The sequence below is a fragment of the Sarcophilus harrisii genome, chromosome 6 (genome assembly GCF_902635505.1).
Source record: "Sarcophilus harrisii chromosome 6, mSarHar1.11, whole genome shotgun sequence".
NCBI classification, from domain to species: Eukaryota; Metazoa; Chordata; class Mammalia; order Dasyuromorphia; family Dasyuridae; genus Sarcophilus; species Sarcophilus harrisii.
The window spans coordinates 206220619-206364797 of NC_045431.1; the positions used below are offsets into that span (position 1 = coordinate 206220619).

Genomic DNA, 144179 nt, shown 5'->3' on the forward strand with positions numbered 1-144179 from the left:
TGAGGGAATGAATGCACCTCAGAGTTGAGTCATACCTCCAGTGTGCTAGTGATCTGAGATTGGCCACTGGAATTCTAGTGGCAGAAGATGAATTGCATCATTTTGTTGCTGCTGAGAAATGAATCGAAAACTTGATCCTAGGACTCAGTTTGCAAGTTCTGAATGGTGGTGTTCATTTGTGTAGCATAAGGAAACTGAGTCTTATATTTGCCTCTTCAAGATAAGACTAGTTCCTATGCCTATCCCCAAACATACAGTATTTGAACTAAATTGAGGCATTTTATGCCCTTCCCTATCATCTTTCATGGTCTGAACCCTTAACTCCCTCCATATAGGGAATTCCCTATCTGTATACAAGTTTTCCTAGCTTCTCATCTTGGAGAACTGAGAGTCTAGATCATTCACTTAAGACTTGCTCAAGTTTATATGTCTTGGGGGCAAAGATTGACCAACATCTTCCTGACTATCCATTATATGACACTATTCTATTCTCATAGTTTCTTTTCTTTCCCTGCCCTCATATAGCTTGCCCTTCCCACTTACAATAGCAAGGGTGAAAAAATTAGGGAGCTAGCGCTAACACCTTAGTTTGTCTTCAAAGAGTTTATGGGACTTAGCACTTTATTCAAACTCGAGATTGAGGAACTTCCTTCCTGACTCCCCCTCCCTTATTTTGATCCCAGAAATCAGTCACATAGCCAGTCATGTTTCTTTGCTTTTACTCTGTTCTTTACCGGATGCCCTCCCCACACACACTCTGCCCATCTGGGGAGACTGAAGTTTTCTCTCAGTCATCCTTCTCATGAGAGAGGAACATCTTCCCCCTTCCTTCCCACCTTTTCTTCCATATCAGACTCTCCAACCTCTCCATTCAAAGCACACAAACTCTGACCAGAGTTAAATGAATTTGACTCTAGCCAATGTGTAGCACTATTGAGAAGAGCTGGAGAGAAAGAATGATCATAGGAGGGTCAGAAGGGGGAAATGACCAGGATGGGGATGATGGACCTGAGCCAAATGTACAATTTCTTCATCTGTTCCCAATGATTGTGAATTCAGAAGACGGGTTCTCTCTATAGCTTTCTTTGTAGTAATAGCTTATGATGAAAAAAGCAGTGATGATACTCAATAGGATGCAAGAGATTAAAAAGTACTCAATCCACTGTAGAAAGAAACAGACACAGAATCAGGATGGATTGTTTTCCCCTAGAACTCTACAAAAGATTTATGGAACTATAGAATCACAGAATGGTCCCACATACAGCATTTCATCTCTTCTCTGCCTTTGTATGATATCTTCCATGTCAGGAAGGTGTATCCCTCACTGTTGCCTCTTAGAATCCCTGGCTTCTGTCAAAACTCAGCTCACGTGAGACTTTTCTTGCTATCCCTAGATATCTCTCCCAGATTTACTTCATAGTTGATTTTTCACCCCTACTATTTTGCAAATGTATAAATTTTGCTTCCCCCAAAAGAATGTAAACTACTTGGAAGTAGAGATGGCTGTGTTTTTATCACACACCACAGTGTCTGATAACCTAGTACATGATGTTTGTTTCATGAATAGAACAGCCATTAAGTTACTTGGTTCAAATCCAATTTACAGATGAGGAAAAGGACTTGATGAAAGGGAACTTCCTCAGTTCAGTCTTTCTTCCTCTTCCCTAGTTTCTTCCTCAGCTTCTCCTGTGCCATTATCACTGCTGACTGTAATGCCTCATGTTGATGATCCTGTAATACTCGTATCCCTTTGTGTTCAGGGACTTACATCTAAATCACATACCAGTCACCCCATCACTATAAATAATTACATTCTGGCCCTTATTAACATGTGGTACCATCCTTCCTCTTCTACCATAAACGTTTCTTGCCATCTCTCCTTGTCCATGTCATGCCTACTAACCATGTTGGGCCCCCTTTCTTTTTACTTTCTGTACTCCTTAATTTGGTGATTTTACCGGCTTTAAGCAATTATCAATTATCAAGTTTGTATGGGTGATTCTGAGCTCTATATATCCCCCAGCCCTAGTTTCTTTCCTGTGCCTTTTGCCTTGAACTGTAGTACCCCACAAACACCTAAACTAATATGATGTGAAACAAGTATTTTCTCCCAAACCCACCCCATTTTCTGAACTTTCCTGTATTGTCGAGGGCTGTGCCATCCAGTCAATTATCCAGGTCCACAGCCTCAGTGTTATTCTTTCCTCACATCCCATTAATCCAATCCAATGCCAAATCATATTGTTTCTACCTTGATAATATAATCTCTTTTTGTATTAAAAAATTCTTACCAACTTGGCTCCTCCCTCCATTTTAATCTTATACTTTTAATTTCTCTGCACAGATTTAATGATCCAGTTAGCTACAAAAGAGCCTATTTGTAGCTACACACACACACACACACACACACACACACAACTCATTGCCTTTGTACCAGGTGTCCCTCATACCTGAAATTCCATCCTTTCTCACTTCTATCTCTTAAGTATCCTTTGCTTCCCTGAAGACTCAGCTCAATTCCCACTTCCAAAGAAGGCTTGTCCCAATACCCCAATTATTAATATCTTCCTGAGATTCCTTTTCAACTATGATGTTGGGGGGGGGGAGGGGATACCAGTGCAGGTATCTGATCATTTCCACACTTTTTTCTAACAGAATGTTTGTCAACTCTTATGTCCCTCCTGGGATTAGCACTTCCACCGCTGTCGGTTCAACCATCGTAAATGCTCTGACTAGCTGAACTTCCCGAGAAATCCACCGTCTAAACTCTTGACTGTAGGTCTTTCTCCACTCCCTCTCCTTGTCCTTGTCCCTTGGATTGATTCCCTAAATAATCCTCTTTCATCTGCTATTCTACTCTCTGTCTGCATCGGAGGGCCCCAACAATCACAGAACCGTCACCCTCACACTTGTTGCTCTTCAGCTGTGTCCTTGGTATTGTTTGGACCTGGAGCTGGAATGTAATGCCAAAGGGAAAGAAGAGAACTTCCTCAGAGAAGAACTGAAAGGCTGGCTTCGTCTAGGGTCAGGAAGAGAGCCACGGTGTCGTAGCTCTGGGGTTACTTTGACTTGAATTCAAAGAAATGGAGCTTGAAAGGAAAAAGACCTTTCTCTTCCAGACTGAGCAACAAGGGATGGAACGGATCCCCCATGGATAAGGAGGGATAAGGACAGGAGGGTCTGCCTGCTTTCTTTGCCGGCCTTTCTCCAAGTACCGGCACTCAGTTTCGCACGGGGTCCTTCCTTAGTCAGAACCCACCTCTTCTTTAGAAGTGATTTCTAGGGGGGCAGCTGGGTGGTGCAGTGGATAGAGCACCGGCCCTGAAGTCAGGAGGACCTGAGTCCAAATCTATTCTCAGACACTTAACTCTTCCTGGCTGTGTGACCCTGGGCAAGTCACTGAACCCCAGCTGCTTCAGGGGGTGGCAGAGAAGCACCTCCCAGATCTAGGACTACCCAAGTTTGGGTACTTGGACGGGCTCTGCTCTCCCTGCTGCTTTGGGGGCACGGCAAGAAAACAGCTTGCTTTTCATCTTAGGCTCTCCCATGTCTCAGAGGCCAAAGCAAAAGGTCTTAAGTGATTGTGCCATGGCTGCCCCACGGCTCCTCCGGGCTCAGCACTTTCCTGGGAATGGGCTCTGCTTGGCCTTAGCTGGGCCAGCCTAGGACCGCCGTCCTCGAGGGCAGAAATAACCCGGGCTATAGTTACCGTGCTAACGAATGGTGACGGAGATGCCTTACAATCTCTGGATCTCTCCTATGTGAAGGGTCTAGTGTGGGGGCCAAGGGCTGGGGCTGTGGGCAGCAGGGACCAGGGGAGGGACAAGGCCCTGGAGAAGCTAGAAACAAATTGTGTCTGAGGTGGGTGCATTTAGTCTCGTAAAGGGCAATATAAAAAGGAGGAGGGGTCTATACCTCAGGCAGGAGGGAGATGTAGGACACAAAATTCATGATTATGTAACTGCTGTAAAGGGTGCTGGTCCACAAAGCCGTCATGGTAACTTTCAAGCCTTTTGGGGCCTAGGGCACAAAAGGCAGCTTAGTCACCTCCACCAAGATCCAGGTCCTGGCACATTTCCCATAGACTTCCCACTCCTTCCCACCCATTACCCTAATCTCTAACATGCCTCCTTCCCCCGCCTGAGTCCCCTTCCATTGTCTGTGTCTTCTCTCTGACCCCGAGTAATCTCTAACCTCATAGTAGAAAAACTCCATGCAGGAAATGGTGAGAAAGTATCTTCCCAAGTCCTTTATAAATAATTGTGGGAATTGCCACGCAACGGAAAAAGACTTGACTTGCACCAGCTTTACTTTGTGGATCTTCACTACAGGAACGTGCTGAGGAAGCAAGTGAAAGCCAGGGTCTGTAGGGTGGGAAGGAGCCTCCTAGGAAGGGTTGGGGATAGGAGGCTGGGCTCCTTTTGCCTGGCCTTGCTTTGGTAACCCACCTGAATAATGAAGAGCAGATACGAGCTTCCAAATTTCAGCAGTCCCGCTTTTAACTGTAATACCTCCTTCTTCTCCTCGATCATATAAAACAGATTTACCTTTCTGGTGAGAGTCAGTCAGTCAGTTAAATGCCCACTTTTGTCAGACACTATATGCTAAGTGCTGGGGACACAAAGAAAGGTAAAACACAGTCCCTGCTCTCAAGGAGTTCAGCGTGTCATGGGCAAAACAACATGCAAACAACTATGTAAAAAGCAAGGTACAGACAAGGTAAATAGGAGATATTCAAAAGACGGAAGGCATAAACATGAAGGGAAATTTTACTGCTCCTACCACGTGGTGGTGGGACCCGGGTTACCCATTCCCCCCAAATTGGTCATAGGGCTCTTCACCTGCTTATCCTAATGCTTAGCTGTGGAGAGTATCCATTGTGTTTCTGGAGCCTGAAGGTGTCTACAAGCAACATGATATAAATATCTTTGTCCAGAGTATTAAAAATCCTGTGGATAAGAACCGAGTCGGAGTCAGAGATACGCACTGCGACCACCCCCACACCATACTCTAGCTTCTGTTCTGGGTCTGCTCCCGTCTGCCCCATGCTTCCACCAGGCCTTTTGGGTGCCAACATTTGCCCTCCGTCACCCAGTGCACTTCCCTGATTTCTGGCATCAAGAGGCATTGAATTGTCCCACTCCCCTGGCCAGGAATGACACTGCCCCCCCGCCCCAGGCACCTTGATGCCTCAATTTATGGCACTGGATCCTCGGGTAAATGGACAGAACATCACAGCCCACTGGCAAGTCAGGACTAACAATTCTGTCAGTCTTAGAACATGCAACCAAAAAACTGTTGGAACCGTAATTCTTTGCTGGACTTATGTGGTGACAAAGAGAAGACATGTTCCAGTTATTCAGCAGGGCTCTTTATCAAACCAAGTGTGATTTAAATCAGTCTTTTGTTCGCAAATCCAGTGATTTTTACACGAGCCAAAGACAAAAAAGGAACTTGGTTATAAAAATCAGCTACAGTGGAAATGAAGAACAAGCCACAAACCCAGAAAACAACAGTGTGAAAATAGTTACAGTTAAAGCCTCAAAGAAAAATGTTAATTGGACCCAAACCCAACAAGAATTCCTGGAAGCGTTAAAGCAAAAAAAAAAAAAAAAAAAAAAAAGATAGAGGAAAAATTAAGAAAGAAATAAGAGTGTTGCAAGAAATGTATGAAAAGAGAATGAACAGTTTGGTAAAGATACTGAAAAAAATGTTTGTTTGTTTGTTTGTTTTTCCCTCGTGGTTTTTCTCTTTTGTTCTGATTTTTTTCTCTTCCAACTTGACTCATACAGAAATATGTGAAAAATGAATGTAAACATAAAACCTAAAAATAAAAAAGGCTGACCAAAAAATATACTGAAAAAATGCCATCTTAAAAAACAGAATTGGCTTAATAGTAAAAAGAGATAAAGAAATTTACTAAAACTGTTGGAATTTTTTTTTTTTTTTTGGAGTGTGACCAAAATTAATTTTGTGATTTCAGAACTCATAGCTAGACATTCAGTGTTTTAGTGAAGGTGAATTTGTGAGGTATATAGTGAAAACCACTGAAATTCTTTGTGTTTAAAAAAGTTAATACTTTTCAGAATATTTCGTTATTAGGAAATACTGTTGTGAAATGAATTAAGAAAACTGCCATTGATGCAGTGGAAATCTTAAATCAAAAACAACAAATTTTCTGACTTTTTCTTTAATTGCAGGTGATGAAAGTATGGATATTAGTAAACCAGTTCAAATAACTTTATTTGCTTATATGATGAAAGTCTTAACTGTGAATGAAGATTTGTTTAATGTTATTCTTCTTAATGACCTACAACAGGTGAAGATATTTTTAAGGAAGTATATAGACTTTTAGAAAAGTATAAATTTCCATTAGTAGAACTAGTATGTGATTGCAAACACAACAACAATGAAAGGGAAGACAATTGAATATGGAGGCAGAATGAAGTTGCTCCTGATGGTAAGTTTCATTATGTTCATGCCATTATATAATAGGAAGTTTATGCTCAAAAATAAAAATAGAACACGTGCTGACTTTTGCTAAAAAAAAAAAAAAAAAACCAATGATTTTACATGTTTTTTTAACAGATTTATTGGGGAAACTAAAAGTGAATAAAAATATTTACTTGATTATACAGAAATTGGCTGGCTTCCCTGGGGTTTTGAAGAGATTTTGGCAACTTTTGCCATAAAATCAAAATGTTTAAGAAATGAGAGATGTCACCTGAGCAACTTAATCTTAAGAATGAATTTCAGAATTTGGCTTTCATTGTAAATGTAATGGGGCATTTAAATGAGCTGAACATAAAACATCAAGGTTTAAATTGAGTTTTAACATTTATATACAACTGTACTAAAGCATTTAAAAGAAAACTTGTTCTCTGGGAATTAAAAATTGTAATTTGACTCTTTCCTACATGTAAAAATGATCAAGAATCATTTGGGTTTTGTAATTTTAGCAAGTATGCCTCAAAGATCCAGGAATTTATATTTGAATTTGAAAGATGGTTTGAATTCAAATGTGTAAAAACATTTTTAAAATTTTCTTTTGATTTTGAGAGATCAAAAAATAACTTTCAAATGGAATTTGTTGTTCAATGTAACATAGTGCTAAAATAAAAATATACTGTAGTGAGGGCTCCAGATGTTTTGTACTTGGCAAGAATTTTTGTTCAAAAGTGCATGTTACAAGAATATTAATAATGTTTGGTGATGCACATCTATGTAAGCTTTTGTTTTTATTCCTGAAGACTATTAAAACTTCACATAAGATGAGATTAACAAATAAGTATTTATCATACATACTGAAGATGGCATTATTATTACAAAACATACCCATTATTGATTTAAAAAAATAGTTTCCGGCAAAAGATGCCAAGTTTCCAGCAAAAACAATATTAATTTTGAATCTTCTTGGACTGAAATATTTTATAATGATTTTGAATATATTTGATATTAAGATGTAAATTTTTATGTATCTTTTTAAGCTAATGATAATTCCTATTTAATTTATATGCATGCATATAATTCACACATAAATATAAAAAAATTGTAAAATTTATGAAAATATACTTATTTTTAATAGATTAGTTATATCTAGTTCTTATCTGATTTTCATGTATTGATAAACAAATATGTAGTTTTCTGGCTCAGTATGTGGCCCACAGGGTTCCTTAGGTACAGTTTAGTGGTCCTCATTATTATTTGATTTTGACTCCAGTACTATTGAGGAACGTGAGCACCTAGTACAAATCTAACCTAATCAAACATTTAGGAAGCACTTACAAATATAATGTGTATATATAACAAAGAACATTAAGAAGGAAAGAAAGCTAACTTGTGATATTGCACCATGGATGCTATGGAGGTTTGAATTGGACCAAATCACCGCCATTTTCTTAGTCCACGGACACAATTTTATATCTAAGGAAAGGTATTGAAGGTGAGAGGTTAAGGCACTGGCCCCAGGTCATATAGCAAATAAAAACAACTTGAATCCAGGTCTCTTGTCTCAAACTCCATCACTCTTTCCATCACACCATAATGCTTCCCTTAACCAACAACTTTTATTAAATATTTACTGTGAGCAGAGTACTGTGCTGGGCACCGTAGCTGATACAGATTTTAGAAAACAAAACCTCCCTCATAGAGCTTATAATCATGCATGGGAGTTCCCAAGGGGGCAAGACTATATAATTGCTATACAGTACTTAGAATGCAAACTAGAATGAAATTTGTGCATAAAACAAAGATAAATTATTCTATGAGGTCGGGGAAAATTGTTTCTGTTTGCATTAGGGTTTTAGCTGGAATCTGCTAAGTATTAATCAAAGGTAACTGGGCCTGCTTTAATCAGGGCTTTCTAGCCACTAAAACCCAAGTGACTGAAGCAAATTTGGTTAGCAAAAGGCCTGAAGACCTAAGAGCCCTGAAGCTGGCTGGCATTTGCCCAGCCACTGCCATGGGACCAGCTGACTCTTCCAGCAGAGCAGTGGGGCTTGAAGAAAAGAGAGAGTACATCTAGCTGCATCGTGTTTATCAGGGAATGGGGAGAGCCCAGGGAATTCACAATCTCTGTTTTGATTTTCTGTTGGCCCACATTGCATGTCCTCATGTTCACTCCAAGTCAGGAGGCAGAGGAAGTGACAGTTTGGGAAGTGCATTTTCTGCTGATTTTTTTGTTCCTTATTATTTACATACCAGTCGGTTTAATGAAATTTTCTTTTGTATTACTTTGATGTCATGAATTCCCATCTGGCTGGAAGAAGGTAGTGTCAGAAAGAAAAGCAGGGACTTAAGAAACCCCAAATAGGGACAAAAACAAGAATAAAAATGATGTACTAGAAATGGATTGGTTCTGTTTTGAGAGGTAATAAAAGGGAGGTTAAGGGGAGGTGGAGTCCAGTGTAGTTTAGTATGCTGGTTCTCGTAATTTTACACAAGAAGAATATAAAAGCATGATGTGCTAGGGAGTGTGGGCACAAGATGAACCTTACTCTTATCTGAGACAGACAAAGGAAGATTGAAAACATACACACAGCTTAGTGTAGAAATACATCAAGTTCAACAGGGAAACAAATGAGGATTTAGTGAAGGATCTTTCATAGCCCCTGGGTTTAACATGATATATCTCAGTGAGCAGAGATGGAGACTTATGACCTGCTGGAAACTGCCAGCATCCTTCACACATAACTAGGTTAATTGTACAGGTTTTGCAAAGAAATAAGTTGTTAAGTAATACTATTTTGATGGAAAAGGTTAAAAATTGAATTATTAGTAACTATGGTTAAAGGGCTAGAAAACCGCATTCCCTTTGATCCCAAAGAGATCAAAAAAGGGAACTGGATCTAACATGCACAAAAATATTTATAGCAGCTCTTTTTTGTGATGGCTAAGAACTGGAAGTTGTGTAGATGCCCATCAATTGGGGAATGGCTGAACAAGCTGTGGCATATGATGGCTATAGAATAATGTAGCTATAAGAAAAGATGAGCAGGATGAGTTCATGAAAACCTGGAATGACTTACGTGAACTGAAACAAAGTGAAGTGAATATTGTGGATGGTAACAGCAATATTGTATGTTGAACATCTATGAATGACTCAGTTATTCTCAGTAATACAATCCCAAAGGACTCATAATGAAAAATGCTATTCACTTCCAGAGAAAGAACTGATACTGTCTGAATAGACTGGAGCATATTATTTTTCATTTTCTTTTTATTAGCTTGAGTTTTCTTTCATAAAATGTTTACAAGGTTGCACATGTATAATCTATATAAGATTGTTTAATAATGGGGTGGAGGAAGAAGGGAGGAGAAAGGATAGACTCTTAGAACTCAAAATTTTAATAAAAGGATGTCAAAAATTGTTTTCACATGTAAATGGAGGAAATGTAAATATTTTTAATGGGTTAATGGTGGTTAAAAGAGAAAACTCCCAGCCAACCACCAGATTCTGTCTCTATTTTCTTTCTTAGAAAAATTAAATTGCAGTTAGCAGCTCTTGGTCCTAATTTTGAGCATTTCGGTCCCTTATGGGTAACATTGAAGTCACTTATTTAGTTACATCTCTGAGAATATAGGATTCTGCTTTATTCATTGTTTGAGAATTAAAATTTGATTCATAAGGGTCAAAACACCAGCTTAGGCTAAGTTTTAACAATTCTTTTGTTCCTGCTACTACTACTGACTACTACTAGTAATATTGCTACTGCTACTGCTATTACTATTACTACCCCCTACTACTAACTACTGCTACTACTATCGCTACTGCCACTGCTACTATTACTATCACTACTCTTACTATTTTTGCTACTGCTACTACTAGTTAGTTACTACTACCCTTAATTCTTAATGTATTGATCAAAATCATCCCAGATTTGTGGAATATGTAACAACAGAAATAAATTCATTTGATTACCTTATGATTATTAATGTTAAATTAGGTATAAATATAGAGAGGTATTATTGCCAATGTTATTTACCACTGTAATAATAGATGACATCCTATGTACAATCCAAACCAAAGAGAGATTCTCTATGGATGGGGGGGGGGAGTCCTCTAGATGCTTTTATTTGTAGATGACATTATCCAAATTGCAATATATCTCAGAAGATTATAGAACCTCCTAAATGAGATTCATACCACCTTAAAATTGTTTGGTCTAATCCCACAGTAAAAGTTAACTATATAAATTATGATTGTTGACCAGACTATAATATGAGGTTGGGATGGACATCCATTGAACTGGTCCCTGAGTATAGTGAGTATACTGGAATATATTGACAACATAGTTAGCATATCTTGAAAAGACAGATGTAAAATAAACTGTTAAAATTTAACTCATTTAAAAAATAATGATTTTATTTTACTCCCAATTACATGCGAAAATAATTTGTCATGTTCTTTTATTAAATGGTAGACAGTGCAGTGCTCCTTTGTGGCTTTTATAGTACTTTGAAAAAACTAGATGAAGAACTTCAGAAGGTTGTGTGGAATCCCTGTGGAGAAGGATTTATAGGAGAGCATGAAGAATTGCTGAATGAGAAAATATGGATATATCTCTCTCTGCACAAGTGAAGAGACAACCCATATTGACAAGTTAAGAGACCCACAGAAATACTGATGTGTGAAAAAATGATTAGAGGAGGAGGGCACAGTGAAAATAGGAAGACCTTTTAGTAGGTGATTATAATATTCCAAGTGACTGCTTCATCTTCTAATGAAACAAAAAAAGATGAAGTTTCTTAAGGAATGCTTCTCTACTCCAGGTTATTAGGCAGAAGAAAGTGTCTTTCTTTAAAAGACATGGAAAAAAGGTTTTAAAAATAAAATGAAGGACTGGAAGAGGCAGCGAGGAATCCTAACTTGTGTTATTAGGAGGATGTAGGGAGACACAGAAGGGAAAAAGAAGAAGGGCTAAGGTAAATAATACAGGTCAGGCTTTTATCAAAGAAGGTGATTTTGGATACTCTGAGGAAGAAGCTTCCCTTCTAATGCTCCTTCATTCAACAAACAGTAGTTATTCATTACGTTTTTCAGCAGTGGCAATAATGGTAGTAGTAGTTAGTAGCAGGGGAGTAATAATAGTAGTTAGTATAAGAGGGTAGTAGTAGTAGTAGTAGCAGCAGCAGCAGTAGCACTAATAATAGTGGCAGTAGCAGCAGAAGTAGTAGTAGTTAGTAGGGAAGTAGTAGAAATAGTATAGAGAGTAGTGGTAACTAGTAGTAGTAGTAGTAGTAGTAGTAGTAGTAGCAGCAGCAGCAGCAACAACAACAACAGCAGTAGCACTAATAATAGTAGTAATAATAGTAGCAGTGGCAATAGTAGTAGTTAGTAGGGGAGTAGTAGAAGTAGTATAGAGAGTAGTAGTAGTAAGTAGTAGCAGCAGCAACAACAATAGCAGTAATAGTAATAGTAATAGTAATAACAGTAGCAGTGGCAGTAGCAATAGTAGTTGTTAGTTAAGGGTAGTAGTAACTAACTAGTAGTAGCAGTAGCAAAAATAGTAAGAGTAGTGATAGTAATAGTAGCAGTGGCAGTAGCGATAGTAGTAGCAGTAGTTAGTAGTAGGGGGTAGTAATAGTAATAGCAGTAGCAGTAGTAATATTACTAGTAGTAGTCAGTAGTAGTAGCAGGAACAATAGTAATAGTAGCAGCAGCAGTAACAATAGCAACAATAGTAGTAGTACTAGTACTACTATTACTAGTAGTTAGTGGTAGTAGCAGCAGCAGCAGCAGCAGTAGTTAGTAGTAGGGGGTAGTAATAGTAATAGCAGTAGCAGTAGTAGTACTACTAGTAGTAGTTAGTAGTAGTAGCAGGAACAATAGTAATAGTAGCAGCAGCAGTAACAATAGCAACAATAGTAGTAGTACTAGTACTACTATTACTAGTAATTAGTGGTAGTAGCAGCAGCAGCAGCAGTAGTAGGGGGTAGTAATAGCAGTAGCAGTAGTAGTACTAGTAGTAGTAGTCAGTAGTAGTAGCAGGAACAATAGTAATAGTAGCAGCAGCAGTAACAGTAGCAACAATAGTAGTAGTACTAGTAGTACTACTAGTAGTAATTAGTGGTAGTAGCAGCAGCAGCAGCAGTAGTTAGTAGAAGGGGGTAGTAATAGTAATAGCAGTAGCAGTAATACTAGTACTAGTACTAGTAGAAGCAGCAGAAGTAATAAATACAGAGAATGAGCCATGAAAGTTTGAGAAGCACTAGGACAGTGGTGCTTGAGTTATTCCTTTAGAAAGCTAAGGATTCTACAAGACAGAGATGAACATAAGTGGGCATTCTTGGCAGGGACAAGAGATGTAATGGTGGGCAGAGGGAAGCACAAGGAGGCTGATTTGGCTAAAATGTAAGTAGAGTGCTTAAGGGAGATAAATATCTAATTGGCCCAAAAAGTATTCAAGAGGCAAATTGTAAAAGGTTTTCTGTATGACATGGAATTGATTGTATTTTACCCTACAGACAGGTCCTCGGGATATGCTTCCATTGCCCTCCAAAAGATGCATTTATTTATTTGCTGAGGCAGTTGGGGGTAAAGTGACTTGCCCAGGGTCACACAGCCAGGAAGTGTTAAGTCTCTGAGACCAGATTTGGACTCAGGTCCTCCTGACTTCAAGGCTGGTGCTCTGCCCACTGAGCCATCTAGCTGCCCTGAGATACCTTTTGTAGTTGAGAACTGAATCACATATACCTCACATGTGAAAGTCAGTGTCCTCCTTCCTCTAAAGCAAAGAGGGAGAGCAATCATCATGGGCAGCCCTAAAGATGACTAGAAAAGTCAGAGCTCACTGCAGTTTTTTAAGCAGGAGAGTGACATGGTCAGACTGATGATGCTTTAGAAATATCAGTTCAGTAAGTCTGTGGGAAGAGATGAGGGGGGGGCAATTGGGGGCCTTCAGCAACAGCTGGAGACTAAAGAGAGGCGGTGGCGGAGGGGAGGGAAGGGGATGGATACAAGGATTGACCCCCAGACCTCATCATGTCCAATAAGGATCAGGGGAAGAGGAGAGGAGCAAGTTGTGAAAGCTGGTGAGTCCCTGATGAGGAATGGAAACAGACCCTAGCCAATGGAGGCCTGCTGTCTCTCCAGAGCAGGTAGCCAGGACTTGTCGAAGCAGGTGAATACCAACTGCTCACACTCATCCCGATTCAGGTGGACACAAGTGATCTTGCCACAACTCTGGAAGCGTTCATTGCTCATGATGATGATGTGTTGGGTGGGCAACTGAAGACCATTAGGATATAGATGGCGTTCTCCACCATGGCTTAAAATATGGAAATAGCCAGCTCAAGATTATGTCACAGGAAGACCACAGGAAGATGCTCAGCCTGGAGAAAAGGTGACTTGACTCAAGAGTGGGTCATAGTTGTCTTCAGGCTATTTGGAAAGCTATCTAAACTCGGTCTGCCTTGCCCCAGGGGGAAGAACTAGAAGAAATCTGGCTTATTACTTCTCTCCCTCCATATATAACGACTCTGCGATCTACCCTGTTCTCTCACATAACCCTTACAGACTTCTATATCGGCTGGAATTCTCCTCACTTTGGCTTTACAGCTTCTCGGGTTTCCTTCAAGACGCTGCTCAAATCCCCTTTTTGCAGAAAGACTTTTCTAGGTTTCCCTCAATAGGTGATGCTTTTTTTCCTGAAATTATCTCATTTACTTTGTCAATATTTTGTATACATACAATTGTTTGCAAGTTGTCTCACCCATTAAAATGGGAGCTCCTTGAGGGCAGAGATGACACTTTTTTTTTTCTTTGCACTCCCAGAATTTAACACGGAGCCTCACACATAGTAAATATTTCATAAATGCCTTCTGACTGACCAAAGTTGTAGAGAGACAAAGTTCATTTTCGATATAAGGAAAAGCTTACTAACAACTAATGAACTGCTTGAGCAGGAGGTACTGAATTCTCCCTCACTAGAAGCCTGGATAACCAATACTATTTTGTGGTATCTTATTGTAGGGGATTGTATTGAGTATTTTGTAGTAGAGAATTCTTTTTCAGCCAGGTCTAGAGACTCTGCACTCTTTTTCACTTCTGAGATTCTAAGAATGAAGGTATATACTTGAATTGTGCTATTAAGAATAGGCAGAAACAAGAAAACTGTTTGGTTCTGCACACATATATTGTATCTAGGATATACTACGACATATTTAACATATATAGGACTGCTTGCCATCTAGGGGAGGGGGTGGAGGGAGAGAGGAGAAAAATCGGAACAGAAGTGAGTGCAACATTATCATTGTTGTAAAAAAAATTACCCTGGCATGGGTTCTGTCAATAAAAAGTTATTATAATTAAAAAAAAAGAATAGGCAGAAAACAAGAGATGAATGTAATGGCGGTTAGATTAAATAGTTATCAATAACAGTTATTATTCTAATGGGAAGTTATTATAATGATTATACTATTATTGATAATGTGATTATATTTTTATACTTTTTCTATTTCTACCTACCTAAAATGTGATTTTTAAAAAATTATGATTATCATGTTATAGATTAGTAACGTCATTTTTTGTTAATTTAGCAAATTTTTTTTTCTTTATGGAAATAGTACAATTGAAGAACCACATAAGGACAGCTCTTGTCTAAGATATGTACTTGAGTAATGGTGCTGCCCACAGTGTTTTCCAATATGACACAGAAAGGCAGATAAAAAGATATTGATAAATACACTAGGCCTACTGATGGAAAAACATAAATATTTGCTTTAAGCCCATTGGATGTGGACAGGGTCCACTGCTCCCCAAAAGATACCTTTCTTTAGTCGAGAACTGAATCAAATATACCTCACATGTGCAAGTCCATTCTCTGGTTTTTCATAGTCTTCTTTCATCTGAAGCAAAGAGGGAAAGAAATCATCATCATGGACAGTTCTAAAATCTTCCCACTTCTCTCTCCCTCCTCCCCCCAGAAATGTCCTATTTCTTCCCATCTGGCCCCCCCTCCAAACTCTCACCAGGGTGATTGAGTATAATGTCTCCTTTCCACTCAGAATTAGTAAATATATTGTCTTCTCCTCCAGGAGAATCTCTTCTTTTTTGAACCATGTAGAGGAAGATACACGCAGCTGAAAAACGTCTTGATCTGAGTCCAAATCTATAGCGTCATAATTTGGATACTAGAAAAAAGCATGGGTCAATTTATGTGCTTCAGATGACTTAGAAAATTTCCAACAGGATTATTGCTACTGTCCAGATGCTAATGACAGATCTCTCCTTTTTTAATCTGTAATTTTGGGGAATATGACTTTACTCTCAAGCTTTTATCAGTACGTTATTTCTGGAGATAGTGCATTGCCCCTCCTTAGAGAATGAGGTGGGGGGCATCTAGTTGGTACAGTAGATAGAGTACCAGCCATAAAGTCAGGAGGACCCCAGTTCAAATCTGGCCTCAAACACTTAATACGGCCTTGCTGTGTGACCCTGGGCAAGTCACTTAAGTCTAATTGCCTCAGAGAAAAAAAAGAATGAGATGGATTTTTATTATAATCTGAAGAAATCTCAGAATAGAAATTAGGTTCCCATAGAAAAATAATAGTTATTCAATTGAAATCAGAAGGCACCAGCTCTGTCTTGGCTCAAAGAATGGGATTGACTTCTGAGCTTATCTTTGTGCCCAGACCAATCCAGTCTAGCATAGTTCACCTAGTATTTCAGTCTCAAGGCTTGAAAATGATTTCCCTCCTTTCTCTCTAGTTTTGTAAGAACGGCTCTGCCACCCTGAAACTTGAGCTCATCAAGCCCCTCTGATCACCATACCCTAAATTTACTGAATTCTCATCTTGTTCTAGATTTTATGATTAATCAGTCTTGTAAATGCTCACTTTTCCCTGTTTTGCCATCATCTTTCTAGGTCTAAGAGAACCTCTCTTTTCCTTAATCATTCAAGGACATTCAAGCTAAACTTCTCTGGCTCAGATCTGGTACCATTCCCATTATACTCTGCTCCTTCTTATGAATGCTCTTCCTGCAGAGGATAACTCTGTGCCATCAGATAAAAGTTCCAGATAAGAGACAGTTCCTGTCCTCATAGAACTTACAACATAGTAGCTGGCACAGATAGGGGAAGGGGAAGTAGTAGTAAGTCAAGATGTATTATTGTCTTCCATATTATATGGTAAGAAAATTGAAGAATATCAGTGTATGATAGACCTGGAGTGAGGAGAACAAATTCAAATAGAACCTTAGTACATTAATTGTACCCACATGTACATGTGGAGCCATCTCAACAAAAGATGGGACTTAAGGCAATTGAGGGGTCGATATTGTTTTTAGGTTTTGCAGTTGAGAAGTATAGAAGACTCCTAATATTAGGTGCAGATCCAGAGAGTAAGAATATTTTAAGGAGCAAGTGAAAGGATTAGAAGAGAATACAATTGAGATCACTGAGCTTAAGGCAGGTAAGATGAGTCACAAGGATTTTGTTTTTTGTTTTTTTGCTAATCGTATCTGGAGATTTTCAAGTAAGAAGATATATACCTGAGGAACTGATGGGAATAAGTAATTCCTGGGAATTTCAGTTTTGTCCACCCTCTGAGGCTGGATCATTCCTTTAGTTTAATTGCTGAGGTATAGAAGCCCTTCTAATCAAAAGCAGCATTCTGATCAATTGACTGTCACAATTAAATCTTAAATGAGCATTTTCTCTGGACATGAACCATGTTCTCAGAGAGAAAAGTCCTGGGGTCTTGTCAGTCTCATCACTTTGTTTGGGTCAGGTGCCTTCCACTGTCCCAGATACATTCTCATCTGTCCAATCCACGTCTCCCACTTTCTACCAGAAACTGCTCCTGGTCCCTCTCGAGGGAACCCAAATGATCTTGTATTTACTCAGCTGTATAGATTTTGCAATTAAGTGGATGACACGTAACTACAGCTGGGACAGATGGGCAGGTGGACTAATCCAACCAGGACAGACACACAGATATACAAAGACATGCACAGAAATACACAAAGAATAAAGGTATGCTCTCAGACAAACAGACACACGTTGAAAAAACACAGATACTCACCATATCATCCATGATTATTTTAGTAGTCTTGTGGCTGTTGTTTTTATACAAGATTACATCAAATGTACTATCAGCTACATTAAGGACTTTCAAGAAGCTCTGCCTGGAGTTAGGTTTCATGCCGGCAGAATTCTGAAGGAACCACATTCAACCAGAGAGAACTTCACTATAGTTCCACTTTGTTCCCACTGATCATTCCCCCAGGAATCCAATGTAAGCATCTCTGGACCCTTCATGTTCCCCCATGTCCCTTCCATCTATCTTTAATCTCTTCCTATCTCCACCTTTATATGCATGGATGGAATGTCCAGGATGAATATGGCCATGGAAGATGGCTTCTCCTTCCCTTTCCAAGTAGCAGAATCCCAATTTAAACCCAAGTCCTAGAAATGACAAATCCAGTGTTCTATCAGATCAGGAAGGGCCCATCATCCCACTTCCTTCCATGCATCCTTCCTTCTTCATGTCCCACATATTCACATTCACCTCCCTGTGTCCCCTTTGTGCTTCTCTTATTACTTCCTATCAAAGTGGAGGTGATAAGAGGATATGGCCCTGCCACTGAATTCCTCTCTCCAACTTAATAATTAATGGTGAGGCAGTCATCTGACCAATTCTGAATCCATCTAATGGTACTATTTTGTGCTTCACTTTGTCCATAAGTATAGCATTTAAGAGATGTGCTTTAATTCAAGCACTCCCCTAATCTATCAAAAAAAAAAATCCTCACCTTCCCATATCCCCTCTCATCCCCTTCTTGTGGATTGCCTCCCTCCATTCCTTCTTCCAGTCACCTTCTTTCTGACCCTTCTTGTAATTAGGCACCAGAGGGAGAGGGAAGGTCCCTTTCTAAACTTGTTATTAGTCTCCAACTTCCATAATGGGAAGTCCATGCTATGGAAATCTCTATGAGGTCTTCCATGATCTGCATATTTGAGTCTACTTTCCCTAGGGAGAAGGATGAACTCTTCATGTCTGTCATCACTGGGCCACCTCCCTGATTCCACTCAGAAAATTCCTTATAGACCCATCCCCACCCTCGCCACCCCCTTTCACCTGAATTTTTAATTCTAGTATTAATGCTCCTAAGCTGGAGAAGAAAATTAAGAGCATCCCTATCACCATTTTCTTTATTAATCTAGAAGGAGAGAGAGGAGAAACAAAGTGAATTAACCAGAGGAAAGTAAAACTAGTAGATGCCATGATAGAAAGGGTTAAGATTATGAAAAACATAATAGTTTCTCACATTTAGGATATTCAGGAACAAAGGCCCCCAGCTCCCTCCCACCATCCCCCAGGGAAGTCCAATCCAAGAGAAAAAACACATACGAGAAGCTTATTCCAAGCTGCTCCATGAAGGGGAAGAGGATCAATTCCATTAAAAAGAGTAAGAACAGGATGACAGCAGAAAACATGTTCTGGATCAACAAAGAAAGAAGGTCAGTGCATCCTTTGGTGCTCCTCCCTCCTCACACCTTCCCCAATCCTTTTTGTCCCTGTGATTGTGACTCCCCCCCACCACCACCATCAGTCTAGAGATTTCTCATTCAGAATCTATTCTTCAGGAAGGGAGATAACTAGTAAAAAGATGAAAGGGGGAAGAGAAAAGAGACCAAGGAGAAGGAAGAAGCAGAAAGGATACTAAGAGACAGTGGGAGGAGGAAGGAGGATGATCAGAAAAGATGGGGAAGTAAATATAAGGCAGCCTGCAGCAGAGAGGGAGCCTTATGCCTGAAGTCAAGAAGAGCTGGATTGAAATCCTCCCCCGACTTCAAGAAGCTGTGTGGGCCCCTCTCTTAATTACTCTCGAGGTGCCTGCGGTCGCTCATCTGTAAAATCAGAGGGTTGGACTCAGCATCCTTGTAGGTCCCTTTCAGTTCTAACTGAGGATCTTCTAAATGAGGGTGAAGGATGATGGTTTTAAGAAGGGGAGAAAGGTTGGGTGATAAAGGAAGGGCAGAGGTAAGATGAGAAAGAGGAAGGAGATGGGGCAACATCTTTCGTACCTCTACGGTTTCATCCGTTACTTGATGCCGACGCTGAAACACAGGAAGAACATGTTATGGATTGAAGGACAGTCTTTAACATGGACTTTAACATGAAGAGATTCCAAGAATCGCAGGACAAGGAACAAAAGAATTACTGGTGGGCAGGCTGTGGGGAAAAGCCTGGGAGCCATTCTCCGGACCCCAGAAGCAATAAACACTGATCTGAGCCCAAGAGCTCTCTTAGCAGCTAGTCTTCAGAAGCAGTCCTAGGGATTGGAGTGACTTGGGAGTCATTTGAGAAAATCTGGGTTCACAGGAGATCATTATATACCTCAACAACGATACTGTATGAGGATGTATTCTGATAGAAGTGGATTTCTTCAACAAAGACAAGATCTAACTCAGTTTCAATTGATCAAGGATGGACAGAAGCAGCTACACCCAGAGAAGGAACACTGGGAAATGAATGTAAACTGCTTGCATTTTTGTTCTTCTTCCCGGGTTATTTATACCTTCTAAATCCTATTCTCCCTGAGCAACAAGAGAACTGTTCGGTTCTGCACACATATATTGTATCCAAGATCTACTGTAACCTATTTAACATGTATAGGACTGCTTGCCATCTGGGGGAGGGGGTGGAGGGAGGGAGGGGAAAAATTGGAACAGAAGTGAGTGCAAGGGATAATATTGTAAAAAAAAAAAAAAAAACTACCCTGGCATGGGTTCTGTCAATAAAAAGTTATTTTAAAAAATAAAATAATAATAATTTAAAAAATGAAAATCTGGGTTCACCATCAATGAGACCATAGGCAAACCACATAACTTTTTGAGGCTAAAAGCTTCTTCATCTATAAAAGGAGTTGAGCTCAATAGCCTTCAGTGTCCCTTCCATCTTTAAACCTATTTTCCGGGGGCTTTTATTTGAGTGAGGGAAGTGGAATATAGGAAGAGTACTTTCTGGATCTGTTCTTTTTCATCTGGGTCCCAGGCCTTTAACCATCTCTTTAATTGTCATCCCTCTTCCACTCAACCTTATCCATCCACTGACTTACTCTAATCTCTATCCACTCATCTATTAGCTTTTTTCTTTGCTTCCTCCCAAAAGCCTGTTAGCTCTGGGAGCAATCTCTCCCAGCCTTCCCTGTTTCCCTCTGTGTCATCTCTACTTCATCAGGATTGCCAGTCTCTTGATGACATCTTCCAGCAGAAGCTTTCTCTACCTTACAGCGAGCTGAAGACGACTTTGTCTGTTCTTCGTTGCCAATTCCATACCAGGGTTCCATGACCATCACTCAACAGCTTCGTTTCTTTAGTAAGACAATATACCATGCTCTTCTACATCCTCATTGTTCAATTCCAGAAAACTTGCATATTTACTCACGTCTTCCTTGGACTTAGCTCCCAGTTCTACTTTTTATCTCATCCCTTGCTATCACTAATACTGATTTCAGCAATCAAACTAAAGATAGGAATGGTCTGGAAAGATCAAGAGAGGAATTTCTAGGTTCTCTAGATTTCCTCCACAAACAGTAAAAAGAAGACCTTTCTCTCTTGACCATCAATATCCTCAGTTCCTTTAGCTGTCATCCTAACTTCTCCCCTACTATCCTTGTGACTCTAGACAAGTAATTTTGACTCTGTGCCTCAGTTTCTCCATTTATAAAGTGGGTTTGGAGGGGGAAGGGGTAGGTGATATCTTCTCCATTTTGTCTTTTCACCAGCAAGGCAAACCTTGGCTTTCTATTATCTCCTATGGTTATTCTAGCTGATAGATAGGTAGATGATAACAGTCCCTGTCTGAACAAGGTTTTAGACTAATGAAGGAAGGCAACATAAAAAGAGGATGTGGAAAGGTGGAGGGAGAAGTGGGCACAAGCAGAGGAAGGTGTGGAAATGCCATGATTCCCAGCACAGTTTCACTGTCTTGTGGAGGTTGGGGATGGGGGGAGATAGGGAAAGATAGCTGGAGTGCAAAAGCTATCATATGGAGATGACTTGGAAGTGGATCTACCTATCAGTGAGGACTGAGGGCTGGAGCTTATAATGAAGTCAAGGAATATATTAAATAAAACAAACATCCTCCTAATAAAATTAGAAGTTTGTTGGAAGATGGGCACTACCAGTTCAAGGTATTGGTTGAAATGACAGAGGGAAATATTAGTTTGGAGAAAAAAAAATGAAGATGCTCATGGCATTGGCTTTATCATGCATTCCAGAGGCAACAGAATATCTCATGTTAAGGGTCATTTAGTCACCTTGTACTGGAGTACTAATGATAAATATTTGTAATCAGACTGCCATGATAATTATTGCAGTTTATGTACTTCTATTGGTTGCAAAAATAAAAGAAGTCCATGAGGAATTTTCTAAGACTCTCCCCAAGTTAAATTAAAACATATTTTAATACTTATTGACTTCAATACAAAAGTGGTCCTGAACAAGGATAGTAAAAAAGATGCTGAAAATTAGGGTTCAGAAGTAAGGAAGGAGAGGCCAAAGTCTTAACAGACTTAAAGGAAGCTTTCACCTGTGCATCACTAATACTTTATTTAAGAAAAAAATTAAGACATACTAGATAAAGTCAGTATCAAATAAAATCATTAAAACTAAAATTGATTACATTTTAATGGACAGGAAATTTATGTGGGAGTCATTTTTGAATCAGTCTGCACAGTAATAATAGCAATGATATAGCTAATATTGATTTGGTGTTTTAAGGTCTACAAAATGCTTCATGCATAAACTATCTGATCACTACAACAATTCCATGAGGTAGGGACTATTATTTATTCCCATTTTACAGGTAAAGAAACAGGCTGAGAGAATCACATCGGTAGTAAGTATCTGAGGTGGGATATGAATGCTATTCTTCCTGATTGCAAGTTCAATTCACTGTACTAAATTGTGCAGTCTGACTATTGAACTATTAAGAGATCAAAGTTAATACAGAACTAGAAGAAATAATAAAATGAAAAAAAATGTGTTTTTGCAATTAAAACAACTCCAAACTGGTCTATTTACGTAGTCATTGATGGTCCCAAATGGAAAATGGAAAAAAGAATACCAACACTGATTATAACAATTTTGTACAGAACTTTAACCAATGTAAATCAATTGCCATAATGAGATTTTAAGCCTAAAAATTGCTTTAGTCAGAAAATATTAATCTTTGTAAACAAGAGTGCTCTTCCTTTGAATCATGAAAGATTACAACCTCTAAAGAATCAAGTCTTGCTTCCTGCCCCCATCAAAAAACTGGAGAGATGCATGATGGCTATTAAAAGGGCTGCAACATATTATGAATGATGAATTGCAAACAGAAAATTAAATTGTTTGGTATCATTTTTTATTGATTCTATTTATTGATTCTCATTTTGTCCTATAACTGCCAAGGATTATTTGTCTCTAAACAGTTCCGAAATTCAGCTGACAAGTAATGGCTCAATTTTAGAAATCTAGTTCTTCTACTAACCACTGGGAAATCTGCTATCCTGGAATAATTGTGATCAGGATCACTAGGACAAAGGCTTACACAAATCTGGACACAAACATACACATAAAATACAACAATCTGAGGACCCCATGGAATACATTCTATTTATGAGATCCCTTCAAGGAGTGGTCGAGAATTCTTACCTATTGGGAGTGATCCTCTTATGTTAGTATTGAAGGGGGAATCAATGGAGACAAGAGTGTGATGGTGGCAGTGACAGGGTAAAAAATGAAAACACACAACAAAGAAAGGGGGGAAAAGAGAAGTACTAACCAAAATATGGCTCATCTGAATTGCTTGGTAATCCCATTTTCTTTCCTGAGGGATAAAAAGAGGTATAATTATCATGTGCCCTTTAAGAACCATCAGATCCCCCTATTTTCCATGCTGGAGATCTCAAATTCATCACTGACTTTTGCCTCTCCTTGCCTTCTCATATACAATTCCACAATTCCAGAATCTCAGAGTCAGAAGGGATTTTGGAGCCCACACACAAGAATCCCTTTGAAGTAGGAGCTCTGGTGGGCTTGTGGAACTTGTGACCACTTTGTCTGACCATAGTTGTAGCCCTTAGCTCAGAACTGGCTGGTACTTTCCGCTCTTGATGACTTTCATTATAAAAGAATTAACCCGGAGACCAAGAAACCAACTCTTTTCCTGAGTTCCAACCACTTACTACTTTTGTTTGTTTGCTTAATATTTATTGAATTATTGAACTGAATTGTCCACTTCTGAGATTATCTCTGTTATATATTTTAATCTGATTTCATCTTGATATGAAAGGAGATGGGCAATATACAAAGGGTATAAAAGAACAGGCCTGATTTACTCTTGGTTCCACTCTATCTCATGAAGCTGTGAATGGTGAATTTGTGAATGGTGGTCTTTTTTTTTTTTTTTTTTTACTTGAAACTCTCCAGTGAAGAAGAATCTACAATCTCCAATTTCACTTTTTTGTTATAAACTTTTTCCTTATTTCAAATCCAAATTTGTTTCTCCCTTTAATTTCCACCCAATGCTCTCAATTCTACCCATTATGCCCAAGCAGAACAAGTCTAATAATCCCTCTTCCATATGTTAGACCTTCAAATATAGGGTGTCCCAAAGTCTTACCACTGTACTAGCATATTTTGTATGTATCTTGTACCTGGTGACAGCTGTTGTGTCTCCCTCAAGTCTTCTCTTACCCAGGCTCAATGTCCGCCCTCATAAACTTCAACTTATTCAGATATGGTATGATCTTAACCTTCACCATTCTAATTATTTTCCAACCTATTATGAAATTATTTTCCATTTTACCTTCCAATTTATTAAGACCCTCTATAAAATATGAGCCACATAACTGAATACAATCCTTCAAATGAAATCTGATGAGGGTAAAGTAAAGTAGAACTCTGACTTCCCTAATGAAACTGGAATCTGATGGGTATCGTTGGTTTATCATTGTAGTCTCCTAAAAACTATAGCCTTTCCTTCTCCATCTTGTATTTGTGAAAATGCTTTTGGTCCCTTGCTAATTCAATTAAACTGAGCTCAGTGAGCTAACAGGATTGATTTACTCTCCTCCCCACGTCATGCCATTTGCAGATTTGATAAATAAGTCATCTATGACTGTATCCGTGTCACTATTAAAGTGTACTGAGATGATCTACTTCTAAACAAATGGAACCATTAATGTTTATCTCTTGAGTCCAGTTAATCAGCCTTGAAACCAACCTTCTAGTCATACTTATTATCTGGCTCAAGGAGTCAACACTTGCTGGGTGCTGATTTTTTTTTTTTTTGTTGTAAAACTCACAAGCTAAGAATGCTTTTTGGTCTGATCAGCCAGATAGTTGGACACACTGTAACTTGACTCTGACATAGTATTGTCGTTTTGGTCCTCTTCCAGATCAAAGGACAACCATCAATCAACCAACATTGAAAAAAAACAATAAAACTTTATTTAATCATGTAAAAACTATTCTTAGCTCACAGGTTATACAAAAACAGGCAGCTAAAATTGGGCCACCTATAACTTTTCTGCCTTCTGGTCTAATCTACAACTCTCCATCCTGTTCCCAAGAAAAGCAGGAAAAACTGAATGATTTTCCAAAATTGAGAGAAACTGCATCAAAAGCGTTCCTTGAGTTGAGTCTAGTAGTTATCCTCTGTCAAGAGAAGAAATAAGGCTTCTCTCATATGGCTAATTCTGGGAGTCTAATTGGTATAGCGCTAAATAAATAGATTAGTTTAGATAGTATTGTCATCTTTATTAAATTTGCTCGCCCAATCCAAGAGCATTTAATATTTTTCCAGTTGGTTAGATCAGACTTAATTTGTGTGGAAAGTGTTTTGTAGTTTTGCTCATAAAGTTTCTGATTTTCCCTTGGCCAATAGATTCCTAAATATTCTATATAATCAGTAGTTACTTTAAATGGAATTTCTCTTTGTAACTCAAACTGTTGGATTTTGTTAGTGATATATAAGAATGCTGATGACTTTTGTGGGTTTATTTTGTATCCTGCAACTTTAAAGTTGCTAAAGTTGTGGATTGTTTCTAATAACTTTTTAGAAGAATCTCTGGGATTCTCTAAGTATACCATCATATTGTCAGCAAAGAGTGATAATTTGGTTTCCTAATTACCTATTCTTATTCCTTTAATCTCTTTCTCAGCTCTTATTGCCAAAGCTAGCATTTCTAATACAATATTGAATAGTAATGGTGATAGTGGGCAACCTTGTTTCATTCCTGATCTTATTGGGAATGGTTGCAGTTTGTCCCCATTACATATGATGCTTACTGATGGTTTTAAATAGATGCTACTGATTATTTTAAGGAAAAGTCCATTTATTCCTATACTCTCAAATGTTTTTAATAGGAATGGATGTTGGATTTTATCACATGCTTTTTCTGCATCTGTTGGAGATGATCATATGGTTTTTGTTAATTTGGTTATTAATATGGCCAATTATAATGATAGTTTTCCTAATATTGAACCAGCATATGGCTAATTCTGAATGAAATTTTCCATGCCATCTCTTTATGATCTGTTGATCATGTGATACTGTCTCTTTCAAAATACGTTATAGAGTGCCAGGGTTCTTAGTCAAGCTTCAGTCTCCCATGAAATGTCTTTGATGGAAAGCAAGCTCTCTGAAGGCAGGGCTTGTTTCATTTCTCTCTTTGTATCCCCTGTGCCTCCTAAGTGCTTGGCACTTAGATACTTCTTAAAGACTTGTTGAATAATCCTTTGAAAACCTCTGTCTCTTTCCTTCTGTCTTCTCAACTTTTCCCTTCTCCAATCCTGTGGGACTTTTTCCTTTCAGTAATTCATTTGTTCCTCACATTTGCCAATTTTTTCAGAACCCTAGGATTTCAATCTTCTGGGAAGATGACTTAAATTTATCAAAGGCAGCTACATATTCTCTTATTGTCATTTTACTTACATTGGATATCCTTTATCAAGTACCCTTTAGCCATTTATTGGCTGTTCATTTCAGTCCAAAAGTTGTTCCAGCCTTTCTTGCTTTGTAATATTTCTTAAATCCATTCCCTCCTTCCATATTTCCATTTCTACCATGTTGGTTCAGGGCCTTGACTGTCACTGAGGCTATTAAAAAAATTCTCAACTACTTTCCCCACTTTTCAGTTTCTCTGCACTCTTAATGCATTCTTTCTTTCTTTCTTTCTTTCTTTCTTTCTTTTTTTTTTTTGCCAGATATATTTTGTAAAGCATAGCTCTGGTCTTGCCATAGCATCTCCTCCCCCCTTGCTCAAAAAGTTTTGAAGGCTGCCTATTACTTAATACAGGGGTCCTCAAACTTTTTAAATAGGGGGCCAGTTCACTGTCCCTCAGACTGTTGGAGGGCCTGACTATAGTAAAAACAAAAACTTTGTTTTATGGGCCTTTAAATAAAGAAACTTCATAGCCCTGGGTGAGGGGGATAAACGACCTCAGCTGCTGCATCTGGCCCGTGGGTCGTAGTTTGAGGACCCCTGAATAAATCAAATCTCAACTAATTGATGTTCACCAAGCTTCTCTGCTTTTGTTCATGCTGTTCCCTTCCTTTAGTGCAACCTCTGCAGTCTCCATATCTGCTTGTCAAATTCCTAACCATACTTTTAAGTCCTAGTTTTGATGTCAGCATTATGAGTTCTTCCCTGATACCCCACATGTAAGTTAATCTCTTTCAACTCTAAATTAATGGAACTAGATGCTTCTTTTAAATGTATTTTTACTTTCTACTTTAGGGTCCATGAGGGCAGGGTTGTAGCTTATGTTCCAACAAGAACATGAGCTTGATGAAGAAAATAATATGTATTATCTTTGGACCAAGCTACATGCTCCCTGAGGTCAAAGACTTTTTGTCTCTTTCACCACTGTGCTGCACACATGTTAGGGGCTCCATAAATACATAAAACTCACCCCACTTCCTCTCCCAACCCTTACCACTGGTTTCCTCCCTTCCCCTTCTGCCCTTATGGGTCCCTACACTGACATCTATCTATTTTTCAACCTCATTCCCATCAACCCCTCAAGAACGGCTTCACTTGTAGAGTCTCCTACCTGTTTATTAACCAAGGCCCAGAAAATCGGAAAGGGTAAGATGAAGAGCAACAGCCGAAAGAAAAGCTTCACTGCCTTAATATTATTCTCCTGGAGGGAACAGAGGACAGGTGAATAGGGATTCAGACATTGAGGGAGGAAGGGCAAACATTAATAGAGGGATGGATAAATAAATGAAAGGGAAAGACCATTGGCTTGGGGGACTTAGGCAGAAATTATCATCAACATTATTATTATTATGGAAGGAAAGATGAATGGAATAAGATATAAGGGATGAGGATGGATGGGGATAGGAAGATGGATAGATTGATCAGGAGAGAACTGTAGGATGCAACAACGGGCAGGTAAGTGAGAAATAAATTCATGAGGGAATTGTAGGGTGGGCCTGGAAAGGGAGATAGAAATAAATAAGGGGATGGGTTTATTGAAGGAGACTGGGAATAGGTAGAGATTTAGAGAAATTGATAGGCTTAGAGTTGGAAAGAAAGTAGAAAGGTAAGTAAAAGAGGAAAAGGACAAAATTTAGAGAATGGACAGAATGGAATGAACAACGAGTAAAAAGGTAGGCAAATGGAAGGATAGATAAGTTTCCCCCAAAGTGGAATATTCTTATCCAGAGCCCATAAATGTACAATGGGGTAGTAATTTCTATCCCTGTCTCCATGTTTTTTCTCTTACTGGGTCAGTTTGAGGTAAACTTCCACTTACCGAGTACTTTTCTGATGCCCAATCTAGCCAATGATCTCTCTTAGGCGTCTTCCAAGAACAGTGAATTAGCTTATTTTTCATTGCAAACTATAGGAGTACATTGGAAAATGTCAAGACAGTGAACTCAAGAAAACCCACTTTATACACACCCAAACCCATCTCCTTTCTTCACACAAACTAGACTATGTCCTGAGCTCTTCCAGATTTTTTGTTATATTTTTCCTGCCACAATACATGCTCAGTATTTATCATTGTTTTTTTTACTCCATTTCATCATACTCCAGAAAGAGAGAGATAGAAACACAGACAGAAGGAGAGAAGAGAGAGGAAAGAGCTGGGATGATGAAAGGGACTGGAAAAGAAAAGAATCTTCAACTATCTTTTGGACAGAGAAAGTCCAGTTCCCAGGGCTTGAAGAATCTAACTCTTTATCCCAGATTCAGATCCTGACTAAGAATGGCAGACTTTGGGAAGCCAGAGGCTCGTGTCTATTCACATGGTTAGATGTAGACATAAATAAATGACACTCACCAGGATACACTTGAAAATTTCCAATAGGGCACTCCCTTTGGGATGTTCTATGAAGAAAAATTTCTTACACCATAAGATCGTCACTGGAAATAACACAGAGCATTCCAAGATTTTAGCTCCACATGCCTACACAGATATATTGTGATCACATCACTTAACAAGCTTTAAGTCTCTACATAAAAACAAAACAAAAAACAAACCCCAAACAACAGAACAAAACACTTTTCCTGAAGAAACCCTGCTCTAATATAATCTTGGATTTCTATCAGAGGTAGTTTGTAAAGGATGTGTAGACTCCAATCACTTATAGTATTGCCATATTGGTTATTCGTTTGGTCCTTCAGTATAAACTGCCTCCTTGTTCTTCCATATATCTTGTTTAATGAGTTTTCTTTGCCTTTTCTATGAGATTGGAAACTGTTCTAAGAGAGAAACCATGTCTTTCCATTTTCTTTTGCTGCCTTCACTGAGTGCAGAGTGTTTAACAATGCTGAATTGAACAATAAATCCTCAGAATGTTGAGAGGAAAATAATTTTAAATTTAGATTTCTAGAAACACTTAACCATTTTCTCTAAGTACAGTAACAAAAGGCTGTTAGGAGAAACTTATCTCCTTCCAAATGGGAAAAATCAGTCACAAATTGGCAAACACTCTGTAGTGATAAGCAAGGATAAACAAAAATAGATCCATTTTCATGATCTTTAACCAGATAAAAAACGAATGCATACAGAACAAAACACATTAAAAGTTTCTTCGTCTTCCTGTCTCAGAAAATTAGACATAGTTCACCAAATATTAGATAATAAATTCCTCAACCAAATCTTTAGTCTATGATTAACAGATCCCAATGGTTTGATTAATTAACAGATGAGACCAATAAGAATTGGTATACAAACATACAAAATCATGAATCAGTCAAGATGTGATGAGTTCATTACGATTCTAAGCTTTTTTTTTTTTTTTTTCCCTTAACTTGGATTGCCTTCTAAAAAAAAAAAATCTATATCTGACCACTGGACCCACATGGGTCTGGAGGAGAGAATGAGGCTGGTGACTTTGCAGAGCCCTCCTGTACTTAAATACAACTCATTTGCAAGTTATGGCATCCCTTTTCTGATGTTGTGGTGCTCTTTGAGAACAAACAACTTGGGAGTAAGAGCTGCCCTACTGGGAACCCTATTGGACAGTTCCAATTGAGCTATGCGGTCCTTTCATTTTTCCTTTCCTTTTTCCTTTCCTTTTCCTTTCCTTTTTCCTTTCCTTTCCTTTTCCTTTCCTTTTCTCCTTTCCCTTCTTTTCCTTCCTCCCTTCCTTCCTTTCCCTCCCTCCCTCCCTCCCTTCCTTCCTTCACCTTCCTTCCTTCACCTTCCTTCTTTCCCTTTCCCTTTCCCTTTTCCTTTCCCTTTCCCTTTCCCTTCCCCTTTCCCTTCCCTCACCTTCCTTCTTTCCCTTTCCCTTTCTCTTTCCCTTTCCCTTCCCCTTTCCCTTCCCTTCCCTTTCCTTCCCTTCCCTTCCCTTCCTCTGCCTCTCTTTTTTTCTCTCCCCCCTTTTCTCCCTCTGTCCACATAAAGAATCATATCCTTACCTATGGGTCTCTATCCAAAGGAATATAAATTTTGATCACTGAAACCCTGCCTGATATCTTGAAGTTTACAGGCTAGATTTCTCAAGGACTATACTTTAAACCCAAATCACTCTGGCTCTCCTGGATTGGCCAACCACGGGCCCCAGCCCAAGCCTCACTTGGTCAGTGCTCGTGCCCTGATGGCTCAGAGTGCGTATATATGGCAGTTGTTTCTGTTTTGGCCAGAAACCTTGAGGGTTTTTCCTTCCCAGATTAATTTTTTTTTGACTAGATAAAAGCGGCCATTCTGTACCTCATTTCTTTTGTAGTTTTAATTACTGAATGGATGTTGCCTCAGTAAACTGAGACCTGGAAAAGAACTTAGCTTAAAAAAAAAAGGCCAAGGTATCCCATTATGTCTGGGGCCACCGGCAATCATCCTGGTCTATGTCTTGCCACTGGATCTAGATGGCTCCAGAGGAGAGATTAAGGCTGGTGACTTTGCACCGTCCTCTCTCACTCAACTCCAATCCATTTGTAAGTCACAGGGTATCTTCCTGATGCCATATCCTCATCTAAGAAGGACGACAACTAATAAATAACGCTCTATTTCACTTGATCTCATCAGTTCTGAAGGATTCAATGATCATTTTATGTTATTTTGTTTGCACATAGTTCTTTGTCTGTTTTCTCCATCACTGGACCACATGCTTCTTGGCAGCAGGGACTATTTTGTGTGTGTGTGCCATTTGTTGTAATCCTAGCATTTGTCACAGTGCCTGGTATATCATAATAAGAAGCACTTAACAAATGCTTGTTGAATTGACTAGACTCAACAGATACATTACAATTCTGAAACAATTTAAACTTACAGCTCATTCCAGGTCCCCTTAAATTTGTTGGTAATGATTTCTCATATTCATTCTCTGTCAATATTAAAACTTAATAATATTCCCATTGTACTCACAAGTCCCAGTTTTAAAAGTTCCCTTTTAAGTGATTGGTCATCAGTAAGTTCAATACTGGATAAAATGAAATTGTTCCTTTTTACTTTCATTTCTATCAGAATTTGTGCTGGGACACATATATCATTAGTATGAATGGACATTTTCTATTTTCATCCAGGGAAATTAATATAGTATTCTCTATTCATGTTTTTCACATTGTTATAAAATAGTCTGCTGGAATTGGGATGAACCAAGATGATAGTTTAGGAGCAGCAAGAACAACTGAGTTCTCACTAATACCTCCTCCACCAAAATCTAAAACAATGCACCAAACCAAATCCTGATGGAGAAATCCAAGAAAAAAATCAGAGTGGATCATTTTTTACAGCCCAGGTCAGCATCAGGAGATAGATGGAGAAATCTGGGGATACTGGGAACAGGGTCTTGCCAAGAGCATTTTTATAGCACAGGGAGAGGGAGGAGAGGGAGGAGTTCCACAGCCATACCAGAGGATCCAGGCTTATTGCTCAGGGGTCATAGATTCTGGGCAGACTGAGGAGAGGAACTGAGCTTGGGAGTGATGTTTTAGTGGTTTCAAGGATTTAAGAGTCCTAAGCTCTCTACTGAGCTACATGCAAGTCCAAGACAAAACAGTAGGTTTTCTTGGGAGAGGAGTGTCCTTGAAGGAGCAGAGAAGATGATTACTGGAGGAGAGAATGAAGACATTTTGAGGAGCTTTCCTGGATAATCAAATGCCTCCAGATGACCAGGTTTGATGGCTTTAAGGAGTCCTTCAAGGCAGCTATGTGGTACAATGGATAGAAAGCTCCAAAGCAATCCCAATAGACTTTGGACAGAAAATGCCATCTGCACCCAGAAAAAGAACTAAGACGACTGAATGTCAATCAACACATGCTATATATTCACTTCTTTTTTCTGTTTTTCTAATCTCCCCCATGGTTCTCCTCCTTTGCTCTGATTTTTCTCTCCCAACATGATTCGTAAAACAATGTGTATTAAAAAATAAATAAATTTACTAGGAAAAACATGGATAGAATGCTCTTCTTGGAGTTAGCAAGACCCAAGTTCAAATCTAGCCTCAGAAACTTATTAGCTGAGTGATTCTGGGCAACTTCATCTCTGTCTGCCTCAGTTTCCTCCTCCATAAACAGTTTTAAGTGTCACAATAGTAGCACCTACATCTCAGGGTTTTTATGAGGGTAAAATGAGATCATGATATTTGTAAAGTACATAACAAGTGCGGTATAAATACTAGCCATCGTTATTAGTAGTATTAATATTCTTACCTGGTACGAGGTTATCTGACTGTGGCCAAATGCAGAGAGAACCTTAACTACCCAGAGGCAGATGTCAGATAGATGTGGACTGCACTGGGAGTTTGGTCCCCTCCTGGCCCCGGCTGCTACCGGAGCAGTTTCTCCTCTCCATTCTCCACCCTCCCCCTGACGCCGGGGCAGCTTACCTAAGATAAGACTCATAGTGCCCATTAGGATGCCACTGAGTAACAGGGAGTAGCTTTTGGAGAACCACTTGCTTACTGTGGAACAGAAGAGATGGCAGATTACCCAGAGCTCACCCTCCCCTTTGTTACCCCATTACTCACAGGGCTGGGGGGCTTGTCCCCCCTTTTCTGGAAGGACTACTTCACTCCCAAAACACCACCCGAGTGCTCAAGAAACAAGCCTTTTAAGAGAAGCTCCTGGCAGGAGGGGATAGATAAGGGAGGCATTCGTTCCCCACTGTCCTGTCCTGTCCACATCATCAGTGTCCGGAGTTAAGGACAAAGGAGTGCGGGAGGGGAGAGACTGCCTATCCTTTGTGGAGTAGGACCAAGCCAAGCACTTCTGAAAGGCACATGACTCGACTTTCATCCTTGCTGGGTCCAAAGATTCGCCACTGGCACTTTGAACCGCCTCTCTCTTTCCTCTGCATCCTTAGAGGCAAAAGAGGAGGAGGAAGACCGAGCAGTCGGGATGCTTATGGTCTTTACCTCCCAGAACTACAACAAGCACAAAAGAATGGGTCCTGGATCACCAGTATAAATGAAGCCACAGCTACAAAGCGAAGTGGAGCTAAGAAAGATCAGGTTTTTAACCACCTCCCAACATCCCACAGAATACCAAGAAAAACACATTTTGTGAGAACTTGAAGATTTCTTGAAATTCTATATTGTGGTACACTGTGACCTCTGCCCAACTTCTACAATCCCCAGAATAATCACTAACCCCAAATCAAGTGGGCGAAGATGTCAGCAAAGAGGATCCCAAAGGTTGTAGACAGGTACAAGGAGGAGAATATCTTCTTCCTTTCCTTTACCTGAAATTGATAAAATAAATCATGTTCCATGACACTAGAGAGCACTAAATTTTTAGTCATTTTTATCTGTTTTCAGAATGTTAAGACAAATTCACAGCCCAACCAGGGTATTCATGTGTCTCACAAACCTGCCAACCTTTTTCTGCCTTCATATTTGAGGCAGAGATCCTGGCTCCCTGCTCACTCTCTTTTCCTGGCTGCTGAAGAGCAAAAGCTAGAATTTGCCCTTCTACCTCCCACATCTTTGCTAATTTGGAGGACATGTGAAGAAATCTCCAAATTATGAGTATGAGTGATTTGGAGTATTTGGTCCTCTTTTGTAAAGTGCTTATTTCCTTTGACCCTTATCTACTAGGGAATGAATCCATGGCCTTTTCCTTGGCTGCATTGCCTATAGTATCTTTAAATTTCAGAAATCTTTAATTTAAATTTCAGAATTTAATCTGATGCAAATATTGTTTTTCCTCCCACCAATGTGGTATTCCGTAGAGGCAAGAAGCCATTACATCTTTTCTAAGTCTATGAATATTACTGGCATAGTGATGCTCATACTCAGTACTTGAACCTAGGGCAGAAAATCGCTTATTTCTACATCGATTTTCTAAATAAATAGATTTCTAAATCTAAATTTCTAAAGCGATCTAAATAAATGATCAGGAAATATAGATGGGAGGGATTATTAATTCCCTCTCCCATCATTACTATGGATTCCCCCCACAACTCTAATTCAACGATCAGTAATTGCAGAATGAGTTACTCTTTACTTTTGGCTCGACTCCATGACTTTTAAGCTCTACTCTAACTCAAAAGATTCTGGGATTCTGAATTGTCCTAAGCTAACTTTTCCAAGTTTTTTTTTGTTCTATTGGCTAAAATTTGTTTATCTCACATCTCCACAGGGAAGTCTTCTCTGACCCCACTCTTGAACATCTGATAGAAAGTCATAAAATGGTAAGAGTTGAAGAAACTTTGTGGAAGAGGAAGGAGGGTAATGCATGAGTCTTTGTATGGTCAAAGTCAGTAAATTCTATGCTGATTATGTCTTTGAAAAAAATGAGAATTCTAGGTCCATCCATGGACGTTGTCCTAATCTTTTCCTCCTCCCATCCCATCCTGCATCTTTGCTTATTTATTGGTACCCTTAGTTCCATAGCATGTTCTTTGCTTCTCATTGTCTTTTATTTGCTTTGCTGCCAATCATCATTCAGTCACTTTCCCTTCTTTGAAACTCCTTTATACGGGTTGAAAGTGTATGATGTATGTGTGTATTTTTCAACTGAATTCCCTCTATCGTTCTGTTTGACTCAAACTAATTTAACTCGGTTTGGGTCATTTGCCCAAATGCATTTACAGATCACCTATCTTGTGCAGAGTTCTGTGCTGGGTGGTGATGGGAGATAAAAAATTTAAATAAGATGTAGATCTTGCCCTAAACAAGTTCAAAGTAAGAAGGGACATATGACCTAAGTGGACAAGGGAAAATTATAAATATTATAAATTATAGTTAGATTATTTACAAAGTTGGCATTTTCTGAGCATATTCATCCTATTGGGGGAGACTATCTAGATGTGGACTGGGGGCCAGAGGAATACTAGTCAAAGGGAAAACATTTTCTATTCAGAATTGACAACGGGTTTCTAATTATTAAAAGAGCAAATTCAAAACAACATAATAAATATAGACCCCACATCAAGCCCAGATGACAAAATTTTTTTTTAAATACTTGAAAAAACCTCTCAGATTAGAAGCAGGTAGGGGGTATAGAGGATAGAATACTGGTCCTGAAGTCAAGTAGAACAGAGTTCAAATATGACTTCAGACTAGTTGTGTGACCCCGAGTAATTCATTTAGCCCTAATTGCTTAAAAAAAAGCCTTGAGACTGAATGTTATTTGTATTTCCTGGAAGTAAATGGTAGCCTGTTACAGAGTTAAAGAATAAACAGTGAATGTGGAGTCAGAGGACCTGTGTTCGAATCTTAATTCTGTCATTTACTGGCTGTCTGACTTTGGGCAAATAACTTAAGCATCATGGCTTCAGTTCCCTTATATGTAAGGTAGGTCCCTTCCATGTGGAGTTCTCTGATTCTGTGGTCCCTGGAGGAGGACAGGGGGGAGGAATAAGTGGGAAACAACCAGCTACTCTGCACACGTACCTGGTACAATGGAAACTGGTCCCCAGCTAAACAATACTCACAGGACATCTGGATACAAAAGGCCAAAGACAGAAAGAATAAACCAAAAATGTCAAAGATCCTAGAGAGAAAAAGGGGACAAAGGAACTTATTGATGAGCACATCTATAAGCATCTTTGCTGTGGACAAACATCTTTCCCCATAGACTTAACAGACATGGAGATCCTAGCACTGAAGAATTCCCCACTTTCGCAGATGGAGAGAGAAGGGGGGGGGGGGAAGACAGAAACAGAGAAAGACATACAGAGAGAGAGAGAGAGACAGACAGACAGAGAGAGACAGAGAGAGAGAGAGAGAGAGAGAGAGAGAGAGACAGAGAGACAGAGAGAGAGAGAGACAGGCTGAGGTTCTGCTCCCTGCTCTCTCTCTCTTTTCCCAGCTACTGAAGAGCAAAGCCTAGAATTTGCCCTTCAACTTCCCACAGACCTGTGTGTGGCCATAAGGCATGTGTTTTTGGGATAACAGGTGAAGGAGGATGACTCACCAAGAAATGTAAAAGTCTTTTATCAGGCTTTCTTTCACAATGATTGTGATCTGGGTAAATATTAGGAATATGATGCTTCCGATGAGGGCACTGGAAGGAAAGAGACTCATTAAGACCCCAAGGGAATCCAGAAGAGTGACTCCTGAGCATTATAGATTAAGAGGGATGACAAAAGAAAGAAAAAGACAAAGGGAGAAAGAGCCAAACAAAACAAGCCCAACCCTCTTCTGCTAAAAGTGAAAGTTGGCAGTGTTATCACTTTTATCTCAGAGGTGTCATTTTAAAAATAGAATTGATAAACATAGCCCGAGGACGAGAACTACTCTGCTCTCATTCTTTTATATTTAATCTCATACACCTAATATGTGATTCTGACTGCTTTTCCCAACTGAACAAGAATTTTGGCATGTGTAAGTTCATCTTCTTCAGGATCACCGAGAGAATCCTTAGACCTTCTCCAGTAGCAGATAGGGCAATGGGGGTAATGTGTGTGCCTTGTGATATTCCCACGTGCTTTATTGTTATCATTATTCAATATTATTATTCAAGAATATTAATATTCTATATTGTATGAATTCAATATTCAAGAATTATATTCAATGTTATTATTCGAGAATATGCAATGTTATCAAAGTATTATTCAATTCTCATAACTAATGAGATTAGTATTCAACTCTCATTATTTGATAAAATATTTTGCCAACAAGCTCTGATTTCTGCTACTCCTGTTTAAGTGTTTTCACGACAAAGGAGCTGGATCCAGTTCTCTTATGGTTAGTCTTTTCTTTTGGACAGCAACAAAGTAGTGAATTCCAGAATTAATGGAATCTCTAAATGGAAGCCCTCTAATTCAACACAGACCTCATCAAGAATTCTTTCTAACAAGGGGTGATACATTTTTCTGTATTGGGCATTCACTAATAAGGGTTTATCCCTGGGCATAGCCCTGGGACTGAGTCTGGAAGCTCAGCTCCTCTCTTCCTCAGAAAGAAAGGAAAAGCAGGAGACATCTAGCCTGAAGAGGGAGAGAGGAAAGCAGAGGGGATACAGAGAAAGGCAAATGAGAATGGATCACAAAATATGTGGAAAGAGGAGTAAAGTGTAAAAAGACTGCAAAGGGAGGAAAGGGCTTTTTTATTTATTTATTTATTTTTATTTTTAAAGAGGGCTTTATATTTGATCCTCGAGGTAAAGGGGAGCCACCGCTATTTATTGAGGAAGGGGATCACTTTAGAACGACCACTTTGGCAGTTGAATGGAGGATGGATTGGAGAGGGGAGAAAGTTTATTAAGGCAGGGAGACAATAGATTATTACAATGGCCCAAGTGGGAGAGCCTGCATACTAGGAGGGAGGCTGAGTGAGTAGAGTTAAGGAGACATAGACTGTTGTGAAGGTAAAATCAGACTTGGTGACAGTGGATATGTGGGGTCAATGAGAATAAGGGTCAGGGTCGACACCAAGGGGCTGGGTGATTGGGAAGATGGTGTGCAGCAGGAGGAAAATTTGGAAGTAGAGAGAATAATAATGAGTTGAATTAGCAATGCTTAATGGCAGCCAGTTTGAGATGGTGATTCCAAAGTAGAAGTCAGGAGAGGTGTTGGCAAAAGTTGGGACGGACAGCTCAGCCTGGTGAAGGGGATTAGTAAAAAAATGAGATTATAGGCTGAGGGTGACAGGGGTGGGGAGATCGGCGTGATGGGATTCCAAACCTTGCTCTGGAAGGTTGACATCCACCTTGCCTCCCATCTGGACCACTGCAATATCCTCCTGCTTGCTCTCCCTTCTTTAATGACTTCTAAAGTGACCACATCACCTCCTTGCTCAGTGGCTGTTCCCTCACAACCACAGAGCCAGCACTGGATTGTGACTGTTTACCAAGGGTATGTCGGCGGCTTTGGTCATCTCCTGCTCTGGGTCTCCTTCCCCTCATCTATGAAATGATGCCTACGAGGGACCTGCCCAATCCATAATTTTATTATCTTGGTCGTGGCTCCCCTGGGTCCAACAGAAGCCCCGTATTTTGCCAACTCGCCATCTTTCTATATGGTTCTTCGCCCACTCCTAGTTTTTGTCCTTTTAAACATCCTCGCCTCGGAAGGAATCCTGATTCGACTGGAAGATCAAGGCTTTCTCGTTAGTGTTCTTGGTTTACACACACACAGAGGCTTATAGATATACATCCAGACAAGTACCTGGAAAAGTTCCCAGACATCCATAGAATCCCTTACAACAATCTAAAAACATGAGAGAAAGATAAACTCACACAGCACCAACATGCATATAGTTCTCAGACGTAGAGGCTCACATACTCGCACCAAAAATTAAAGAGGTGCATAACAAACCAATGGAGTCTCTTATTCACATACACCAAGGCTCACAGATACAGAGATGGAAAGAACAGCTTCATCTGTTACTGATTCCTTAGTTCCTTCATAGTAGCTGTTTCAATAAAAATCTTCCCATCGTCTCAGTTTTATCACCCCGAGAATCATGCAACCATAGGCTTAAGCATAAGAAACTTGCAAAAAACAAGCAAACAGAAGAAATGTGAAAGCATGGACATACATACGAGGTTCACAGACAAACATGCGCAGAATGCATTATAAAAACGTACCCCCCCCACACACACACACACATAGCCACACACAGAGGATTTCACCTGGGCATCAATCAGATTCATAAACACAGGAAGATGGGCAATGGCAGCTTCAGATATGGATCTAAGAGTGATAGTCACAATAAATCTTAAATTTGTACAATTCTTTAGGCTAAAATTCTAACACACACACAAATATGCACAAATACAGACACACACACGAGCTACTGTTTGATCCTTACAGCAATGGGAGATGGGGAACACAGAGGCTGAATGCTAAAATACACAAGGATAGTACGCCAAAAATCCTAAGCAAAGTCTTCCTCAAGAGACTAGTTCTAGATCCCTTCCCCTCACCTATGCTGGGAAAAGAAGAAAATGTGTTTCTTACTTGTATTTTCCAAGCCAGGAGTCTGTGAAGGTAGCGCCAGTGAAAGCCAGGACGATCATAGCACCTTCGAAAATTTGTTGCAGGTAATTTTCATTGACGAGGCGGTCTAAGTGGAAAGCAGTAAGATAGGGAACCAGCTACTCTTAGAAGAAAGACAGGGAGAGAAGGCTGAGGTACTGAATGCTGCTGAGAGACAGCCTAAAGCAGGGCTTCTTAACATTTTTTCCCAGGTAGAAATTTTTCTCCCTAGTTACATGCCCCTGGGTATAAAGGACTATAGAACAGGTACAAATCCACCATTTACTGATAATAAACCCTAATTTTGTAATACCACCCCATATGGAATTGAGAACCACAGTGTAAGAAGCTTTGACCTAAAGGAGCAATGCAAAGAGGGTAGAAAGGTTTTGGATTCTATTGTGTGGGGTTTTGTCCATGGAGTCGATATGTGTTTAACATCAAGGGAGCCACAGTCACTGTCTGTGGGGGAAAAGAGTGTGTGGAAGTCTACAAAAGACTTTTTAAAAATCCCTTTTAAATATCTATTAAATTTAGAATAGATTCTAACATTAGATAACATTATTTCACTGTCTTGGTCCAAGATCCTTCATGTCACTTGAATGAATGAACTAATCAATGTTCCACTTAAAAACTCAATTCAGTTAAGGGAGATACAGGGATTTTCTGAAACTAAAATTAGGGAAACATCCCTTTGATAATTAAAGTACTTCCCAGTTTTGTTAAACCTGGATCCCATCCTTGGCTTTTCAGGAAAGCTTGCTTTCCAAGGACATGCCTTGTAATATTAACATTCCTATTTAGCCGTTGGATGAAAACCCTAAACCTCAATTTTATAGTTCTTATTTTTATCTCACTTTGTCATTGTCTCATGACTACTATAAATTTTTAAGCAAGAATGATCCTGGAAAGGAAGCAGGATGCTTCTCTGTCCCTTGAAATTTCTCTCGAAGCAGAGATGCTTGGATTTTAGGTAATAAAGACGTCTCAGGATCCCTCTTCTACCAATCTCCATGCTTCCCCATCAGGAATACAAGCCAACTCTCAGACTTCTTTCTGGGACCCCCTGAGGGAACCCTCTCCCCTGCTGTGGAGATGCTGCTGAAGCTCTCTGTCCTCTGTCCACATATGTGAGGTAGAAAGTGCATTTGTGTTTGTGATGGGGTGGAGTGGGACTGAAAGTATGCTTCCTTCTGGCTGGGACACGGCTTTGGGTTAAGAACCCTCCAGGAATATTATTGTTCTGTAAGAAATGACCAGCAGGATGAATACAGAGAGGCTTGGAGAGACTTACACGAACTGATGCTGAGTTAAATGAGCAGAACCAGGAGATCATTATATATGTCAACAACGATATTGTATGAGGATGTATTCTGATGGAAGTGGATTTCTTTGACAAAGAGACCTAACTCAGTTTCAATTGATCAATGATGGACAGAAGCAGCTACACCCAAAGAAAGAACACTAGGAAATGAATGTAAACTGCTTGCATTTTTGTTTTTCTTCCTGGGTTATTTCTACCTTCTGAATCCAATTCTCCCTGTGCAACAAGAAAACTGTTTGGATCTGCACACATACATTGTATCTAGGATATACTAGACATATTCAACATATATAGGACTGCTTGCCATCTAGGGGAGGGGGTGGAGGGAGGGAGGGCAAAAATCGGAACAGAAGTGAGTGCAAGGGATAATGTTGTAAAAAATTACCCTGGCATGGGTTCTGTCAATAAAATGTTATTTAAATAAATAAAATTTTAAAAAAGAGAAAAAAATTAAATTAAATTATCAATTAAAAAAAAAAAAAAAAAGAACCCTCCAGGATTCAGAAGCTCTGCCCAAAACACCTTCCTTACCTTTCCTCAGCCGTAGAAGGAAAAAGGACTGAGGGGAACCAGCTTGGGAGAACAAAGCTGAATCAGGAAAAGGTCGAGTCAAATCATCAAGCATTTATAAAGGGCTTCTATGTGCCCAGTGCTATACTAGGAAGGAACTAAGGAAGTGCTAGGCTATACTAGCACTTTGAATTTATACTAGGATATAAAGAAAGGCAAAACACAATCTCTGTTCTTGGGAGAAACATGTGAATAACTAGGAAATACATACTATATGGAATAGATGAAAGGCAAACTATAAAAAAATTAGATAAGGTAGTTGGTAAGTCAAGTTAATTAAGAAAAGGTAAATAGAGTAATTGAAGGGTTAATCAAATGATAAATAATATGGATAAAATAAGTAAATAAAATAATAGTTGGGTCAAATTACTGAAACAGACAAAAGTCAGCGTAAGCTTGAAGGAGAGATAAGTATGATTTTTCTGGCATTGTTGACCAAAAGGAAAAAAAAATAAGCAAGGTTCTTAATTCATGAAGAAAAAGTAATTGGCTATAAAAGTGCTTAAGGTTGAGACATGTTGTTGTTGTTTCAGCTGACTCATTGTGACCCAATTTGGGGTTTTCTTGGCAAAGATATTGGAGTGATTTGGCATTTTCTTTTCTAGCTCATTTGACAGATGAAGAAACTGAGGCACACAGGGTGAAGTGACTTGCCAATTAGTATCTAAGGTTGAATTTGAATTCATGTCTTTTTGACTTCAGGCTCAGTGTTTTATAACAGAACTACCTAAATGCCTAAGATTAAAGCATAAATACCAACAATTAGTTCAAAGAAACAAGGCTGAAAAGCTCAACTTTTGCAGAAGAGGGGGAATGTAGGTATTTGAATAGAGGGCATAATGTTTGCATTTCTGCTACGGTTGAGTGATTGTTGTCTGGATTTCAACTGTAAGCTGATCTTTTTCCTAGAGGAAAAAGGGGCTCAAGAGAACGCCTCTTCACACTCCAAGTCATAAGGGAAAATATCTTCCTAAAGGAAAGAGAATAGAGTTATCATTGGGGGGAAGGGGATCCAAGAGGGGAAATATCAAGATGATGGAGAATGTAAATGTATAATGCTGAGGAGAAAGGGATATTATAATGGTGATGGGGGACTTCAATTATCTAGACAGTTACTGGATTTTTCTGTCAAAAGCAGAGCATCTAATCACCTCTTGATTTGCATAGTGATAATTCTATCCAATATGGAGAAGCCAACAAGGGGAAATTCTATTCTGGAATTCATTATCACAAAAAAGAGAAGGCCTGGTTACTAGGTGGGGCTGTGATTGAAATCAAGATAAAATAAGACACAAAGATCTGAACACATTTATTGATAAAATACAAAATTTTGAATAAGCAGGTTCTTAGCTTCCCGAGCAAATAAAGGCCTTGCTAGGGAGATAAGAAGGCTTTTTAGTTTTTAAAAACAAAGAATAAAGAATAGAGTTGGGTAGGGAGGAAGAAAATGAGACTGGTTACAGCACAGACAGCATCATGGGGATGGGGACATTATGGGTTACATCAAGTCAAGTGGGCTAATACCCACATGGGACTACTAATCATTCCCCTTTATCATTAAGGAATGCTGATTGATTTATGGGATCCATCTGAATATTGAAGATCTTGTTCAATGATGTAAGTTAGCAGACTCCCTAATACCTAGAAAGGATAGTTAAGGAGATTGCAAGAACAATTAAGGAACAAACTATCTCTTTAAAGCTAGCTTCTGGACAATGATAATACCAGATTGTCTTGATATTTTCCCAAGAGCTGAAGGAATGGTAGAGAACAGTTAACCCCCTCACCCCATAATTAGAACTTAAAACATAAATTCCTGAGCTCATTTCATAAAGACATAAAGAGGTGGCGTTGAGCATGGGGACTCAAATGTAAAAATCAATACAGCATAAAATCCATTAAATTGTAGAAGCAATAACAGTAGAAAATGGAAGTAATGTTAATTTTGATCTTTCAGTAAGAATTATGAAAACCCTAGAGGGCAGGAACCATTCTATCTTAAGAGTCGATAATGGGAGGAGAGTCTCACATGCCCTACTTAAGATTTTGGAAAAGTAGATTTCAAAAGATTCATAAGAAATGTAGCTGAGATGCTAAAAAGTAAAAATTTAAGAAAAGTCAGCCAAATAGGGATGAGAGATGCTTGAGTGTAATTTTGAAGACACAAAAGAACTGTTTCAATGAGAAATAATAATGGAATTTGTGGGGGGAAAAAAGCTTGTGAATGTACAAGGGACTCAACAATCAGATAAGATTTTTTTTTTTTTAATAAATCTACAGATATAACAAGGATAACAAAAAGAACACAAGAGCATGGCATAGTCCTTATGAAAATATTAGGATGATTTTTTTCAGAATAAGTTGTTTGGCACGGAGAACTAAGGACAACATAGAAGGGTTTTTTTATTTTGTTTTGTTTTTGTGATTTGGCTGTTTTTAGAGACAAAAGAAAGGATAAGGATACAATTTTTTCAAAGGGTGGATGGGCCAACGGTTGGATGGCTTTATTTCTCAAAGAAAACCAAAATGGCATCTCTAATTGGAGAAAAGGTATGTATTCACCTGTGGCTAATCAGATCAATATGACTTCAGAAGGTTTTATCCCTACAAATAGGGCACAAATAGTCCATATGGACATTTGGAGTGATGTGTTGCCTCTAACTTTTTGCCTCTAAATGTTTCTTTGGAGCTATTTCAATTCTCTTTCACTCACAGAGCACAGCCCCTTCTTCGATGCTGGGTGGTCCTTTGCCAGTACCTCCTGTGTCACACAATTGATTCCAAAGTTCTTCAGAGACACCTTAAGAGCATCCTTGTTAATTGCTGCTTCTGACCTCCAGGTGAGCACTTGCGTTCTCCATAAGACACTTTTTGGCAAGCTTGTTTGGCATTTGAACAACTTGGCTAATCCACTGGAGTTGCACTCTGCAGTAGAGTTAGAATGGTTAGCTTGAGAGAGAGCCTTAGTGTCTGGTGCCTCCTGCCAGGTGATCATCAGAATCTTCCTAAGGCAATTCAGATGGATGTGATTCTGTTTCCTCATATGGTAACCGTCCAGGTTTCACAAGCATACAACAATAAAATCAGCACAACAGCTCTGCAGACTTGAGTTTGGTACACTTCTCTTACATACTTAAACACTGAGCTAACTTTAATCATTCAGGCACCCACCTCACCATGTATGTATATATCCCTGAAAAATATATTGCCAATGTGAATTTATCCACAATATTCACTATTTTTCCACTTGCTGTAACTGACAGTTCCACGTATGAATGATGTGGTGCTGAATGGCGGGAATCTCTGTTTTCTTGGTGATGTTAGCCAAAATGAGCACAGAACTGATCCATATTTTGTTGCAACTCAACTTCAGAGGCTGCATCGAGTTCATAATCCTGTGGCCAAAAAAAAAATTCATGCAGCACACCTCCCTCCAGTTTGCTAAGACACATGTGCTGGAATAAAATCAGCACCAGCAGCTTTGCCACACCAGAGGAACCAAATGGCATTCCAAAGTGGAAGTTAGGCTAGAGAGAGATTGAAAACCCATATCTCAATCTGTCCTTATCATTAATCAATGGGGTTGAGAGGCACCATAGGTCTTTGGCCCATAATAGCCTTCAAGGCATCATAAAAGCATTTTGGATTTTTATTATTAGCATAAAACTGAATTTCATCTGTTTTCTTACTGAGCCAAGAATTCTGAGTTTCTCTAAGCTTTGCTTAAAAAACTGCCTTCTTAGAGACAGATGAAACTATCCTTTTGGTAAGCCCTGTGAAGTCGTTTTTCATTCAACAAATTCTGAATTTCCCTGTAATTTTTGTCCAATTAATATTGATGTTCACCAGTGTTCTGGTCCAGATGAGTAAATGTGATATTGCACAGTAAACCTCTGAAAGCTACCCATGTCTTTTCTGTTCCACTGTTGCTAACTTCAGTTTTCCCTCCAAGTTAGCAATAAACTGTTCACCGTGAAGAGGCACTCTGTCTGTTGACATTAAGTCTTTTGGTAGTCTTCTTGCATTGAGGCTGTTGTTTCTGTTGAATGCAGATATTTAACTTAGAGAAAATGTCTATATCAGTCTAGCAACACTCTCACATCCTGTCTCTCCTTACAATGACATAGTTTATTAAATGCCAGTATTGGCTGTGAGGATGTACCCATGAGGTTTATTTTGTTTAGATGAATGGAAGATAGTACTGGTGATGAGGTGATAGGACTCACAAGTCATCCATAGCAAGTGACCATTACTATTTTGGACTCCATTCCACCCATGGATTCCCTGCCATGTCTGACAGCCAGAATTATCACCTTTTCCTCTTTTGACACACTGATGATGAGTTTCCAGGTTTTCATAAAATTGTTCTTTGACTTCAGCAGGGTTTGTCATGGTGGTAGCATGGTACTTTCCTGCAAGTGGCAATCGCATTGTTCTGAGTCTGCCAGCCACTCCTTTTGGTAGGTGTAAAAAGCTTGTTGACTTAAGATTACAAAACCTACACAAACTTCATGGTACTTCCCTTTACTCCCCCCAAAAAATCCTACTTGTGTATCCAGCTTTGGATGTGATAACCTGCTGAGTTCTCTATCTTGGATTTTGTGTTGCTTAGGACTGTGCACACTCTCCATGTACCAATAACGAGTGGGATCACCTTTGCAAAATTTGTGTGTTTTGCCTGCAGACCAGCATCTCTGCCTACCATGGTAAGCAGGCCAGCATTGCGGGAAGCAGACAATTTTTAGGGTAGCATTTTATTTTAGCTCTTTCCTCAAGCCAGGAGGGGAGCAGTATGGTTCTTTTATAAATATATTTATATTTTATAGATACAGAAAAGTTCTTAAAATACAGTAACCCATTTTGTTAAAAAAAATTAAAGCATAAGAATAAATGAGCTGTTCTTTATCTATATCAATATATCAACTAAGAAATACTATTATTATCCATAATGGGAAAATTCGAGATTAAGGATGTGCATGATTACCACTACATGATTATAGAAATACTAGGTATAGCAGTAAGTTAAGGAAAAAAAAAACTAAGGGAATAAACAAAGACAAAGAGGATCTAAAAATGATTTTTTTTTTTTTTTGAGGAGGGATGGGGTTTGCAGATAATATGATGATTTACTTAGAAAACTTTAACCTAAAAAATTAACTTTAAAAAGTTAATTGAAACTGCTAACAACTTTGATAAATTATTAGCATATAAAACAAGCCCACAAAAATTATCACACTTTCTGTATATTCCCAACAAATCTTAGAAGGAAGAGAGAGAAAAAAGAAATTCCATTTAAAATGACTAAAGAATGTTATTAAAATCTGGTAGTTTATCAGAGAAGACATACACAGGAATTATAAGAATATAACTTCAAGATCTTCACTTTTTTGCAGAAATAACATCAGATCTAAAGAAGAGAGAAATTAGCATAATAAAAATAAAAATTAGCATAAAAAAATAAAAATGATAACATTCGATAATTAATTTACAGATTTGAGCCATATCATCAAATTACCAAAGGGTTCTATTATAGAATTAACTGGTGGAGAGGGGGAAGCCTATGGAAGAATAAAAAAATTGAGAATCTCAAGGGAAATAATGAATTAAAGTGGCAAGAACAGGAGCCTAACAGTACCCTCTCCAAATCTATACTACAAAGGAGTAATCACCAAAATTATTTGGTACTGGTTTAAAAAATCCAAAAGTTGATTAGTGGAACAGATCAGACAATACCCAGAAGCAAGTGAATATAGTAGCACAGAACTTAATAAATTCATGGCTTCCAATTATTGGGTTAGGGACTCACTATCCAATCCAACAAAAACTTCTAGTAAAGTTAGAAAACAATGTGACTGAAATTAGACTTAATGATTTTAAACTCATTATGATACAATTTTTTTATATAATTTCTTTCTGTTCATCATGTAGGGAAATGTTTATTATCTGGTGTTTGTCCAGTTCATAATATTAAAGCTTGGTCCTGGGATGTATTTATGATAAAAACTTATCAGAGAATTCATGATCTTGCTATCTGTAGGCTAGTAAACCCACTAGAGTTGCCAGGCAGTTAGAGAGCTGTTGTTGTCACTAGGAAAACATGAGTCTGATCCATACTGGTTAGAGGTTCCCACAAGGCAGTAGCCATTTCACTTTTATTTTTTATCACTGAGCAGTATTTGGCACATTATGGGTTCTTGATGACTGCATGATTGACTGAGGGAGGCTGAATGTCAACAGATACACGGGACCTGAAATTTATAGGGTATATTTTGTGTGTGTACATGTGTCAATGACCACTTTGGCAGTCTGGCGAAGCCACAGGATGTCTTCTTAAAAAAATATTTTTAAATCCTAAAATTCAGTCAGAAGTTAGTGAAAATAATGATTTTTTCCCCCATCCTAGTTCATAGACCCACTTAGGAGACTGTGAATCCCAGGTTAAGCCCTGTGTTAGTGCCCATTGGTCTTGGGAATTCATGGGGTGTAAGTATAAAAGGGCAATTGTGTAGGGGATATTGGTTATAGGAGAGCTGGGGTTGGGAGTAGTGTGCAGGTACATACCCTTTACTTCATTGCAGCACATAGTATGTAACCATATAACGACCACCAAGATTATCACAGATACTGGATACTTATTTCCAATCTTCTGTGGGGACAAAGGGTTCAGTGAGAGATGGAAAACATCAAGTCAGACCAGGGAAAGTGACTTGGGGCATAATTTAGAAGAATCGGCCAGGAGAATGATTTGGGGAGCTGGTAAGATTTGAGGGGGAGCTGGAAAGTTGGTTTAAGCATTGGGTTTGGAGTAAAGACTTGGGAGGGTAAATCAAGGGATGGTCAAGGGATTGGGAACATTATTTCAAGGTTGGTTAGTCCTTCATACCTTGAACTTTAATAAATGATCATCTTTAAAATCGGAAGCTTCCATCTTAGTTGTAACTCCCAACGACCTTCAACGGATCTCCAGCTCTCAGAGGTCATGGAATCCTGGGGATCTCTAGTTCATCTTCCAGTTCAGGGTTAGGTAATATGTTGTTCTCTAGTTCGGACACCTTAATCTTACATTTTATTCTCTGAATAATGATGATTAGGGTTGACTTCAAAGAAACAATCCTAATAGCAGTCAACCATGCTACCTCTAGTTTCTCTCCCAAATGACTGTGAACACTATTGTTATGAATCTTCTCATATCACTCTTTTCAAAAACAACAGTTTTTGAATCAACAATTCACAATCCCACCTCCAGTTGAAATCCTTTAGCCTTCAAAGCCTTACATAACTTACTCTGGCTACTGAACTGTAACTTCCAGGGCTTCTGGACATACAACTTTCAGCAGCTTAGAATCTTTAGCTGCTCCCAGTAACAGGCACATCCCCACTTCCACACTTCTCGTGCTGTTTCCGCCTTCTCCCAATGTTTCCAAATCTTGTCCCTCCTTTAAGGTCCAGATAAAGGCCCCAAACACTTCTATGTAATCTTTCCCAACTACTTCAGTCTAATCTCTGTTCCTTAACCTGCCACATAGTCAGAATTAGCCAATTGACTTTATTGTCTTAAGCCCTTCTCAAATGGTGCAAAGTAGATTTTCTCTTGAAAATTGGAAATTTAACATATAAGCAGCAAATGGCAATAAGAGATGTGACAAATGGTAGAGAAACATCACTTTCCAAGTCTCAGAGTAGCTCAAGATTTTTGGGGGGATGAGGGGTGGGGAAGGGAGAATTTATACTGTTTTTCCTAGATTATGCTCATACCTGTTTTTAGAAAACTTAATTAGAATGGTGAATCTATAGCGCTGACCTCCCATTTCTTCCTCTTCCATTTCACAACTACCATTTATACCATCCACTTTAAAATCCCTCATTCTTTTGCTGGTTAGGGAGTTTAGAAATGTAAAAAAAAGAGGACTTTGCCTTTAAACCGTCTATTAAAGAATCCCTAATATGACACATTCACTAAGTGGCCATTCATTTGCTTGAAAGTTCCTAGTAAGAGGAAGCTCACTGCTTCTCAAGGCAGCCAACTCCCCTTTTGGACAGCTTCAATACAAAATTCTCTTGGGAAGAATGAGGGGAATTGTGCTAGCTGTGACACTTTGGCCCCATTTCTGGCCATCTCCCAGACTGGGATCCAGAGTTTTTGTCTTCTCAGGAGTCATAGCCACTCTTGAGATACTTGTAGCCCGGATGACTACTGTTCCTTCCAAGGGTTAAGTACCAGGGAGCCTGGCCCATTTCCATGACAGCTGTTGCTACTGCTAGTCAAAAGGACAAGCCAAGTAGGCTCTTAGAATGACATCATTTGGCCTCTGGGCAGTTTGGAACTGACCCCTCTCATGCCTCTGCCCGTGGCCACTCCAGCCGGCCCGGAAACTCTCCTAGGGACGACATTCAGGTTTCCTACCTGGCACAAGGTGCCACACAGTGCAAGAGGGCGAGGATGTGGCTGGTGCCGATGTCCACAAGAACACCTTGGAGGTGGGCGAGTCTGGCTGAGGATATCCGGAAAATAGCAGCCTAAGGCTAGATCCTGGTTCACTACCACTACCCCCTTCCCGGACCAGAATTTACAAGGGCTTCCTGACAACAACCTCCTGGACAAAGCTAGCCCATCACACAGGCTTTGGACAACCAACATCCTTTCTGCTTTTACTCCCCAGCTAAAGCAGCATGGGTGGGGTGGAGAGCTGAGCTTATTGCCAAGACTCGGGCTCAATCTTGCATCTTATGCTTAGGCTGTGCCACTTACCTTTTTGGGGTTTGTTTCTTTGAGGGTAATGGGGGAAGTGCCCACTCAAGGGAGTTCCAAGGCTGAATTGATGCAATACTAAGTACCACTTTTGTAAGAGAGACATTGATGACCTTGAGGGCTACAAGGATAGGACACAGACATTATGTGAATATGGCATCTCACCTACAAAACAGCTTGTCCAGAGAAGGGAGGGACAACCTAAAGGAATTTTTATTTGCATTCATTTACATATGGGGCAGGTAACAAAGAAAAGCAGAATGACATCCTGATGGCTCAAGCCCCAGTCACAATTTGAGAGCTGTTTTCTTATCCCTAAAATGCAGATAGCAGCACTTCCCTCAGAGGGTCATAAGGCTTAAACGAGGCAAGTGTAGGGGACTTTTCATACTTACAAGTTCTTTATGTGAGACGACTCCTTTCTCCCACATTCCCTTTCTCTCTTGGGTCCCTCTTTCGATTGTCTAGCCATATGCTCATCAAAGGTGTTCCCCACGGATAGGACAATCGAGCAAAATGCAAGTTCAGGAGGGATTCCCAATGCATGGTGAAGTCCTCCAGATATTTGTTTGTTTAGGACATTATGTTCATTGCACTAAGTCTTGAATGGGTGCTTAGCTCCCTAGAAGAGATTTGTCACAACTCAAAGAGTTTCACTTGATTATCTACACAGGATGAAGTAGATGAAGAATGTCTACTGCCTCAACCAGACTAACAACTGACTGGACTAACGTGCAGGTGGCTAACCAACACCAGTCTGTCTACTGGCATATGGAATAAAAAGAAAGTTCAGTGACCTTCATGAAAACGCAAACCTTCTTTAGGGACCCCAATCTTCTTCCAGATACAAAGTTCTGTGTTTTTAATCCCAATATTCTACTTGTAGAATTGTATGATTATACAATAGTCATTAAAGAACTCAAAATGAATCAGAGGAATTCATAGTCAATGAAGAGGATGAAACATAAAGGGTTCCATCAGGGAAACGTATGACAGAAAGGTGGATTGGTCACAGAGCCAGTAAAGACAGAAGGCAATGCTCCTCACAACATAAAGGCGCTCCAGCACATCAGGGGGATGCTCTGGATAGAACAGGAGCAAGTCTCAGCTTGGGCAGGTAGGGAAGATTGAGCCAAGAATAAAGATTAAGTACCAGCATTATGACATCTACTTAACTCTGAGATTTTAGAGAAATTCCCGAGTTTCATAAAGAATGACCCATTTGTTTCAAAACCTCAGGAATAGGCACCAATTCCATTTGAGTAGATTAGACATTTGCTTAGGACAATTGCACAGGTACTATATGGAAGGAAGCACATTGTTAATGTGCTTTAAGTGCAGCTTGATATCATGCTTTATATTTCCAATTTGGTGACACGCCTCTCAAACTGGTCCTCAAGGTTCAGATAGCCCCCCCTGCACTGGGCTGTTATAGGCATTGAGAACTAAGGGATTTCCTAGACCACAAGGGCTTTCAAGTAAGAGTTTTAATGAAGTAAACAACTTATCTGTACAAGGAACTAGATTCCATTATTCTGAAGGTCCCAATCCTACAGAGTTCATACCTTATATCCTGATCCTGCCAAACATCTTGTTGAAATACAGCTATGTTATGTTTAAGCCATCCCTCATGCTGTCAGCTGCACGTGATGGGTCTTATTTTTGATGAACTCATTTTCACTTTCACATACTCGGCATCAGAGGTTTAGAACTGGAAAAGCCCTTAGAAGTAATTCATTTAGTCCCACCTCATTTTATTTTTGATGAAACTGAGGCCCAAAGAGAAGAAATAACATGCCCCGAGTTACAAATGGAGTAAATGGCAGAGCTACGATTGAAATTCAATCGCTTCAATTAAATAAAAATAAAATATATTAAAAATATTTCCATTGAGCCATGCTGCCATTACTTAATTAAAATGTCAGAACAAATGGGATTTTCATGATTGACCGAATTCCTTGTCCTAAGTTAAATGCAAGAAACAAGAAATCTATTTCTCCCAATTCTAATTCTCTTTTTCTTCCTACCAGCAGCTCAACATTCCTTTATGATTGCCCACTTCTACCCATCCTTTAAAGCTTCACTCTCTGTACCTGTTACATTAAATCTTGGCTTTTTGTCCTCTGGACATCAACAAGCTCCACCAACGACTTTTTTTTTTTTTTTTTGGGGGGGGGGGGGGGGGTTCACACACATGCTCAACCTTGACAGAGGACAACTTCCTTGAAGGCAAGGAGTATTTCTCAGTATCCCCCTTCTCTCCCAGCACACCAAAGGCAGACATGAAACACGTGCACAAGGAATACAAGAACAAAACACACAATCGCTTGAACTTTCCTACTTTCTCACTATTTCAAAAAGCAAGCATTTAACATCTGTTGCAGGTTCCAAACTCATACTTAAGTATACGAAACACTTCATCTATTATGAAATGCTGGCCTAGATCTCAGACCCTGAAAACATTCGCATCCAGAGCTGTGCTTGGTAAGAGAGAATAGCAGGGCAATGGTCACAAACGTGATTTTGACATAATAATGTTCTTTTAAAATGGCTGTTTATGGGGAGTCACTGTTTTTTGTTTTGTATCCTTAACACCCAGGACCTAGTACTTTCGTAAACACTGGGAACTTAATGAAGGGGATTTCATACAATTCACTCGACATTTGTCACTGTGCACCACATAAAATAGCTAGTATATGCTTGTTATAGGTGAATAGGATTTGTTTGTTAAGAACCCGTTTTATAAAAATACCTTCTCTGAAAAATATTGTGTAAAATAAGAAATACCATTATGAAGGGTGGCTAAGGGACAAAAAGAAAAAAATATTTTCTAGTCTGTAAGAAAAATCTCTTAAGGGGCAAATGGGGACAAATCTTCAGCAGCAAATACAATGAGGGACACTATCCACTTGGGTAACTCAAATTCCCTGGACCAGTTTCCTTCTCTGTAAAGTAACATTGGGGAAAGGACTTCTGAGGTACCCTCCACCTCTAGACTCTTAGCCCAGTGTTTAGGACAGCCCTAAAGGATGGGTACAATGTGGTTAGAAGGCAAGGGCACAGCAAAAAAGGGGCAGGGAATTCTACCAGTGGCAGAAGAATTACACATGGAACAAGACTGCTATGTTCTCTGGCTCAATCTCTAATTTTACATGTCTTCTCGATGATATAAAGTAGGCAATGTTATAACAGGATAAGGAATAGAAGCAGTTAACCTGGCATGTCACCTTAGTCCATCAACTAAACTTGGCTGGCTGAACATAAAGACTCTGGGGGCTAGGGTGAAGGGCTGGGAGGAAGAGAAATGCTTCCCCTGCTGGTGGAGATCAGGATTTTGAAGAGCTTTCCAGTGTCCAAGATATCCTTCCTTGACCCAGCACCTCCAAAAGTACTCACTTCTTGATTTCAAGACAGTCTCCAAGTTAGTATCTCCCTCCCCCAAGGGAAAGGTCACAATCAGTCCCTTACCCAGGGGGAAAAGGGATGTCTGTGGTTTATTTGGAGTTATAAACAGCTCATCTACAGAAACAGGCAACTTAAAGATGATGGTTAAAGAAGAATCCACTTTTCTTCTATTCTATCCTGTGTTAGACCAAAGGAGGACTCATATCAGGTAGAGTTGCTGGCTGTAGTTGCTGCTCACTGGGCTTCCTCACAGGCTCACAAGTTTCTCATTGAGAGCAATCTGTGACTGCGTTAAGTTGGCAAGGTAGGTCACCATCAGCAGGTCCTGTTGAGGAAAGACAATGTATTTAGAAGGCAGGAAAAGAGTAAACAAGGAACAAAAGTATTCTTCCCTAAGCTGTTGTACCTGCCAAGTTAGGAAGGATACCTGTGGGGAAAGGGAGCCAACAAGACTGATTAAACAGGAATGTGGACAAAGAACAGTTTTCTGGTTCAGTTTGTGGGGTTAGCAATGACATGGACATTAAGGTTCATAATGACCTTGTTAGGCCCTATAATGTCCTGCCCTCTCTCTTGAGAGGCACATTTCTGAAACTACAGATCCCAGAGCAATCTTAAGGCCTCAGGAAGCCATGCAGAATTTAAATTATATTCCATTCAAGTATCAGCTTTGTCTGGTGAATCAATATTAAAAAAGGCTAAAAGATCTTTCTGGAAATCTGTTCAAGAAGTTTGCCTTGATATCAAGCCCAGTTCTATTCAATCTCTTGCTTAGACCCTGAAGTCACAAAGCCAAGGGGAGACAAGAAGGGAAGGTAGCCTGTTATACTGTAATGATCCCATAAACTCCTGAGAAGCCTATATAAATATATGTACGTGTATGTGTATGTCTATACCTATATAGGTGTCTTAAATATCAATACTGTAACACAGTGTATCACAATGTAGTTCACAGGGATTGAAAGGTTTTAAATGAATTATTTCCGGGCATATGGGACACTTTACTGGACTCCCAAAGGGAGCAGAAGCTATTCTCATTGGCCTTTTTAAGCAGCCACCTCTCTGTCTCACCAAAAAAACAAAACAAAACAAAAAAAACAACACGACTAAGGATGGGTAGGCTACAAGACTTGAGAACGGAGCTCACATTGATGTTGCTGTTCAGCATGGTCTCGAAATCCTCAGGAGCAATTTTGGGAACTTGGTTAACCAGGCCCATCAGGAAGCGGCCCACGGTATTGTCAGCTGACACCTTTCCAGACTGAATACAGAAGGAGATTTCATTACAACAGAAAACAGGCATTCTCTAGTCTGTGGAAAGCCCGAGTAACTCAGATGGCCTGGCCCCCCACTGGGATGCCTCTCACTCCCTTCCCTCCCACGTTACTCTCCTCTGACATCCTGATCCCTAGTCTTCCCATTTTCTCCCCCCCTCACCAGCACATCTTCGGCATACTGCAACACTGTGCTGAGGGCATCTTGTATCCGGGCAGATGCCCCACCAACTTGCTGTAGATCACTTGAAAGGCCAATCACACGGTTGGGGCTGAAACATGTCTTCATGATCAGGTCAACTGTGAGTTGGGAGGAAGGAAATGTTGATCTAGATTGGTTACTTCTGGCACTAATAAAAGGCTTGTCTCCTTCCAGCTAGGCCCCCCACAATGTCCTACAGGAAAAGAGGAGTACAGAATTCCAGCCTCCATGAAAAATACATTTAATGCAGATCTCAATGACTGCTACTAGCAAAGGAGGGTATAGGGAATTAACAAAGCACACAAGAAAAGGGGCCATTAATTTCTACCTCCCTCTGTAGAGCCAACTACCACAAACTAGCCAGGAAACCCACTAGACAGACAAACAAACCCATACATGCTCAGAGCACTTTTTCTGACTGCTTTGTATTTTTGTTCTTTTGGTTAAGGGATTAAAAGGGGAAATATGTATTAAAGAATAAGGAGGAAAACAAAGGCTTTCTGGTAGAGGTTGGGACCAGAAAGACAGTTTCTCTTTAGCATAGCCACATGAACTGAAAACACTGTTAATTGTTAGATGCTTCACTCGGGGGCTGCCCATTTAGGAATGGTTCAGATGGAGCTGCTGTGGTAGGAACAGCTACCTATGTCATCTCTAGCACCCCAGACCATATCCCATCTCAAGCACATGCCAGATTAAATGCCTGTGTCTGTGACAATTCCTCTGCCCTCCCACCTAAGGGCTCCACAGAGACTATAGGAGAAAAGCTACTCACTTCCGATCCGCTCAGTGTCATAGTAGACATATTTCACTGTCAGTGGAGTGAACATCACTCCCATCGTTTTTCCAGGAACACCCATGGAAGCACTAGGAAATGACAATATCAATATTATAAATATCTGTTGGATTTATTTGAATCAAGCAGACTCTGGATAGGGGTTCTTATAGCTATGATACAATTTTGGAGACAACTAGCAGCACCAAAGTAATTAAGAAATTGAGATAAAGAAAGCCCTCAAGGTGTAAGCAAGTCTGCGGAAACATTCAAGATTTCCCCTGCTAAGGCTTAAAGAAAAGTTTTTGGACACATTTCAACACACTGGACCTATTATAACAGTTTGTTTTTTTTGCTGCATCTTCCCTTTGAGACTATGTTGATTCTCATCCCTTCCCTTTTAGTCTCCACCAACCTCCAGGATGCCCAAATGTAATGTGCCTGCTCACATCTGGATGAGTTGGGACTCATCCTCACTACAAGGCCTTATTTTCTGTCCTTTCCCCAAGCCCTCTACAATTGAGAACATTGTCAGAAGACTGTCCCTTCCATGCATCCCAGGATGGGAGCTCCTTGATCAAAGGCTACCTGGCCTGGCCTACTAGTATGCTTTGCACTTAGCATAGTGCTTGGTACAAAGTAAATACTTTTAAATTCACTCATTCAAGGAGTTGTTTAGTAGGTCCAATGGAGTAGACACAAGACCTCAAGGTGTTTAAAGAAACCATGTGGCTATGCAGACAACTGTTTGTATAGTCCAGTTGGGGTTTCAAAAGCCCAGATGACAAACCAGGCAGATAGTTCAAGAGTAGGTGTATAAATAAAGTTAACTACTGTACAAAGTTCACACTGCTTATAACTAGGGTCTCATTTAACCGTACACTATCCGGACTGTTTTTCCAAGCCGTCTCCTGGATCCTCCGAGCATCATACCTGACATAGGCCTTGATGCTCATTCGTCCATTCTGGAGGCTGGTGTCCACAGTGAGATGGATGGGGCTGTGGGCCTCTCGGCTGTAGTACTCATGAATCAGCACTGAGTGTTCTGTGATGTCATGGCCTGTGGCATACCTGGAGAAACAGGAGAGGACTGATAATTCAACAAGCACATATTAGGTACTTATTATGCATCAGACACTAGTGTGTGAAAGTAATTAAAAACAAACATTATGAGTGTTGGAAGGAGCTTCAAATGTCATTTAGTCCAACCCCCCCATTCTATGGATGAGCAACCTGTGGCCTGTAGAAATCAAGTGACTTGCCTAAGTCCACAAAGATAAGGATCAAGGCCATGGGAAACCTGCATCAGATGGACTCTTAAATCCAATGAATTGATATTGAACATATATGTATTTTACTTTTTTTTGGCTAATCCTCCCTATGAAATTAAATAGCTCTTTCCCCGTCTTGGATATCACAAGATTCTCCTGACCTGTTGATATTCCCAAGACAAGTACTAAAATTCATTTTGTGTTTAAACACTTTTCATCTTCAATCCAATTTTTCATAGCCACTCTTAGCATTAGTGAGTTACACTCATGCCCTGAACAATTATACACATAACAAGGTCATTGGTTGTCTCAGCCTAATCATCATATGATTAGCATCAGCTTAAACAAAAACCCAGCAGCAGAACTATGTTAAATAGAGGTGGTTCCTATCTCATCATTTTTTGAAGAAAGAGTACAGAATACTTATTAGGAGAGCAATTCTCAAAATGCAATCCAAGGAACTTTGGGAGGTCTTTGAAACTTCAGGAGGTCTGAGAAGTCAAAAATATTTTCATGATATTACTAAAATTTTACTTGCCTATTAAAATACTCTTCTCTTTTCCAAAAAAAAATCTCTGTGCAGCTGTACTTTTTTCATATCCAAATCAATATATCGTAACTGACAGATTGTAAAAACAGATATTAAAAACAATACCAGTTCTATTCTTCTTTTAGTAAAGTTACCTTAAATTAAAAATTTAATGTGTAACGAGTTTTTTATTTTTAGATGAATAAATGAATATAATAAGAGTTTATGTTTTAATTTCTAATAGATATAAACCACCAAACCAGCTGTCCTCTCCCCTCCAGAAAAAGTTTAGGAATGACTGGTATAGGAAGCTCCTGACGAAGACTCCTTCTAACAATGTACACAAGCAACTGCCTTGCAATCAAGAAATTAAATGACTTGCAGAAACAGAAAAAGTCTACACAAATTCAGAACTTGAACCTAGGATTTCCTGATTCCAGTAATAAGAAAAATCCTAAAAGATCAGGATTAGAAAATGGGGAATGATAATACACTAGGAAATGACCTCATTTTAAACATAACTATCAAATACAGAATCCTAAAGTGTGCTGAAACTTTGGCCAATAGTCCCAGACAAGCTGGTCTAATCCCACAGACAGGTCTAAAAAAATGGGTTTCTGTCCTTAGCCCTATCTTTACTCTTTCTTTTGGGATTCAATAGCTCCTACAATTCTCATTTCCACTCTACCTCCCTGAGATCTAGTCTTGCATCAATAATTGTTTAATGGACACTTCCTACTTAATGAATGAAAAAAGCATTTAAGTGCTTAGTTTATACTTATTTTATGTATATTTCTCAAGTACTTACTAGATCCCACATTAGAATGTAAAGTTCAAGTTAAGTTTACTCATTCTTTCTATATCCTGAATACTTGGCACAGTGACAGGCATATATAGCAGATGCTTAATAAATGTTCCTTGGTTAATCGATCCTCTAAGCAAATTGTATCAGTTTTAACTTTACTCCATAGAGGAATACAGAGCTGGGCCTAGGATATCCCAAAGGCAGCATGTTCATTACCAATATTTCCAACTAGTACTGAAAAACTTTCAGTCTTGTTCTGCCCTGTCCCAATTTACCCAAGTCAGGTAAGCCTGACTTACCATCCAAGAATAAGCTCACTTGGAGAGACTTTCTTGTGTAATTCATACATATTCTTAGCAAATTCCATGTCCACAGCAACCTGTAGAGGACAAGATGAATTTCATGGTTAAAACCCAAGCAACCCATCCCTAGGTGATAAAACTTGGGAGACAGAAGAATGACAAAAAGGACACCTAAAGAAGCAGTCTCTATTCTGTAAGTGAAAATATCAGACTCAACACAAAAGCAATAAATCTGTAAGACTATAGTTTTAGAAGGTTTAGCCTTATGTTCTACTGCAGGGAAGGTAAGAGTAGTTCCTATGGGCACCCTGATCAGAGACTAGCTAAAGTGAAGGAGGAGAGCTCCCAATTATGATCCTTGTCCAAATTTCTACTCACCTCATCTTCAGACTCATTATGTGGCACAGAAAAACAGTTGGTTACTTCTACTGAGTGTTTGTCAATTGTTCCTACAAGAGAAAGAAAACTAGTAAGCTGTCAATCCAAGTGTTTGACAAACTTATGATGCTAATCCCACAACCTTCATCACCCTTATAATTGAGGAAAAATTGAGCATTGCCAGTCCTATATTAAGTATTGAGGTCAAAAAATTATAAGTCAAGATCCTGGCCCCAAGGACCTTATGGTCTTAACTTTGAGAAGTTAAGAGAAAGCCTTAAGAATACTTAGCATTTACCTGGCACTTAAAGATCTGCTAAGTGCTTTACACATACTATCTCATTTTATTTTTCAAAACCTTCAGTCTATTATCCCAATTTATAGATGGGAAACAAGCTGAGGAACTGCCCAAGTCACAGAACAAATAAAAATCCAAGGCAGTAGACCAGCCATCATGTAAAAAGAATCAGCAGCTATACAAGTATTTTAATTTTAGCAGAACTATGCTCTACTGGTAGAAGCAGCATATTGAATAAATGAAGTGAAAATTCCTATTCAGATCTTTTTGGATCTTGATTCTACAGCCGAATGGAGCATCTTCAAAATATTTTTTGATTGTGAATTCCTATCAATAACAAATTTTAAGAGGACATCCCTCCAATATGTGCATATTTACTACCATGTAATTTACATAAGATGTTGTACTAGTAATTGTGTATATTATACAAGTGAAAAACATTTTAACAGGAGTGACACAGCCAGAATTATGCTATAAGAAAATCACTTTGGCAGCCACATGTAAGGTGGATCAGAGAGCGGAAAGACAAAGGTGGCTAATTAGGAAGCTGCTGCAGAGAGCATAAGGGTGGTGGCTTTGAGGGATATGGAAATAAAAATGTCAAAATATAGTAACTAACTGCATATGGGAATGAGCTGAAGAGGACACTGAGACACTGATCTATGTGATTGAAAGACAGGAACAGGGAAGTCAACATGAGGGAAGGGTTTGGGGGTAAAGGCAAACCGTGGGATGTATGAGGTCACAACTCGTCTCCCTGCTCATGCTATATAGCTCAATCTGTGCCCCCTAAGTGAAAACAGAGGAACTCTAAATGCAGGGTCTGGCCCTTGTGTAGGACTTGCTCACTGTCATGAGATGATATGGGTGGCTCAGGGAGGGATGTGTGGAGGGTTCTAATTGGTGCCTGCCCAGCTGTCCTGAAAGGAGAAATTAGTGGTCTACACAGAGGAGGAGCATAACATATGCTATACAGGTCACCCTTGAACTGAATAAATGATTAGATTATAAATTCCTTGGAATCAGATTCTATTTTGGAAACCATGATTTGAACTTTAGATGCCATGAAGTGATGCTGTCTTTCCCAGATTCCTGAAACATGAAAATTGTGTAAATGTCCCATCTTTGCCTTTATTAAATCACTTGGAGGAAAGAAGGGAAAAAATTAAACACAGGACCGGGGGCAAGATCCTATCTTCCAACTTTACACTGAGCCACTCATTAATTTTTTTTTTAATTTAAAGCTATTTTTTAATCAGTCACTCAAAAACCTTCCAATTCAGCTAACCCGTACTATTCTCCTACCTTCCAATTCCGTCCACAAGAATTTTTGTCAAAACCCAAGGAATGGCAATCTAATCTAGTTAAGGATCATATAGCTTGATTAGACCATAGGCATCAAGACAAAAATGCAGTCTTTCCGCGCATTCTACTGAAAGCAACGTAAACTCTAGCTAAGCTGTATGCAGACTTCCCCCTTCACTTAATAAACACGTCTAAGAGAAAGGAACGCCGATTCGATCGAGCTAATGTTAATGTTACAAAGTTACAAAGTTTTAAAGCTAATGTTATGAGAAGCCCGGTGGCTTCGGGCCCCCCCTACGCCGTCCTTTTAAAAGTTAACTTTGAGCCAAGCGTCGCTCGCCCAGGTGGCCGGGTTCCGACCTCCGCCCTCGGGCACCCACGCTAAGAAGGGCGGGCTTGGCAGGGCCCCTGCCCTTTGGGAGGGGGAGGGGGTCGCGGGAGAGTCGGTCGCTAATTGGGCACGAACCAGACGCGGAGAAGGCAGGGGCTGCGAGGGCCGGCGCGCGGTTGGGGAAGGCACCAGGACGCGGGAGCCGGGAGCGGAGGCAGAAGGGCGGTGGGCAGGGTGAGGAAGGCGGCGTCAGGAAGGGCTCCGGAGGCCGCACAGACCGGCCCATCCCTCGCGCCGCGCCGGCGGCCCCAGCGGAGACCTGGAGCAGGGGCCGAGGGAGCCGGGTCCGGGCGCCGCTTACCCAGCAAGGTGCCGATGACGCGGCCCGCGCCCTCGTTGCGGCGCTCGTAGCTGTCCACGATGGAAGCGAGGATGACCGGGTGCAGTCGGACCACGCGGCCGCCGGGGAACGGCCCAGGGAGTCCGGGCCCGAGCGGCGCCGGCGCCGGCGCCGGGGTCGGGGCTGCCGGCGGAGGCGCGGACGCCGGGGCCTGTCCCTGGGGCGGGGCCGGGGCGGGAGCTGGCGCGGAGGCTGGCGCGGGATCCGGGTTAGACACCGGAGCTGGGGTCGGGGCCGGAGTCGAAGTTGGAGAGGAACCCGAGGCGGCTGTCGTGGCCGCCATGTTGTCGAACCGCGAAAGGAAGGAAGGAGAGGCGGAAGTCAAGAGGGGAGGCAGGCCCAAGGAAGGGCAGCCCGGCCATAGGTGCAGCCGTGGGTACGACACTTCCTTCTCGGCGGTTATTGGCCAAGAATCGGCCTCGGGAAACGAGAAGACCTCGCTAGTTCCCAGAACTTCCGGTTCTCGCCTTCGTTCCGTCCAGAATTTGCCCGCCCGGGCTTTTGTCTCAGCCGGGAGAGTTCCGAGGCGCACAGTTCCGGGAGCAGCCAAATTGTAATCAGACAAACATAGATTTGATAAAGCTCAGCAATGAAGATTCGAAGCCCCATAGCTAACCCTTACGTGGTTGTATTTCCTTGGAAAGTCGCTTTTGCTTACATTCACAAAACACAGTTATTAATTGCTTACTGTATACAAATCATTGTTAGTATGAAATAATACAGAATATTAAAAAATGGAGTCAAAGTCACTTGCATCTCCCGGAGACTCTCTCCTTTCCCCCTTTGTCTCTTTTTAGATGGCTAAGTTGAAAAGCTGTGCACGCTTGACCCTCTTAAGAACGAATTACTATCGCAGCCAACTCCTTGATGAGCATCTGCAAGGAGTTAAAGTCTAAATAAGCAGTATTTTCCCTGCCTACAATTTATCCCAGTCTATTGCTCAAAAGTAATCAATTGATTGGTCAATGCTTTTGTTTATTTGTTTCTTTATTTGGCGGGGGACATCCATAACTCAGAAGTAATCAGTTGGCCAGTGCTTTTGTGTTTGTTTGTTTGTTTATATGGCGGGGAACTTCCATAGCGAAGGCTTGAATCCATTCTCTTAAATTAATTTCATTTAGGAATCTTACCCTGGTTTCCTAACCCCTAAGGCTAATTTCTATCTCTTCCTTCTCAAAAAAGAACCCATACTTCAAGGAGGTGATTCCATGACTTGCAAGAGAGTTGGATTTAAGTGAGGGAGGGTTGCCTCACTTTCCCCTCCAATGTCGTTTGAGTCTAGTGACCAAATATAGCTCAGGATGACTGGAGATAGCCCCTGGATGCAGTGAGAGACCTTGTTTTTTTTTTTTGTTTTTTTTTTTAAGCTAAGGTTTTTAATGACCAAAGCAATGCTCAACCAGTGATCAAGGCTAAGTAAGAAATGAGGTGAAGAATGACCCTTTTGCCTATTCAAAACAAACAAACAATCTGGGAGTTTCTGACCCAAACAGAAACAACTCTAAAATAATGGACTTCAAAATTCTTCAGAGAGATCTTAAGATGTCCTTGTATTACTTCTTCTGACCACCATGTTTGTCCATAAAACAATCTTTCAGGAAAGTACATATTGGACATTTGAACAATGTGGGGGAGCTCTTTCACTCGGAGCACAGTCCTTTCTTTGATGAAAACACATCATCCTGGGTGGTCCTTTGTCAGTATCTCCCGTGTGATGAAAACACACCATCCTGGGTGGTCCTTTGTCAGTATCTCCCGTGTGATGAAAACACACCATGCTGGGTGGTCCTTTGTCAGTATCTCCTGTGTGATGAAAACACACCATGCTGGGTGGTCCTTTGTCAGTACCATACTTCCCATGTCACACAATTGATTCCAAAGTTCTTCAGAGACACCTTAAAAGCATCCTTGTTAATTGCTGCTTCTGACCTCCAGGTGAGCACTTAACTCATGTGAGTTCTCCATAAAACAGATTTATTGGCAACCATTTTTGCCATTTGAACAATTTGGCTAATCCATTGGAGTTGCACTCCTTCATAGTTGAACTACTGAATTCAATTCAGCTCTAGAAAATGCCTCAGTGTCTGATACCTTATTGTACTAAGTGATCTTCAGCATCTTCCTGAGACAATTCAAATGGAAGTGATTCAGTTTTCTGCCATGGTGCTGCTATTCTCATCCAAGTTTCAGAGGTGTACAACAGTGAGATCAATGCAATGGTTCTATAGGCTTTCAGTTGGCTGGTCAGGCTAATGTTCTCCTCTCCCAACCTTTCCTTTGGAGCCTCCCAAACACCAAGCTCGCTCTAGTAATGCTTGTTTCTTAACTCATCACCTCTAAATACATCACTGGAAACTATTTTTGTTGTTTGGTCATTTTTTCAGTTGTATCTGACTCTTCATGTCCTCAGACATCTGAGGTGGTTTGGTATTTTTATTTTACAGATGAGAAAAATGAGGCAAATAGGATTAAGCGACTTTAAGTAGTGAAAGTCTGAGACTGGATTCCAGCTTATGATGATGAGTCTTCCTAACTCCAAGCTTGGTGGTTTATGCCCTAAGGTACCATCTAGCTGCCTTCTCCCACCTAAAAAAAAAACATAATCCAAAGGTAAGTGAACTTATCTGCAGTATTCAGAATTTTTCCATTTACTGTTAACTGATGGTTCCATATATAAATGGTGTGGTGTTAGCTGTTTTCTTAATGTTCATTGTTAGATCAAATTTAACATGGGAAACAGTACCACTCCATTGAAGCCCAGTTTCAAGGGCACTGAATGCACAATTATTTGTGAACAAAAATGTCACTCACCAACTCTTCCTTCACTTTATACTTGACTTGGAGACTTTTGAAGTGAAACAATTTACTGTCAGTAGCTGACCTTGATGCTGCCTTCATCCTCCATGAAGGTGTCTGACAATATCATTTTAAGTATCATGCTAAAAAGCATGGGGGCTATGAGACATGTGAAAGCACGACCTGTTCAAATATTTCATAGTGAAAGTGGTGATCTGATGAACTTCTCTGGACTGCCAAATTTTCCAAGTGTTTCCCACAAGCCTTCATGACCAATAGTATCAAATATCAACACATTTTATATCCAGATCTCTGTTCTGCTCCTGGCATTGATCCTGTAGTGGTTGGGCAGCAAACATTATATCAGCTATTCCTGAAGCCACACTGGACATCTTCCAGGTGAAAAATCAACCTATTAAGGACTCTGACAAGAATCTTGTCAGCAAAGATTAAGAGACCCACTATCCCCTATGATTGTCACAGGGCAATTTATTTCCTTTTCTTTTATAGGGATGGATAATGGAGGCATGCTTGAACTTCTTAGGAGATAACCTGTTCTTGCCATGTAACCTAGAAGATTTCAATCAGTTTTCTGCCTTGTAAATCTCTGCTGGAATAGAATTAGCACCAAGAGCTTTGCCACATGAGAGGAGTCAAATAGCATTCAAAACCTCTTCAGTTGGAAGTTAAGCATTTTATTTTTGCAATTACATGTAAAGATAGTTTTCAACATTTAAAAATTTTTTAAAATTTATTTTATTAAAGCTTTTTATTTTTCAAAACATATGCATGAATAATTCTTTGACATTAACCCTTGCAAAATCTTGTATTCCAATTTTTCCCCTTTCTCCCACCTCTTCCCCTAGATGGCAAATAGTCCAATATATATTAAACATGGTAGAAATATATATATTAAATCCAATATATGCATGCATACTTACACAATTATCTTGCTGCACAAGAAAAATCAAATCACACTGGAAAAAAATAAGAAAATAAAATGCAAGCAAACAATAAAAAAAGTGAAAATATTATGTTGTGAACTGTACTTAGTTCTCACACTCCTCTCTCTAGATGTAGATGGCTCTCTTCATCACAAGATTTTTGGCACTTGTCTGAATATCTCATTCAACATTCATTTTTGTAAGATTTTGAGTTCCAAATTTTTTCCTTCCCTCCCTAATCTCCCTTCTGCTTAGGACAGCAAATGATCTGATATAGGTTATACATTGTACTTTTTTTTTTTTTTTTTTTTTTTTAAGAATTAAATGCTGCCTTCTTAGAGACAGATGAACTATCCTGCTGGTATTCTCCATGGAGTTCTCATTTTTTTACTTAGCAGCTTCTGCATTTCCCCATCATTTTCATCAAACTAATCTTGATATTTGTGAGTGTTCTGGCCCAGATGACTAAATGTCGTGTTGAATACCAAATCTCTGAAAGCTGCCCATTCTTTTTCTGCTTCACTATTTCCAACTATCTGCTGCCTCAGCTTTTTCTCCAAGTTAGCATCAAACTGTTCACCAGGTGATGCTTTTGTCTCTTGACTTCAAGTGTTCAGATACTCATCTTGCTTTGGGGCTATTGCTTTTGTTGAACATGAATGTTTAGCGTGGAAATAAATGATCAGTCCAGCAATCTGTGCCATATCTTGCCTTTGTCATTTTCACATCTTCTTACAATGTCATAGTTAATTTTAAGTGCCAATATATTAAATATCATGTGATGGTGTATCCATGAAGTTTTATTGTGTTTAGGTAGATGGAAGACAGTATTGGTGATGAGGTGTTGGGATGCATAAGTCATCAGTGGTGAGGGAATGTTGTCTCTCTCTTCCACCTAAGAACTCCCATGGTGAGCACCGTCATCTTTGCAAGATCTTTGCACATTTTTTATACTTTGACTGCGAGGTAGAATTCCCATCTGCCATAGTAAAAATGCCTGAGCTAGATTAGGTAAAGCAGAGAATTTTAGACACCTTTTCTGTCTTCTTCATCGTGCCAGGAGGCAAGCAGTGCTGCTGCTTCAGGCCAGTGAGATGACCGTATGGTTTGGGCTGCCTGTGTGCAGGATTGTGACTGCCGCTCACAGTGTATCTGTTCCTGCTGTTTTGTCATTTGTTCTTTCACCTCAGGACTTGAAGGGTAGGTATCAATGATATGGGTGATGTCCACATAAATTGGATTTAAGTGAGGTGAATTGTGAAGTCTTTGGCTTCACTCCCCCTTCCAGAGCCATCAGAATTAAGTGGCAAGACAAAAGACAAAACGACTAGTGATGGCTGAGGACATAGTGGGTGACCTTGGCATCTTTGGGGTTCTGAGCAAGTCCTGAGAGCTTTACAGCTTCTGTTTTGAATACAGTTTCTGCTATCCTTTCAGCCTATTGGAAGAAATTATTCTCATCCACCTATTCCTCCAAGGAGATTTTACATGTGTGGGATAGACACCCTCTTAAATTACTGACAGATTTGAGTCCTCTCCGTTACCTCGAGTCTGATTTAGTCGGTCTGTTGAAATGATTTACCAGGTGGTCACTGTGCATGCTACAGCTTCTTAGAGTCATAGGTGAGAATTGAGTGTCAGTTGAACACTAAAGGTAAATTTGTAACCTTGAAAAGGGCTCAGAAAGCCCTCACACCAGAGGCATTAATTTTTCCTGATCAGCCAGATACCCCTGTGGCTTGGTAGTTTACTGATGACAGTGTAAAGATGATTGTTAAATAATATAAAAGAAGTAATGTCAGAGATTCTGGAAGAGAATGAGGGAAACCATTGTTCCTTTGCTCTGTGATCAGGGCCTGTGAAAGGAAGGACTCTGGTGCTTCAGATTCAGGTGCTCTAATCTGAGAGAGAGATATCTGATAGTCACAGAACCCTGAGTTGCAGAGGTCTAAGAAGGGGCATGGCCTTAGACACAAGGAGAAAAGTACAAGTGATCCGGATACTGTCCTCAGGAATGAGTAGGAGAGGCACCCCCAGTGAAGAAGGGAAAGAGACTCATATCCCTCCCGTCCTATCCTGGGCCATCTCATCTGGAACACATTCTTAATAACTCTGGCTAAATCTTAACTCTTAATTAAAAAGGTCACCCAGAGCTTTTTACTGGTGAGAAGCAGGACAAATTCCTGTGAAAAATTTCAGACTTAGAATTGAGGGTGTCTTTCACTGGAAAGCTCTATTTCACTCTGAGGTGGTGGAGAAGATAGATCAGAATTATGGAGAAATTCTGAACAGCTAGGCTCTGGTCACTTTTTGCCTTCAGAAGCATCTCCCATAAACCTTTCTCTCCTTTAACCTCACCTCAATAAAGAGATGATTCAGAAACTTAGATGGGTCTGAGAGCTCAAATCTGAAGGATAAACTTTTCAGTCTCACTGACATTTAACACTTGACAAATAATTCTGAGTGTAAAATATCTTTTCCCTAATTACCTATAACCAAATGGCATTTCTTTAAGATACTGATCTCATATTGAGTAGAATTGAATGTGCTTAAAAATTCAACCCAGCTACACTGAAATTGTGGGAAATTGGGAGAGAAAAATAGACATTTAAAGGTTGATAGAAGTTGTTAGCGGGAGCATTAACATTCATTTCTGTTGGATTTGATTGAGAAGGACCCAAGGATGAAGATCTAGAACAAGCTTGGGAACTTCAGTCTCTTGGATGAAGATTTTTTTTTTCTCCTAAGACAATCTGCTTGAAAAAGAGAGAGAAAAAAGAATTATTATCAGATAAGCACACCTTTATAATCTGAATTTCTGAGGCCTTCAACAATGGAGGGTATCTGAGAGCTTATGTATATATTTTAGCTAAGAATCAAGCAAAGAAAGTTAGGCCTAGCTAATGGGAGAAGGGAAGAAATGAGAGGGCAAAAAATCCTCAAGAGTCTCCTGTTCTTCATTCCAAAGAAAGTGATGTCATGAAAAACAAACAGAATCCTTTAAATTTCCAAAAGAAATGACTGGATAAACAGACTCTCCAAATCATGGCAAAAGAAATTGCAGATATGTTGAGTTTCTCCAACCTTTACTTCTTTTCTGGAACTTAGCACCTCTATTTCTAGATTAAGATTTCCATAGTGGAAAAAGGGGGCTAGTTCAAGTTAGTAGCACCTGGTTTTTTTCCAGTCACCATCTACCCTGAATGAGGCTCACGTAAATTTTGGGCTCCCCTAATTTTCTTACTCCATAATCCAACCTGAGCATTCCATTTATTTTCCATTATTGTGACTCAGTCGTCTTTCTTTTTTCCCTTATGCTATGGCCCTGTAACATTGCACACTATCACCTAGTATATGCTGTACTAGTAGAGGCTTATTAAAAAGCAAGAAAGGACTCTAGAAAGATGGCCACCAAATATAAATCATCAGTATTTCTAAGATTAGTGTTTAAGGATTTAATAAATTTCTCTAGTACAATTCATGATTTCATACGGTTTGAGGACCAAGTTTGCTTACTTGGGCATTTCTTCTTTTTTGCTTTTTGATTACTAAACCAGGACTTAGCCTGTCAAAAATGAATGTTAAAGACAAATCATTCAACAAATGCTCTACTAATTTGTCATGCCCAAAGGAGTCAGCCTAATGATTATCTGAATGTGCCGGCCATTGGCTAGGTGGAGAATGAGAATGGAGGGAAAGTAAAGAATCATATTTTTTTAAAAAGATAGACTATTGGGGCAGCTAGGAGGCATGGTGCAGCTCTGAGCTGAGTCAAGAAGACTAATTTTCATGAATTCAGATCTGGCCTCAGACAGATAAATTAATAAATTGTTGTGTGATCTTGAGTGTGTCATTTAACTGTTTGCCTCGGTTTCTTTATACGTAAAATGAGCCAGAGAAGGAAATGTTAACCACTCTAGTATCTTTGCCAAGAAAAATCCCAAATGGAGTCATGTAGAGTCAGACATGTCTCAAAAACAAAAGACTGAATATTGCAGGTTTCAATGACATCTAAATCTTCCCATCCAGTCCTTTAACTTAAAGGACTGGATGGGAAGATTTAGATGTAAATAAAGACATTCTGCTAAACGTAAATCAATTACTTTGTCAACCACACCAGAATTACAAGGCATAAAGAGATAGAAATAAACATATAATCCTGAGCATATCTACAATCCTGAGCAGAAAAATCATACCTGCATTGGAGTCAAGTCTACTTCATCACACAAGACATTGACTTGGTCATAGTGGTTTGTATTAAAATGCTCTTTAAGGATTTTCAGTTGGTATCCTTGAGAATTGATTTTTTCTTTTTTTCTTATTTTGTATCTAAATGCCACTCTTATTGTCTTGCTTTCTCTTTTCTTCCTAATTTGGTGGTTTCTTCAAAGCAGTAGGTTGGAAAGGAGGATTAGGTCAAAACAAATGAAACTCACATGAAGTTCCCACTATCCTAGATTGTGCTGAGACATATAGGTCCCATTTTAAATGAGGAAACATGTATTTTAGAGTATATGAACATTAGCAACTTCCAGATACTTAATTCCTCCTCTCAATGAACTCACCATATTCTTAAATCCCACATATCTACCCCATACAGTCTTCTTGATTACTAGCAATCTGGAATCGTGTAATTCCATATTCCAAAAACATATACAGGACTTAAATATCAAGGGAAAAAAAAATCAAGTTTTTTACTCAGCTCAGATTGCACCATATTCCTTGCTGATTGAGCCACACTCCTCTCAGATTCTATTATATTCATTATCTTTTTGTTAGGCTGAGGAGATTGTATTTATTATCTTGGATTACCTGGAATGGAGAAGAGATACTTGCTAGGATATTCACTCTTTTCCCTTCCTTAATTTTCGAAATGCACATTCTATGAATGGACCCAAATGAACGATGAGGAAAAAGAGAAACTTAAGTATTTGGAAATTTTTGAAAATTTTCAAGATTTTGATGAAGAGACAATCCAAAGAGAAGAGTACTGAAAAAAAGTTAAGTTAATGTTATTATCATAGGACAGCTTTAGTAATTTAATAATTTAAGGCCAGAACCTTAGTAGCAACTCTATTCGCTGATAGAGACTGGTATAGAGATTCACTGATTGAGACAGAGAGTCTGAAACCTCAGTGTCACTCAAACAATTCTCTAAAATATTCAAGACTAGAGGTTATAAATTAGACTAAATTAATAAATTAAATAACTTTTAGTTATCAATAAATAAGACCAGAAATTACAGAGAAGATGCTTATTGGCATTAGTACAGGAAGATCCCCTTGGACTAAAAAAATCACAGATCAAATTTAAAAAAAAAAAAAAGAAAAATTTAAATCATAGCAACATTTCTGAATTAATTGTCTCAAACCCACATCTAGGACTTGACAATTACTGAGATATGAGATATGAATGTCTAGAGAAATTTAGATAAGAACACTGATGTCTACGCTCTGTATCAAAGGTGATTATGTCTTATATTCTTTTCTTTTTTGAATGGTCACTATTACTACCTAACTGATTTGCCTTGCTGTTATTTTCTCTCCTTTTAAACAAATAAGTATGACCACTATCTCTCTGATAAGAGAAGGTAGATGGCAATACTTCATCATCAGTCTTTTGAAATTATGCTCTATCACTATCTATATCAGAATTCTGAAAGTCTATGTTTGCCTTTTTAATGATTATATTCATCTTCTAAATTTCTCCTGATTTCACTCTTTTCTATCTGTATCCATTCATATAAGGTTTTCCATACCAAATGTTTTTTTTAATTTCTTGTAGTGCAATAGTATTCCATTACATTTAAATATGAAAAATTCATTTTGATCATTACCAAATAAAAGGTCACTCACAAAAAGTGCTGCAAGAAATATAACCAAATAAAAGGTCACTCACAGAAAGTGCTGCTAGAAATAGTATCTATAGATTCATTCTCTCTTCTTTGATTGCTTTGAGATATATGCATATAGTGATATTGCTGAGTCAAAATGGTATAAATAGTTCAGTGACTGTTGGGATTTAGTTCCACGTTGCTTTCTAGAATATTGGGAACAATTAATATCACAATCAACATTGCATGAATGTAACTATACTTCCATATTCCCTCCTACAATTGCTGTTCCCTTCCCCTGCCTTTTTTTGGTCATAGTTTCCAATGTGGTGAGTGTGATCAAGAATTTCAGAGTTATTTTTATTTGTATTTCTTCTAATTACAAACTATAAGTAGTTTGTAATTCTTTACCTGGAAACAATCAATTAATATAGTTTTTACTATTTGTCTTTTGGGGAATAGGTTTTGTTCTTAGGTATTTGTATCTGGTTTATCTCTTATTTTGTGAAAACTGTGTTTTTGCTTAGTTAGATAGCATGATTGATATTTTGTTTTTCCTAATCACTCAGTTTTATTGTGTATGTCCTTGTTTTTTGACTGTCTTGTGAGGGCCAGATTATGGAAGTTTTGTTTTCTTATTCAATCAGTCACCTTTTATTTTAATTGTTTAATACATTCAAATTTAAAGTTATAAGAGTTCATATTTTCCTCCATTTTAATCTAATTAAATCCAATTTTAAATTGTGATTTCTCTCTTCTCCTATAAATATACTAGATCTCTTCAGTTATGTTAATTTAATTTTTTCTTTAAGGTAGCCTTATTCCCACTGTCTTTCTTTTTCTAATCCCTGATTCTCTTTATTTTGTAACCCCTTCCCAGTTTTATTAGTTTCATTTTCTTTTGTTTTATCTAGTTATTTAATTCCTCCCATCTTTTTTCTCCTCTTAGTCAAGTAGATTTTTCTTTCTTCCTCCTCCAATTGATCCTATTTATTAGTTTTGAAAATTTTTTGCATCCCATTTCAAGAAATATTTATTTTCCCTATCTATCCTTTACTTTTGTCTGCTTGAGACCCTCATTTTCTGGCTCATGGCTCTCTTATTTTCTTCTAACTTGTTTCTGTACCTATCTACTTTCCTATAGGTTTTTCTCTTCCTGAGAGACCATAGGAATCACTTTCCCTTCATTGTTAGTCCTCAGTTTGATTTGGGCACATCACATACTCCCTAATTTTCTTCTCTCTGTCTTCTATGTACTTCCTATTTTGTAATTTAGTCTCATAAAAAAAGGCAATTAATCTGTAAGTACAGTACTGAAAAGTTATGGCAATAATTCCTCAGGCTGGCCTCTCCCCAATCAGCAACAACTGCCTTGAACAATTTGACAGAAGTTTCTTACTGGTTTCTTTACTGTCATTCTGTTGCCATTGCTGTACTTGGTGGTTGTTTTAGTTCACTCCTCCTATATTTCTGTTGTCTGAGATATTTAAGAGGCAAATAATCTTTTCAGGTCTGGTTTTCTTTATAAGATTTTGAACACTTTATTTTTAAACACCCATCTTTTTTTATCATTCATATTTTCAGGATAGGTTATCTTGGGCTGTATCTTGAGCTTTGTTGCTCTTTGGAACATATTATCCCACTTTTTCCTACATTTCCTGGTGGGTGCAGTATAATCTTGTATTATTCTAATTTCTTTTCCTTTATATTTTGAATTTTTTCTCAGTCTTTTGAAGGATTTCTTTTAGTCTAATAGGTTTGTGATAATAGCCCAAGAATTATTTTAATTTGCATTTCTCTGATAGTAATTTAGAGCTTTTGTTCATATGACTTTAATTACTTTGTCTAGAAACTGCATGTCCATATCCTTAGATCATTTATCAACTGAGGAATGACTCTTATTTCTATAAATTTAACTCAGTTTTCTATATAATTTGAGAAATGAGGTCTTTATCAAGGAAACTTGCTATAATTTTTTTTCCATAATAATTTAAAAATATTTTTCCTGGATCTATTTTCCAGGATAGTTAATTTTTCCAATGAAATAGTTCACGTTTTCTTTATTTTTTCATTTTTAAAATTTTGTTTGTTTCTTTATGTCTCATAAAGTCATTGGTTTCCATTTGCTCAATTCTATTTTTTTTTTTTTTTACTTTTTATAATGGAAGCATTATTATTCACTTTAAAGTTTCCTTTAACCCATTTCCAAAACACAACCAACTTTGGAAAAGGAAAAAAATATATATTTTCAGATATCCCTTAACAATGAAATTTTTAAAAGAATAAAACTTAAAAAGACCAAAATACCCCACACCCATTCATTTTCATTCTCAAACTCACTCCCTCTCTCATCTCTCTCTCTCCCTCTCCCATGACTCTCTCATTCCCTCTCCCATGTCTCTTTCTTTCTCTCTCTCTCTCTCTCTCTCTCGCATAAAGTCTCTCTTACTCACCAATGAAGCTCTATCATAAAAGCCTACATTAACAGAAAAATGCAAGAATCACATTCTAAAAGGTTCAGTGCATTTAGCAGCAGAGCTGCCAATTCATCGTTTAAGTTGACTTTCAAAAATAACATCCTAGTGCTCATCAAAATATACATTTTCCATTTGCTTTTAAAATTAAAATAATAATAAAAAGCTTTTTAAGGAATTCATAATCAATAGAATGACTAATTTCAGGAGCATCTAAAGCATATAATTTAAAAGGTTCAAGATGGTAATATGCAGGCAAGAATAATCTTCAAAATTCAGTTTTCCTCCAAACAGTGTAAAATACCCACAATTCCACATATGAAGGAAGATATACATTTTCTTTTGAGAATTCCACAGGACAATAAAGCCAGCTAAGTTGTTCTTCACAGAGATTCAAGGCTTCAGTCAAATTGATACAATTCCCCTGTGTAAAATATTTTCCATCATGTTTCAAAACTTTCATCAAAAGATCAAGAATCATCCTGAGAAATTCCCACATATAATCTTCTTCTGGAGATGTGGAGATTGGAACAGCTGCCAAATCATTAATCACATAATCAAACATGGTTCCTTCTTTAGCATACCTCTTCAATACTGGAATATAGTCTTCTATAAGAACCTGATAGCATTATCCTTTAAGATTGTCTAAGACATCTCCACATGTATTTCTTACATCCGTCAATCACCATTTGGTCAATCTCTACCATAATGACCATATTTGGTTTCAAGTTGACTTATTTCATATAATATACCCCCATCTCCACTGCCTACAATTAGCATTTCTTTGTCAGTATAATCTTCTTTCCCACTGCCCATTATGGCCTGTGTATACTCCAAATTACTCTCTGCCAGATTGACATCTGAGGATAAGGATATTACCAAATTTCTTCCAATACTGCCCTCACACTTTCTTCCAATTTGTTTAACTGTCAATTCCTTCTCTTCCTTTCAAATCATTATTGTAACTTTGTATGTCCATCAACACTAACCCATGTGGGTAAATTCTCAGACTGGCAAAACTGCCATTTTTGTTAACATAGGTTGCTAAATATCCATGTTCTTCCCGAGAATGAATTGTTTCTGTCATTGCTTGCTCTTCAAAAACAGACTGGAGACCTGTAAGAATGGCATCTCCATCAGCTTTTGCACTGAGCTGGAAGTTGAGGGTGTCGTGTCACCCGGCTGCATATTGAGTTAGAACCCAGTGCCATGCCTGATGGAGGCAGCCACTGCTGTTTGCTGCTCCTGCTGCTGTGTGTGCAACCTTGTGTGTGTGTGTGTGTGTTGTGTGTGTGTGTGTGTGTGTGTGTGTGGTGTGTGTGTGTGTGTGTCACTCAATTCTAATTTTTAAAAAATTATTTTTTCAGTGAGTTTTTGTGTCTACTTTTCCATTTAGCTAATTCTGATTTTTAAGAAGTTTTTCTCTTCAAAGAAATTATGTATATCTTTTTCCATATGACCAATTCTGCTTTTCAAGGCATTTTTCTCTTTATTTGACTTTTAATTTATTCTGTTTTTTAATGTGTTACTTTTTTTCCAGCATTTTTTGTGCCTCCTTTACTAAGCTATTACACTGATTTTTTTCAGGATTTTCTTGCATCACTTTTATTTCTCTTCCCATTTTTTTCCCTGTGCTGTTCTTACTTGATTTTAAAATCTTATTTGGGTTCTTCTATGACCTGAGACCAATTAATCTCTTTCTTTGAGGCTTTAGATTTAGAAGTTGTGACTCTGTCTTCTACATTTGTTTTGATCTTCCCTGTTACCATAATAATGTTTTATAGTCAGGATCTTTTCCTGATATTTGCTTATTTTCCAGTTTATATCTTGACTTTTAACTTTAGCTCCCTTATTATCCAGGAGAGGCCAAAATAACCTGGGAAGCAAAATCAGCCAATCAGGATGTTGGAGAATGCCAAAGATGTTGGAGTATCTATGGTGCTGTCTTTGAAAGAATTCAGTCTTCAGCTCAAGCAAGGGTATTTATTTGGGGTTTAGAGTGACAGGGATGATGTACCCTGCTGGTTGTTCTCCTTAATGGAAGGAATAGTGATTCAAGGAGGGTTTTGTCATCATTTTCCATTCACTGAGATCCTGATGAATTTCAGAATATAGCAATTTTGGGTCCTCAGTGTATTTTGGGGACTCTAGAGAGGGAATGGAAGAGGATGTAGGTTGTATTCTAGAAAAATTAGTCCAACTGGAGAGGCCTTCAAGCTTGATTAAAGTTAGGGATGACCTGGTATGGTCCTTTTCACTTTGTGCCCAATGGATTGGTCCTTCGGGCCTTCAATGATTTCACGTATACCCTGCCCCCCAGATTTACTAGAGTGCAGTCTGGGGATGATTACCTGTCAGTCCTGGGAAATGTTTATTTGTACATTCATAAAGGACCTTCCAAATTGTGCCAATCTATGTGGCAAATTGAATGACTAGATTTGTTCCAGGTCTATAAGTAAAGACTGGTTACCCACAAAGGAACTTGAAGGGGCTGTGTTTAATGTTTTCCCAAGGTGTGATGTGGATTTTAAGCAGTCCAATTGGGAGATTTTTTACCCAGTCCTTAAAAGTCTCTAATGGAGTGAATGGACCCTAGAAAAAGGCCATATCCCTGGTAGCAATCCATGGGTACCAGGGAGAGATACTGACAGGATTGGCCTTTGAGGAACTTCTTGCATTGACGAGATTATCTGGTACAAATGGAGTTGTCTTGAGCTGCTGGCCACAGTTACTGTATACAATTGAGAGGTCAAGTTATAGATGTTAACTTAAAGGGTTAATTTGGAAGAATTCCTTAGTGACCAGTTCACTTTCTGAGGCAAGTAACTAGCATAGTTAGCATACACTTTGCTTTGAGGTTTTTTTTTCTTCTATAAAAGGTCCTGTACTTTCCCCATGTAAACTGAGAATTCCGCTAGAGAATTTAGCCTGCCTTATGAAGTTATAATAAAGTATTTATTTGGGGATGGTCTAAGCCTAAAATTCTTTTGAAATACTCCATGACACAGGTCTGGAACCCCAATAATTTTTGGATTCCCAACCTCAGCATTTGGTGTCCCATACTGGGGAAATCTAGCTTTTCCTCCTCCACAGTAAACCCACTTTTTTCTTTTGTTGTTCTCCATCTTATAGCTGGAACCCTCCAAGAACCTAAAGAAGGCTTGTTGGGTCATTGATTTTGGGAACTTTTGCAGTTTTGGCATACTCCTCTCCTGATTAGGAACTCCTGATCTTGGAAATATTTGTCTGTTTTCAACCTCCCAGAAGAGGTGGGTCACTATATAATAGACACCTTTTATAGTTTGTGGCAAAGATGAGACAGTCAGTTCCCCTGGGACTCTCCCCTTTGAATAAATAGACAGATCTGACCTACAAGATCTCAAAAAGAAGAGGGTCATTTTCTTTTGTAATACACCTGATGTTATATCCTTATATATCCTGGAGGATACCCCGGTTGTTGGATACCCCGGTTGTTGGATCTCTCAATTAAGTATTTTAATTGCACACTTTGTTGTTTGTATTTGTCTTGGACATTTTGTAAGTTTTGAGATACTATTCTAGAATTTATTTTTAAGAAAAAATAAGATAAATCTTATAAAAGTTTTTTTTTAAAGCAATTGATAAGATTAAGCTAATAGAGTCTATGTCCTAACCACTTTCAGATCAGATCAAATTAAGGAAAGAGAATGCTGGAGAACTGTAAGAAAATGTGTTTTCTGCCCCACCTGATAGAAAAGTGGAGTGTATGGGGTGGTCAGTCCCCAAGGCCAGAATTCTCTGGGCTCTGACACCTGGAACTACCACCAAAGACAGAGGCTGTGTAATTTTTGGCAAATTATTTTTATTTCTGCTTCAGTTTCCTGATTTGTATCTTGTGAGGATCACATGACTATGAAATGTTAACTGTTTTATTGAATGTAATTGCTTCATATCTGATAACTTTATATGAATTTTAGATGTCATCAACATATAATGACACTGTTGAGATAAATGATTTTCTGCTTAAGGTAATTTGGAAGCACATTCAACTAAGTTAAGTTTGCCTGACTGATAATTAATGGGATTTCACACCTGTACTCCCTAGGCATAGTACTATAGTGCACAGAGGAGAGAAAAGGTTTGTTTAATTAAGAAACAACCAAAAGATATTGAGTTTGTTCAGAACATCTGGTTAGAATTTAGGGGTCTTACAAACCAAAGTTAAGCATTGGTCAATTTTAATGAAGGCTTTTAAAATTAATGTGTATTTTAAATTGGAAAAGTTGATTATAAATTATATGATTCCTACCCGTTTTTGTAATAGATCATGCTTTATATGAATTTTAAAAATTGTTTTTATTCTCCCTAAAACAAAAGGGAAATTAAATTAAGGGAATAGAAGAAGGAAGCCCAAGCTGTCAGAAGAACCCCAAACCACAATAACCTGAGAAAAGAAAAATTCTAATCAGTTGAATCCACTATTTAGTAATAAGATTCAGTAAACACTAATAGGTAATTGATTCTTTATGAGATTGTAGAACACAAATATGTCTTGTCATCCAGTATCTTGAATATTATTATGATATGTTATTTATTTAGACAAGTTCAACTTTGAGTATGAGGATGTGAAGAATTCATCTATTCCTCTGAAGAGGGATAAATTTAAAGAGCACAGCCCAGAAGCTATAAGGAAAAAATGGAGCAGCAAGCTCAGCTCTTTCCTTGGGCTCCTTGTCACTTCCTCTCAGTTTATAAACTTGCCTGGTTTCTTTAAACTATCTTGTGAGCAAGGTCATCGGCCCTGAGAAATGATGTGTCAAGTTATGGCGTTCCTAAACAACAAACCTGGCTTGCCGAGGATTTGCAAGACTTTTTATTATAAAGAAATGACTTCTAATAATTGACCTTTACATTAGGATGAGTTTAAACTCAAAGAGAAGAAGAAAAACAAGTAAAAAGATATAAAGTGTGTGAGTCCTGGTAAACTTTTTTTATTTTGATAAGGCTAATTTAATTGGTTGTATTGAGCCAATTTAAAGATGTTCCCATAGTTTAAATGGATTCTGAGAGCAGTACTCTGTTTAGCAAAATCATTTGTGTAATGTTGAACTTAAAATCATCTACTTGATATCAAAATAAATTGTGAATTTTTTGTGATGAATTTCTTACTGTTAACAATGTAAGGTCAACAATATCTATTATTTAAGGTATGTCCTCCTTGAGAGATAAACTTTCCTGAAGCTCTCATTCATGAGACTTGCTTTTGAGATAAAATTTCTTGGAACTACAACTAATACTATTTTAAATTTTGAATTAAGGTAAGATTTTCTGGAGAATTATTAAATCAGTAATCTTCCATTTGAGAGAAACACCAAGAGCTCCTTAGTGGGATGTAATCCTGGTGGAGGTCTTATGTCTGGGCAAAAGCAGGAAAGACAATCTGAAGCTTTAGGTAGGATCCTTCTGGTTCAGTTTCCCCAATTCTATTCCTTGTGTTTTGCACCTGATTTTTCCTGAGTCTGGAAATGAGGTGGAATTATTACTGAATAATTGATTGTCAACTGTGACTGAAGTCAAACAGAGCCAAAAGTTAGGTTGCTTTATCCTGCCATAATCATGTCTCTGCTTTTTTTTCTCATAGCAAATTTCTATAATCAGAGAAAGTAATCAATAGAAGACATGAACACAATATAAGTATATAAGATCTTGCCGTTTTGAATCTGAAAACATATTTATTATATTCTAAATAATTAGATAAATGAGTCTTTGGCCTAGTCAGATGCCTGTTACTTATATGTATGTTTCCAAATGATATAAAAATAATAAGGTGTGGATAAAATTGTGGGGCCAGCTATTATTTAATTGATTAATTAAATCAAAATTAAATCAAAAACTACTTCATTGTGGTTTAGAACTTTAAGTACATAAGTATAATTGGAGTAAAATCAGCCTTTTATAAAGACTTACTTGTGCAAGAATTGCACTTATGGATGGAAAGCCTCTACCTGCAAGAATGTGGTTACTCTTGTTTCCTTGGCAACTGGAAACCCACTCAGCCCATCATCCTCTCCACCTAATGTCTAACCTCCTTCAAACACTTTGGCACATGTATTCGTGGCTATGTCAGCATTCCTTTACTGTTTATAACATTATGTCCTTATTCCCCACCCTTTCTCATTAGATTTGTTTCTTCTTGGCTCCAGCTAATTCACATTAAAATGATGGTCAACACTAGATACCATCCTAGTTCTGAACCCACTAGATGGTACATTGACTAGCTTCTGGGCCCTCAAATTCATTATCCCTTCAAGTAAGACATGTAAGAAAGGGACAGCTTTACCGCGTTCTCCCCCCCCCCCCCAATCTCATTAGGAAGCATTTTCAAAAGATAAAAGCCTTAATCCCATATCCCTCCCAATTTTTGTTTGAGGGAGGAAATGATGGAATGAAAAAGACTCCAGCAAAAGAATAGGTTCTTGGTAGCTAGGTGGGCCATAGAGAGGGCTATTGACAGGAGAGGGCTTTAAATGGATCCTTGTTGTAGTAAGCTCTAGTTGAATCCCCCATCAGGAAGGCAAACTCCAGATGCTATTACCCTCAGAGGCAAGCAGGGAAAGGCATTGACAGGCCTTAAGTGGGCTTTGTTGTCTTTAAGTGGGACTTTGTTGCAGTGGGCCCTTGTTGACTTCCTTGACAAAATTATCTTGGCCCCACAGTTACTGCATTCAATCAGGAGTTCCTCTCCTATAAAAAGTTTCCCCTTTACCTTTGTTCATTGTGAGTTCGATAGGAGCTTTGCCAGAGCTTTTTGCCCCTTAACTGAAAGATCACCTGAGCCTGTGAATTCTAGACATTCTAGACTTCTTGTACCTCATCAGTTCCAAGAACCTCCTAGATTCTTCATAAATGCTTAGTAACTAACTGGCATGTATAGAATATTTAAGGAGAACCGACACCCCTGGTGGGAGGGATTGCTGAGCCCGTTATAGGGCTGTTCCTCCACCATGGTACTTATAGAAATCAAATAAAAGGAGAAGGAGCTGCAAAGGATCATTACATATGTCATTGTAGAACTTTTTTTTTTTTTTTTAAGCAAAATAAACATTTAATTTCGGGCCTGAGTCTCAGGGTTCTGGTATTACACCAGCATGGTTGGATGAGTGCCTATACACCTAATGTGGTGGACACATTGAAGGTGAGGTCCTCATTATGGTGTTCTTGTTATGTCTTGTACCTCATTACTATGTCCTTTTTGTGGAATTTAACTCAATAGGGACTCTGCAAAGCCAAGTTCTGGTCATTTTGAGTAAGTTCTCACCCCCATGCCTAAGATTATTTACTAGGCAAAGAGTCCTTGCAATACCTTTCACTCACCTTGAAATGACTTTCACCACAAGAGTATGGCTTTCACCAATTGGGACCCCACAGTGGGGTACAAATTTTGTATAGAACGTGGCCATTCCTAAGCAGGTAAGAGGCCCTGAAATTCTACTTAACATCTCCCTATTTCTACAATTGCTCCTACTCTGGAAGGGAAAATCTAAAAGAGCTAAACTGAAATTTGACTGATTTTTCACATTTAGTGTGAGGATTTATGCAGTCTAAGTGAAGTGAGCCCCAGTAGGGCCTTTGTTAGTTTCTGCATGGGTAGGTGATTGTAGGGGGGATGCTGTTACCCACTCAGCCAGGTAAAGGAAGTTTGGGTCCTGCCCAGTTTCAAAGTCTGGGGCCCCAGCAATTACTTGTTGATTCCAACCAACCTTCCTAGGGAGAAGATAACTCTTGTCTTATAAATATCAGGAAAGTCCCTTAGATCAGAAGGTTCGCCGATGTTGCTTGGTGTATACTAGATGGCAACCCTTGAGGTTATCCTTCTCCTATGAAAGGTCTCCCCTTTACCTTGTTAGTTGTGAATTCATTAGGAACTTTGCCTATCATATGGTATCATAATAAAGCTTTTTGCCCCTTGACTGGAAGATCACCTAAGCTTGTGAATTCTTGACACATGACTGAGGGAATTCTAGACATGTGTGATGATAAAGTCTCTTCCTCAGAAAAATGAGTACAGTTCTCTTGGTAATAAATAATCAAGAAATTATCAGTCACCCCAAGCTGCAAGGAATCACTGCCTTGATCAGTTAGCAGTCATCAACAATCAAGGCAAGATCTTCTGGCAGCAAAAAGCTTAAAACTTGCTGAAGAATCTAATAGTGGCTAGCATTTTTTTCCATAAAATTTTTATTCATTGCTATCTATACAGTAGAACTTAAGAAAGGATTGAATATAAAACAATAAATTTCTATTTCAAGAAAATATATATAATAAATATTATACATTGTTTTCCAAGTTATCCAGCTTTTCTTTGCTTCCTTCTAGATCTTCTTTTATTTTCTGCTGTGCACTTTTTATTCCCCCCCCCACCTTTTTCTCTAAGAAGGCTACAATTAAACAGGGATATATATATATATATATATATATATATATATATATGTAATTTTACAGATATAGAAACTGAAGACTTGAACTTAGTTCTTGCTTTTAAATCAAGGTTTCTTAATCTTGAGTCCATGAATTAAAAACATTTTTGATAACTATTTCAATATAATTAGATATCTCTGTAATCTTTTCTATTTTATTTGATATATTTAAAAACTTTACTTTGAGAAAGTCTGCGGGCTCATGATTTTTTTTTTTTTTTCCGGGTGGACTTTGCTCAAACTTAAATCACCACATCGGCAAATAATCTATAGACTTTTTAGGTGATTCATGGAGGATATGGTAAGGCAAAGTGTAGGAAAAAGTTGCAAGTCGCCACTTTTGTCTCAATGCTTGGATTTTCTTAGACTTCTTATCCAACAGTCTACATTTTTTTCCTGTGGGGAGGAAAAGAGGGAGTAAATTTCTGTCATTTTACAACAAAAGAAAATATTCATATTGTACCATGTTCTGCTTAGTGAGAATAGTGAGAGGGATAGAAAATGGGAAATTGCAAAGAATTTGTCCTTTTTTATGGTTAGCTATACATATGGATCTCAATGTTCAATTTTGACAACTACATATTAAAAAGAATATTGATAAATTGTCCCGGAGTTAAATGAGGGTGACAATGATGGTGAAAAGGATGCAGAATGTGCAGAGCATGCAATATAAGGATCTCTTTATGGAAATAGAAAGATGTTAAGGCTGGAGAAGAAAAAATGTAGGGGAGTGAAACATAGTATCAGATATTTGAAAGTATTTTACAGAACATGTATTGGATTTGGTTTGCTTTATCCAAGAAATGGAAGTAGGAGCAACAGGCATAAATTTAAGGGAAAATTTTGGAAACGTTGTAAGCAAATATTTCATAAGCACTGGAATATTAAAAAATAGGATGATTTTCTAAATAGGTATAATGAGTGCCCTCTCTGGCTATCTGCCAAGTACCTTTTTGGTACTTGGTACTTTGGTACTTGGCCAAACTGCCTATATTTGGAAAAGTCTTGAGTGACTTGTAACATAGAGAATACAACTATAAAGCATGCCTTAAAAATTTGGAGGGTGGATTGAATGAGGTAAAAGTTAAATTACATGCTAATATGAAGGAAAGATTTATCAGCCATGCTTTCTGTCTGTATCTCAATTATTTATTCTTACATTCCTCATCATTGTTGAAACATATTAAAAAATCTAACTCTATAGATGGCAAAAATCTGTAACAGAATAATAGTTGTTTTATGACCTCTTCAGATCTGGGAATATAGAATACTCATTCCAGGTCTGGGAATGTAGAGCTAAAAGAGTATCACAAAGGCATAGTTAAAATCTATGAGTAAAGTCAAATGTCCCATTCCTAAATCTAGTTCTCTCTTGGTTAATCATTACCCTAGAAATTCTGATGAGCAAAGAAACTAGACTTTTATTACTAGCACATAGCATAGTGAAATTTTTAAATAGGTAAGGGATGGAAAATTAGATTCCCTTCTCATATTGCTATCATTTCTCAAGCTAAATCAAATAGTATTGATGCTTATTTGCCTTATAGTTAGCATGAGACCATATCTCCAGGATAATCTCTCATCTGAATACATCTGAGAGAACCACAGTAGTTGGTCTTTTTGGCTGTCACAGATAAATTTAACTGTATCTTGAGATTGTGATATAATTGAGTAGGAAGGCATATTGTAAGGGGAAAAAAAGGGAAAAGAGTAACTTTCTGGATCAAAAATAAGTATGTTTTTGGCAATAATTTGTAGCTCAATGCATCAGTCACCATGCCAAACTATCATAGATGTTCACACTGAAGTGCTTGCTTGATTTGTTTTCCCTAAGATGAAACATTTCTAGTAGAAGGTGAGTGATTGAGGAAATGTACTTACCATAATTTGAACTATTTGTAAGAGGCATTGCAGGGTCATTTGAAGAGCCTCTTCCTTCTTCTTTTTGCGAAGTTTTCTAGCCTTCAATACAATAATAATATAGCATGCCATCACAGTGGGAAAATGATTAATCTTCAAGGTATATTATGGAATGTTTGAGGGAATATTTGGAAACAAAGGAAAATTAGGATTTGTTACTATTTACTTCACAGTATTTTTAAGTAGGAAAAAGTGGGCACATGTGATGATTTGCCAGAAAATACAGGCAAACCAAGCTAGGAAAATTACTTGTATCTTTTACTGAAACAGATAATCCAAGAATCCTTGTCTACCTTGTTTCATAATTTCATGATTATTTTGGATTGAGTGGACCCAAAATACAATGGAATTTTGTTCAATCTTACCTCATTCTTTTTTTTCCTCTTTTTCACTTTTGGCTCTTTTTCTTGCTCGTTGGACGGATCGGTTTCTGGAAATGGCAGGTTTTCTATCTGACTGTTTGGGTGAGATAGATTTATATGTGCTATGGATGAAAAGCAAATCAGCAAAATATTAAGTTCTGATTAATTAACTAAGCGAATTACATGTCCCTACTTGAGTGCAGTGGGCTAGAAATGAGAAATACAAGTTTGATAGGAATTATAAATCAGTAGCATGTGAATGGATTTCTACTTTTATCTAGGATAAATAGAATAGAGAGAAACAAAAGCAAATATAATATGACATCAAAACATGGGTAAGCCTAGGAAGAAAGTTTCTTCTTAAAACTATTTAGCATAAGTTTGGATTGCAGGGTAAGTGGAAGAATGAACAATAGATCCTTTAAGAGAAAAAAGAAAGCTAGAAACATAATTCTGTGAGAAATTACTTGGCACATTTGATTGAAGCTTCTCTGTACTTTTATAGTCAGTCAAACTGGATGCAGGAACTCCATGCTGTTTTGACTTGCTTTCTTCTGGGCCATAGATTTGTTGAAAATTAGCAAGATCATTTCCACCAATTTTCTGTTTTTTCTTCATGGGCATCAATGGATGATGGGTATCTAGGGATGATAGAAGAGATCTTGAATTTCCTGGGCAAGAAGGTCACGTATTAGTACTTCCCCTCATTTTGGGGAAAGCCTTTCTTGTGTTCAGACTTCAAAAAACTGTGTAAGTTTAATTCCTGAGCATCTCTTCTGTGATGCCAAGGAAAGATTTGGAAAAATAAGAGTGAGAAAAATGGGGAAACCCAGAGATTTTTATGAAGCATTAGTTTTGAACTGGAAGATAAAATTTTGATGCTACTATTGCCTGGAAATTTTTACAGAGTACTTAGGTAAGAGCTTTAGCGATCAGTTTGAGTAGTGTGTTAATGAAAATTAATTAGACCTTTATAGAAATTCATGCAAAAATGTATTTTTCATATGATATAAATATTTCAAAAAAGCCTTCTGAACTTTGTTCATTTTTAAAAAATTATCTTACATCAAGCAGGAATTCCTTTCTTCGAACTTTATGTGCTATAAAGTACCAAAACTGAATTATTCTATTAATATTTAATTTTTTCAATAGAAACATTATATTCAATCATTTTTACCCCTCTTTTTCTAGTAAGGTTCCAATGACTGAGCTTTTTTCAAAAGAAAATCAGTGTCCATAAAAGGGAAGATTTTTTTCTTTTGAGATATCTGAAAGCAAAATAAAGCAGATCTCTTCTATTTGATATGAACAATGCATATCTCAGCCTTATTTCATATTTTTCTCAAATGAGGGCAAAGAAAAAATAAAATATAATTCATTTCTTCTTCTTCAAAAAAGATCTGGACAAAGACTCACCTGTTACCTCATTCTGATCCTGTTTGTTTGCTCCTGGAAATGTAGTCAGGGGGTAATGCTGAGTGGTTATTGGATCCGGGAGGTCATTGGTAATCTGAAATTCACTATGTTCTTGATTCTTAGGTTGACTTAAATTCTCCTTCTTGAACTTACTCTTCCTAGAAGTATTATTGCTATAAGCTTTCTTCTTCGTGTACTTTTCTTGAGCACCTTGGACTTGGGAATCAGAAATCACTAATCCTAATGAGGAAAGAGAAATGGCAAGCATGAAATTCTACTAGGAAAGGGTGACATACCTACTCTTCACAACATTTTGCCCTTTGCAGTCTAGAAAATGAGGCTGTCCAAAAGGAGAGAAACATATTTCATGAAAGAGCAAGTTAAGAGAAAGGACACCAGAATCTCATTGATCTTTTTCGAGACTTTGGCATCAAAATCTTGGAAGTCATATTCTTTAGGAATGTTCTCATAGAATAGGAATTTCTACAGAATTACTTTTTTTCCAAAGAAATAGCCTGGGAGTAGCATTAATTTCTAATTTTATAGTCTTAAACTTTGTGCAAAACCTTGTACGAAAGTCCTTTTTTGGAATTGCTTTTAGATCCATTTTAAGAGGGAAGAGAAAATGCCAATTATAAAACAATCACACTCATTTTTAGTAGACACTATCTTCAATTTATTTATTTTTATTTTTTCTTTCCTTTTTTATCTTAAAATGAAATTGCTCATGAATGAAGACTTTTTTTTTTTTTTTTTTTTTGCCATAATTGAAGAGTAAGTAAGTAAAACCTTTTCTTCCTGGTGGCAAATTCTGGGAATTTGATAAAACACTCTTACAGCTTGTTCATTTCTGGACAACTTCTGGTTAAGTCAAAGATTATGAATTTTCGGGAAGGGAAAAAAAATATCTTCATCCTTCTCAATTTTATAAGGACTCAAATTCACAATGATGAAAAATCCAGATTTAAGATCAAAGAATTATTTCTATGACTCAAGAACAAAATTTGAAATAATATGAATAAAATTTCAGAATCCCAGAAATAATCCTGAAATCAGTCTTGGAATTAAGGCAGAATTTGGCCACTACCACGGCCTGAACACCAAAAGGAACCTTGAGTAAGACCTTTGGTAACTCAACTGAATTTTGTGTACATTACTAATATTTAACAACACATGCAAGAATTTATATACCCTCATTATTAGTTATTTCAAGGTATTATTCTTAGAAGTTTATATACATTTTTCAAAATTGTTTTCATTATAACTATAACTTTTTCTTAACTTTTTTCATAACCATAACTTTTCCAACTTCCTCTATGATCAAAACTGAGGAAGTGTTCTCAATTCACGATATTGTCACTTAAAAACTTGTTTGCATGTTTCTTTGATACTTCTTCACAACTTAGATGTCATCCTAGACAAATCAATCTTACTCCTATTCAAAATGTTGCCAAGTTTTATTGTTTGCCACATCTTTTATCTATTTCACATTCTCTCTTCTGGTACAGGCCCTCATCACTTCATGCTTGTAATGTTGCAGTAATTTCCTGATTATTCTCAGAATACCAACTCCAGTTCATCCTCCAGTCACCAGTTAAAGTGATTTTTTAAGGCTTAGGTTTTACTATGTCGTTCCTTTAACTCCACAGATCCCCACTACCATCAGGGTCCAACATATACTCCTTTATTTGGCTTTAAAAGTTCTTCACAACCTGAAAAGTTTCTACCTTTCTTACATTTCAATGCCCTCCAAATACTACTCTTTTTGCTTTTTTCTCAAACAACTCTTCATTTCCTGATTCTATGCTTTTTTTTTTTTACTATCTGTTTCTAATGTTTGGGATTTTCTACTTTCTTGTCTCCACTTCCTGGCTTCCTTTAAGACAACTCAAAACCTTCCTTCTGCAACAGTATTTTCCCAATTCCTATTACTGTTGATGACTTCCAATTTAACTTAATGTAACTTGAAAATATATCATGTTTGCATGTTGTCTTCATCATCATCTCTCCTCCCCATCGTTCTCCTCCCCTCTTCTCTCCTCAATTTCAAGACAAAATCAATCTTTAAAGAACAATGTGGAACACAACAGAAAGAGCCTTGACTCTAGAATTCGAATATATGGATCCAAATTCTGGTCCTGATATTTACTAATTTTGTGACCTTAGACAAATGTCACAAGTTGATTTTTCTTTTTTTCCCATCAAGTTTCTTTTTTCATTGTGTAGGAACTTTAAACTTTCTTCCTGTCTCCCTCTTTGCTCTTTCCTATTCCCTTCCTTCCTCCCAGTTTTTTTAAACATCTTCATAAAGATTCATGTTGTGAAAGAAAACATAGACTTCCCTAAAACCCCAAAACCTCAAGAAAAACAAGTATACTTCAATCTGTATGCAGACACAATTCTTTCTCTGGGTATAGATTGTATTTTTCAACATAAGTCGTTTAGAGAAGGGAAAGGGACCAGTATGTGCCAAAATGTTTGTGGCAGCCCTGTTTGTAGTGGCTAGAAGCTGGAAACTGAGTGGATGCCCATCAATTGGAGAATGGTTGGGTAAATTGTGGTATCTGAATGTTATGGAACGTTATTGTTCTGTAAGAAATGACCAGCAGGAGGAATACAGAGAGGCTTGGAAAGACTTACATGAACTGATGCTAAGTGAAATGAGCAGAACCAGGAGATCATTATATACTTCAACAACAATACTGTATGAGAATGTATTCTGATGGAAGTGGATTTCTTTGACAAAGAGACCTAATTCAGTTTCAATTGATCAATGATGGACAGAAGCAGCTACACCCAAAGAAAAACACTGGGAAATGAATGTAAACTGTTTGCATTTTTGTTTTCTTCCAGGTTATTTTACCTTCTGAATCCAATTCTTCCTGTGCAACAAGAAAACTTTGGTTCTGCACACATACATTGTATCTAGGATATACTACGACATATTCAACATATATAGGACTGCTTGCCATCTAGGGAGGGGCTGTAGGGTGGGAGGAAAAATCAGAACTGAAGTGAGTGCAAGGGATAATGTTGTAAAAAAATTACCCTGGCATGGATTCTGTCAATTAAAAGTTATAAAAATTAAAAAAAACATGAGTCCTTTAGAGTGGTCTTGAATCATTATATTACTGAGAATAGCCAAGTCATTCACAGCTGATCATTTAGAATACTGTTGTTACTTTGTACTTAGTATATTTAGTATATTTCACTTTGTATTATCTGGTATAAGTCTTTCCTGGTTTTCTTGAGAGCATAATGGTATTCCATCACAACCACATAGCACAATTTCTTTGGCCATTCTCCAGTTGATAGGGATCCACTTAATTTCCACTTCTTTACCACCAGAAAAAAGCTGCTATAAATATTTTTGCATATATAAATCCTTTTCTTTTTCTTTTTAAAATTTTTTTTTATAGATATCTAGTAATGGTGTTACTAGATCGAAGGATATGCATGGCCATAGATCTTATATTGCTCTATAGAATGGTTGAATTGGTCCACAATTCCATCAATAATGCAGTAAGGTCTTATTTTTCTTAAATCTCCTCAATGTTTCTCATTTGCCTTTTCTGGCCTATTAACCAATCTAATAAGTATGAGGCCATATCTCAGAATTGTTTTGATTTGCATTTCTCCAGTCAATAATTAATATATTTTTATATGGTTATAAATCACTTGATTAGTTCATATGAATTTTCATAGCTTTTAATTATTTATTGATTGGGGAACAGGATCTTATAAAAGTTGACTGTTTCCTATATGTTTGAGAAATGAAACCTTCAGAGAAACTTCAAAATTCTTTTCATAATTACTATTGCTAAATGTATTTCCTTCCGTTTATTCTATTTTTCTCTCCTTTCATCCAGTCCTTCCTCAAAAAAGTTTTCCTTCTGACTGTTCCCTCCTTCAATCTGCCTCCAATCTAATGAGGGATTCTGATTAAGGGTAATCCAAGATCCTTGCCATTATCAGAAGTATGAATCTATGGTTTTCTTTTCAATTCAATTCAAAAGTAGAAAAGCAGGTTACTTCTACATCTTGGGATAGTTATCATTCCCTATAAGAAACTTTTCACACACCCATATGTACATATTGTTAACAAATTGAAGAGAAAAAAAGATTATGGAAAATCACCAAAATTTATCCTTTCCAATAAATGAAAAATAAAACACCTTGGATCAAGACTTACCAGTCTCTTGGTTGTGACTTGGTTCATTATTTTCCTCACTTAGTTTGTCCAGGAGAGTATCTAAAACATCAAATGTATTTGGGGTATGACTGGTGGACTGCAATGCTCTCCCTTTTTCCTTATCTTTAAGAGGACTGGATTTCTGTTCTTCATTCTGGATCCTTCCACCAGTCTTACTGGGACATGTCTTCTGCACATCTTTGTCTCTGATGTTTTTTTCTGCACAATCTGAAGTGATGAAATAGAGACTTGCTTAAGACTAATTTGTATGGGGTACTGTGCAACTGAGAATACTTTTTTGTTTCCCAGGAGAGATATCTCCCTCTCCCCATCACTCTTTCTTCTTTTCTTTTCCCACCTTCTCTTTTACTCTTACTCCCTTTCCCACCCACTCTCACTCTCTTTCCTACTCACACTTTCACTCTCATTCTCATTTTTCTCTCACTTTTATTCTTTCACTCTCAGTCTCATTCTCATTCTTTCTCACCCACTCTCATTCTTTCTCATCTACTCTCACTCTCACCCATTCTCACTCTCATTCTTTCTCATCTACTCTCTCATTTTCTCACTTTCCTTCTTTCCCATCTACTTTCTCACACTCATTCTCTCTCTCACTCTTTCCCACCCTCTTTTCTTTTCCAACCCTCTCTTTTACTCTCACTCCCTTTTCCATCCACTCTCACTCACTTTCTCACTCACTCACTCACTCACTCACTCTCACTCTCTATGTGTACATATGTGTTAAGAAAAGAGCAAAATAAGGAAAATATTATGGAAGTAGAAATGAAGATAAAGAAATATATTTTTTAAAAAGCTGTCAGTTGGGCACAATCTTACCTATATTTTTGGAGTTTTCCTGACCTAAGTTTTGTATCTCTTTATCCCTTGATGGTTCCTAGAAAAATAAGCATATCTTATTTACTATTTTAAGAATTACACATTATCTTTCTCTCTCACCCTATCATTTCCTAGAATACTTTTCCTCTGATTTTCATGCATCAAAATTAAAAGTTGGTCAATGGAATATAGAAATCCAGAATTCTAATTCCAGTGGAGGAGGAGGTGCAGTTTTCTTGGCTTCTAGACTACATCTTTTCTGCCACAAAAGAGATGTCTTCCACCACCTACTTCACAAAGATCTTTGTGGTTACTGAAGATACAGTTCTGAACCGGGGTTGATCATAGACAGGTCGATGGCACCTCAAGTGTCCACCCTGCTCACAATCTTTTGTGGTGGGAAAGATGTTTCTACATGATAGATGAGCTTTACTTTGACCTTTGCAAAACAAGTGACTACACATAAATTGATTTCAACCTTGCTTAAGATCAGCAGTTCCGTTGCCATCAAGCAGCTCAAATCTCTTTACTTGCCTTGTATTACTTGTGAATTGGAAAGAACTTCAACTTCAGTTTGTTCTAATCTTTCATCCTGTTCAGTAATCTCTTTTGCCTCATTTTGATGGGCAATTATTATACTAGATAGCACAATTTTAGAGTTTGAAAGAGCCTAAGTGCTCATTTTATGTAACAAATACTCAAAAGGAAGCTCTACTGTAAAGTAACTGAGAAGACTGTACAAGTCTTTGTTCAAGCTTTTCAAGAATTGGAAATCTAATACTTTCAAAGGCAGCTTATTGCACTTAACAACTCTAATTATAAAAAAGGTTTTCTGGTCATCAAACCAAATTGGCCTTTGGGCAACTTCAACCATTTGCTGCATCATACATAGTCTTACTGCTCGTCTGAGCCAACATGTCTTACAAAATCCTAAATTCAGATTCACCTCAGACTCCGTGTGCCTGAGGAAAGTCATTTAATCTCTATCTGCCTCAGTTTCTTCAACTATAAAATGGGGATCACAATAATTATACTTAAAGAAGGTAGTTGTAAAAATCAAATGAGATGATATATATCTTTTTAACAGCACATAGCACCGTGCTCAGAATGTTATAAGTATTTAATAAATACTTGGTCCCTTTTCTTCTTTTCCTCTTATTTCTGCACTATATAATTGGTGCTTCAGCCAAATTCTACTAAATTCCCCCAAACAAGTAGGTTCTGTTGCCCTTCACTTTCCCATAAGTTGAAAGGTTAATTTGTTTTCATATCTGCCTTCTGAACAATGCCACAAATAACTCTCTTCCTATTGCTCACTTACCTGAGAGTGAAAAGTGGACTCCATATTCAAACCAGCAAGCCCAAGGCCTAGTTCCATATGATTTGGCCCTGAAGGGTGAGGAAGCCTCTTATATTTTTCTGAAAGGTCAATCAACAAACTCATCAATAAATGAATATATTCTTTCAAGTTCCTAATTAAAGGTTATTAACACCAAGCTTAACACACTCATCCTTGAATGAATGCTTGAAATATTATTCCTTAGACTGGATAAAGGTCCTCAGTCCCATGGCTAAACCACCATGCCCAAAGCCTATTTACAAGTATGTATGGGTGTATAAATACAGAACAAAAGATGTAGGAATTTAGAATAAAAGTATAGGACAGTTTAGACATTTTGTTCCTTTAGCAGAATAAAAAAATCTTGAAGGTAATAATGACTGCCTCACTTTTGTTATTCTGATCTCATAGACCAGCTTGTTTTGAAAACAAAGCTCTTGATTGATTGATTGATTAGCTACTAGATTGCTCTCTTTTGTTTCTTCATAATTACCTCACTGGGAGTGTGAAGATGGGAAGGGGAAAAATTGAATCAACAAATACTTTTTGGGGAAATTTTATAGAAGGAAAATTGGTGCCTCCTCAGTTTTCATCCAAACCACCATATCTCAAAACTTTATCATTTCAGAGCTGGAAAGATCTAATGGATCATTGTAGTGAGACTTCACAGAGAAAGTGACTCATTCAACTCATGATGAGACTGAGCTGATGTAGACTAAATAGGTTCATGATAGGATAGAGATGTCATTGCTATCAGTGGCTCCTCAAAGCCTTCAGGCCCCAGGGCAGAAGATGCAAGTAGACTAGAGGACATTATCCCCTCACCCAGTGAGCTTTGATTTAAAGGCCCACAAAACCGTCTCAGACCTGATGAGAATGGAAGGTCTTTCATGACTCAAAGTAAAAGCAAGAATCTGAGAGATCATTACTGATCACCTAAAATAGAAAATTTGATTATAGTACACAAATACTGAGAAAGTTTTTGTACAAAAAAACTAATGTACAGTACAAGATTAGAAAGGGAAGCAATAAACTGACAGGAAAATATTTTTTTTACAATCTTAAAGAGTTCTGAGATAAAGAGTCCTGCCATTTCACAAATAATATGAAAATTAGACTCCTAATTTCATAATAAAAATATTCAAGCCATTCTCCAATTGAAAATGCAGTCAGTAGGATAAGAGGCATGCACAATTCTCAGATGAAGAAATTGAAACTATTTCTAGATCATTGGAAAGATGCTCCAAGTCATTATAATCAGAAAATAGCAAATTGACTAACTCTGAGATAGCCAACACACCTTCAGATTGGCTAAGATTCCAGGAAAAATAATCTGATTGATTTTGGAGGATGCAGGATAAACTTCGACATTGATGCATTGTTGAGTAGAGTTGTGTAGATCAGAATCAACCATTTCTGGAGAATATGTTTGGAACTATGTCTAAAAAGTTATCATAGATGTGCATACCTTTGATCATATCAGTTTATACTGGGATTATATCCCAAAGAGAATTATAATTGAAAGAGGAAGGACCTGTGATGTCACGAATGTTTGTGCACCTTTTTGTTGCCTAAACTGAAACTGAATGGATGCCCATCAGTTTGGAGATGTTGTAAAAATTTCAGTATATGAAAATTATGGAATATTACTGTTCTGTAAGAAATGACCAACAGGATAATTTCAGAAAGGCCTGAGACTTACACGAACTAGATGACTGAGTAGAAATGGCAGGACTCCAGGAGATCATTATTACTTCAACAACAATACTATACTGATGACCAGTTCTGATCTGGATCGGACATCCTCAGCAACGAGATCACCAAATCATTTCTAATTGGCAGTAATGAACTAGACTAGTTCTATGCCCAGAAAAGAACTCTGGGAGATGACTAAAACCATTACATGTTGTATTTCCCAATCCTATATTTATGCCACCTGCATTACTAATTTCCTTCACAAGCTAATTTGTACAATTTCTAAGGAGTACTGATTCTTTTTGTACAGCAAAATAACTTCATTTGGTCATTATATTTATTAATTTAATTCTAATTTATTTTTAATATATTTTAACATCTACTAGGTCATCCTACCATCTAGGGGAGGTTGATAGTAAGGTGAAAAAATGGATAAGAGAGTTTGTGATTATTAATTGCTGCTACAAGAGATTTACCATGTATATATCCTTGTAAATAAAGGCTATAAATTTGAAAAAAATGAAAATAATAAATAAAATAAAAGGACCCTCAGAAACAAAGTTTTTATTTACTATAGTCCCTACATGAGTCCTCATGAACAGTATGACTGGCACTCCTATTTAAAGTTTAGGACCCTGGATTAGAGATGACAGTGAAGGATTTTTTGCATACTTTGCTCATTTCCACCAATTACTTTAGTAACTCCTTTTCTAAGATACCTTATGTCTTGAAGTAGTTGGAAATGAGCTCATGTAAGAACAAAATGAAATGTTTGGAATCTAAATATGCCTTGGAGACACAAGAGAGAGGAAAATTTTATAAAGGAGAGAGTCAGAGAAAGGAAAAAAGTTTAGTAAATTTGAATAGTGTCATATGTCTAAGGACATGTAAAAAACTCACCTATTTAATTTGAGGAGATTTTCAATCCACGATTTTGAGAATTCACTATTCCTTGAAAGTTTCTGCAAGTGATAGAGAATCGATAGCAAAATCGATAGTTTCATACTAGCTATTACTCTGCTTTCCTACTGCATATGAACCAATATTTTCCAGCTTTATTTCACTAGTTTTCTTCTCTGATACTCTTTTCTATACCTCCTGAATCTTCTTCATCTTTTAATAGAGAAGCTCATGAAAAACTATGTATCTGCATAGTCAAATTTTGAAATGTAGGCATTCACCATTTCAAAACATGAAAAATGAAGGATTTTAAGAAGAGAAGAGGAGTGGTTAAAAATAGTTTTAAACTTCAATTTTATTTTGCATAATACTCATATAGTTCTATTTCTTCCTAAAATTTCAGTACCTGGGCTGAAAAATCTTCAAAATATAATGGCAGAGATACCTGGGTAGTACAAGAAATAGAGCACTGGTTCAATAGTCAGGAGGACATGAGTTCAAATCTGACCTCAGATACTATTTGTGTGATCCTGCAAAATTCTTTTTAACACCAATTGCTTCACAAAACAAACAAAGAGCACTCCCCCAAAAAACTTTCCACAACTCATTATGGCAGATTTGTGAATATTAGTCTCTCTTCAATGAAAAACTTCAGTGAAGAAACAATCGCTTAAAAAATATCTCGAACAAAGACTTTATTTCCCACCCACGGAACTGACTTCCTCCACAGGAAGGCAAACATAATGAATATCTATCATTGAATCTTGAAATCCCAAAATATATAATTAAATGCCAGATTTTATGTCCTTGTGCTCTGCTTTAATGCAGATTCCATGCCTTACTTTTTTATTTTTTTGCTTTTCTGCTTCGAATACCTGTGTGTATTAAAACTTGAGTTTACTAGAGTAATGCACATGATTGGTCTGATTATGTCAAGTATTTGTTAAACAGTGTGATCCCAAATTGCAATGGAAGGTGAAAGTCCTAACTTACCTTGTTCTTTGGTTCCTTCTTCCTCCTTTCCAATTCTGATTCTGATTCTGTTTCCCTTGTCTGATCTTCAGGAACTTCATTAACAAAAGTCATTGAGAATTGGATAGGGTCCTTTGAGAGCAGAAGACAAGATGGCTCTAAAGGGGAGAAGAGTTAGAAATTAGGACTGTTAATCTAATTAATTCATTGAATGATAGTTTCCTACCTGAATGCTCAGCTTAACAAATGTTACCAGATCAGAGTCAAACAAACAAAAAACAACAACAACAACAAAAACCCAGACAGACCTTAAAGAAATATGAAAAAAAAAAAAAAAACACAAGAGAAAAGAATATGTTATCTAACGAGAGTGCAAAAAAACTGAAGAAATTTCAAGGGAAGAAAAAATACTCAAGCAGAAAAAGACAGCATGTCAGGATGGTGATTTACTTTTTGAAATAACTTTTCCATTAGTGAGGATGGTAAAGAAAATGGGCATGTGAGTGGGGGAAAAACAAGGAAAGGTGAAAACGTGGCTGGGGAGCGCCAGAAATACTGGGAGCCTTACTTGGTAGAGTTGGCTGGAGTATTCCTGATCTACATGGGTTTTCAGCCAAGTTTTGCCCAAGGCCTTCAGAGTTTTTGGTTTTCTCTTCTTCTGAGTTAAGTACCCCTGGGAAGCATGTATTGATTTTTCTATCAATTTTCTGTTCACCATTTATAGAAGTTAGTGAGGATGATGGTGGGAACATTGAATTTTCTGGAAAGAAGAAAAATACACTAGTTAGTGCCATCTTCTGTTTTAGGACAGACCATTCTACAAAAGAACTCAGAGCTGTAATGGTGGATATCACAAATGTTAAGTGTTAATAATTTCTAATGCAGCATCCAGAAAAAAAGGGTTTGAAAAAAGAATAAATCTTCAGGGTGATGATGGGGAAAATGAGAAGCTTAGACAAACAAGGAAAAGCTTGAAGCCATATGCTAAGGTGATCTTCTCAAAGCTTTAGACTCAGGCTATTAGACTCAGACCAAGTGAATATTATTTTGGAACCTTATGGAAGAATATACATACAAACATATTATAGGTGTGTGAGTTTTCCATGTGATTGTTATTTAACATGTTTACTTTGAGAAGTCATTCATTTTATTTGGATCATCTTTTTCTATGGGTACAACCATGTAGGAATCTCCTTTACTGAATTGCTTTTACTTCAGGAGGCAGAAGAGAAGAATGATAATTTTAGAATCATATCCTAATTTTTAAAAAACAGCATTCTATCTCTTGGGCAAACATCTTTTTTTTTTCTTTCAGACAAGATCGTTCCTTTCTCTACATTTCCAATTCTAAATGACTGAGCAAGTTTCAAAAAAATATGAACTGCCAAGTAATGCAAGTTGTTCTTTTGGAGTAAAAGAATACAAAAAGAAATCTCTTCTTTTTCTAATGTAGTTATGAACAGTTTAAGAAAGTAAAATGAACAGATGAAACTATTCCTCTGATAGGAGGATATGAAGAAATGTCCTTTCTATGCATTTTCTCAGCTGTTCTAAAAGTATATAGTCCTAAGAGTTCACTAGAGGCACTGGGAGTTAACTGAGCTTCAGGAGTCTCCTACTAACTAATCATGTGATGCCCAAAGGGTTCTGTCCTAGACCCTTTTCTCTTCTCAACTTGGTGCCCTCATCCAGCTTCTCGGATTTAGTTATCTTGATGTTATGTTTTCTCAGAGTCTGATATATCTAACAGTACAATGGAAAGAGAAACTCATCACTTCAACTAAAATAAAATAAACAATGCCTACCTTCACTGATTCTGATTCTCTTTCGAAAATTTTCATCAAAGATAATGCATTAGAGAAATCTAAATCGATCAAATGGAAATGTAATGAAAGTAGTTATTAGTTGATATTCTCCCAATTTCTTGAGTTATCAGATTGGCTGGACTTCTTTTCCATACATTTCTTCTTTCATCAAGTATCTTTTGCCCCATTATCACTTCTCATGACTTTACAAGATTTTTTGGTCTCCAGTGTTAAGAAAATAACTGAGTCAAAGACAAGAGAAAATGGTTAAATTAATTGTATTTGAAATGAAAGTTTACCTTCATAATGCAGTTAATTTTCCTTCTCAAAATCATGACTTCAAGAACAAAAAGGTAAGAAAATATTTAGTGAAAGAAAGTTGAAGAGGAAGGAAAAATTGAAATGAAATGATAAGATGATTATCTAGTGTGATATGAGTTATCAAAGTTTAGTTATCTCTTTGAGAGATGACCACTCGTAATCTTGGAATTCCTTTTCTCTAAGATTATAGTGGAAGAGCAACATCTAACTTTAAAGTCAGTTCTATTAGCTGTCCTCCTGCATTAAGTCCGTTCTAGATATTTATTTTCATTTAAGGAGTAGATTTTTGTTCCTTCTAGATCTCTCTCTTTCAATAAAGAAAGAATCTTCTCACCTATAAGAACTTCTGGAACTAGGACTATTTTTTGCACCCAAAATTTTCAAACTCAAATCCTTCAAATAGAAAGCCTCTTGACCTAAGAGTGAAAGGTAGTTAAAAATGATTCTTCCCAACTCTGACTTTCTAATTTTTTTGACTACTTCTTTCAAATACAGGTAAATGTAATATAATCTTTGTGGGAAGAATTTTGAAATTAGGTTGGAATGTTGTGAAAGATTCTGAAAGATAAAGAGAAAAGCATTTGACTAAATCCTTAGGAGATTATTTATCAATCCCTTCCCCTTCATTCCAGGGTTTCTGGGATTGAGAATGGATTCCCTCTGTTACCTCCTGCTAGCCTCCCTCAGAAGACAAGTAGCAAATTAAGTTTAAATGATTCTTTTTTACTGTCATCCTGACATTTAAACCAGGATTCTTTTAGAAGAGACATTGCCTATCCCTTATTCTAGGTCACATTTTTCTTTAGCCATTCCTTATTCTAGTCCATTTTTCTTTTAACCAACTCTGTCTCAAAAATGGTATCCCATTTCCCTCGTCTGTAAGACATCCCTAGAACTTATTACATAATATTTCTTGCACCTCTTCCAAACAGGATGAAACACTTCAGTTATCCCCAAACTCCCAAATCAAAACTCAGAAATTATGCAAACAATCAGCTTTTTGGAATTATCCATAGGCTTGCTCTGCTGAAGACATGCTTTGCTATCCCTGAAGCAGCACTGATAGAAAAGAATTCTTTCAGAAAATAGGATTGTAAGAATGCAATTAATCTTTGACAAGAACCCACAAGAATTAATAACCCCAAATACAACTCACTCCTGGAAAGAAAAGGTTCAATCTCTTTTTAAAAAAGAAGTGGCACTGCTGACATGAAAGATCCAAGAACTGTGCTCTCTCTGTCTGAGGAAGATGTGGAGTTAGAAAATAATTGTTGACTTATGTGTATATAGCCCTTTTATGAAGGTGTTAACACTGAAGTCTGATCAGGGAGTTGAGTTCACACCTCAATTCCAGTCAGGCCATTCAAAATATTAATTTCATCTTCCTCAACCTCTTCAGTTTCATCTCCTTTAGAGGAACGTAAAGATCTCTCTGTCCTCTTTTTTGTTTACTAGTTGAATAATGAAAGGAATCTTGACTCCTGTTCATCTTTCAATCTATGAAAATTTGTTCTTTCCAGTTTTGTTCAAACTATAGCCTTCCTTATTCCTACATTCATTTCATCCATCTGTGAATCCATCAGGTATATCCATGCTTACATGGCTTCTTTCCTTCATGTACACTTTCTTTAAGTATTATTCACATGCCAAAAACATTTCATAGATAAAAATGTTAATGTTATTTTAACCCAAAATTTAAAAGCTAATATTGCAATGACCTGAGGTCAGTCCAAATAGCTAAAAGATGTCATGAGTGGGATGTGAACACAGGGGTGTGACTTCAGAGTTCTTTCTGAGTTTACACCTTTCTAAGTTAACACCTTTCATGTTTCAAACTTTATTGAACGAGCTCTTTTGGAGGAAAATGAAGACTGAAAAAGAAGAGAAACATATTCCTGTCCAGAAGAACATAGAGGCAGTGGGATAGCTTCAAATATAACACAACCATTTTGAAAATGAAATGAAAATGAAACTGATAAGGAAGCACACCTAAAAGAAAGGTGGATGTGTCACCAGAAAATTGTAGGCTGTGAGCCTCTAGGTACCTCACTTAATATCCCTGTGTCCTGAGAAATAATAAGCCTTGGTTGGCTATTCAATCTACTTTGTGGTGTGGATGGAGGATGAGTTTTTGTGGTCTTTTGGGCAGTCTCTGCTTTGATGCCAACCAGACACCAAGGAATGATGGCACAGATTGGCTGATGTATTGCTGAAGGTTTTGTTTCTCATAATACAGAAACTCATTCCCCATAACTCTCCCAAGAAGTAGATGAGTAAGCAATGCCTTCCAGCTCTTAGATATGAGAGTTTGCTATTTCTGAGTATAGTTCTATAATAATTTCTGAGTAGTAGGATCTGTTTCGTTTGCTCAATGATGTTTTCATAAAAAGTACAACACATTTCTCATCGCTGGCCATACTTGACTAGGAATGGATCCTGATTATTGGTTTCTAAAGCTAGAAATGATAGAGAGGGAAAGTTGTCAGCCTATGTGGCAGAGACTTTTTCTTTGTGAAACTACAGCAATAGAAACAACCACTGCCAGGATATTAGAAATGCCTGTTTAATGCAGTTCTCTCTTTTCCATTTTATTTTTTTCCCCCTCTCTGAGGCAATTGAGATTAAGTGACTTGCCCAGGGTCGGGCAAGTACAAAGTGTTAAGTGTCTGAGGTCAGATGTGAATTCAAGTCCTCCTGACTTCAGGGATGGTGCTCATCCTCTGCATCACTTAGCTGCCCCAAAAGTAACTTTTTTTCCCTGAGGAAATTGGGGTTAAGTGACTTATCCAGGGTCACACAGCTAGGACGTATTAAGCGTCTGAGACCAGATGTGAACTCAAGTCCTCCTGACTTCAGGGCTGGTGTTGTATTCACTACATCAACTAGCTGCGCCCTCCTCCCCCTTTTCCCCCCATTTTCCAGAGAGGAGCAGAGATTCTCAGTAGGACATCTACCAGACTCAACTTCCGAGAATATTTGCTTCCTTATCATTCTTAGAAATGAAATTTTATTTGTTACCAGTGAAATAAATAAAGTGTGAGTTTACACAATTTGATCAAAGTGATTTATTAGGCAAGCTAGCAGTAGCACAGTGATTTGGATCAGATGCCCTTCAGTAGGCACTAGGACACTAAATAATAACAAAGCTTTCTCATAATCAATAATGAAGAACAAATAGTTACATAATGCTGAGCCACAAAAATATTTCTTATTTGTGACTGGTCAAAGTGTGATGGAATTAGAAAGTACTAATTACAAGTTACACTATTGTCTGCAAGATGATTTTTCAGTTAGTACTTTCTGATTTCCCTGACATCATATGAACAAAGCTTTTACATGGGTACTTCTAAGTCACAAAATTTATGCTGTTGAAAGCAAGGAGTTGGTTTTAGTCCCCGTGGATTACGTATCCAGTGCAATTTGCATAATATTTATTGTATATTCAGGACTGGTATTTTGAACCATCATCAGATTATTAGAAATCCATTTTGAGCAGGCTTTATTACAATAAGTGATTCAACATCTAACACATAGCTAAAGAAAACAATCGTGAGGTATAAGATTATAAGAATATATTTGATTATTATAATTAATATGCATCCTCCTGTGAACCAGGAGAATAGTTCAGAACACCTTGCAGAGGGATTTCTCTATGGGCTATTTGCATCTTGTTCAGACAAGTAGGTGTCTGCTATTATTTGTTGGATTTTGTGGACACTTGTCATAATTTCACCTGATTGGTTAATGTAGGAACAAGGTGGTTAACATGCTGACCCCTCCCTGGAAACAGGTATAAGATCCAAAACCATATGCTTCTGCATGATCATCTGAAACAAAGAATCTACCTCAGTTTGAAGAATGGTCTTACTAATGGAGTGGGCCAACTTCTCATTCTCAAGGGAGAGATTTCTAGCTACTTTCTCTAAGGTGGCAATGCCAATGTATGGAATTCTGGATCAGAGAAACTTTATTCCTGAACTTTTATCTTTTAAGGTTTCCGATCTATTTAGTTTCATTCTTTTACTGTGGCCACCATGCTTCTAAATGTCGAGTGAAATGTTTCTCTAGCAGTCCTATAGAATGATTGAAAGCAGACATTGAAGGCAATAAATAAGCAATCCCACATGTTCCAAGTGGTATAAGTTCTTTCCTCCTCCCCCCCAAAAAAAAACAGACCAGGATTCCAACCCCCAATGTAAAATTTAAAACTGAGAATTGCTTTAAATTTTTGTCATAAGTAATAAAAATGAAACCAGTATAAAATTTGCAAAATTAACGTATTTAGTTTTGTAGTCCATCTTCTGTATTTTATTACCAATGGGTGACCTTGCATAAATAAATGATTCCTCCTTTGCAAAAGGAAGATATTGTGTGCACCCCTAAACATTCCCAAATTCTATTAATTCCTGGGGATTATGTATCTTACAATATAGGAAATGACATTTGGAAGAGGAGTAGCTTCTGGTAATGAAAATAGTTTTGCAGAGAATTATCATTCCATTAAGTTTTGTAATAAAATAATTGCAATAAAGATAGGATAAAGTCATTAGCTTTAGTACTATCTATCAGAATCATAGAGATGACATAGAACTAACATAAATGATCCAAGATGTTCAACAACTTTGGAGTTGTCATGTCCAAGTGGGAATCATTTGGAATATCAGAGAAAGGCACCCAAGGATTAGATTCGCCTTGATTAATATGGTGGTAAAATATCCAGCCTCCAAGAGGCCCACATTGCTTTCATATGACAAAAAGTTTGCCTCACTTCAACCTGAAATTTACTAACAATATTACAATTTTTTCTGTCATCTTGGGAGGAGTGGAACTGAATGAAAAAGGCAACTGATGATAACATCAGAATTATGCAACGAGGAATTGTGAGCGGTATACAATATATGACAAGTATGATCATGAGGCATAAAGAAGATAGTAGGATAAAGAGTATCTATTAACAATTCTTCATTTCCAAAATTATTATTAGAGTTTTTTTGTTCTTTTGTTCTCTAGACTTTTTTTGTGCAGAGTTAACTGGAGAAAAGAGAAACACTAGATGATAATATTAAGGCAAAGCAAAATGCAAACATTCTTGGATGCATTGTTCTCACGTGAAACAGGGAAGAACAGGTTTTCATGGGCTTGTGTATACAAAAATTTTTTTCTCTGATTTTTGTTGAAGTTGGGCAGTTAGTAATACTTGAAATGCACCTCTGAAGATTGGTTAAATTCTGATGGTCTATTGGAAATTCTTGATATAAATATCATCTCTAGGGTAGAAGTGTTTATTAAAAGGTACAGCCTATATTTTAAATTCCTGCTTTATGAAGTTCCTTCTCTCAAGTTTGTAATTCCTATATTTAAGAAGCAATAGATATATCGCCTTCCGACAGTGATGTATCATCTGAAAAGAAGAGGGTCACTTTTATGGGAGGGTGACCAAATAATATTTAAAAGAAGAGAGGTATAATTCCAGTCTTGGTCTGCTTCATAAATAAAACAAAACAAGTCAAAGTACATCAGGTCATTTTAAGTGACTTTCAGAGCACAATTTTCCAATAATCATTTTAAGTTCTTTGCTCAAATGTTTAACCTGACCTGAACTCTGGGAGAGATAAGGAGTATGAAATTTAGAGTAATCCCAAAATAAGAATAAGTGTGAGAGAGTATTGGCCAGGGAGAAAACTCCTATTTAAAGATATATACAAGTTGCTAACCCATATCTGCTTATTATCTCCTTAAGCAGGATTTCAGCACAAAAAGTTAGCTATAGTTTTATGACTAAGAAACCTACTCCAACAAGACAATGTTGTGATCCAGTTGTTTCTGGTTTTCATCTTGAAAAAAATCCCACTCATAATATAAGCAAGTCAACCCCCATTCTTTGGAAGTAGCACTTTGCTTGCAAGCTATTTTCCTCTTTTTGAAATTAAACCAATTTTATTGTGACCAGCTTTGGGTATGAATCTAAAATCAATTTGTTAATTTTCAAATACTCATTCTGTATTTGCAACTGTTTGGAAGGCATGTAGGTTAAATGAATGAGAAGTGGATAGGTAGTATAAAATGTTTCCATTTTTTCATTGTCTTCTAATATCTTCAATTTCCATTTTTTTCTCTTATTACTAAAGTTAACATTTCTGGAACACTGAGTAATAGTGGTGATAAAGGGTGTCCTTGCTTCATACATGATCTTATTGGGAGCTTATCCCCATTTCAAATAATATTTGTTAGTGGTTTAAGATACATGCTACTTATCATTTTATGGAAAGCTCCTTTTATTCCTATGGTTTCTAGTGTTTTAATAGGAATGATTGTTTTATTATGTGAAAGTCTTATTCTGCATTTAGCACCAGATATGACCAACACATGATCTTCCAAGTGGTGGTAGTTAAAGTTAGCATTTTATAGGACCAGTAGTGAAAATTTTTTCCTGCTCATGTGAGGGCCAAAATGTGCTGTCAGTCTTCCAGTACCCACAGCACATTCCCACCAATGCTTGAAAACGGCTGCTGTCCTTGGTCCTAAACTCCATTTCCCCAGTCCCTAGATGTTTTCTCTTCTGGAATGTACATTAGTAAGACTAAAATGAATCTCTTTTTCCATACCATGTTCCCAAAGAATTTCTTCCCCTTATTCTTATTTAGCCTCACATTTCACCCTTTTCAATATCATTTTATTATTGATTCATTGATTCTCTTTCTTTTCTTGAGGAAAGTACCCATTTCCCTTCTTTTCCCTTCTATCAATCAGATGGAGCCTGTCTCTAACTGTACATGGGGGAGCTAATCAGAAAAGGCTAAAGGCAGATGAGTGAGGAATCAAACTGAAATTTAATTTTAAAAAGGAAAACGGCTTGCAAACAAAGTCGTACTTCCAAGAGGGGCTCACTTGCCTATGGAAGGGGTGGGATTTTTGCAGAGTGAAAACCAGAAACAGTTATATCATAACATTGTCATTTTTACATCTTGTGTGGAAAGTCTTCAATTCATTAGCATTGTTGAGCTATTGGTTCATAGTAGATCACACAACTAGGGCTAGTGTGATTGGGAACATCAACTGTTCACTTGACACTTCCAAGACTGGGGATTGTTAGCATGTCAGGTTATCTGATTGATTGAGCCACAACCTCAGTTTCCAAATCAAAGTTTCCTGGAAAATAGGGAAGTTCCAAGAATGGAACTTGTTTATTTTCCTAAAGCTTGTGTACAAGTTGACATAGATATTATCGGTCTCACTACTTCCACATTCCCTCTTTTCAGCCAAAGACTGGGACAGCCTTGCTGAATAAGGGACAATGATCACCTGAAGCTTGATTTTATGCAGATAGGCAAGAAGCACGGTCCATACCACAATGAATGTGAAGACAGAATGCAAGACCAATAAGAAGAAAGATTAGATCAACGAGGACAGTAGCACAGAATGCAGCTAAGTTTTCCAGGGAGTCAGAAGAAAAAGTCTGAGAATGTGATAGTGAAGAGAATTATTTCAGGATGTGCTATTGAGAATAAAAGTGGAATTACATTGCACAAGATTTAGTGCTCTGAAATGGATCCATGTTCCCACTTGTGCCTGACATGCAAAGCAGAGCCTGAGTTTCCAGGGAGATTCCCAGGTGTAAGAGATCCTTCAAGTAAGGGAAGAATATAACAAAGCCCCTAAATGCTGCATTTGGCTTTTTTATTTCTTGATTATGATGTCCCACTTCCCCATGTGTGGTTGTGTAGGCTCCAGGAGAATCGGAGTCATAACTTGAAATAATAGGTCCTTTGAGCTGCTATGCTTTGAAGCAGGTCAATTGGCCTTTCACCATAGGATGGAATAGGAGTTTTGGAGTATTCTGATTGGTTTTCCATTTTGGGGGTCAGTGAAGTAGAACCCTCTCATCAAGTTCAGGATATAGATTTCTAAATATCAGCTATCTCCATGAGTTCCAGAAGTCAAAATCAGGAGTAGCAGGTCCAACAATTCATTAAATTAAATATTTTAGAGAAGCATTTGGGTTAGGATCTTGAGTGGGTGGTTTAATCAGATGCCTATGCCTGTTGAATGGAGTAAGAGGTCTATATTTCAGGTTTGAGATAAGAACAGCATAAAAATGAAAGTAAGAAACCCATAAATGTGAGAAGCTAAAAGCTGTCACTTATATGAGTATTGTGATTAAGTAAAACATACTAAAATAATAGTAATAAGGAGAAAGAAAAACTTAGTCTATAGAGGGAGTCAGTGGAAACTTCAATCTATGTCTATGGTCTCTGTTTATGGTCTAGATTTAGAGGAGAGGAGTGGAGAAAAGAGATGACAGGAGAGAAATGGACAGTTTTAGAGAACAAAAGAGGAGAGTGAGAGACTGGAGACACAACATGAGGTGAGAAAGAAGCATCCAGGAAGAGACAGGGGTTGGGGAGGAATCTATCATCTATACCATATGCAGACGGATACAGGCTGCTCTATGAGTAAGAATGTGGGGAAATTAACCCCATTTACAACATTGGGAAAAATGCCACAACTGGTCGAAATGAGTTCTGGCAGAACAGAAGCACATCATTCAAGCCAGAAGAGTCACTCAACACTAGATGTGGACCTGAACTACACAGTTCAACCTGAAAGTTGGAAATTGAAGTTCTTGTAATGGTCAGTGTGTGTGTGTGTGTGTGTGTGTAAGAGAGTGAGAAAGATCGAGATCACAGTCTACTAGTTTATAAGATAAATGACAGTCATTTCCTTATCTATAACTGTTCCTTTCCTTAATCCTCTTTTCATTTACCACCATAAATCAGTAGGTTCATTCTTTTTAAATTATGTTGAAGTATAGAGATAATGATTTCTATGGTATCAGTTGTGTACCTCAATTTACTCTTTTACACTTTGATATCAAGTTATTCTAGAAAGCATTTATTAAGCACTTTACTTTGATCTGAGGACTGTGCTAAGTACTTAGGAATACTTAGAAAAGACAGTCTCTCACCCCTAGGAGCTGATACTGAAATGGCAGAAGATAATACATAAGAAGAAATTTTAAAAATGTAAGACCTATAAAACTTGAAAGGCTTGAGCATCCTGAGTTTGAAGATAGTTACTTGGTTGATAAGGCTTGAAAAGATGTGCATCCATTCCATACTACGTTCATTAAATTATTCAGCTCCAGTTTTGACTCACAAGAAGGTGAAAGAATCTTATCTTGAAAAGTGACCAATACTAAAATGCTGGAATTAGTGATATACGAGATCCAGACCACACTGTATCATTGGAACAATAGAAAATTTCCACTTAAGATAGCATTAAAGATGTATTTGAACCCTACAAAAATAGTGGACCTGTTCTGAAGGAATATGGGCTTCCAAAGCAGGTGACCTTAAAACAAAGGACAATAGATTTTAATTAGGAGAAATCACAAAGGAGGTGCTTAGTAAATGTTTATTTATTGATTGATCAATGATCTGATCATCATAGGAATATGCAGGTGGGGTTCAGTAATGATCTTCTGAGAGAGACTACCTTTAGATTTCATACACCTTGGTCTCTATACTATTAATATACCGTTAGACACTAGGCAATGATGACTTGATTTTCATAGTTGCTCTCCTAGAGAACCTTGGAATGGACAAGATTTTTACCAGAGATGGAAAACCATAGTCTCTTCCTAGATCAGACTTCATAGGTAAGGGAGCTATCCAAGGACAGTTGAATGTCTGGTCCCCTTTTCTGACATTCTAAGGAGAGGTAAACTATCAATAGCTCAATAGAAAGTGACTGTAGGGTGAGGTGAGGTGAAGACAAATAACATTCCAGGTGTCATGTACAGCCAGGTCAAATATATAACTTCTGGAGTCAGAATTTCCTGTGTAAAGAAGATGAGGGCAACCCATGTAGCTGTACTGGGGTATCGTGGAAAGCAGTAAATTTTAACGAGAGTAGAAAGATGAGAAGAAGTTAAATGACAGAGAACTTATAGTGTCAAAAAGATGATTTTGTCTTCGATCCAGGAAGTGATAGAATCTCATTGGTGTTTGTTTAGCACAAACATAGTTTGATCATATATGTGTCTATATGTACATATAAAATATATGTTTATATAGATTAAGATATAGTGTACATATGTATGTATATGGAGAGAGGAGGAAATACACATTTTCATCACTGAATTTTACTTTGTATGCTTTCTGGAATCGTTTAACCAATTCACACTTTTATCAATAAGAATATTAAATTATCTGTATTATAATACCTACAATTCTCAGTACACTGTTATCTTTCTAAAACATGGTAATGTACTAGCAAATAAAGAAATTATAATAAAATGTTAAAAGGTTGACATACATGAGTCATTAATATATAATTTGTCATACTATTTAATATTTCATAGCTATTAAACAATTTGTATCTTTTTAATTGAATATCAACTATTTACAAGTTGATGATCCTATTGACAAAATATATTCACCCCAGTCCCGGATAAAGAAATTGGTCTTGTGAAGCCCAGAAGCCACTTCCTTGCATTGAATGATAATACTGGGAGGGTAAGTTATTTATATTTAAATACATATCTATTATATACATATATTTTCATTTCTTTTAGTTAGAAGTTCTGAATCTTAGCTATGACATTGTTGGGAACTTTTCTTTTTTATCTTTTAGGAAGCAACTGATAGATTCTTCCTATTTTAATTTAACTCTCTGTTAATGTAATTAACATTGTTATTATAATTTCTTGATTTCTTAAGATATGCTATATATACATATATCACACACACATCCATGCACACACTCACTCCTTTTTGGTTATGTCATCAAATAGTCCAATGATTGATAAATTACTCTCCTTCACCTATTTCCTAAGGCAATTGTTTTTGTGTGACATACCTTTCACATCTTTTTTCACTCTTTTTACTTTGTCTTACTATTTTTTATTGTCTTATGAAGTAAATTTCTTTGGTCTATTATTATTTTCATGGAATTTATTATTTCAGTAAAAAAGGCAAAATGGTTTGATTTTAGAAGTGTCTTTAAAGCTGTGCAGAGGCTTAAGTTCATTTAAATGATGTTTTAAATTTAAATTAAAAAAAATTTCACAGGTCTAAGTTCAATACCATAATAAATATTTACTTCTCAGAGGGAAAAATATTTATGAAAGCAGATATTCTCTCAATTTTTATTAAGTAGCCTTTTAAAATACTTAGAACTTTAAATGTATGTTAACAGCAAATCTAAATAAGAAAACACAGTTCAAAATTAAAGCTAAATAATAAAAACTTTGTACATAAAAAATTTCTTTAATAATTGATATTTCACACTTCCTCTCTCTCCTGCACCCATTAAAGTGCAGCATTTTCCCCTAAGAAATTAGCAATTAAGTTTAATGAGTTAAAAACAAATCATGACTGAAGATTTAAAGCACTGTCTCTACTTTTACTTCAGTTTGTCAGGTGAAGAAATATGCAAAAAATTAACATTAATAACTAAGAATTCTGCTTTCTTATTTTTCTAGGAAACAGAACATGACCATTTACTAAGAAGTTAGTTATTAATCTTACTGATAAATTAAGCAATAATATAGTAAGTAATTAGTAAGATTTACTAAGCTGATTAACACTTTTGGGAACATACAAACATTATTCATTTTCAAAATGATTTTCTTTTGGAGAAATATTCCATTATCCTGACATTTTAGAATTAACAAATGAAAACTGAACTATTTCTAGTGTGCTATTTATTAAACCAAAAGGGGTAAAACCAAAATTCATTCAGATAAATTAATATTTAGTAATTAAAATTTCAGATGTCTATACATTTCTTGAATCTAAGTGTTTTTTCTTTTCTAAAAACCTGACTTTTGTGACCTGAGTACGTTAGATACATTAAATGTCATCTGAATGTACATATTCTATGAATGGATTTGAATTTTGCTATCTTTTGTAAACCAAAAAAAAAAGTTTTTGTCATTATTTACTATTTGGTTTTTACAAAAAGCACTCACTGAAAATGAGTCAAGAATTTCCTAGTTTTATCTACTGGTCATCCTGCCATTTAGGGAGGGGTGGGGGGTAAGAGGTGAAAAATTGGAACAAGAGGTTTGGCAATTGTTAATGCTGTAAAGTTACCCATGTATATATCCTGTAAATAAAAGGCTATTAAATTAAAAAAAAAATAAAAAATAAAAATCATCCTTAAGAAGAAAAAAAAAAAAAAAAAAGAAAATTTTTGATTTCATTTTTACAAAAAAAAAAAAAAAAAGAATTTCCTAGTTTTGATTTCCACCAGCCTTAACTAAACCACAGTTCAACAAAGTACTTATCTGTTTAAAAATACTTAATGTTTTCAATGAAAGATGTGGATCTGTAGACTTCATCCATGTGGACCAAGCAACATTGTTTCTGAAGTGGTCATTGATTCCATCTTTGGAATGGATTCTTCAATTATATTTGAATATAACTTCATAAAGACATTTTTCAAAAGTCTTGCAATTATGGTTTCAAGATCAGCAGGATACATTGTGGTTAGGTTTTACTCTAACTTTTTTGCAGAGCCAAGTTTTACATTGTTATGTCTTTTAGGATTTTTAGCATATTTTGATACCTAGAGTTTCTTCAGGTTATTTTGATTTTCATCATTAGTTTTCCTCTGCTCTCTCTGATCAGATCAATGGCAAACACACTTCTGGGTAATCCCAATGAAGAAAGTGGAAGGTGGTAGAGGTGGAGAAGGTAACTGTGGTACAATTGTAGGGATGTATATGGTGGGATTTAAGCCACCTGAAGTAAGACTACTATTCTTTATGATTTTTCACAATCTGGATTCTGAGAAAAGCAAAATCATGACTTACAATCTTTATCATTTGGTAATATTGTAATTTTGGATTATGTATCTTCATTGGCGAGGTTTGGTAAAGACACTTGTCTGGGGGTAGCTATGTGGTTCAAGTGGATAGAGCACCACCCTGAAGTCAGGAAGACCTGGGTTCAAATCTGACCTCAGACACTACTTCTTAGCTATGTGACCCTGGGTAAGTCACTTAATCCCAATTGCCTCCGCAAAAACCCTCAAAAACAAACAAAAACCCTTGTCTGTTCAAGAGCTTCCTAGTAAAATCAAGTTCATCAGAATGGGGACGCTGTGACCCAATATCTGTTCTTATAGTGGAAAACTCTTCTTCCTCTGACAACTTTAGCAATTTTCTCACTTTAGCAAAAGAAGCCACTGTAATTCTCTTGTTGTTGATTAGGACTTTTTCCCTCTCAGATGACTGGTAAACTGAAATTGTACTTTTAGATGCCAAATAATAGATTAGTTAGTAATTCTTTACTTCCTTAAAATACTTTTAAGATAAACCATGTGGTTTATTTGATAATAATGATTTTATGCTTATTCAAATTTGTTAGTAAGTCATTCTATTTCGGCATTTAACCCAGTTAGGTATCTAGATGGCAAAGTCTTTACAAATTATTTTTAATATTTAAAGTATGTGGTTCATAACCAAATTTAGTGACAACTTCAACAATCATCTTTGTTTTAAGTCTGAAATTATTTTGAATATATCCCTAGATCAAGATAGTCACACTCATCTCAATGGCCAAAGCTTTCTTCCAAGTTTTGTTGTAGACTTTTTAATTTTTCTTTCAAGTCCCTCCTAGCAACTCATTTCTTCCCCAATTCATTCCTATATAGATCAGATTATATGATTTTGAGCTCTTTTTGAAAAATTACATCATTTCATGTACATAAGCTATATTTTCCCTTGAAACTCTATTTTTTGGTGTTAACAGAATTTTACTGTCTTGGTTTCTAAACTGTGGATATCTGGAGCTATACAAAGCAAGCTTAGAGATGGGTTTTAGAGATCAAGAAGGAGAGTGAAAAAACCATAAGCCCACCTCTAAAATCCCTGACCTAGTTACTAGCCTATGGACTGAATCCATATGTATCTGGGAAAATGTTCTTCAACCTCCCCTGAATTTCCTATAATTAATCTGTCTTGTGCTGTTCCTTGATCTTTTTGGAGGAGTTGTAAAAGAGAGCTGAACTGTACTGCTGCTTCCTATTTGGAAATGCTTTCCATTTTGGTCAATCTCCTCAGTGATTGTTTTTCTTTAAGTTATTTTTTATTCTGAACATATACACTAAAAAAGAGCATTTCTATATACAGTGCTGAAAACACAAAGGAGAATTGCTTATGAAATTGTATATCCGTTTCATGCTGTGTAGTTATTTTTAGCAAAAATAATTCCTTTCAAAGCTATCCTTTTAAATTTGTGCTTCCTTCTGAATGTCCTTCTGTGCATTCAAATGTTTCGATGGTTTCCTTTCAGTATCACTATTGCTAACTCTTTTTCATTAAATACTCCATTAAAAAAAAAGACTAAGGAAAGAAAAACATGAACAAATAAATACAGTCAAGTGAAATCAACACATAAAAAGACCATTTTCCAAAAAGGTATTTCTCTTTTTTCCACTTTGAGTCAATTCTCAAGCATTGAAAGCAGATTTGATAGATGCTCTCCCATCATAAATTTCAATGCAATATAATGGTTAATTATTTTATTGATCAAATTTAAATCTTTCAAAATTTTTTGCATTTCAATGTTGCTGTCTTCATTTAAATTGTTTTGTGCTTTCTGTTCATTTCAATCTATATCAGTTCATATTATGCAGACTTCTCTGATATATTTGCCATCTTTTCCTAAAGAAAAATAATTTTCTAGTATATTCACATAACAAAAATGGTTCCGCTATTTTTCAAATAATAAGAACTCCTTTGCTTTCCAATTCTTCACCATCATGCAAGGAGCCGCTATAAATATTTTTGTCCATATGGCTCCTTTCCCTTTTCTTCTGATTTCTTTAGGATTTAAATTTAGTAATAATATTGCTGGGCCAAATAGTATATATGGTTGAATAGATTTATTGGTGCAGTTGTAAATTTCTTTTTAAATGGTTGGATCAGTTAATAGTTCCACTAATAGTGCATTAGTGTACCTGTTTTGTTTTGTTTTTTTCCACATTGCCTACAGCATTTGTCTTTTTTTGGAGGGGTCGGGTTTGGAAATCTGGTTATGAGGTAGTTGATTTAATTTGCATTTCTTTAACTATTGATGACTATACGTCTTAGATTTCTACCTCTGAAAACTGCCTGTTTTTATCCTTTGACTATTTGCTATTTGGGCATATGACTTTTTTCTTAAAAATTTGACTCAGTTTTCTATATATCTTAGAAATCAGAGAAATTTGCTGTAAGGATTCCCCCTTCCTAATTTCCTACTTCTTTTTATAGATTTAGAGGCGTTAGTTTTGTTTGTAGAAAAAATATGAAAAATTTCAATTTTATCTCCTTTGAACCTCTCAATTCCTTGATCATGAACTCTGGCCCTATCCATTCATCTGCCATTTTCTTCCATGCCCTTCTAATTTGTGTGTGATGTTACTCTTTATGTTTGAATCACGAATCATACCAATTTAGAGTATACGTTGTAGGATATTGGTCTAGAGATGCTTTCTGACAGGCTACTTTCCTGTTGTCTCAACAGCTCTTTTTCCTTAATGCTTTTTTGCTCCAAAAGCTAGCAATCTTTGGGTGAGTAAAACAATCTGTGCTTGCTACTTGTTTTTGTATATTGTGTACCTAACCTGTTCCACTGATCAATTTGTTTTATTTCTTACCCATTGTGAAATTATTTTGATTGATTATAACTTTAGTTTGATAATCTGGTCAATCTCTGTTCCCTTATTCCTTCCCACTTTCTTTTCACCAATTCCCTTATATTCTTGACCTTTTGTTTCTCCAGATACATTGTTATTTGTAAAATCATAGTTTGATTGGAATGACACTGAGTAAGTAAATTAATATAGGTAATATTGTCATTTTTATTATATTGAGTTGGCCTATTTGCGAGATTTTTCATATTTCTCTATATCTGTCTTAATTTGTGTGAAGTGTAAAGAGTGTTTTGTAATTGTGTTAATTGTTATGGAGATTTTAGGTAGGCTCCAAAGTATTTTATACTTTAGTTATTTTAAGTGGAATTTATCTCTTCCTGCTGGATTTTTGCTAGTAGTATACAGAAATCCTGATTGTTTATATGATTTATTTTATATTCTGAAGCTGAAATTGTTCATTGATTCATTTTTAATTGTCTCTCTAGGATTTCTAAGTACTTTTAAAAATATTATCTGGATGCATATTTATTTTTAAAATTTTAATAGCTTTTATTTACAAGTTATATACATGAGTAATTTACAGCATTGACAATTGCCAAACCTTTTGTTCCAATTTTTCCCCCCTTCCCCCACCCCGTCCCCAGATGACAGGATGAACAATACATGTTAAATATGTTAAAGTATAAATTAAATACAAAATAAGTATACATGTCCAAACTGTTATTTTTCTGTACAAAAGAATCGGACTCTGAAATCTTGTACAATTAGCCTGTGAAGGAAATCCAAATGCTGGCAGGTAAAAATATAGGGATTGGGAATTCAATGTTATAGTTCTTAGTCATCTCCCAGAGTTCTTTCGCTGGGTGTAGATGGTTCAGTTCATTACTACTCCATTAGAACCGATTTGGTTCATCTCATTGCTGAAGAGGACCACGTTCATCAGAATTGATCATCATATAGTATTGTTGTTGAAGTATATGATGATCTCCTGGTTCTGCTCATTTCACTCAGCATCAATTCATGTAAGTCTCTCCAGGCCTTTCTGAAATCATCCTGTTGGTCATTTCTTACTGAACAATAATATTCCATAATATTCATATACAACAATTTATTCAGCCATTCTCCAATTGATGGCCACTACAAACAGGGCTGCCACAAACAGTCTTGCACATACAGATCCTTTCTCTTCTTTAAGATCTCTTGGGGATATAAGCCAGTAGTAACATTGTGGGTGAAAGGGTATGCACAGTTTGAAAACTTTTAAGCATAGTTTGCAAAGTACTTTTAATATAGTCTTCCAAAGTTTAAATATAACTTAAATATAGCTTATCCCTATTCTTATTGGAAAGACCTTTAGTTTATCTCCATTATATATAGGGCTGGCTCTTGATTTTAAATAGGTTCTACTTATGATTTTAAGGAAAGAAGTGATGTATCTCATATTTTTAACAGGAATTGAGTGATATAACATTTTCTACATCTGTTGTTTTTTATTAATAAGTTCAATTTTGTTTATAATTTTTCCAATAATAAATCAGTCCTACATTCCTGGAATAAATACAGCCTTGTCATATTATACGAGTCTTATGATATGCAGTTTTAGTGTCCTTAATATTTTATTTAACTTTTTTACATCAATAATAATTGGTAATATTGGTCTATAGTTTGCTTTATTTTTTTATTCTGTTTTCTTTAAGTACTAAGAGCATATTTATGCCTCAAAGGATTAGATAGAAACATTTCTTGAAATGTTTCATAGAATTTGCTTCTAAATCGATCTTGATTTTTGTTTTGGGAATTCTATGTGTTATTCAATTTCTTTTTTTCTAAGATAAAAATCTAAATACTATTTCCTATTTGCTTAATATGGACACTTGATAATTTTGTAAGTGTTCATTCATTTTATTTAGATTGTCAATTTTGTTGGCATATAGTTGAATGAAATAGCACCTAATAATTGCTTTTTTTTTTCATTCATTGTAAATACCTTTTTCATTTTTGATGCTGGTAATTTGGGTTTTTTTTTTTTTTTTAATCTAATCACATCTATTTTATTTTATTTTATTTTTCAAAACAAAACTGAAAGGCTGTTTTTAAGGAAAAACATTTAAAGTATCAATATTCATATGAAGAAGATGGTGCAAATAACTAATAATTGGAGAAATTCAAAATAAAACTCAGTTTATCTTCACAAGAATCCTGTGAGGTAGACATTGTAGATATCATTTTACAGATATAGAAACTGAAGACTTGAACTTAGTTCTTGCTTTTAAATCAAGGTTTCTTAATCTTGAGTCCATGAATTAAAAACATTTTTTGATAACTATTTCAATATAATTAGATATCTCTGTAATCTTTTCTATTTTATTTGATGTATTTAAAAACTGTACTTTGAGAAAGTCTACGGGTTCATGGCACACACACAATGTTAAGAAACCTTGATCTAAGTCTGGGACTCTCTCTGTACCATTAGCACCAGGACATGATTTTTTTCCAGGTGGACTTTGCTCAAACTTAAATCACCACATCGGCAAATATTCTATAGACTTTTTAGGAGATTCATGGAGGATATGGTAAGGCAAAGTGTGGGAAGAAGTTGCAAGTTGCCACTTTTGTCTCAATGTTTGGATTTTCTTAGGCTTCTCATCAAATTGTCTACAATTTTTTCCTGTGGGAAGGAAAAGAGTGAGTAAATCTCTTTCATTTTACAACAAAAGAAAATATTCATATTGTACCATGTTCTGCTTAGTGAGAATAGTGAGAGGGATAGAAAATGGGAAATTGCAGAGAACTTGCCCTTTTTATGGTTAGCTATCATATGGATCTCAATGTTCAATTTTGACAACTACACATTTAAAAGAATATTGAGAAATTGTCCCAGAGTTAAATGAGGGTGACAGTGATGGTGAAAAGGATGCAGAATGTGCAGAGCATGCCATATAAGGATCTCTTTATGGAAATAGGAAGATGTTAAGGCTGGAGAAGAAAAAATGTAGGGAGTGAAACATGGTATCAGATATTTGAAAGTACATTTTACAGAACTTGTATTGGATTTGGCTTGCTTCATCCAAGAAATGGAAGCAGGAACAATAGGCATAAATTTAAGGAAAATATTGGAAATGTTATAAGCAAATATTTCATAAGCAATTGGAATATTAAAAAATAGAATGGCTTTCTAAATAGGTATAATGAGTGCTCTCTCTGGCTATCTGCCAAGTACCTTCATTGGCCAAACTGCCTATATTTGGAATATTGAAAAAAGTCTTGAGTGACTTGTACCATATAGAATACAACTGTAAAGCATGCCTTAAAAGTTTGGAGGGTGGATTGAATGAGATAAAAGTTAAATTACATGCTAATATGAAGGAAAGATTTATCAGCCATGCTTTCTGTCTGTATCTCATTTATTCTTTACATTCCTCATCATTGTTGAAAAATTATTGAAAAAATATTAAAAAATTCTAACTGTATAGATGGCAAAAATCTGTAACAGAATAATAGTTGTTTTATGACCTCTTCAGATCTGGGAATATAGAATACTCACTCCAGGTCTGGGAATGTAGAGCTAAAAGAGTATCATGAAGGCATAGTTAAAATCTATGTCCCATTCCTAAATCTAGTTCTCTCTTGGTTAATCATTACCCTAGAAATTCTGATGAGCAAAGAAACTAGACTTTTATTACTAGCACATAGCATAGTGAAATTTTTAAATAGGTAAGGGATGGAAAATTAGATTCCCTTCTCATATTGCTATCATTTCTCAAGCTAAATCAAATACTTTGATGCTTATTTGCCTTATAGTTAGCATGAGACCATATCTCCAGGATAATCTCTCATCTGAATACATCTGAGAGAACCACAGTAGTTGGTCTTTTTGGCTGCCACAGATTAATTTAACTGTATCTTGAGATTGTGATATAGTTGAGTAGGAAGGCATACTGTAAGGGGGAAAAAAGGGAAAAGAGTAACTTTCTGGATCAAAAATAAGTATGTTTTTGGCAATAATTTGTAGCTCAATGCATCAGTCACCATGCCAAACTATCATAGATGTTCACACTGAAGTGCTTGCTTGATTTGTTTTCCCTAAGATGAAACATTTCTAGTAGAAGGTGAGTGATTGAGGAAATGTACTTACCATAGTTTGAACCATTTGTAAGAGGCATTGCAGGGTCATTTGAAGAGCCTCTTCCTTCTTCCTTTTGTGGAGTTTTCTAGCCTTCAAATACAATAATAATATAGCATGCCATCACAATGGGAGAATGTTTAGTCTTCAGGTATATTGTGGAATGTTTGAGAGAATATTTAGAAACAAAGGAAAATTAGGGTTTGTTACTGTTTACTTCACAGTATTTTTACGTAGGAAAAAGTGGGCACATGTGATGATTTGCCAGAAAATACAGGCAAACCAAGCTAGGAAAATTACTTGTATCTTGGATATAGTCTTACTGAAACAGATAATCCAAGAATCTTTGTCTACCTTGTTTCATAATTTCATGATTTGGGAGTCTAAATTAAAATGATTTCATAAACTTTTCATGATTAGGCTTATTATCAGAAAATTATTTTGGATTGAGTGGACCCAAAATACAATGGAATTTTGTTCAATCTTACCTCATTCTTTTTCTTCCTCTTTTTCACTTTTGGCTCTTTTTCTTGCTCGTTGGACGGATCGGTTTCTGGAAATGGCAGGTTTTCTAGCTGACTGTTTAGGTGAGGTAGATTTATATATGCTATGGATGAAAAGTAAATCAGCAAAATATTAAGTTCTGATTAATTAACTTAGTGAATTACATGTCCCTACTTGAGTGCAGTGGGCCAGAAATGAGAAATACAAGTTTGACAGGAATTATAAATCAGTAGCATATGAATGGATGTCTGCTTCTATCTAGGGTAAAAATAATAGAGAGAAACAAAAGTAAATATGACATCAAAACATGGGTAAGCCTAGGAAGAAAGTGTCTTCTTAAAACTATTTAGCACTAGTTTGAATTGCAGGGTAAGTGGAAGAATGAACAATAGATCCTTTAAGAGAAAAAAGAAAGCTGGAAACATAATTCTGTGAGAAATTACTTGGCACATTTGATTGAAGCTTCTCTGTACTTTTATAGTCAGTCAAACTGGATCCAGGAACTCCATGCTGTTTTGACTTGCTTTCTTCTGGGCCATAGATTTGTTGAAAATTAGCAAGATCTTTTCCACCAATTTTCTGTTTTTTCTTCATGGGGATCAATGGATGATGGATATCTAGGGATGATAGAAGAGATCTTGAATTTCCTGGGCAAGAAGGTCACGTATTAGTACTTCCCCTCATTTTGGGAAAGCCTTTCTTGTGTTCAGACTTCAAAAAACTGTGTAAGTTTAATTCCTGAGCATCTCTTCTGTGATGCCAAGGAAAGATTTGGAAAAATAAGAGTGAGAAAAATGGGGAAACCCAGAGATATTTATGAAGCATTAGTTTTGAAATGGAAGATAAAATTTTGATGCTACTATTGCCAGGAAATTTTTACAGAGTACTTAGGTAAGAGCTTTAGTGATCAGTTTGAGTAGTGTGTTAATGAAAATTAATTAGACCTTTATAAAATTCATGCAAAAAATGTATTTTTCATATGATTTAAATATTTCAAAAAAGCCTTCTGAACTTTGTTCATTTTTAAAAAATTATCTTACATCAAGCAGGAATTCCTTTCTTCGAACTTTATGTGCTATAAAGTACCAAAACTGAATTATTCTATTAATATTTAATTTTTTCAATAGAAACATTATATTCAATCATTTTTACCCCTCTTTTTCTAGTAAGGTTCCAATGACTGAGCTTTCTTCAAAATAAAATCAGTGTCCATAAAAGGGAAGATTTTTTCTTTTGAGATATCTGAAAGCAAAATAAAGCAGATCTCTTCTATTTGATATGAACAATGCATATCTCAGCCTTATTTCATATTTTTCTCAAATGAGGGCAAAGAAAAAATAAAATATAATTCATTTCTTCTTCTTCAAAAAGATCTGGACAAAGACTCACCTGTTACCTCATTCTGATCCTGTTTGTTTGCTCCTGGAAATGTAGTCAGGGGGTAATGCTGAGTGGTTATTGGATCCGGGAGGTCATTGGTAATCTGAAATTCACTATGTTCTTGATTCTTAGGTTGACTTAAATTCTCCTTCTTGAACTTACTCTTCCTAGAAGTATTATTGCTATAAGCTTTCTTCTTCGTGTACTTTTCTTGAGAACCTTGGACTTGGGAATCAGAAATCACTAATCCTAATGAGGAAAGAGAAATGGCAAGCATGAAATTCTACTAGGAAAGGGTGACATACCTACTCTTCACAACATTTTGCCCTTTGCAGTCTAGAAAATGAGGCTGTCCAAAAGGAGAGAAACATATTTCATGAAAGAGCAAGTTAAGAGAAAGGACACCAGAATCTCATTGATCTTTTTCGAGACTTTGGCATCAAAATCTTGGAAGTCATATTCTTTAGGAATGTTCTCATAGAATAGGAATTTCTACAGAATTACTTTTTTTCCAAAGAAATAGCCTGGGAGTAGCATTAATTTCTAATTTTATAGTCTTAAACTTTGTGCAAAACCTTGTACGAAAGTCCTTTTTTGGAATTGCTTTTAGATCCATTTTAAGAGGGAAGAGAAAATGCCAATTATAAAACAATCACACTCATTTTTAGTAGACACTATCTTCAATTTATTTATTTTTATTTTTTCTTTCCTTTTTTATCTTAAAATGAAATTGCTCATGAATGAAGACTTTTTTTTTTTTTTTTTTGCCATAATTGAAGAGTAAGTAAGTAAAACCTTTTCTTCCTGGTGGCAAATTCTGGGAATTTGATAAAACACTCTTACAGCTTGTTCATTTCTGGACAACTTCTGGTTAAGTCAAAGATTATGAATTTTCGGAAGGAAAAAATATCTTCATCCTTCTCAATTTTATAAGGACTCAAATTCACAATGATGAAAAATCCAGATTTAAGATCAAAGAATTATTTCTATGACTCAAGAACAAAATTTGAAATAATATGAATAAAATTTCAGAATCCCAGAAATAATCCTGAAATCAGTCTTGGAATTAAGGCAGAATTTGGCTACTACCACGGCCTGAACACCAAAAGGAACCTTTGAGTAAGACCTTTGGTAACTCAACTGAATTTTGTGTACATTACTAATATTTAACAACACATGCAAGAATTTATATACCCTCATTATTAGTTATTTCAAGGTATTATTCTTAGAAGTTTATATACATTTTTCAAAATTGTTTTCATTATAACTATAACTTTTTCTTAACTTTTTTCATAACCATAACTTTTCCAACTTCCTCTATGATCAAAACTGAGGAAGTGTTCTCAATTCACGATATTGTCACTTAAAAACTTGTTTGCATGTTTCTTTGATACTTCTTCACAACTTAGATGTCATCCTAGACAAATCAATCTTACTCCTATTCAAAATGTTGCCAAGTTCTATTGTTTGCCACATCTTTTATCTATTTCACATTCTCTCTTCTGGTACAGGCCCTCATCACTTCATGCTTGTAATGTTGCAGTAATTTCCTGATTATTCTCAGAATACCAACTCCAGTTCATCCTCCAGTCACCAGTTAAAGTGATTTTTTAAGGCTTAGGTTTTACTATGTCGTTCCTTTAACTCCACAGATCCCCACTACCATCAGGGTCCAACATATACTCCTTTATTTGGCTTTAAAAGTTCTTCACAACCTGAAAAGTTTCTACCTTTCTTACATTTCAATGCCCTCCAAATACTACTCTTTTTGCTTTTTTCTCAAACAACTCTTCATTTCCTGATTCTATGCTTTTTTTTTTTACTATCTGTTTCTAATGTTTGGGATTTTCTACTTTCTTGTCTCCACTTCCTGGCTTCCTTTAAGACAACTCAAAACCTTCCTTCTGCAACAGTATTTTCCCAATTCCTATTACTGTTGATGACTTCCAATTTAACTTAATGTAACTTGAAAATATATCATGTTTGCATGTTGTCTTCATCATCATCTCTCCTCCCCATCGTTCTCCTCCCCTCTTCTCTCCTCAATTTCAAGACAAAATCAATCTTTAAAGAACAATGTGGAACACAACAGAAAGAGCCTTGACTCTAGAATTCGAATATATGGATCCAAATTCTGGTCCTGATATTTACTAATTTTGTGACCTTAGACAAATGTCACAAGTTGATTTTTCTTTTTTCCCATCAAGTTTCTTTTTTCATTGTGTAGGAACTTTAAACTTTCTTCCTGTCTCCCTCTTTGCTCTTTCCTATTCCCTTCCTTCCTCCCAGTTTTTTTAAACATCTTCATAAAGATTCATGTTGTGAAAGAAAACATAGACTTCCCTAAAACCCCAAAACCTCAAGAAAAACAAGTATACTTCAATCTGTATGCAGACACAATTCTTTCTCTGGGTATAGATTGTATTTTTCAACATAAGTCGTTTAGAGAAGGGAAAGGGACCAGTATGTGCCAAAATGTTTGTGGCAGCCCTGTTTGTAGTGGCTAGAAGCTGGAAACTGAGTGGATGCCCATCAATTGGAGAATGGTTGGGTAAATTGTGGTATCTGAATGTTATGGAACGTTATTGTTCTGTAAGAAATGACCAGCAGGAGGAATACAGAGAGGCTTGGAAAGACTTACATGAACTGATGCTAAGTGAAATGAGCAGAACCAGGAGATCATTATATACTTCAACAACAATACTGTATGAGAATGTATTCTGATGGAAGTGGATTTCTTTGACAAAGAGACCTAATTCAGTTTCAATTGATCAATGATGGACAGAAGCAGCTACACCCAAAGAAAAACACTGGGAAATGAATGTAAACTGTTTGCATTTTTGTTTTCTTCCAGGTTATTTTACCTTCTGAATCCAATTCTTCCTGTGCAACAAGAAAACTTTGGTTCTGCACACATACATTGTATCTAGGATATACTACGACATATTCAACATATATAGGACTGCTTGCCATCTAGGGAGGGGCTGTAGGGTGGGAGGAAAAATCAGAACTGAAGTGAGTGCAAGGGATAATGTTGTAAAAAAATTACCCTGGCATGGATTCTGTCAATTAAAAGTTATAAAAATTAAAAAAAACATGAGTCCTTTAGAGTGGTCTTGAATCATTATATTACTGAGAATAGCCAAGTCATTCACAGCTGATCATTTAGAATACTGTTGTTACTTTGTACTTAGTATATTTAGTATATTTCACTTTGTATTATCTGGTATAAGTCTTTCCTGGTTTTCTTGAGAGCATAATGGTATTCCATCACAACCACATAGCACAATTTCTTTGGCCATTCTCCAGTTGATAGGGATCCACTTAATTTCCACTTCTTTACCACCAGAAAAAAGCTGCTATAAATATTTTTGCATATATAAATCCTTTTCTTTTTCTTTTTAAAATTTTTTTTTATAGATATCTAGTAATGGTGTTACTAGATCGAAGGATATGCATGGCCATAGATCTTATATTGCTCTATAGAATGGTTGAATTGGTCCACAATTCCATCAATAATGCAGTAAGGTCTTATTTTTCTTAAATCTCCTCCAATGTTTCTCATTTGCCTTTTCTGGCCTATTAACCAATCTAATAAGTATGAGGCCATATCTCAGAATTGTTTTGATTTGCATTTCTCCAGTCAATAATTAATATATTTTTATATGGTTATAAATCACTTGATTAGTTCATATGAATTTTCATAGCTTTTAATTATTTATTGATTGGGGAACAGGATCTTATAAAAGTTGACTGTTTCCTATATGTTTGAGAAATGAAACCTTCAGAGAAACTTCAAAATTCTTTTCATAATTACTATTGCTAAATGTATTTCCTTCCGTTTATTCTATTTTTCTCTCCTTTCATCCAGTCCTTCCTCAAAAAAGTTTTCCTTCTGACTGTTCCCTCCTTCAATCTGCCTCCAATCTAATGAGGGATTCTGATTAAGGGTAATCCAAGATCCTTGCCATTATCAGAAGTATGAATCTATGGTTTTCTTTTCAATTCAATTCAAAAGTAGAAAAGCAGGTTACTTCTACATCTTGGGATAGTTATCATTCCCTATAAGAAACTTTTCACACACCCATATGTACATATTGTTAACAAATTGAAGAGAAAAAAAGATTATGGAAAATCACCAAAATTTATCCTTTCCAATAAATGAAAAATAAAACACCTTGGATCAAGACTTACCAGTCTCTTGGTTGTGACTTGGTTCATTATTTTCCTCACTTAGTTTGTCCAGGAGAGTATCTAAAACATCAAATGTATTTGGGGTATGACTGGTGGACTGCAATGCTCTCCCTTTTCCTTATCTTTAAGAGGACTGGATTTCTGTTCTTCATTCTGGATCCTTCCACCAGTCTTACTGGGACATGTCTTCTGCACATCTTTGTCTCTGATGTTTTTTTCTGCACAATCTGAAGTGATGAAATAGAGACTTGCTTAAGACTAATTTGTATGGGGTACTGTGCAACTGAGAATACTTTTTTGTTTCCCAGGAGAGATATCTCCCTCTCCCCATCACTCTTTCTTCTTTTCTTTTCCCACCTTCTCTTTTACTCTTACTCCCTTTCCCACCCACTCTCACTCTCTTTCCTACTCACACTTTCACTCTCATTCTCATTTTTCTCTCACTTTTATTCTTTCACTCTCAGTCTCATTCTCATTCTTTCTCACCCACTCTCATTCTTTCTCATCTACTCTCACTCTCACCCATTCTCACTCTCATTCTTTCTCATCTACTCTCTCATTTTCTCACTTTCCTTCTTTCCCATCTACTTTCTCACACTCATTCTCTCTCTCACTCTTTCCCACCCTCTTTTCTTTTCCAACCCTCTCTTTTACTCTCACTCCCTTTTCCATCCACTCTCACTCACTTTCTCACTCACTCACTCACTCACTCACTCACTCTCACTCTCTATGTGTACATATGTGTTAAGAAAAGAGCAAAATAAGGAAAATATTATGGAAGTAGAAATGAAGATAAAGAAATATATTTTTTAAAAAGCTGTCAGTTGGGCACAATCTTACCTATATTTTTGGAGTTTTCCTGACCTAAGTTTTGTATCTCTTTATCCCTTGATGGTTCCTAGAAAAATAAGCATATCTTATTTACTATTTTAAGAATTACACATTATCTTTCTCTCTCACCCTATCATTTCCTAGAATACTTTTCCTCTGATTTTTCATGCATCAAAATTAAAAGTTGGTCAATGGAATATAGAAATCCAGAATTCTAATTCCAGTGGAGGAGGAGGTGCAGTTTTCTTGGCTTCTAGACTACATCTTTTCTGCCACAAAAGAGATGTCTTCCACCACCTACTTCACAAAGATCTTTGTGGTTACTGAAGATACAGTTCTGAACCGGGGTTGATCATAGACAGGTCGATGGCACCTCAAGTGTCCACCCTGCTCACAATCTTTTGTGGTGGGAAAGATGTTTCTACATGATAGATGAGCTTTACTTTGACCTTTGCAAAACAAGTGACTACACATAAATTGATTTCAACCTTGCTTAAGATCAGCAGTTCCGTTGCCATCAAGCAGCTCAAATCTCTTTACTTGCCTTGTATTACTTGTGAATTGGAAAGAACTTCAACTTCAGTTTGTTCTAATCTTTCATCCTGTTCAGTAATCTCTTTTGCCTCATTTTGATGGGCAATTATTATACTGAATGGCACAATTTTAGAGTTTGAAGAGACCTAAGTGCTCATTTTATGTAACAAATACTCAAAAGGAAGCTCTACTGTAAAGTAACTGAGAAGACTGTACAAGTCTTTGTTCAAGCTTTTCAAGAATTGGAAATCTAATACTTTCAAAGGCAGCTTATTGCACTTAACAACTCTAATTATAAAAAAGGTTTTCTGGTCATCAAACCAAATTGGCCTTTGGGCAACTTCAACCATTTGCTGCATCATACATAGTCTTACTGCTCGTCTGAGCCAACATGTCTTACAAAATCCTAAATTCAGATTCACCTCAGACTCCGTGTGCCTGAGGAAAGTCATTTAATCTCTATCTGCCTCAGTTTCTTCAACTATAAAATGGGGATCACAATAATTATACTTAAAGAAGGTAGTTGTAAAAATCAAATGAGATGATATATATCTTTTTAACAGCACATAGCACCGTGCTCAGAATGTTATAAGTATTTAATAAATACTTGGTCCCTTTTCTTCTTTTCCTCTTATTTCTGCACTATATAATTGGTGCTTCAGCCAAATTCTACTAAATTCCCCCAAACAAGTAGGTTCTGTTGCCCTTCACTTTCCCATAAGTTGAAAGGTTAATTTGTTTTCATATCTGCCTTCTGAACAATGCCACAAATAACTCTCTTCCTATTGCTCACTTACCTGAGAGTGAAAAGTGGACTCCATATTCAAACCAAGCAAGCCCAAGGCCTAGTTCCATATGATTTGGCCCTGAAGGGTGAGGGAAGCCTCTTATATTTTTCTGAAAGGTCAATCAACAAACTCATCAATAAATGAATATATTCTTTCAAGTTCCTAATTAAAGGTTATTAACACAAGCTTAACACACTCATCCTTGAATGAATGCTTGAAATATTATTCTTAGACTGGATAAAGGTCCTCAGATCCCATGGCTAAACCACCATGCCCAAAGCTATTTTACAAGTATGTATGGGTGTATAAATACAGAACAAAAGTTGTAGGAATTTAGAATAAAAGTATAGGACAGTTTAGACATTTTGTTACTTTAGTAGAATAAAAAAAATCTTGAAGGTAATAATGACTGCCTCACTTTTGTTATTCTGATCTCATAGACCAGCTTGTTTTGAAAACCAAGCTCTTGACTGATTGATTAGCTACTAGATGCTCTCTTTTGTTTCTTCATAATTACCTTACTGGGAGTGTGAGGATGGGAAGGGGAAAAAATTGAATCAACAAATACTTATTTGGGGAAATTTTATAGAAGGAAACATTGGTGCCTCCTCAATTTTCATCCAAACCACCATATTCTCAAAACTTTATCATTTCAGAGCTGGAAAGATCTAATGGATCATTGTAGTGAGACTTCATAGAGAAGAAGTGACTCACTCAACTCATGATGAGACTGAGCTGATGTAGGCTCAAATAGGGTTCAAGATGGATTAGAGGATACAGTGAAGGACTGTTGCATACTTTTGCTCATTCCACCAGTTACTTTGGCACACTCCTTTTCTAAGATGCCTTTGTCTTGAGTGTTGGAAAGAGCTGAGTGAGAACAAAAAAGAGAAATGATTGGAATTAAATATATTTGGAAAGACACAAGGAGAAAAGGAAAATATTTAGTGAAAAAGAAGAGGCAGAGAAAGGAAGAAGTGCAAAGTGAAATGTGAATGGTCATTGTGTAGGACATAGTAAAAAAAAAATCTCACCTATTTTTTTGGTGATTTTCACATCCACGTCTTGAGATTCACGATTCCTTGGACGTTTCTGCAATATATGAGAGACATGCAAAATCCAGTGCTTTCCTGCTTTCCTACCTCATGATGCCAATAATTATTGCTTCATTTCATGGGTCTGATATCACTTTTCTTCTTTGATCTCTCCTTTTTATACAAAGTCATAAAAAACTATGCATCTGCTAGTCAAATTTTTAAAAATTAATTAATTTATTTAATAGCTTTTTATTTACAGGGTATATGTATGGGCAACTTTACAGCATTGACAATTGCCAAACCTTTTGTTCTAATTTTTCCCCTCCTTCCTCCCACCCCCTCCCCCAGATGGCAGGATGACCAGTAGATGTTAAATATATTAAAATATAAATTAGATACACAATAAGTATACATGAGCAAATGGTTATTTTGCTGTACAAAAAGAATCAGACTCTGAAATATTGTACAATTAGCCTGTGAAGGAAATCCAAATGCTGGCAGGTAAAAATATAGGGATTGGGAATTCAATGTAATGGTTTTTTGTCATCCTCCAGAGTTCTTTTCGCTGGCGTAGTGGTTCAGTTCATTACTGCTCCATTGAACTGATTTCTTCATCTCATTGCTGAGGATGGCCAGGTCCATCAGAATTGGTCATCATATAGTATTGTTGTTGAAGTATATAATGATCTCCTGGTCCTGCTCATTTCACTCAGCATCAGTTCGTGTAAGTCTCTCCAGGCCTTTCTGAAATCATCCTGTTGGTCATTTCTTACAGAACAATAATATTCCATAATATTCATATACCACAATTTATTCAGCCATTCTCCAATTGATGGACATCCACTCAGTTTCCAGTTTCTAGCCACTACAAAGAGGGCTGCCACAAACATTCTTGCACATACAGGTCCCTTTCCTTTCTTTAAGATCTCTTTGGGATATAAGCCCAGTAGTAACACTGCTAGATCAAAGGGTATGCACAGTTTGATAACTTTTTGAGCATAGTTCCAAATCACTCTCCAGAATGGTTGGATCACAGTTCCACCAACAATGTATTAGTATCCCTGTTTTCCCACATCCCTTCCAACATTCCGCATTATCTTTCCCTGTCATTCTAGCCAGTCTGATAGATGTATAGTAGTATCTCAGAGTTGTCTTAATTTGCATTTCTCTGATTAATAATGACTTGGAGCATCTTTTCATATGGCTAGAAATAGTTTCAATTTCTTCATCTGAGAATTGTCTGTTCATATCCTTTGACTATTTATCAATTGGAGAATGGCTTGACTTTTTATAAATTAGAGTCAATTCTCTATATATTTTGGAAATGAGGCCTTTATCAGAACCTTTGACTGTAAAAATATTTTCCCAGTTTATTGCTTCCTTCTAATCTTGTCTGCATTAGTTTTGTTTTGTACAAAAACTTTTCAGTTTGGTATAGTCAAAATTTTCTATTTTGTGATCAGTAATGATCTCTAGTTCTTCTTTGGTCATATATTCCTTCCTCTTCCACAGGACTGAGAAGTCAACTATCCTGTGTTCCTCTAATTTATTTATAATCTCATTCTTTTATGCCTAGTTCATGAACCCATTTTGACCTTTATCTTGGTGTACGGTGTTAAGTGTGGATCAATGCTTAGTTTCTGCCATATTAGTTTCCAATTTTCCCAGCAATTTTTGTCAAACAGTAAGTTCTTATCCCAAAAGCTGGAGTCTTTGGGTTTATCAAACACTAGGTTGCTATAGTTGTTGACTGTTTTGTCCCTTGAACCTAACCTATTCCACTGATCAACTAATCTGTTCCTTAGCCAATACCAAATGGTTTTGTAACTGCTGCTCTATAATATAATTTTAGATCTGGTACAGCTAAGCCACCTTCATTTGGTTTTTTTTTTTCATTAATTCCCTTGAAATTCTTGACCTTTTGTTTTTACATATAAATTTTGTTGTTATTATTTCTAGGTCATTAAAATAGTTTTTTGGGAGTTTGATTAGTATAGCGCTAAACAAATAGATTAGTTTAGGTAGTATTGTGATCTTTATTATATTTGCTCGCCCTATCCAAGAGCATTTAATATTTTTCCAATTGGTTAGATCAGACTTAATTTGTGTGAAAAGTGGTTTGTAATTTTGGGCATAAAGTTTCTGATTTTCCCTTGGCAGATAGATTCCTAAGTATTTTATACTATCAATAGTTACTTGACATGGAATTTCTCTTTGTAACTATGACTGTTGGATTTTGTTAGTGATATATAAGGATGCTGATGACTTATGTGGGTTTATTTTATCCTGCAACTTTGCTAAAGTTGTGGATTATTTCTAATAACTTTTTAGTAGAATCTCTGGGGTTCTCTAAGTATACCATCATATCGTCGGCAAAGAGTGATAATTTGGTTTCCTCATTGCCTACTCTAATTAGTCAAATTTTTGAAATGTTGTAGACCAAGGATCCTCAAACTATGGCCCCTGGGCCAGAGCAGCATCTGAGGATGTTTATCCCCCTCACCCAGGGCTATGAAGTTTCTTTATTTAAAGGCCCACAAAACAAAGTTTTTGTTTTTATTATAGTCCGGCCCTCCATCAGTCTGAGGGACAGTGAACTGGCCCCCTATTTAAAAAGTTTGAGGACCTCGCGTATTTTAAAATCAGCCAGAGACAGGAATTCAGGTTAGGGGAAAATCGTCTATCTTTATTCTCAGTGAAGAAGGATCGAAGGTGGAAGAGAATCGGCGATAGCAATGTGTATAGCTAAGTCAAGAAGCTAGCTAGACCAGCAGCCACATGAGCAGCAGCTAGGAGTATGGAACCCAGGCCCAATCTCTCCCAGCTTCTCTTCCTGTCTCTCTCTCTGCCTCCACCCACCAAAATCGTCATTTCCTATACAACACATCAGGACTTGCACGGAGAGTGGGCAGGGACCATTCTTTATCCAATCATGTATATTAATAGAGTATAGCCCAATTACTATTTAACCTCACAGACTTGGGACCTCAGTGCATCAACTCAAACCTCAGCCCATTACAGGCATTCACCATTTTTAAAACATGAAAAATGAAGGATTTTTAAGAAGAGTAAGAGGAGTGGTTAAAAATAGTTTTAAACGCAATTATTATTTTTGCATATTACTCATATAGTTTTATTTCTTCCTAAAATTTCAGTACCTGGGCTGACAAATCTTCAAAATATAATGGCAGAGATACCTGGGTAGTACAAGAAATAGAGCACTGGTTCAATAGTCAGGAGGACATGAGTTCAAATCTGACCTCAGATACTATTTGTATGATCCTGCAAATTCTTTTAACACCAATTGCTTCACAAAACAAACAAAGAGCACTCCCCCAAAAAACCTTCCACAACTCATTATGGCAGATTTGTGAATATTAGCCTCTCTTCAATGAAAAACTTCAGTGAAGACCTTTAGACAATCGCTTTAAAAAATATCTCCGAACAAATACTTTATTTCCCATCCCACGTAACCTCACTTCCTGCCACAGGAACGCAAACATAATGAATATCTATCATTGAATCTTGAAATCCCAAAATATATAATTAAATGCCAGATTTTATGTTCCTTGTGCTCTGCTTTAATGCAGATTCATGCCTTACTTTTATTTTGCTTTTCTGCTTTCTGTACACCTGTGTGTACTTGAAAACTAGAGTTTCACTAGAGTAATGCACATGATTGGTCTGATTATGTCAAGTATTTGTTAAACAGTGTGATCCCAAATTGCAATGGAAGGTGAAAGTCCTAACTTACCTTGTTCTGTTCCTTCTTCCTTTCCAATTCTATTCCTGATTCTGTTTCCTTGTCGATCTTTCAGGAACTTCATTAACAAAAGTCATTGAGAATTGATAGGGTCCTTTGAGACAGAAGACAAGATGGCCTAAAGGGAGAAGAGTTAGAATTAGGATTTAACTTAATAATTCATTGAATGATAGTTTCCTACCTGAATGCTCAGCTCAACAAATGTTACCAGATCACAGAGTCAAACAAATAAAAAACAAAAAAAAAAAAAACAAAAAACCCAGAGACACCTTAAAGAAATATGAAAAAAAAAAAAAAAAAACACAAGAGAAAAGAAATATGTTATCTAACGAGAGTGCAAAAAAACTGAAGAAATTTCAAGGGAAGAAAAAATACTCAAGCAGAAAAAGACAGCATGTCAGGATGGTGATTTACTTTTTGAAATAACTTTTCCATTAGTGAGGATGGTAAAGAAAATGGATGTGAGTGGGGAAAGAAAGGTGAAACTGGGGGGAGGCTGAAATACTGGGAGCCTACTTGGTAGAGTTGGCTGGAGTATTCTGATCTACATGGGTTTTCAGCAAGTTTGCCTAAGGCCTTCAGAGTTTTGGTTTTCTCTTCTGAGTTAATACTGGAAGCATGTATGATTTTTCTATCAATTTTCTGTTCACCATTTATAGAAGTTAGTGAGGATGATGGGAACATTGAATTTTCTGGAAAGAAGAAAAATACACTAGTTAGTGCCATCTTCTGTTTTAGGACAGACCATTCTACAAAAGAACTCAGAGCTGTAATGGTGGATATCACAAATGTTAAGTGTTAATAATTTCTAATGCAGCATCCAGAAAAAAAGGGTTTGAAAAAAGAATAAATTTCAGGGTGATGATGGGAAATGGAGAAGCTTAGACAAACAAGAAAAGCTTGAGTCATATGCTAAGGTGATTTCTTCAAAGCTTTTAGGACTTCAGGCATTAGACTCAGACCAAGTGAATATTATTTTGGAACCTATGAAGAATATATAAAAATAATTATAGGTGTGAGTTTTCCATGTGATTGTTATTTAACATGTTTACTTTGAGAAGTCATTCATTTTTATTTGGATCATCTTTTTCTATGGGTACAACCATGTAGGAATCTCCTTTACTGAATTGTTTTACTTCAGGAGGCAGAAGAAGAAGAATGATAATTTTAGAATCATATCCTAATTTTTAAAAAATACTTCTATCTCTTTGGGCAAACATCTTTTTTTTTTTCTTTCAGACAAGATCGTTCCTTTCACATTTCCAATTCTAAATGACTGAGCAAGTTTCAAAAAAATATGAACTGCCAAGTAATGCAAGTTGTTCTTTTGGAGTAAAAGAATACAAAAAGAAATCTCTTCTTTTTCTTAAAAGTTGAGTTGAGTGAAACTCATCACTTCAACTAAAATAAAATAAACAATGCCTACCTGCCTCCTGATTCTGATTCTCTTTTTTATTTTCCTCGAGATATTCCATTAAAAGAGAATCTAAAGTGTCAAATGAGATTGTGGGGTAGTTATTAGTTGGAAGTACTCCCCCAATTTCTTGGTTATCAGATTGGCTGGACTTCTGTTCCATACATTTTCTTCTTTCATCAATATCTTTGCCACTATCCCACTTCTCCATGACTTTTCTGAGATGTCTTTGTCTCCAGTGTTGAAAATAACTAGAGGTCAAAGAAAAGAGAAAATGGTTAAATTAAATGTATTTGAAATTGTTTACCCTTCATAATGCATTGTGTTTCCTTCTCGAAAATCATGATCAAAACAAAAGAGTAAGAAAATATTTAGTGAAAAAAAAGGTGAACGGAAAGGAAAAAATGTAAATGAAATGTGAATGATTATTGAGTGTGATATGGTATCAGAAGTTTAGTAATCTCTTTGAAGATGACCACATCCCAATCTTGGAATTCCTTTTCTCCAAGAAAATAGTGGAAGAAGCAATATCTAACTTTTAAGTCAGTTCATATTAGCATGTCCCCCTCCCCATTAGTCCTTTGATTATTTTTTTCATTTAAGGAAGTAGATTTTTTTCCTTCTGATCTCTCTCTTTTCAATAAAGAAAAAAGAAACTTCATCACCTATGTAAACTTCTGGAGACAGGACTTTTGACACCCAAAATTTTCAAACTCAAATCCTTCAAATGAAAGCCTTTTGGACTAAGAATGAAAGGAGGTTAAAAATTATTCTTTCCAACTCTGACTCTTTCTAATTTTTTTGACTACTTTCAAATACAGGTAAATGTAATATAATCTTTGTGGGAAGAGTTTTGAAATTAAGTTGGAATGTTGTGAAAGATTCTGAAAGATAAAGAATAAAGCATTTGACTAAATCCTTAGGAGATTATTTATCAATCCCTTCCCCTTCATTCCAGGGTTTCTGGGATTGAGAATGGATTCCCTCTGTTACCTCCTGCTGCCTCCCTCAGAAGACAAGTAGCAAATTAAGTTTAAATGATTCTTTTTTACTGTCATCCTGACATTTAAACCAGGATTCAGATAGAAGAGACATTGCTATCTCTTATTCTAGGTCACATTTTTTTTTAGCCATTCCTTATTCTAGTCCATTTTTCTTTTAACCAACTCTGTCTCAAAAATGGTATCCCATTTCCCTCGTCTGTAAGACATCCCCTAGAACTTATTACATAATATTTCTTGCACCTCTTCCAAACAGGATGAAACACTTCAGTTATCCCCAAACTTCCCAAATCAAAACTCAGAAATTATGCAATCAGACTTTTTTTGGAATTATCCATAGGCTTGCCCTGCTGAAGACATGCTTTGCTATCCCTGAAGCAGCACTGATAGAAAGAATTCTTTCAGAAAATAGGTTGTAAAAATGCAAGTTAGTCTTTGATCAAGAAACCCACAAGAATAATAACCGAACCAAATACAACTCCCGTCCTGGAACGAAAAGGATTCAATCTCTTTTTAAAAAAAGAAGTGGCACTGCTGACATGAAAGATCCAAGAACTGTGCTCTTCTGTCTGAGGAAGATGTGGAGTCTTCCTCATTGAGCAATAATGTTGTTATTTACAACATTATTGTTGGTATTTTCAGCCCTCTTTATGAAGGTGTTAACACTGAAGTCTGATCAGGGAGTTGAGTTCACACCTCAACTCCAGTCAGGCGATTCAAAATATTAATTTCATCTTCCTCAACCTCTTCAGTTTCATCTCCTTTAGAGGAACGTAAAGATCTCTCTGTTTCTCTTTTATTGTTTACTACTGGAATAATGAAAGGAATCTTGACTCCTGTTCATCTTTCAATCTATGAAAATTTGTTTTTTCCAGTTTTTATCAAACTATAGCCTTCCTTATTCCTACATTCATTTCATCTATCTGTGAATCCATCAGGTATATCCATGCTTACATGGCTTTTCCTTCATGTACACTTTCTTTAAGTATTATTCACATGCCAAAAACATTTCATAGATAAAAATGTTAATGTTATTTTAACCAAAAATTTAAAAGCTGATAATCCAATGACCTCAGGTCAGTCCAAATAGCTAAAAGATGTCATGAGTGGGATGTGAACTCAGGGGTGTGACTTCAGAGTTCTTTCTGAGTTTACACCTTTCTAAGTTAACACCTTTCATGTTTCAAACTTTATTGAACGAGCTCTTTTGGAGGAAAATGAAGACTGAAAAAGAAGAGAAACATATTCCTGTCCAGAAGAACATAGAGGCAGTGGGATAGCTTTAAATATAACACAACCATTTTGAAAATGAAATGAAAATGAAACTGATAGGGAAGCACACCTAAAAGAAAGGTGGATGTGTCACCAGAAAATTGTAGGCTGTGAGCCTCTAGGTACCTCACTTAATATCCCTGTGTCCTGAGAAATAATAAGCCTTGGTTGGCTATTCAATCTACTTTGTGGTGTGGATGGAGGATGAGTTTTTGTGGTCTTTTGGGCAGTCTCTGCTTTGATGCCAACCAGACACCAAGGAATGATGGCACAGATTGGCTGATGTATTGCTGAAGGTTTTGTTTCTCATAATACAGAAACTCATTCCCCATAACTCTCCCAAGAAGTAGATGAGTAAGCAATGCCTTCCAGCTCTTAGGTATGAGAGTTTGCTATTTCTAAGTATAGTTCTATAATAATTTCTGAGTAGTAGGATCTGTTTCGTTTGCTCAATGATGTTTTCATAAAAAGAACAACACATTTCTCATCGCTGGCCCATACTTGACTAGGAATGGATCCTGATTATTGGTTTCTAAAGCTAGAAATGATAGAGAGGGAAAGTTGTCAGCCTATGTGGGAGAGACTTTTTCTTTGTGAAACTACAGCAATAGAAACAACCACTGCCAGGATATTAGAAATGCCTGTTTAATGCAGTTCTCTCTTTTCCATTTTATTTTTTTCCCCCCTCTCTGAGGCAATTGGGAGTAAGTGACTTGCCCAGGCAAGTTGAAAGTGTTAAGTGTCTGAGACCAGATGTGAACTCAAGTCCTTCTGACTTCAGGGCTGGTGCTCATCCTCTGCATCACTTAGCTGCCCCAAAAGTAACTTTTTCCCTGAGGAAATTGGGGTTAAGTGACTTATCCAGGGTCACACAGCTAGGACGTATTAAGTGTCTGAGACCAGATGTGAACTCAAGTCCTTCTGACTTCAGGGCTGGTGTTGTATTCACTACATCAACTAGCTGCGCCCTCCTCCCCTTTTTCCCCCCATTTTCCAGAGAGGAGCAGAGATTCTCAGTAGGACATCTACCAGACTGAACTTCCGAGAATCTTTGCTTCCTTATCATTCTTAGAAATGAAATTTTATTTGTTATCAGTGAAATAAATAAAGTGTGAGTTTACACAATTTGATCAAACTGATTTATTAGGCAAGCTAGCAGTAGCACAGTGATTTGGATCAGATGCCCTTCAGTAGGCACTAGGACACCAAATAATAACAAAGCTTTCTCATAATCAATAATGAAGAATAAATAGTTACATAATACTGAGCCACAAGAATATTTCTTATTTGTGACTGGTCAAAGTGTGATGGAATTAGAAAGTACTAATTACAAGTTACACTATTGTCTGCAAGATGATTTTGCAGTTAGTACTTTCTGATTTCCCTGAAATCATATGAACAAAGCTTTTACATGGGTACTTCTAAGTCACAAAATTTATGCTATTCACAACAAGGAGTTGGTTTTAGTCCCCGTGGATTACGTATCCAGTGCAATTTGCATAATATTTATTGTATATTCAGGATTGGTATTTTGAACCATCATCAGATTATTAGAAATTCATTTTGAGCAGGCTTTATTACAATAAGTGATTCAACATCTTACACATAACTAAAGAAAACAATCATGAAGTATAAGATTAGAAGAATATATTTGATTATTGTAGTTAATATGCATCCTCCTGTGAACCAGGAGAATAGTTAAGAACACCTGGAGAGGGATTTCTCTATGGGCTATCTGCATCTTGTTCAGACAAGTAGGTGTCTGCTATTATTTGTTGGATTTTGTGGAAACTTGACATAATTTCACCTGATTGGTTAATGTAGGAACAAGAAGATGGTTAACATGCTGACCCCTCCCTGGAAACAGGTATAAGATCCAAAACCATATGCTTCTGCATGATCATCTGAAACAAAGAATCTACCTCAATTTGAAGGATGGTCTTACTAATGGAGTGGGCCAACTTCTCATTCTCAAAGGAGAGATTTCTAGCTACTTTCTCTAAGGTGGCAATGCCAATGTATGGAATTCTGGATCAGAGAAACCTTATTCCTGGACTTTTGTCTTTTACAAGGTTTCCGATCTATTTAGTTTCATTCTTTTACTGTGGCCACCATGCTTCTAAATGTCGAGTGAAATGTTTCTCTAGCAGTCCTATAGAATGATTGAAAGCAGACATTGAAGGCAATAAATAAGCAATCCCACATGTTCCAAACAAGATTACAGAACAAGTGGTATAAGTTCTTTCTTCCCAAATAAAAAAACAGACCAGGTATTCCAAACCCCAATGTGAAATTTAACGGTGAGAATTGCTTTAAATGTTTGTCATAAGTAATAAAAATGAAACCAGTATAAAATTTGCAAAATTAACAAATTTACTTTTGTAGTCCATCTTCTCTATTTTGCTATCAATGGGTGACCTTGCAGAAGTAAATAATTCCTCCTTTGCAAAAGGAAGATATTGTGTGCACCCCTAAACATTTCCCAAATTCTATTAATTCCTGGGGATTATGTATCTTACAATATAGAATATGACATTTGGAAGAGGAGTAGCTTCTGGTAATGAAAATAGTTTTGCAGAGAACTATCATTCCATTAAATTTTGTAATTAAATAATTGCAAAAAAGATAGGAGAAAGCCATTAGCTTTAGTACTATCTATCGGAATCATAGAAATAACATAGAAGTGATATAAACAATCCAAGATGTTCAACAAGATATTTGGAGTTGTCATGTCCTAGTGGGAATCATTTGGAATATAGAGAAAGCCACCCAAGGATTAGATTCACCTTGATTAATATGGTGGTAAAGTATCCAGCCTCCAAGAGACCCAAATTGCTTTCATATGACAAAAAGTTTGTCTTACTTCAACCTGAAATTAACTAATAATATTACAATTTTTTTTTGTCATCTTGGGAGGAGTGGAACTGAATGAAAAAGGCAACTGTTAATAACATCAAAATTATGCAATGAGGAAATGTGAGTGGTATACAATATATGACAAGTATGATCATGAGGCATAAAGAAGATAGTAGGATAAAGAGTATCTATTTTTGTTAATTAGCAATTCTTCATTTCCAAAATTATTATTAGAATTCTTTTGTTCTCTAGACTTTTTTTGTGCAGAGTTAACTGGAGAAAAGAGAAACACTAGATGATAATATTAAGGCAAAGCAAAATACAAACATTCTTGGATGCACTGTTCTCACGTGAAACAGGGAAGAACAGGTTTTCATGTGCTTAGTGTATACAAAGATTTTTTTCTCTGATTTTTGTTGAAGTTGGGCAGTTAGTAATACTTGAAATGCACCTCTGAAGATGGGTTAAATTCTGTTGGTCTATTGGAAATTCTTGATATAAATATCATCTCTAGGGTAGAAATGTTTATTAAAAGGTACAGCCTATATTTTAAATTCCTGCTTTGTGAAGTTCCTTCTCTCAAGTTTGTAATTCTTATATATAAGAAGCAATAGATGCATCACCTTCCAACAGTGATGTATCATCTGGAAAGAAGGGGGTCACTTTTATGGGAGGGTGACCAAATAATATTTAAAAGAAGAGAGGTATAATTCCAGTCTTGGTCTGCTTCATAAATAAAACAAAACAAGTCAAAGTACATCAGGTCATTTTAAGTGACTTTCAGAGCACAATTTCCCAATAATCATTTTAAGTTCTTTGCTCAAATATTTAACCTGGCCTGAACTCTGGGAGAGATAAGGAGTATGAAATTTAGGAGTAATCCCAAAATAAGAATAAGTGTGAGAGAGTATTGGGTCAGGGGAGAAAACTACTATTTAAAGATATATACAAGTTGCTAACCCACATCTCCTTATAATCTCCTTAAACAGGATTTCAGCACAAAAAAATAGCTATAGTTTTATGACTAGGAAATCCACTCCAACAAGTCAATGTTGTGATCCAGTTGTTTCTGGTTTTCATCTTGAAAAAAATCCCAGTCATAATATAAGCAAATCACCCCCATTCTTTGGAAGTAGCACTTTGCTTGCAAGCTGTTTTCCTCTTTTTGAAATTAAACCATTTTTATTGTGACCAGCTTTGGGCATGAATCTAAAATCAATTTGTTAATTTTCAAATACTCATTCTGTGTTTGCAAGTGTTTGGAAGGCATGTAGGTTAAATGAATGAGAAGTGGAATAGGCAGTACAAACATGAGCTGTTTTCTCATTGTCTATTCTAATATCTTCAATTTCCACTTTTTTCTCTTGGTGCTAACGTTAACATTTCTAGAAAAATATTGAATAACAGTGGTGATAAAGAATGTCCTTGCTTCATACATGATCTTATTGGGAGCTTATCCCCACTTCAAATAATATTTGTTAGTGGTTTAAGATACATGTTACTTATCATTTTATGGAAAGCTCCTTTTATTCCTATGCTTTCTAGTGTTTTAATAGGAATGATTGTTTTATTATGTGAAAGTCTCATCCTGCATTTAGCAGCAGATATGACCAGCACATGATCTTCCAAGTGGTGGTAGTTAAAGTTAGCATTTTATAGGACCAGTAGTGAAAATTTTTTCCTGCTCATGTGAGGGCCAAAAATGTGCTGTCAGTCTTCCAGTACCCACAGCACATTCCCACCAATGCTTGAAAACGGCTGCTGTCCTTGGTCCTAAACTCCATTTCCCCAGTCCCTAGATGTTTTCTTTTCTGGAATGTACATTAGTAAGACTAAAATGAATCTCTTTTTCCATACCATGTTCCCAAAGAATTTCTTCCCCTTATTCTTATCTAGCCTCACATTTCACCCCCTTTTCCATATCATTTTATTATTGATTCATTGATTCTCTTTCTTTTCTTGAGGAAGGTACCCATTTCCCTTCTTTTCCCTTCTGTCAATCAGATGGAACCTGTCTCTAACTGTACATGGGGGAGCTAATCAGAAAAGGCTAAAGGCAGATGAGTGAGGAATCAAACTGAAATTTAATTTTAGAAAGGAAAATGGCTTGCAAACAAAATCGTACTTTGATTTTTAATATGGAAAAAATTCCACTTAAGATAGCATTAAAGATGTATTTGAACCCTACAAAAATAGTGGACCTGTTCTGAAGGAATTGGGCTTCCAAAGCAGGTGACCTTAAAACAAAGGACAATAGATTTTAATTAGGGGAAATCACAAAGTAGGTGCTTAATAAATGTTTATTTATTGATTGATCAGTGATCTGATCATCATAGGAATATGCAGGTGGGGTTCAGTAATGATCTTCTGAGAGACTACCTTTAGATTTCATACACCTTGGTCTCTATACTATTAATATACCATTAGACAGTAGGCAGTGATAACTTAATTTTCATAGTTGTTCTACTAGAGAACATTGCAATGGACAAGATTTTTTTTTACCAGAGATGGAAAACAATAGTCTCTTTCTAGATCAGACTTCATAGGTAAGGGAGCTATCCAAGGACAGTTGAATGTCTGGTCCCCTTTTCTGACATTCTAAGGAGAGGTAAACTATCAATAGAAAGTGACTGTAGGGTGAGGTGAGGTGAAGACAAATAACATTCCAGGTGTCATGTACAGCCAGGTCAAATACATAACTTCTGGAGTCAGAATTTCCTGTGTGAAGAAGATGAGGGCAACCCGTGTAGCTGTACTGGGGTATCGTGGAAAGCAGTAAATTTTAACAAGAGTAAAAAGATGAGAAGTTAAATGACAGAGAACTTATAGTGTCAAAGAGATGATTTTGTCTTTGATCCAGGAAGTGATAGAATCTCATTGGTGTTTGTTTAGCACAAGCATAGTTTGATCATATATGTGTCTATATGTACATATAAATATGTTTATATAGATTAAGATATAATGTACCTGTGTATGTATATGGAGAGAGGAGGAAATATACATTTTCATCACTGAATTTTCCTTTGCATGCTTTCTGGAATAGTTTAACCGATTCACACTCTTATCAATAAGAATATTAAAGTATCTGTATTATAATACCTACAATTCTCAGCACACTAAGGTATCTTTGTAAAACATGGTAATGTACTAGCAAATAAAGAAATTATAATCAAATGTTAAAAGGTTGAAATAAATGAGTCATTAATATATAACTTGTCATGCTATTTAATATTTCATAGCTATTAAACAATTTGTACCTTTTTAATTGAATATCAGCTATTTACAAGTTGATGATCCTATTGACAAAATATATTCACCCCAGCCCCGGATAAAGAAATTGGTCTTGTGAAGCACAGAAGCCACTTCCTTGCATTGACTGATAATACTGGGAGGGTAAGTTTACAGAAGAATGAGTATCCATCTTGCATTATGATGGTCATAGAATGAAGAAATAGCAGTAACCATGGGATTCTGGGAACTTGGATATGAGAAAACAGCTCCTGTACATCTGACATCCTATATAAGAAAAAGAAAAAAAATACTTTTTTTAGTGATGGGTTTCTAAAGACATGACATTGTCAACCTAATTTACAATTCTTTGCACTTTAGAGGGAATAAAATCTGTTGTATAGAAACGTACATGTAGGGCCATCAAGAAAGTTAAGGAAAAACTTTCAAAGTCTCTTTGGAGAAGTTCTGGAATTATCCACAAAGTGACAAACAAAGCAGGGAAAGCTCAGGAGTTTTTTCTTCTTTTAATTCAACGTCATTTATTGGAAAAGTCTGACAATTAGTAGAGAACTAATTGTCTCTTAGACAAAAGAGTTCAGTAAGAGAACAGTTTACTCAAGGGAGTGTAAGGACACATCACTCAATATTTAGTTATTCCCATCTTTCTGAATCAGAGACTTCCTCTTCTACTTCCCAGCAATAATGGGTCAAGGACAAGGTCATTTGTAGATACAGAGATATGCAAGTTGAAGAGAATCATTCTATTTAGAAATCACTATCAATCATATGCTTCTGTTTCCTTTTCCCATAAACTTCCCTGGTATGCTAAGCACTGAACTTGGTGTGTTAAGGCCTAGATGCCTCCTTGAATCAACAAAAGACGTTTTTCCTAGGAGTGACAGGAAGTATGTTCTTTGGACATGAGAAATTTTGGGGGGAAATCTCAAGGTCCCATAGGAAACCAGGGCACTCTTTTAGAATGTAATAAATTAACTTCCTGACAGCAGAGAGATGATATTCCTTCTAAACTTCTGAAGCCAAATTGATTTGAGGGATCTATATAGGTCTCCTTTCCTAACTTCCAAAAGAAACGAGTAACTTTATAATCTTCCCAGAACAGAAGGATTTTGGTGTTTTTGTCTTTTCATTAGCCTCCTGCCACTATTCATGAGATAGCTCATGGAGGCTTCTGTCTGCATCAGGACATAATGGGAAATTCTTTGCAAAGTCAAAGTTTTACAATGTTCTAAGCAGAAAAGGCTACATCATACCTGGGGAGAATATTTTGAGGACTCTAGAAAAATGATTTTCAGGAGCTTCCAGCTATCCCTTTACATGTATTTTCTAGGCTTGAACTGACTTTCCACTGACTCCAGAAACTCTGGAAGAAGTCTTTATCACAGACTATTTTTTATATTCCTTTGAGTGAATATTCATTTCTAAAAAGTTAAAGTCTGGCTGAATAATTGATAATAAACCAGAGATAAGCATATTGGTGGGGATTTGCAGGCTAAATAACATATTAAAATAATCATCATCTCCACGAGTTCAACACTAGTGCCTGACAGCACAAAGCAGTCTTGATTAAAACTACCAAGAAGCCATTCAAAGAGCAAAGTAAAACTAAAGCCTACATATGTGACACAGTTATTAATCTTCCAAGTTGAAGTTCTTAAACCATTGCTTTCATTCTGATATAATTCATGATATTAAAAATATTTTCAAATACTATTACTTTACTTATATTTATTACAAATAACTAGTATGAGTCAAAAAAGTGATGTGAACATAGATAGCTATTTGTGAATCTGTGATCAGTTTAATTTTAAAAACCTTACTCAGTCTCTTTGCTTTAAAATTCTTTTAATTAGCTTTTTAAAATACTAAATGTTTATTAGATTGAACTCGTAAAACTTACTTACTTCCACATTTCATGTGCTGTTTGATGTACCCATCTTCTTCTTCTTTGCTCTCTGGTTACCAAACCAGAATTTGATCTGCAGGAAACATGAAAGTTGTAAAATTTTGTCTTATATGCAGTTTTTAATAATTCTACTTGAGTATATTCTCTTTGAAAAACATGAACATCTGTCCTCAAGTTAGTCAGAAGGAAAGAATAGGCTTTTAGCAGTTTGGACGGATGTACATCTAATCAGGGATAATTCATTTATAGGCAAACAATCGTTTTAATGATTGCATACCCCAAAGCAGACATTTTAAAGGGGAAGAAATTGAGGTTCAGAATGCTAAATGGTCTCAAGATTCCATGGTCAATTAATGTCTGAGCTAGGATTTGTGTCTAGGTCTTCTGATTGCAAACTCTTTTCTTTTTGTTACTCATTTTAGGATCTTATTTCCCAAAGTGTTGATAACTTCATGAAATTTCAAATCACTCATTTACTAGTTATGTGACCCTGTGCACATGATTGCCTCAAAAAAAAAATAATAGTCATAAGCATTTTTCTCAGGAGATGAAACATACCCGCTGGGGTGAGACAGCCAGTGTGTTGGAAAGAAACTTGACTTCATTAGGTCTTATATATTCATTTCTCTGAAAGTATTCACTGAGAATCTGTAACTGATATTCTGAAAATTTGTATCGTATTTTGTTTTCTTGTCTAGAAGCTGGTTCTATGTTCTCTGCATCCTCATTTTTGAATCTGGTCAAAGGTGGAGTTTGGAGCAAGAAATCTGAAAAGCAACAGAAATAACAAAAAGAGGTTTTTTTTTTTTTTTTTAAATGAGCTAAATGAAATTAGACCAAGCCTCTTAAAATTACTAAAAATGAAGATGATGTCATCCCATGATGGCCATGGTGGGTCAGAAAGACTGCATGTTTTTTAAGAGAAAGAAAACACAGAAACCTACAGTCTCCACATGAGACCTGAGCAAATTCTAGCTGTGCCCGAGGATCCATCCCACAAAAATATAATCAGACCCCTCAGGCCCACATGTCTCCTCTGACATTATAGCTGATTAAGCAGCCTTTGCTCATTTTCTACTCCATTGCCATCTTGTGGCATAAAAGCAAACCTTGATTTCTTGTTGATTATACAAAAGTTATAGCAGATTCTTCTAGGAAGAAAGGTTTGCATTTGGGGTTATATATAATGTCAGAAGTTCAGCATTATCCATTTGGGGAGGATGATCATCAGATTGTCTAGAAGGAGATGATTTATCAGGTATAATCATTCATAAATACAATGTCCTCCTATAGAGGGAATGTATTCTGGGGATGATGAGGGAGTAGGACATATTAATGAAGAAAAGTACTCTGACCCCAGATTCAGAAGGATCTGAGTTCAAATTTGAATTCAGCTAGTGTGTCCAGCTAGTGAATCCCACAGCTAGTGAGTGTTAAAATACTCACTTTACTATTATTTTATTATTATTTATATTTAATATTTATTATTAACATATTATTATTATTAAAATACTCTATTTTAACACTCACTAGCTGTGTGACCTGGGCAAGTCACAGCTTGTCCTCAATTGTCTCACCAAAAAATAAAAAAAATTCTGATTCATAAGTGTAAGAAATCCCATTCTTGTGTAGGAAAAAAAAATCCTTGGAAAATTTTTATGTATTATTTATCCCTTTCTTACCCATCTTCTCAGGATTCTCAGATTTAAGAATCACATCTCTCTTCTTATCATTTGATAAGTCCAGTAAGATTCCTTTCTGTAGAGAGGAGTTGTTCATGCTGGTGGTTGGAATTTCATCAGTTGCCTATGGGGATAAAATGGCCTAAGGTTATTCAAGTCCCTGACTTTGGTGTCACAGACAGATTTTAAATTATTTTTTATCTGTTGTGATTTATAGATTAGTTTCCAACTCTCACTTTGCACCACTACAAAGAAGATTAAGTCTTACTTCTCTATACTCCTGAGTACTCAGAAAATCAAACCATCATCCACTAAGAACTAAAAACTATTTTAGTGAATTTTTTTCAAAGATAAAGCTAGTCCAATGCAGATTAAAATTCCCTGCTGTTTACTCTTCATTAATATAATCTATATTTATGTCTATTTGTATGCATGTACATGTGTGTGTTTGTGTGTCTGTATTGTGTATCACACATACATGTGTGTG

At 36.9% G+C, this 144179-nt stretch overlaps 4 protein-coding genes, 2 long non-coding RNA genes and 1 pseudogene across 9 annotated transcripts in view; 1 reads left to right on the forward strand and 6 right to left on the reverse strand.

The window, feature by feature from the left end:
* Nucleotides 1–702: 702 nt before the first annotated feature.
* LOC100924512 (solute carrier family 15 member 2-like) lies at nt 703–49757 on the reverse strand. 4 transcript variants are annotated; one of them, XM_031943775.1, is made up of 22 exons: nt 48108–49753; nt 47786–47870; nt 39313–39418; nt 36324–36413; nt 35801–35900; nt 33555–33645; nt 32792–32866; nt 28797–28879; nt 28266–28352; nt 27558–27647; nt 23281–23325; nt 19533–19565; nt 18856–18944; nt 18583–18664; nt 17527–17658; nt 15472–15633; nt 15302–15348; nt 4842–4949; nt 4449–4551; nt 4195–4338; nt 3916–4020; nt 703–1162 (listed from the first exon to the last, which is right to left on the reverse strand). In XM_031943775.1, exons 1-22 carry the CDS (start codon nt 48150–48152, stop codon nt 1031–1033), a joined length of 2034 nt encoding a protein of 677 aa, XP_031799635.1. In that variant the 5' UTR covers nt 48153–49753; the 3' UTR covers nt 703–1030. The 4 variants fall into 4 exon arrangements, with proteins under 4 accessions (XP_031799635.1, XP_031799636.1, XP_031799637.1 ...); XM_031943776.1 differs by lacking the exon at nt 3916–4020 and having other exon boundaries at nt 48108–49755; XM_031943777.1 differs by lacking the exons at nt 3916–4020; nt 4195–4338 and having other exon boundaries at nt 48108–49757.
* On the forward strand, nt 48175–51821 carry LOC116420130. Its single transcript, XR_004230378.1, has 2 exons — nt 48175–48248; nt 50647–51821. It is a non-coding gene; the product is annotated as an uncharacterized LOC116420130 (long non-coding RNA).
* A 303-nt stretch (nt 51822–52124) lies between these two features.
* On the reverse strand, nt 52125–61571 carry EIF3F (eukaryotic translation initiation factor 3 subunit F). Its single transcript, XM_023506278.2, has 8 exons — nt 61210–61571; nt 58915–58985; nt 58534–58613; nt 56563–56700; nt 55630–55721; nt 54816–54952; nt 54526–54639; nt 52125–53703 (listed from the first exon to the last, which is right to left on the reverse strand). Exons 1-8 carry the CDS (start codon nt 61529–61531, stop codon nt 53626–53628), a joined length of 1032 nt encoding a protein of 343 aa, XP_023362046.2. The 5' UTR covers nt 61532–61571; the 3' UTR covers nt 52125–53625.
* An 11981-nt stretch (nt 61572–73552) lies between these two features.
* LOC100925037 lies at nt 73553–74469 on the reverse strand (annotated as a pseudogene).
* A 7529-nt stretch (nt 74470–81998) lies between these two features.
* On the reverse strand, nt 81999–91922 carry LOC116420069. The gene is made up of 5 exons (XM_031943561.1): nt 91800–91922; nt 90479–90536; nt 89642–89869; nt 85450–85689; nt 81999–82147 (listed from the first exon to the last, which is right to left on the reverse strand). Exons 1-5 carry the CDS (start codon nt 91920–91922, stop codon nt 81999–82001), a joined length of 798 nt encoding a protein of 265 aa, XP_031799421.1.
* A 34388-nt stretch (nt 91923–126310) lies between these two features.
* Nucleotides 126311–126606, reverse strand: LOC116420150. Its single transcript, XR_004230425.1, has 2 exons — nt 126547–126606; nt 126311–126382 (listed from the first exon to the last, which is right to left on the reverse strand). It is a non-coding gene; the product is annotated as an uncharacterized LOC116420150 (long non-coding RNA).
* A 13456-nt stretch (nt 126607–140062) lies between these two features.
* Nucleotides 140063–144179, reverse strand: part of LOC116419942 — a 10520-nt gene continuing 6403 nt past the window's right edge. The window contains exons 9-12 of the mRNA XM_031942679.1: nt 143693–143816; nt 142569–142777; nt 142009–142083; nt 140063–140371 (exon numbers count right to left, since the gene is read on the reverse strand). Of these exons, the coding sequence (XP_031798539.1) occupies nt 142018–142083; nt 142569–142777; nt 143693–143816 (399 nt within the window). The 3' untranslated portion in view covers nt 140063–140371; nt 142009–142017. The remainder of the gene's footprint in view (nt 140372–142008; nt 142084–142568; nt 142778–143692; nt 143817–144179) is intronic.

What these genes read in the sequence shown, in the direction of transcription:
- LOC100924512 (XM_031943775.1), bottom strand. Translation starts at nt 48,152, where the DNA reads ATGGAAGCTTCCGATTTTAAAGATGATCATTTATTAAAGTTCAAG. An exon ending in GGGCATCAGAAAAGTACTCG is followed by an intron (nt 27,648 to 28,265) that starts GTAAGTGGAAGT and finishes TGTTCCCTCCAG; the next exon opens with GAGAATAATATTAAGGCAGT. An exon ending in CATTATACTCAATCACCCTG is followed by an intron (nt 15,349 to 15,471) that starts GTGAGAGTTTGG and finishes TCTTTGCTTCAG; the next exon opens with ATGAAAGAAGACTATGAAAA.
- EIF3F (XM_023506278.2), bottom strand. Translation starts at nt 61,531, where the DNA reads ATGGCGGCCACGACAGCCGCCTCGGGTTCCTCTCCAACTTCGACTCCG. An exon ending in CGTCATCGGCACCTTGCTGG is followed by an intron (nt 58,986 to 61,209) that starts GTAAGCGGCGCC and finishes TTTCTCTTGTAG; the next exon opens with GAACAATTGACAAACACTCA. An exon ending in AGTGAGCTTATTCTTGGATG is followed by an intron (nt 56,701 to 58,533) that starts GTAAGTCAGGCT and finishes CTGTTTCTCCAG; the next exon opens with GTATGCCACAGGCCATGACA.
- LOC116420069 (XM_031943561.1), bottom strand. Translation starts at nt 91,922, where the DNA reads ATGAGTTTGTTGATTGACCTTTCAGAAAAATATAAGAGGCTTCCTCAC. An exon ending in AAGTCACAACCAAGAGACTG is followed by an intron (nt 85,690 to 89,641) that starts GTAAGTCTTGAT and finishes TTTCCTCATTAG; the next exon opens with GATTAGTGATTTCTGATTCC. An exon ending in GGATCAGAATGAGGTAACAG is followed by an intron (nt 82,148 to 85,449) that starts GTGAGTCTTTGT and finishes TCCTCCCCACAG; the next exon opens with GAAAAAAATGTAGACTGTTG.